Consider the following 137,500-nt stretch of genomic DNA (forward strand, 5'->3'; position numbering starts at 1 on the left):
ATCCCACTGTATATTCTCTGTTATTTCATGATATAATTAATGTTCTTTAACATAGAAACACTGAACCTTTTACAGTATCACAGGTTTATGTGGTAAAAAATCAGTTTTGATGTTTGAATATATCTCAGAACATTTGTGTTTGACTTAGCTTTGTAGATTTTGGAAATTTGTGAATCCTAATTATTTTTGCATAATCAGTGACAAAAGTGCTGCCAGCAAACAGATTTTTGAAATGCAACAGATTGCATTGTGCCATTGTAAGCAGAAAGTAGTGTTATGGACTGCTGTAATGCTATAGACAGAACTTTTTTCATTCTATTGCATTTTTTTCCAAGAGAATAGGTCCTCCCTAACCAATCAACAACCAGAATACAACGTAGACATAGCATTGGTCTAACGGTATCTTCCAAATGTCATCTTCAGTTCCCTACAGCTGTACTGTTCATGACTGTGACAAACTGGCAATAAAGTGATAGGTTCATACAGTAGCATAAAAGAAAATAAATCTGGAAACTGCAATCTCCTTTTCAACACATTTTATAGCGACATTTGAATTCTTAAGATTTATATTAAACTGTTTTTTAATCGAGCAGTAGCTAGCTACCCGCCTTAGCCAACGTGAGTATCTAGTTAGCGACTTAATGACTATAAGCTAACAGCGAGAATGGATTTGGACTTAGCAGGATGCTAGCAGGACGCTGCTAAGAGCAGAGTGTAAAGAGGTAACCTCAGCAGCCACCAGTTGGAGTTCATGAGGAACCATAGTTAATTTTTACTCCAGGGCCCTGTAGCAGGTTAATCCAGCCCTGAGTCAGAGGTAGCGTTCAGATGAATTTACAAAACATTTGCTAGCCCTCTGGAGTCCATGGACGCGTCGACGCGTCCTACGGTGTTTACGCAACGGTTATATTCATATCTCCACAGTAAAACGCCACAGAAATATAGTTTGGATGTTGCCGGAGTCTGTGGATGTTCTACTTCCGTGTCCTTCTTCTCACAAGATCGTATGTGATTCACTCAGCGAGCAATCTCGCTGAGTGAATCACATACGATCTTGTGAGAAGTGCCTTTTAAAAAGTGAATTTAAGAAATGATGTAAAATCGAGAAGGAGTCCTCTTAAAGACATAATAGTCACAATGTTCAACTAAGACACTTGCATGTAAGAAACAAAGGCTTCTTTCTATTGGCATTTCCTACGGTTCGATGATTTATAACTGATAACAGAAGGACTTGTTCTGAGGGCTCTTAAGTCACTAAAGGGTATGGAAGCAATTTCCGCCAGGATAAGAAAAAAGTAACTGTTATGCATGATAGAAAGACAGATAATCATGCTTAATTTAAATTAAATATATGAGTTTCTAAGTCAAAATTGTGACTCACCATGAGGTTTGGTTTCTTCTAACTTTTCTCTACTTGTCGGAAGTTGGGTTCCAATGAATTGGAAACCTAAGCCATGAAATGATTGCCTGCATGTATGAGCTGCAAGGCCTCGGCATTCATCAAAGTCGCTCTTTGCTTAATGGCTGTCTCAGTGATGTACGGCCTTCCTCAACCAAGCGGGGCATTTCGGTTGACGGAGACGTTTGGTTTTTGTTACAAATTAGCCGTTCAAGTGAACATTAATGTGGCAGAAATGTAGAGCCATCAAACAGTTTACAAACCCCGATTCTTTCTCAATGCTCACAGAGTGAGAGAGAACATCCTCATATGCAAAAAGAGCTCTGAACAAGTAGCTGTTTGGTAACACCTTCACAGACTTGAGCCAAACAGAATTTGCAAAAAACTTCTAGGATTTGTTTAAATTTGCTTGAGTTATTAGATCATTTAGCCACATTTAAATAAGTTGTTGATGAAAGAAAGTCCCCTACCCTTTTTGAAGTTGCAATTTTAACACAAATCACAATGTTTCCATAACTGCTTATTTGAAGCCAAACCATGATCTTTGCCTAAAACTAAACGTGAACTAAACCTTAACCATTGCATTGCCACATCATAAAACACATTTATTTGTCTACAATGATTAGTAAAATATTTGATAGGCACTGGCAAATTAAATAACTCAATCAGGAAGCGTTTATGGAGAAAAAAACAAATTTAATTTGAGATCCTCTGTGACTTTGATCTGTGAATTTGCGCCTTTGACCAATTCCAAGCTGTCTTGACCTTGTTGACCTTTGAGTAGAAGCAGAGAGCCAGAGAGTCCAAAATGAGAAGAAGAAAAAAAAAGCTATTGTAGCTTTGCTTTGTTGAATGAATTATTTACTAAAACATTGCTGAAGTGGCCCCAGTTGTCATAACCAATAACACAAAGCATCTGCATCAATCGACACCCATTTTCCCCGGACCATCTAATCACCTCACAGATAATCTTTCTTCGCAGAGCTTGTGATGCCCCCCCCACCAGCCTCCTTGTAACATTGGAGGGCAGCAGAAGCAGACAGACGCATTAAACAATGCCACCCACTCACTGTGGAAACTCTACAAACTCACTCATTAGTGGCCACGGATCGCTGAAGATTGGGAGTTTGTAGGGGTAATAATAACCTGAAAGGGCCTTTCTACCTCCTTCTCCTCCTCCTCCTCCTCCTCCTCCTCCTCTCTCTTTTACTTTGCTCTCTCCCTCTCTGTCCGTCTCTCCCTTGCTCTCCCTCCCTGCTGGGCTTTATCAGTGGTCCTGGTCAATGTCCTACTGTCATGTCTTGATGTGATTTATGTCACGGGCTGTGAAGTCGACTTATCTCCCTCCTCTCCCCATTCTCTCCCCCTCCCCTCCTCCACCGTCCTGCAGAGGGGCTGGCTCCCTCTGTCTCAGCCAGCCTGGCTCCTCCAAGCATGAACAGGGAGGAGAGATGTGGGTGGGGGGAGGTGTCAGACAGGGGAGGTTCCTTGCAGGTCATTCACCTGTCCTGTTAATTATGGGTATTACCAAAGTCTGTACTACTACATGTTAAACAAGGTGTACTGTACACACTCTTTAGTGTTTCCAGAGGAAGCTGCGTGTAATCTGACAAGTTACCTCAAGTGATGTCACTTGAGTCAGTGTGGCTAGTTACATAACGCACCTGAATCTCCTTCTGAACTGTCGGCCATTGAGTTTCATTGTGGGAAATGAAGATGCCAGGTTTTGACAAGGAGGCTCAGAATAAAAAAGATAACAGCATAAACTGCCCCGACAAAGTTATAGGAATTAAGCGCTACGTCGGTGTAGTACTATTAAAATTTCGGTCCGGGTTGATTTGGTGCCAATCTTTTACCATGGTAACACCAAATGTGGTTGACGACAACAGCAAGCATTCCTTGAGCAGCTAGTTTGTCATTAATATACACCAGAGGAGCAGTTGGTGTATCTGTTTACAGTGCAGACAAAAACACTGTTTTAATGCAAAAAAGGGAGTGAATACTATTTGTAACCACAGTCTTAATTTCATGCTGCACAGTGTTCCACACAAGCAGCCTGGCGCTCGCAGCTCTTCATCCAACAAATGTACCGGACCTTTACAAAAATTAAAAAATAATTTGCTGTCAAGAAAAATAACAAAATAATCGGCGTCATGTTTTCTGGAAGCAGCGCTAAACCTCGGTAACTAATGCACTGCGATTATGTGGCTGCTTGACATAAAGAAACACCCTGAGTTTCGTCTTTTATTGTGAAGGAGCAGTAACAACAACTTAAATGTAATTTTGATACAGCTGCACAACGAGGCTGATGAAAGTGAGCCGGGTTACTTCCCTCATGCTTGGATAGGCGCTCTGAACAGGTGGATGGTTGAATCCACTAGTGTATGAGAGGTCATTTCTGAATGTAAATATACTATTGAAAATTAGATTTGTTGTTATAAAACCATTTGAGAGGGTCACTTTGAAAGCTAATTTAATTTCTACATTTACTCAGTATTTCTCCAGGCTTACAAAGGGGACAACCATAGGCTTTAAAATCCTAAAATTTTCCACATCCATGTGTGTGTGTGTATGTGTGTGTGTGCACGTTGTGGGGACCTACATCTTTTTGCCACATTGTGGGGACTCGCCTCCCTTTTGGGGACAAAACACACAAACCTGTAAATCATTAAGACTTGGTTTAGGGCTCGGGTAAGGGCTCGGTTCAGGCTCGTAGTAGTTATGGTTAGCGTCAGGCTAAGTCTCCAGAGAATGAATGCATGTCTTTCCCAAACCTTTTATTTCTGGGGATCCACTTTTTAAAATGACAAACAATAACGACCCAATTCACAATAGGCCTCATCTATGAATTCAGAGAAAAGCGAATATGTGCGTAAATTAGCGTGCCTGCCATTTTAAGATCACCTCATTATCTTGAAAAGGTAATCCAACCTTTTCAAGGAGATATATACGCAAAGGAGATATATCACAACTTTGTTTATGCATATGTTAGTTAAAACATATTCACATTGTTTAATACTTTATAGCCCTAAGTAGGCTACAATTATCGGAAACAATACGAAGATCCAGGCGCCCTCATGTGGCACAAAGGTGTACTGCAGACATAAAAGTTAAGGAAAAGACAAATGCAGAAATTCAGCTACTGGCGATCCAAATAAAATGTCCTGCGACCCGCTTTTGGGTCCCGACCCAGTCTTGGGAATGACTACTCTCCAGTGAAGGAAACGCGTGTGTTTTCTCATCCCTCCACGTTTCCCATCCTCATGCCTCTCCTTCCTCCAGCCTTTGATGTGCTCTTAAAGTGGTCCGCACTCTCTCTGCTTTCCCTCTCACTTGACAATTGTTTATTGGTTTTGAAATGGTCTTAGAGGACCTTACGTGTCTCTCAATGGCATACTTAAAGAGAGAATAACTGGCTTTGAAACAAAGAGAGAGTCAAACGATAGGAAGTGGAGGAGAGGCCCGAAGGAAAAATGAAGAAGCACTGCAGAAAACTCTTGAGGACTTTTATCTAGGTTCTTATGGTGCAGTTTGCTGGTTGGCCATGACAAAAGCATGGGCTGAAGAGGATGCACGGAGAGCAAGAGAAGGGAGAAGGAAGAGAAAACAATGTGAAAGAGAGAAACAGCACAGGGGAAAAAAAGACATACAAGGAGAGAGAATGGGCGATAGCGATGCGAGACCACCCAGGTGTCCGGCTCCTCGCTGCAGGAAGATGGATCGGTTTCTGGTGGGTCCACTGCCAGCTTCAGGTTTGATCCTGTGACTCAGCATCCACAGCGCCATGACTCTCGATCAGATGGTTAACATGTGCATTGCTCCAGGATATGTCCACGCCATGAAAAGATGTTGATGTTCAGCTGAAGCAAGCTCCTCCTTAAGTTGCTTTATTCAAACCAAGTTCCTGATTTTGTTTCTCCCTCTCCCGTTTGGTTAAACACAGATCAGGAATGAATACAAAACATGCTACTTTGATTTGAATGTGTCCCATGTTGCCTGATAAGTGTGCGTTGCATTCGAGCAAGCACTCAAGCCTCAAACACATTGGTTACTGCATTTCCCATAATGCAACCCTGGCCCAGATATCCAACAGGTCCTTTTTCACAGGAATGTAGACGTGTCGTTGGGTAAGCACAGGTGTAATTAATAACATGAATTATGGCCCTGTTCCCTGGTGCTCTGTATGCTGGCTCAGTGGAACGACTCTGACTACTTCATTTGAACGATTACACCTGTTTCCAGCCGGCTTACCCCGACTTACACAGCCCTTTACAAGTGAAAGGAATAAGAGTACCATGGTGCAAATGTTCAAAGGTGTGTTGGTTTTAGCCCTCAATAGATGCATTTAGTCACTCTGGGCGGTTGGTCATAAATTAACCTCAAAGATTTAGATGTTTTCATAGATTAAAATATTGTTTAATCGTTTTTTTCCAGTAATCCACAGCATCATGGCAAGAAAGTCAACACAAAACTTCTCTCTCTCTGGTTAACACCGGTCACTATAGTTGCGCCTGTCACTGTTCCACCCTCGTGGAAGAACTGCAGGTAGGGAGACATGAGTTGCAATAATATCAATATATTTGTGGGCAGTGTGGAAGTGAGCATGGTGTTCCTGAGAAAGATATAGCATTCCTCCTCTCACTGTATTCCCCCTGGGCAAATAATGTTAAAATATAATTTATAAATGTAAGTGAAATCTTATCATTATAGTAATATTTACTTCATTAAGCAGCAGTCTGAAGACATATATAGAGGAATTATTCCAACAATAAATATCTACTATTTGTAGTCGTAGTCATAAATGGGTAAAGTAAACTTTAGGTAAACCTGGCACACCCAGGTGTTTTCATTTATTCAGGCTGATTAGACCTCTGCTCTGGGTTCGGTTAGGTGGAGCTATACATGAACCAATAAGGAAGATCCATGTCTAAGTTGTCCCGCCTTTATAGGTGCGATAAAAGCTAAGACCGTAAGAGAGATGTCCATCAAGTAGGGTCAATACACGCCCGTGCGGTCATGAGCCAACACGTGATCAGGTAAAAAAACAAGCGCCACATGTGTGGGCGGAGTAACCCAAGTTTACGCCATCATCCGATCAATCTGCCGCCGTGACTGGCTTCATCGCTACGATTTACGTGAGGGGAGCCGATCGCTTTTGATTCCACCAGTCTGAGGTTCAAATCAAGAAAACAAATCCTCAGCATGTGGCTGACTCTTATTGTATTCTTCCTTCTTCCCTGAACATCCTTCTTCTTCCACCTTCTCCCCTCATCTCCTCTCTGAACTCTCTCCCTCACTTTCTCTCCCTCACTTTCGTACCTCTTCCCTCTCATTCCCCTTCCTATCCCACTCTGCCGTCCAGCTTTCCCTCCCATCCCTCTCTCCTTCCCATTCCTCTTGCCTGCCATCCTCCACAGGTCCTTCCACCGATCATTTTTCAACAGGCGGTTGTCCCTTATTGGCCCCTGAAGAGCCTAAAAAAACAGTGTGATGTGGGATCCTCATAGGACTAGATGGTGTAATTGCCTAATTGCTTTTTTTCTTCTTGCTCTCTCCCGTCAGGAGGTTCTGCTTTATGTCAGGCAGGCAGGAGCCCATAAACACTGGCCGGCTATTCCCAGCATCTCCCTCAATGTCACAATCGTGTGCGGTTTGATTGGCTCAACTCCGCGCCAGGGCCTATCGCTCATTGGCTCCTCCCAGGATGAATGGCCACGCTGACAGCCAATGGGGCCACAGCGGGGTGAGAAGGGGGAGCGAGAGAGTAAACAGCATTTTTTTCCTGGAGTCAGAGACACGCAGGGCTCCTCTTTGTTGGGAATTCCAAGCTATGTTTCCAGTATTGGTTCCCAGGACAGCTCAAGGCGTTCGGCACTGTAACTCAACAACACGATGGGTTAGCAAAACCCAGCAGCAGCAGGGGTTTGAGCTGGTTGTGTGCACGCGGGCTCGGCGGTGAAGTATCTGACGCTGGTTCACTCGTGCCAAAGAGTTTCATGTTTTTAGGGGCATTTTCAGTAACAATTACTCCTTGAACTTTACAGAAGACATGGGGGGGGGGGGGGGGGGGGGGGTTGGAGGTTTCAGGGTGTTACATGAAGGCTGCGGCCTAGAAACAGGGCATAAATCAGGGCAAAGTCTCTCTATCTCGCTCCTCCAAACGCTCCCTCCACTCGCGCACACTCACTCCATCCAAGGCCAAGCAATCTGTTTGCGGAGGCTGAGTGAGAGAAGAGGAAGAGAAGAATGCCTAATGTTGGTCATCTCAAAACCATCCCTTACCCCTCCTCTCTCGGTCTGTCCATTCGTCTGGCTGGAGAAAAAACAACAACCATGTGACCGATACGTTCTGTCTCTCTCGGAACCCTCTGTCCATCTCTATTAGCCGGAATGAAGACCGATGTGATCGTTGCGAATGTTTTCGCCTGGACAATAATCTTTTTAAACCGTCCCGACGGTGACGGCGTGTCGAGTGCGCCGAACTGAAGTCAGGTAGTGACGGAAGAAGAGAAAATGTCAAACAGGAATAGACTGAGAAAGGGAGAGAGAGAAAGAAAAGGGGGGAGGGGGGGAGAAAAACATGGTAGCACTATGCTTTTTATCAGCAGAGCCACACACACTAATCTGGGGGAGGAAGCCTGCAGGCGTCCTGTCATGGAGGCGAAGCGCGCACAGGAAACAGGCCGGTACAGACAGGAAGCCGGCGGCAACACAGCGACGGGGCTCGCACGGTCCCCAGAAAACAACGGCGTCTTATTGTCGACCGCTGATACACAAACAAACAAATCAACTCAGACGGGGGGGGTGCGTCTCTTTCTGTCTGTCTGCGTGAAAGTGTCTCCAGTCAAAGATAGCAGGCCCGGTGACACGAGAGAAGGGGAGTCGGTTGTGGGAGTGCGACCTGAACTCTGAACCACGAGTTCGATGTAACTGTGTGTGAGACAATGACGTTTGGTTGAAATCCATGAAGAAATAATACAGTATACCAATACAGTATACCAATACAGTATACCGATCAGGCCAACATCAGCTGCAACGTCTTAAGGAGGAGCGGGTCCAACTTGAAGAGCCCCCGATGCTGCGTTCACATTACCAGCGACACCGCAACATTCCTAAAGTCCCCTGCTGGTCAGTAGAAAGAATCACTATCGCATATGTTTTTTAATATGTTGGTTTTGATTGGTTGATACCTTTGTTCACGGTGCAAAAAATGTACACTGATCCAACAGTTTTTAAATCATGTCGGTTATATTTGCTATCAGTTGTTACAAACTAAGAACATTTCAAAATTAATCTATTGACGGAGGAATTTATTCGCACAAAGAACGAGAAAGAGAAAAAAAAACGGTGTGTAAAGGCCTTTTGAGTGCTGGCACAATTGTGTGTGTGTGTGTGCGTGCGTGTGTGTGTGTGTGTGTGTGTGTGTGTGTGTGTGTGCGTGTGTGTGTGTGTGTGTGTGTGTGTGTGTGTGCGTGTGTGTGTGTGCTAACAAGGAAGGACCTTGCGGTATCTTCAAACTCTCCGGTTCTTTCCTGTATTTTTACTGTACTGTATACATTGAGTCTATTGATAACCACATATGATATAACAAAGATCACCCTCACACACACACACACACACAAAACATGCATGTCAAGATATGTGGTTTAGTACCATAAGACCTTGGAGACAGACTCCCCTTAAAAACACACACACACACACCTGTGTACAGGTAGGTACACTTTCACCACGCACATGCTCAGTAATTGGCACTTTCTTTCCCTTTTCTTTCCTCTGTTCTTCTGCCTCATTATCTCACTGTCCCTCTCGCCTCGGCCTGTTCCGTCTCTCTTCTCCTCCGTCTAGCTGGGGTTTGAAATATTTATCCTACCTCTCCCCTTGTTTGAAGTCCTAGGTTTACTCATCGCTCTGGGTGGCCCGGGCCGCGCTGCCAAATCTGGATGCTCTCTGGCTCGGCTATAGAGGGGACACTATTATTCTCCGTCACATTAATATGCAGCGAAATTTAGTGTTTTTTTCTGTTCAGCGTGCAACGCAACAGGACCGACGTGGCTGTTGGCATTTTTTTTTTTTTACAATCGGGTGATAACATTAACATTTGTCAGCATTTGTGCTTTTAGCTTGTATTCATTCAATTTCATTTCTGGCTGTCCACCAGCAAAAGTTGTCTGGTTCCTGCCACCATCGGATCATCCTGCACAAACTGTTATAAATATTAACCCGTTTTAAATATCCAAGCTAACATCAAAAGCGACCACAACTGTTTTCATTCCCACGATAAAAAAAAAAATGTTAGCCTGGTATCAATTGTTAGTTCCTATCCTGATGATATAACTTGTTATTCATAAAGCAGCAATTACTCAAATGCAAAGTCACAGCAACAGCGTTTAGATATACTGTGGGGTGGTGACATTTCTTATGGCTATAGCTTGATAGCAAACAGTTGCCTGAAGACACAAATAATATATCAAATCCAACAATCACTGCCAATGCAGTAAATCATGTAATCTATATGCAGCGAGGCAGAATATAATCTGCAATAATCTGAGAAAATTACACCAGCAATTAACGTTTTAACGGCTTTTTGTCAACCAAACTATATCAATGTCACCGTTCTATTGGCAGCACTGGCAACAATTTCATATTTTAACCTTAATATGTAACACTAATGAACCATTACAGCTTCTCTAGTGACTATTTCTTAATGGAACAAAAGACTACAGAAAGGAGTTGCTCGTAAGATTGAAGCCACAGATGTTCAACCAACTCTGCAGTTCCCCTCAGCTCTACAGACGTCAGACTTTAGCATCTTTCAGCTCATTATTTTGGATTCAATATTTAGTGCGATCTCACTGCTCTTATCAACATCCAGCGGCAACGGACAACTGTTTTCAGTGAAAAAAACATTTTTCAAATTAAACAACCAGCCCATTACCAAATGAAAATGTTAGCAACTAGCTGGTGAACCTAGCGTAGCATTTAGCAGCTAAAGAGACATTATTGTATTTTCCTCAGCAGTGGTGGAGCGCTAAAATGAGAGTGAGTATTTGACTTACATTCATCAGATGGCCAGAAACATGAAAAGAAATGAGTGAAGATATGCTAAAACATTAGCATGAAGAACTTTATGAGGTGATGATGTCATGTCACGCGTTGAGCATGTTTCTGGTGCTCACAAGTTGCTAAAAACAAGAGACAGGCGCTAAAACGGAGCGTTTCAGACACAGGTATACTCAGAGAGACAGTAAGAGACAAATATTGTATTGTTTTTTACAGTAGAGCATGTAAACAGGTTCTAGTAGAAATAAAAAATACAATTATGCAGCTGAAAAATGAGCGTGGTGTGTCCCCTTTAATAAAAAATTCAATGTACTTTTATGTTGAGTCACCCTTCACGTCTCATATAAATTCATTCATAAGACAGAAAGGGAGAAGAAGTACTAACATAATAGTTACTTTTACATGTTTAAAGGTGAAGAGTGCACTGTGAGTGTGTGTGTGTGTGTGTGTGTGTGTGTGTGTGTGTTTGTGTGTGTCTCCTGGGCTACCCTACAGTGTGTACCTAAACATAGGCACGGGTCCAGCGCACATACTGGAGTAGCCACGCAGCGCCCAGTGCTCCACCCTCCCATCAAAAGCTCCACTTCAACCTCCCACGCCCTGTCTGAGTCCAATGGCCGAGGTTTAGTGACACGTGCACACCCCGCAGCACATGCACATGCACCGTATGTCTGCAAGCGCGCACAGTGGTAAGCATGAGGGTGGCATCCATTAAAAAATCCTTGAAATACAGTTAGTTCATAAATATTCAATGAATATAAATGTAAGTTCATAAAGAGAATGTTATATATTCTGTATTAAATCAGACACTGATGGCACAGCACTGTGTATTGCATATTTTGAGCTGGTTAGGGAGTACAGGGGGGTCCATCACAGAGGTTGAGGACTACTGAGACCGGCTGGCGTAGTAACTCCCTTGTTTGATGAGGTCAGCCAGAGATGGAGTTGGTTCACGTCAGTGCTGGGATGGACGGCCATTTCTGTCAGTGGATTTGTGGGCTGTGGTGTTAACTGTACTTGTAGTAATGGGCTAAATGCAAGGTGTCAGTATATATACGGAGACAGGATATATAGTATGTTATTACAGAAACAAAGCCCCTTAAGAGGCGATGTGTAATCATAAAAAGCCATATGGAGGACATAGCCACCTGCCTTTCCTTTTGAGCCGTGTGTCTCATAGAAGCAGTGCATTTCCTTTTTTCTTTTTTCTTTTTCACATTATGGCTCACACCACCGCCTCTGTAGTGCACAGTGAAAGACCTCCACACTGCACCTGTCAGAGCCGCACGGGGCCTCGCCGAGCGGGCCAGATTTACTCCGTCAACCATTCACAGCCGTGACAGCGCCTCCCCTCGCAGACAGTCAGATTCATGGGCGGCGGTTCATTTGCCGAGGTGTCCGCTCTCGCACTGCCCCGCCAGGCTCGCCTCCCCCTGGTGCCTGACATGGAGAGGGCTGCATAAACATTTATGCAGCAGTATTTTTTAAAGGGCCTCTGCAGTGTCTTGTAAATCTGCCCGCTGCTTTGATGTCTTATCTGTGTGTGTGTGTGTGTGTGTGTGTGTGTGTGTGTGTGTGTGTGTGTGTGTGTGTAGGTATGTGTGTGTCTAACTATTGTTTACACGGCAAAAACACACAATCTTACCAGGTTTTTTTTGTCCAATTACTAGTCAAAATATTTCATAATGCTTTTAATATTAGACAAACATCAATCAAGTAACATTTCAGTGAGATTCAGGGACTTGTTTTTCTTGAATATCTTTAAGAGAGGAAAAGAAAGTGTTACTTTTGAGCATACCAGCTCTCTTTCTAGTACTAAATATTATTTATAGAAATCTCGCCAGGGAAGTTTTCACTTGCTTGTTTTCACTGGCTGATTTCACTTTAGAATTGTATAGAAAAATACTTTTTCCATAAATACTTTAAAAATATATATATATTTATACATTTTAATTAGACTTGTAGCAGTCATCTTTATCCAGTGAGTAAAAATAATGTCAATAATAATACATGGAATTATTAATTATTCCTTTAAGAGTTGAGAAAATCAACTTACTTCTTTAAGTAAATAACCCAAATAAAGAGTGAAGCATAAACAAAGTCTACAGTTTGATAACATACCGACAAATACATGAAAACAATGTCTCAAAAAATGAAAATAAATAAATAAGTGTGTTAAAATCCCCAAACTTTGGAGATACATGGTCTTCACAGAGCAAACTAAATGCAGTTTGGTGGTCAATGAGTCCATCAACTGCAATGCCTCCTGTTGGAGTGCCCTTGAGCTAAACACTGCATGTCACTCCAACTGTGATTCAACACTCGGCCTCCGGAGTAAGAACAAGTCAGCAATTGTGGCGACGCACTAACTGAACATTTTACTGAGACACATTGCCCCTTTGGGGGATGTTCCAACCACAGACAATTAAAGCTTTGCTTTCATCCTAGATTTCCTCTTGGATGGGAAATAGATTAAATAAGTCAATAAATTGTAATAAAAATAGTGAAAGCAAAAAAAAATAAAAAAATACAAAACATTATTCCTTTAATATTGCCAGAGCAACTGTGACAATGTGTGATTGGTTCCCCTCAGGCCTATTGCCTCCACTACAGATTTGTTAAACGCTGTTTACGTAACGGAGAGAGAGAGAGAGAGAGAGAGAGAGAGAGAGCCTCCAGTGATTTACTGGCCTGTGAGTGTTTTAGTGATGGCTGGTGCAGGTCAAGGTAATGATCATAAATAAGAGGTGCAGGAAAGGAGAGGAGGAGAAGGAGTGGTGGTAGGTGGGTGTGGGGGGGGGAAACAAGTGAGAGAAGAGGGCGGATGAACATCATAACAAGTGAGAGCTGGTGGATGAACACCATAACAAGTCTCAGGACGGGTTCAAATTCCTACGGCTCACGGCGTCGTAACTTACAGCTTCCTGCGTCGACCCTTGAAGAAGAGAGCCGTGAAAGTGGCTCGCTGGCAACTTGGACATTGTTCACATCTGCGAACGTTTATACATATAGCACCATCTCTCAGTGAGCTTTTTTTATGGAACAATCCGTAACATCATACTGAAAGTGCCCATTTTAAGAAAAGCATGAGGGGGATGAGTTTGCCTTTTGGAGAGCATAAATGTCAAAAGGAAGCGCGGCAAATTTATTAAGAGTTCATTTTTGAACATAGGCATATTGAATCTGAATCACTATAAGAGCAACTCAACATATTGTCGGAGGAACCACTCTCCCTAAAAGTCGATGAGGAACCTCCGGAGATCACAAACGTCTGCACCCAAATGTTTTATAGTTGTGGAGATATTTCAATGGATAAGTGGAAACTGGCCCGCTGGTGGCGCTAGAGCAGAACCCAGTGGGTCTTTAACGTCATTGATATCTATCTTCTCGGGACCATGAATATCTGTATCCATCAAATTGTACAAAAAAACGAAAAGGTGCTCGTAGTAATAGCCAGCTGATCACCAAGGTCATTCGGAGAAGTCGTCTGGGGAATGTGATGGTCTGGAGCCGATGTGATGGAAATAAAATAGATTGGTTGGCGTGAGAGTTCAATGCTTATAGTTCTCGTGCCTCCCAGTCTGAAGAGTGTAGGTTTAAAACCCTGGCCAGGCAAGGCTCTACACAGGTGTTGCCAATGTGAATCTAGAAACACGAATAGCACTTATCTAATGTTCATATTTTGATCTTGTTCTGTTCACTTGATAACCTGATTTATTTTCTATAAAAAATTAATTAAAAAAACTCACTGCTTGTTTTAAGCAAAAGAAAATCAAAGACTTAGTTTTACTTCAACGTGCATGCAAAGTGTGTCAAATGTATCAGTTACGGTAAAGACCAAGTTATTATGAAGAGATTCGACTGAACCTATCAACCCAGACAACCCAGCAAACACACTGACGCACTCTCGCACCCACGTTCACACTCTCCCAGACGTACCCATGGTCTGTGTTATTGTATCCAGAAGCCCTCGAGACAGACTCACCCTGTAAAATACACACATATTCTGATAGGATTGTGTAGTTGCAGCTTTCTGTTTGTTCATGTTACTCATGTTCCTCTTGGATTGGCTGCGCTGAACAGAGGACCAGCTCTGCTGAACTGGGTTGCACTGTACTCCCCACTCCCTCCCCCCCCCCCCCCCCACCCCCCCCCCCCCCCCCCACCCCCCCCCCCCCCCCCACCCCCCTATCAGTTTATGACTGCACAACCGAAAACTGGATGGAAAATAAACATAACACACTCCATTTACTTGGAAGCTGAACTGTGCTCAAGCAGTACCACAATACACTGCTTGGTGTCCATAATACAATTATTCCTGAATATTCTTTTTGGGGGTTGCCTGATGACGTTCATACAATTTTTTCCGAATTTCCTCGGACTTTAAATGGGTTCATCTTGAGCAGAGAAAAGCTGTACGTGAGGAGTCTCTGCAGAAGGGGAAAGAAGGACAGCGATAAATTGCAGGCTTGACCTTTGATCCCCGTGTACACACTCCACTCAATGGGCGCATGCTTCTCAAACCACCCAAACTGCTCCCACCGTCTGTGAGGAGTCATTCATTATGACCTCTGCTACAGTGGCGTATGGGAAAGTTATGGGTCGTCATAGACGGATCTGCCTCAAAAATATTCTACTTTCAGCATTTTGATCCTTCTGCTGCGAGGTTCAACTGGGCCCTCTGGTGGAGGAAAATACAATTGGCATAGTGGAAGAGAACATTTTGACTTCAACTAGAGTATTTGACTATATTACACCAACCGTAGCTTCTCGTCTTGGTGGTCGTTTTGCGTCTCTTTGAAGCAATTATGCGTCTGTTTGTGGTCGTTTTATGTCTCTTTGTAGTCATGTGGACATACTTTCTACTCATTGTTATTGTTATTATTTTGCATCTTTTAGTGGTAATTTGGCATCTCTTTGTGGTCCTTTTATGTCTCTTTGTAGTCATGTGGACATACTTTCTTGTTATTGTTATTATTCTGCATCTCTTAGTGGTAATTGGGCATCTCTTTGTAGTTGTTTTGTGTCTCTTTGTAGTCATTTTCAATCTTTTTGTGATCATTTTGTGTTTCTTGGTGGTTGCTGCTGTGTTGCGTTTATTTTGTTTTGTGTCTCCTTGTGGCCGTTTCGGGTATCTTTGTGGTCGCTTTGCTTCTCTTTGTGGTCTTGTGTCTCCTGAAAGTTGTTTAATTGACTTTCCGACAAGAGACGTTGTCAATTCAGACCGAAGTTCTGGCCTCGGGCCTCTCTGACTGTGTAATAGAAGTTCCTTGACTTTGTTCTGTATCCCTGTTGTTCATAAAAAGATTTCCTACCACTATCATTTTTCATATTGTAATCTTACTCTAATTATTTTGGTACATTCTGTACTCATGACGTCTATTGCGTGTCCCTCCCTCCCAGAGGGACTCCTCCCCTGGCTCTTTTCATGTGTCTGTGTGCATAAGTGCACGCTGAAAATGGAAACATGTAGTCTTCATCGTCAGATATTTACGTTACCTGTGACAACAAGGAGTGGCGCTTTGAACGAAGAGAAAGAGGATGACGAGGGAGATGCCCCGTCTGGCCGGTTTTGAAGAATCTGGTTCAGGAATCAGGAAATGCCGTTATTCTAATAAAGCATCATTGATCAAGTCCACAAGTTCACCACTTCTATTGTTTGTTGTGTTCCGATCGAATGGACACACCAGTAGCACAGACACCGTGTCCACCACACCGTGTCCACACACCAGTACCACAGTCATCGTGTCCACCACATCGTGTCCACCCACCAGTACCACAGTCATCGTGTCCACCACATCGTGTCCACCACATCGTGTCCACACACCAGTACCACAGTCATCGTGTCCACCACATCGTGTCCACCACATCGTGTCCACCACATCGTGTCCACACACCAGTACCACAGTCATCGTGTCCACCACACCGTGTCCACCACATCGTGTCCACACACCAGTACCACAGTCACCGTGTCCACCACACCGTGTCCACCACACCGTGTCCACACACCAGTACCACAGTCACCGTGTCCACCACATCGTGTCCACCACACCGTGTCCACACACCAGTACCACAGTCACCGTGTCCACACACCAGTACCACAGTCACCGTGTCCACCACACCGTGTCCACCACACCAGTAGCACAGACACCGTGTCCACCACACCGTGTCCACCACATCGTGTCCACACACCAGTACCACAGTCACCGTGTCCACCACACCGTGTCCACCACACCAGTAGCACAGACACCGTGTCCACCACACCGTGTCCACCACATCGTGTCCACACACCAGTACCACAGTCACCGTGTCCACCACACCGTGTCCACCACACCAGTAGCACAGACACCGTGTCCACCACACCGTGTCCACCACACCAGTAGCACAGTCACCGTGTCCACCACACCGTGTCCACCACACCGTGTCCACACACCAGTACCACAGTCATCGTGTCCACCACATCGTGTCCACCACATCGTGTCCACCACACCGTGTCCACACACCAGTACCACAGTCACCGTGTCCACACACCAGTACCACAGTCACCGTGTCCACCACACCGTGTCCACACACCAGTACCACAGTCATCGTGTCCACCACATCGTGTCCACCCACCAGTACCACAGTCATCGTGTCCACCACATCGTGTCCACCACATCGTGTCCACACACCAGTACCACAGTCATCGTGTCCACCACATCGTGTCCACCACATCGTGTCCACCACATCGTGTCCACACACCAGTACCACAGTCACCGTGTCCACCACACCGTGTCCACACACCAGTACCACAGTCATCGTGTCCACCACATCGTGTCCACCCACCAGTACCACAGTCATCGTGTCCACCACATCGTGTCCACCCACCAGTACCACAGTCATCGTGTCCACCACATCGTGTCCACCACATCGTGTCCACACACCAGTACCACAGTCACCGTGTCCACCACACCGTGTCCACACACCAGTACCACAGTCATCGTGTCCACCACATCGTGTCCACCCACCAGTACCACAGTCATCGTGTCCACCACACCGTGTCCACCACATCGTGTCCACACACCAGTACCACAGTCACCGTGTCCACCACACCGTGTCCACCACACCGTGTCCACACACCAGTACCACAGTCACCGTGTCCACCACATCGTGTCCACCACACCGTGTCCACACACCAGTACCACAGTCACCGTGTCCACACACCAGTACCACAGTCACCGTGTCCACCACACCGTGTCCACACACCAGTACCACAGTCACCGTGTCCACCACACCGTGTCCACACACCAGTACCACAGTCACCGTGTCCACCACACCGTGTCCACCACACCAGTACCACAGTCATCGTGTCCACCACATCGTGTCCACCACATCGTGTCCACCACACCGTGTCCACACACCAGTACCACAGTCACCGTGTCCACACACCAGTACCACAGTCACCGTGTCCACCACATCGTGTCCACCACACCGTGTCCACACACCAGTACCACAGTCATCGTGTCCACCACATCGTGTCCACACACCAGTACCACAGTCATCGTGTCCACCACACCGTGTCCACACACCAGTACCACAGTCACCGTGTCCACCACATCGTGTCCACCACACCGTGTCCACCACACCGTGTCCACACACCAGTACCACAGTCACCGTGTCCACCACACCGTGTCCACACACCAGTACCACAGTCACCGTGTCCACCACATCGTGTCCACCACACCGTGTCCACACACCAGTACCACAGTCACCGTGTCCACCACACCGTGTCCACACACCAGTACCACAGTCACCGTGTCCACCACATCGTGTCCACACACCAGTACCACAGTCACCGTGTCCACCACATCGTGTCCACCACATCATGTCCACACACCAGTACCACAGTCACCGTGTCCACCACACCAGTACCACAGTCACCATGTAGCGGCTTTGTGGCTCGTTTCGCCTATATGTGCCGTGCAAGGTCAGAACTCGATATCATTTGTATATTATTAAATTTGAATAATTTACAATAGTTGTAAATTATTCAAGGGTGGGAGGGTTAATTAGGGCTTATTATATTTTATGTCATTTAGCCTTTTTTTTACAGGATATTTTCCCACTGAGATTTAGCACCAAACAACAGACCTGAAACAAAACATCGGAAAGGAACTTTCACGTAAACAAATATGTGATTCAAGCGTCACGACTCATGGCAGTATTTGAAGTTTATTAATGAACAACGAAATACTCCAAACATTTTAAAAACTGAAAACCTCTTCCTCCCTAACGTGTGATTTCAACGACTGCAGGCTTCTGCCTCACATGTTTGTGTTTCCCAATCGGCTTTGTCCCTCTATCCCCACAGTGCTTTATGGAGCCGGTTTGGCCGGTTCCGCGAGATTTCAGCAGGAACAGGAAAATCAAGGGAGAACTTGCCCGGGCCTCGGTGTTTGTGTTCCTTAAGGGGACGACAGCTCCGACCGGTTTTCTGGGGTGGAGAGATGAGAGAAGGGCAGGTTGTGGGGCGTACTCCCTCACCTCATTATCCTCTTGTTCTCTTCTCTTCTCTTCTCCCTTCTCTCTCTCTCTCCCTCTGTCATTCCTTGTACCGCTCGGCCCATCTCTGGATCGCGAGGGAGCAGAGCTGAAGGAGTCCCCGGCTGTGCGAGGTAAGTTGCTCGAGGGCCGGTTGAGTCTGCGTGGCTGATGGCGGGGAGGCGCAGGTATGTGCGCCTGGGAGTGAGGTCAAGGACAACTTGGCGTTCAGGAAATGACCATGGCCTTATCGGGCCATTAAACAATGTTGTGAAAATGTACCGAACTCTTTATGAATAGATATAAAACTGCTTGTCAGTAACAAGATATGGCATTTAATTCAGCCAACACGGCGTGCAATCCAACAACTCACAAAGCACGTTATCATATGCTCAGGGATCATATCGAGGACATTAGAGACAAGACATGTATCTATAACTGTGCGTGTGTGTGTGCGTGTATGTGTGTGTGCGTGTGTGTGTGTGTGTGTGTGTGTGCGTGTGCGTGTGGCTGTATGTGTGTGTGTCTGTATGTGTGTCTGTGTGTGTGTGTGTCTGTCTGTGTGTGTGTCTGTATGTGTGTGTGTGTGTCTGTATATGTGTGTGTGTGTAGGGTGGGGCTCATACAAGTGCCTGTCCTCATTTATGTTTATCTCCACGCTAATCTCTCGGTGGTTGAGAAAATTGAACGAGTGACAAGTTCACTCTCCGCCCAATGAGGGAGGGGAGCTGTCCACGACGCTGCCTCTTTGTTTCGGAGCGGCACCGGTCGCTGTTGTTGTGCGTCGACCGACCACTAAAAGCGAGAGGGCTCTCGCAGGCTCAGGTTCATGGTCTTCCTCCCAGCGGGATGGCCGGTGTTAGAGAAAGGCTTACATTAGCGGTGAGATACGAGGTGTGTTACTACACGGCCCGTGTCTCTCTGTAGATGTGTTTCTTACGGGACGGCGTGTTTTCCGCACCGCGTGGTGATCCCTCTGTTAACCGGCGAAGTTCCACGCAGTGTTGGCAGAATGTGGACAGGATTTTAGTTTAAAACGTTTTTTAAAAATGAAACAGGTCGTGAAGAGGTGGCAGGGTCGAGGTCGTGTCAGAGACGTGGACGTGTTGTGTTGCAGAGGTGTGTACGGCGCCGAGCACGCTAACCAACTAGCGCCCGGCCCATCGGGTAATAACCACTTGGACCTCCAGGGGCGATAGTGAGTCTCTGTAGAGGCTGCTTCGCGGGGGAGCAGAGCGCTGGCGACATCGCGATACCCCAGTTAGCAGTTAGCTCGCATTCAGCCAGTGCAAACTGGATCCCAGTATAGACAAGCGTTCAGTCGCCGCCGTTACGCTGGTTACGCTGGGCGTCCATCTACCAGAGCCACAGAGTGCCGACCGCTCTCACCTTTAGGCAGTTTAGTCTGCGAGGCTCGGTGCTAAAATAACACAACTCCATGGTCATCATCATCATTGTAACACAACGTAACTACACAACAAAGAACACTACGACACGGTGACAACTTGAGTGTGTGAATACTGATCCAGAGACAGCAGAGCAGCCACAGGAAGGCTGACAGGTCTTTTCTTGCTCTGCGGATCTGAACAGCCGGACGTATCCTGACATGTCGAGAGAACCGGATCCCCACTGATCCAAATGATAAATAGAATTTAATATTATTGTTATTATCATTCATTTGTGCTTCTTCGGGTGATCCCGCGTGAGCGGTGAGCAGAAGAGGCACACGTTGAGGATTTCAGTTTGACGGCCCAAAGAAAGACCAATCAACAAACGGTCTCTTTGAGACGCGCGGCTGTTAAATCGGAGAGACGCTGTGTATCGTGTACTGGGAACACAGGCTGCAGGGTTATGTGCCGGGCCTCGCAGGACCCGTCGAGCTGGTTTTCAATCTCCCTCGATATAACGCTGCCGTACGTCCACAACACGCCGCGGGCCACAACGCCCGAGTTCTCGATAACTGACGGATTTATTGTGTTCTCGTTGCACGAGGAGTCTGAAGTGTGAATACTTTGGCGGAAGCGTCGGATTTAGGGTGTGTGAAGAGTTTGGTTTAAAGATTAAAAGAGGGGGAAAAGGCCAAAAACAACATTACTAATAGACTCCCCTAGTTGGTCTCTTACATCAGGACAATTATTTTCTTCTGTATATGTTTTCTGAAAATCTATGTTTAAATATGCCAATGAGGCATTATCTTATCAAATATGTGATCATTTGCATACATTGAACATTGGATAAAGCCAGGTACCAAATTATTGTTTCATTTTGGTGAATTATTAGAGTCTGAGGTTTTTATGAAGGGAAATTTGGATGTCTGTTTGTATCACTTGTTTTTGTCTAAGTCAGGCGATGAATGATACAAGAACAACCTACTCCGTAAAAAAGAATATATTTATGAATCAAAGTGTAAAGTGTGTTTCTGGATCAGAGTCTGAGAAAAAAATCATTAGAAACCGGCCTATAAAGAGATGTTTTGTAAATTAAACTAATACATATCAACATGATACTTCTCGAGTTGATTACTTACAATAAGACAATATTTGTTTGTATTATAGTTATGTTTAAATATGCAAATGAGGCATTCTCTTGTGAAAACGCAGGAGACGTCTACAGAAAGTATTCAAATAAACACCTGCATGCGTATTGTGGATGTTTTCTTTCCACAAGTCTTAAAGAAGAAAATAAATAGCCCCAAATATCAAAATGGACCAGAATTAATGTTTTTGCGTGGAGGTGTGTCGCTTTCACAGCATTCAGTACAAGTTCAATCAATCTGTCTTTTTTGTTGCTGTACAGTCAGACTCAAAGTGGAACTGCAATGGAATGCTTCAACAGCATGCTCCTCAAACTGCGAGAGATCCACGAGCGAGAAGTGGAGGGTAAGTGGAAATCACGGAAACGGCAGCCATTGGGCGTAAGAGAGAGAGAGAGAGTGCTGTAATATCTCATATAATTTCCCAGAAATATAACCATGTGTGTTCTTGGTTCCAGGGTGGCAGGGGAAAATCCAAGAGCTGGCCAACAAGAAAGGCTGGTGAGTGAATCGCTGAGTCCTCTGCAGGATCATGTTTAGACAACACTTACAAGACTTTTAGGTTCAGGTGAGCACAGGTTAGACCACTTGGGGCGCCGTGCTCGGGCCTGAAGTCTTTGTGGACCAGCCGGTCCTGCGCTGCCCCTGGCCCTGCCTTCTGTGCGGGGTCATGTTCAGCTCGGCGTGAAGCTCATGTTGCAACGCGTCATTCAGACCGGTGCTGAGTCACAAATTCTTTGTTTCTTTTCAACTTGGATCAGAAAGAAACAGAGTGCCGTTGTTTGAGTTCCCTGTCTTTGAGTCAAGTTCAAATGCTGAAGAAGCATCCAAACATGTTCCCACTTAAAGGCAGACTCGTCTCTTTCTGTCAACGTGGATCCGGTCTTCTCATGAATTTGGGTCACAGTGACTAATAGGGAGAAAACATGTTTTTGAATTGGTGCCGTGTTAAGGGAGAACGTTGCGGCCACTAAACGGGGTGCCGCCCCCGACCGTAGATAAGAAGTGGTCGATGTCACCCAGTGCTTTGTGGACTGACGTTTTGAAGCCTCGAGTTCGCCGATTTGGCCGTCGCCATCTTGACTTTTTGCAACTGGTGAATGGAAGTTACCGTGTTTGGAATGCAGAGGAGTGATGTAGACACGACGTATATGTCTGGTAGCGACAGCGACCTGTCGATCACAGTAAGCCCCGCCCTAAACCATACCATGCTTTAAGTGTATTTTATTCTAAATGACCATAATTTACTAAATGAACATCATGCTGTAAGACTTGAAACTAGAGATTGAGACCATAAACTCATGTTTACAATGTTTACTGAGGGAATAAATACATTTCTCATAAATCTCTCTAAATTTTAATTTCTCATAGACTGCTATGGTTGCCACCTGGCTGCAATGTCATTATATCGACCTACTCACCATCAATGTACGTCCAATAAAGACATTATGTGTATGTGATGCTGGAGGACAATGCAAAAAGTGTGTTATCCAAAAGATTTTACATTTTCCAAACACAACCCGATTCATTAACTCATTAGGTTGGATAGTCCTCGTCCACTTGTACATTGTTTGATCCAGACTACAGTTTGTGTCATAACCGGTCTAACCTCATGCGGCTCAGGAGGTTAGACCGGGTCCGTTTATCACTGAGATGTATCACTAGAGATAATTATAATACTCGTCACTGTTTTCTCGATTTAAAAAAGGCTCTTAGTGTTTTCTTGATCCCGTTACACTGATTGGTAGGTGTCTCCTAATGTGGGCCCTTATCGCACACGATCACAACTGTTCTGTTGCAGCTGTTTTCAAATAAAGAGTCCAAAATGAACCATTCCATTATCTGAACAGCTTATCCTATTTAGGGTCAGGGTGGGGTTCAGGGTATTTGTTAGTGATTTGTAATTCCTGCATCACATCCACATAATGTTTTTAATTATTAAAGGAATACCACAAAATGATCATTTGTATATCAATTACACGCCCCGTGTTACCTTGACTTTGTGAAGAAAACTTCTCACATTTCTCTCCAGTGAACAAAGAATCCCCAAAAACATAGAAATGTACAGTAAAAATGTATCAAAAGTTATATCAAAGTTCAAAAACTCGAACACACAGGTTATCTGAAAGTGTCAAACATATGTTTTGTTTTAACAAGTTGCTGTTGAGCCCTGTTTGTTTACTGAATTTGAAAAATCCAGTTTTTCTCTTCACTGCATTTTATCCTCATGGCAGTTTAAAAAAAATTCACTTCCAGTTCTTCTTGTTTTCGGTTGGATCTTTTTCCCTAATATTATAACAGCTTTATTTATTATGGAGTTTATTCTTTGTGTTTCCCGATGCATATGACTGTCTCTGTATGAATAGTTTTTGTGATTCCTCACACACTAAAAGCGACAAAAGGGTCAAAACCTTAACGTTTGCGACACACTTCTTTCCAAACACAATGACCCTTCTATTCACAATGCAAACCTTTTACAGAGTGATTTCACTTCGGGAAGGTTAACTTCATAATCCTTCTGTAATTTGACGTGAAAGTACAATTCTGAACGTGGTGTTCTTGAAACTTTGACTTCTATGAATGAAAAGAAGAAGCCGATGCTGAAATGCAGCAACAGCTTTGAAACTAAAAGGATGATTCTTCAGCCGCACTGCTTCTTTAGAAATGAATGTTCCAGAGACGACGTGATATCGGATTGGCATTACCTTCTAACAGTAGTCTGACTCTTGTTTTGTGTGTGTGTTTGTGTGTGTGTGGGGGTGGCGGTGTGTGTGTGTGGGGGTGTGTGTGTGTGTGTGAACAGTGATACAAAGCGAATGGAGGACCTGTTTTCCAAAAACCAGCAGATGAAAGAACAGCAGAGAGTGCTCACCGAGAACATCAAGACCTTGGAAAACAGGTACAGTAAGCTCATATATGTATAAACATAACTTGTCCAACAAGTGAGTCAGCAAACACAGTGATGTCAGCGCCATGTAATTAGCTATTTAAAGTGTGCTAGCATAAACCTCCACCGACTACCCGTCACACTGGACCAAGTGAGGCTGCGGCAATGCTTAGAGGTTCATAGAATGAGACTTCTTCTTTCAGAGGTGTCGTAGTCTGGCTCTATTGGACTGTTAAGTGTGGGCGCTGCATTTACTACCTGAACATTGAGATGATATGAGTGTTTTGGAAATCATCCAACTGTGTCTTTCTGCTGCCTGTGCAGGCTGAGGGCGGGGCTTTGTGACAGATGCACGGTGACTCAGGAGGTAGCCAAGAGGAGACAGCAGGAATTTGAGTCTTCGCAGATACAGAGCATCCAGCACATCACTCTACTGGGTATTCTGTTCAAACCAACCTTTCATCCATTGTTGATCCATCGCTCGACTCTAATTTCAGTCTCACTTTTTTTTCTCCAATTAATTTCCTGAAAAAGCAATTCGAAGGGCTCTGATCATGTCTGGTGTTCTGTGTTGCAGCGGGAGAGATGAACAACCTGAAAAAGGAGAACAAGCAACTTAGAGAGGAGCTCCAGAGTATCAGAGCAGCACTCGAGTGAGTACGGCGGATAAGCCCGGAAATAGAATGAGAGCAGGAGTGAACCTTTTTTTATTCAAAAGAAAAATGTTGGCCATTGTTGTGAGTTGTTATGGTGACAACACACGTAAGCCGGATCGTCGTCTGCATAAAATTACCAGCTGGGGTGGGACTACAACTTAGTTTATACGGATGTTAGTCTGCTATAATGGTTGGAGGTTTCCCAGCTTTGAAAGCCATTTTTAAATAGTGGCCACCGCAGAATTATAACTTCTGGGTTCGTCAAAAAACTGTTTTTCCAGAAACCTACATTGGAAAACAGACGTCTGGAAATTTGATGATCATTTGTTTTTTAGGCAAATCCACTTTCAGTATGAACAGCCCTTTTTAAAATCATTAGATCCATAGAAATGCACTAATACAGAGTTATTTCCGTCGGCATAAGGAAACAACGTTCAGGTGATATCGAGCAGTTGGGAGGCGGGGTTAAAGGCACTTCCTCTATGGGCCTATGGACCGCCCCTAGAACATGTTGAAAATGGCCACCACTTTAGTCCTACCTCCTGTGTTGAATTGAATGGGAATGTCCTTTGTACTCTCATACCATTTCTATGGGTGTGAGGCAACTTTCACTCTTTTTTAAATGTGTGATTTATCATTTCTCGATAGTTGTTAATGCAGCGAACATTTTTTTAATAAATGTAATAGTTTGGTCTTTTATAACCATCTTACATAGCTTATATACATCAAAACATTTTTGCTTGCATGACCAATATCATAACAATTACCGTTCAAAAAGGATCTCCCTGTAAACTCCCAGTGTTTGATGGTGGGGTACCTCAAAACAATTTCTCACACACCAACCATGCAACACTATGTGTGTGTGTGTGTGTGTGTGTGTTTGTGCAGCAAATGCTCCAGCAGCAGCAGCAGCACCACAGAGGTCAAACCAAACAGCTCCCCTGGCCTTTCACCCTCATCTGGACCTGTGGTCCTCGTCTCTGAGGCCACCAGCAGGGCCAGTAACCAGCCAGCAGATGGCAATGTTGCAGCGAACAATGAGACGGACCAAAGAGCTGAAGGTGAGGATGACATGAAGAAGAGCTGGGACGAGGATATGTGTGTCCGCTTGTTTGTATTGTTGTTTATCACACGCTCATTCTTACATGACGTTCTTGTTTGTGTTTCATGACAGAAAGTGAACAGAGGCGATTGAGAGGGATGAACAGAAGCTACTTTGTAAGTTTCTAAATTCTGAGTTGGCTCAGAAGACCCCTCATATCTGAGATTGTTAGCCTAGCTTAGCATACAGTCAAGAGACAGCAAGTCTGCAAAAACATCCACCTATCCCTCAATAATAAGGTATAATAATAATAAGTTTAGTTTTATCCTCCAGAAGTGTAAAAACAAATCAAATCCATTTGGGACAGAGCCAGGCAAGGTGTGACCCTTGTTTCTGGTCTTTATGCTAAGCTAAGCTACCGTTCTCCTGGTTGTAGCTTAATATTTAGTGTACACAGAGTGGGTATCAATCTTCTCATTGCACTCTTATTGAGAGAGCATCATTTATTTATTTTTTTCAAAATGTCAAACTATTATTTACTTACCAATTTATGTGATTAGCCACAAATATGGTCATACCTTTTTCCTTCTGCCTTTTTCCACTCTCACAGGAGTCATACAAGCCTCTCTCCTGGAGGACGGAACATGGCATAGCCCGTCTTGGAGAGAGGAGGTAGGACAGAGGGACATGGGAAATAGCAAAAGATGTTGTGCCACTATATGAACAATGGAAATATGGATCAGTGAATGGAACAAATTAGTTATTTAATGTGCTGATATTTTTATTTTGGGAGCCAAAAAAGAACAATTAGTCAACTTCAAAAGCCTATATTAAAGATTAAAATTATGTTGTGGAAAATGTAATGATATTACTATTACTAAGTAATGCATTACTGCCTAATTGTACAGACATTTTAACCTCTACTTATCTGTTTCCCAAAACTTAGAGCCCAGAGTGTTGAAGGACTGGACCAGCGATGCACCAAACCTCCTCAAGCGCTCCTTCTTAAGACCTCTTCTTCCTCGACTGGTGGAGAAGTGAACCCCAGCAGACATGTGCTCCATGCTCCTGTCCCCTGCCGTCCTCAGCCAATCAAGAGGAGCCCTGTTAGTTTCCCCTGGCCCATATCTGAATCCTCAGACTGGGTTACCGCGGGTGCTCCTGGGACCAGCCTGGTGCAATCGTCTCCCAAGTCAAACCTGCCACGCTTTCCCAACCTGATCCCAACTAGCCAACACGCCAGCCCTCTAAGGCAAGCTTTTGGATCTCCTTGGCACAAGCCGAGCGCCCTTCAGCCCCATGCCAAAGAACCAACTGTGGTGTTCAGGTTGAGAAGTCTGCAAGAGCATGTCGAGACTCAAACTAAGCCCCAAGAGAAAAAGGAAATTCTGCCTACCAAAACCGAAAGGGTCTCTGCAGAAGGTCTAAGAGAGGTGTACGACGCGCCTCTGGACCTATCGGATCGAGCAAAGTCCAAATCCAGCCAATGGGCAAGAGATGATTCACCCTCATCCTTACATGGTGGAGAGAGAGTACACATGAGTCCTGACATAGATGGGAAGGCACATCTATCTTCACCTGAAGCAGTATCATCCCCTCCCTCGTGCTCCTGGACTTCTTGCCCACCAGTAAAACTAGAACAGGAAGAGTCTACCAGTGACGATAACCACAAGGTAATTTGTCTTGGCAATAGAATCAAAAGAAATGGTGAATAGGGGACACGCGGGATTCATGGTATGATGGTCTCGTCGTCAACAGATAATCAAAGAGCAGGAGCAGAAAGAGGAGGGGAACGGAAAGACCGACCAAAGCAACGGGAAGAAGGTGCCCGTCCTCACCATATCATTACGTCCAGGTGAGGAGTTAGGATTCATACGCGTCCATGTGTGTTCATGCTTGTGCTTACTGTGCACATTGGAAAAATACTGTCTGGTTTCATGTATCCAATAGTTGTGGTGCTGGAGAACCTGAATTCTGCTCTACAAGAATCCTTATCATCAAATGGCAAGGTGAGGTCATTCCAGCCACCAAAGCCGATACAGTTGAGGCCGTGTTGTTGCATGTTTTTGTAAAACGTCCATGTGAATATAATTGCTGGCTCCAGCTTTTCCTTTTGTGACTTGAAACAGAGCTTCCTTTCGTTTGTAAGCCCTTGTGCTTCCTCTGCCTCGTCCACAGACGCCGTCACCAGCAACCGAGCCAGTAAGCAGCTCAGATGAGCACGGCGAGGAGGGGAGCGTGTCAGGACCAGAAAGCAACCACGGCGGCAAGAGGAAGAGGGCATCTGTGGAGACGGAAACCGACAGAGACTCGGAAACAGACCGTAGGCATCAGCTCACATTTCAAGTCCTCGTGTGTCTTTCTCAGAGTGTCCCCCAACTCAGAATCAGATTTGGTCAAGCTGTTCCTATCGTTGCCTGGTCAACAAATCACGTAGATGGATAATGAGCAAAGGATCAATCCGATTTGAAATCTGACTTTCATACCCTATATAGCCCAAATGATACTTTGTTTCATAACCACTGGGATGCTTGGAATTTGATTTTGGCAGTAAAATCCCTCTCCTTTGATCGAAACGTGGTATAAAAATAAATAGTTGACTGTTCGGGGTCACCCCTTTCTTCCCCTCTTTCTTTCTTCCTTTCCTTCCTGTGTCTGCTCTTCAACTCCAATCACATTTCTAAAGCTTCATGGACGTTTCTCCCTATGTTGTCCATTTACATTCTGCTTCCGTCTTTTTGTACACACATATGATATTTAAGGTAGTTCAACATCCCTTAAATGTCATACAAATATCATCCACTTAATAATATGTAGGTGCCTGAAAACCACGTAAGGACCTCACACACATTCATGGCAATTAAACACAATTCTAATGGAAACGGCGTTATATTGTGAATGCACAGAGGCCAACCCTTGTGTTCTTTTGAACAATTCCTTTTTTCTTCCTCACAGACATCCAGCGGGAGAGGAAGATGAAGATCACAGTGAGAACTGAGGAGAAGAGCACTTGCTAAAGAGCACGATACAACAGTGACTCACAGTGTTGTGTCCAGCAAACGCAGAGCAAAATGTGGATTAATTTGGAGTTTTTGTGTCCACCTGACAAATCCAACATTTACTTCATGCCATTTACATGGACATTAATATTCAATTAAGATTCAGGATATTCAAATAGTCATTTTATGAGCAGGAACATTTGACATCTCATACCATATAGTGTTTGCAATAAATGGTATATGTCCAATTCCTGCTGACATACATCTCAATGTGCTACTTTGGACATTCCAAAAGGAACCAGTGTTTTAATGCCAACATCTATTTGTTATTGAGGTTTTTTTTTAACAACACAAATTCCATTTCCATGAAGGCGCTAAATCAAAAATAACAATGATGAAAAGGATACTCTCTTTAGACTCTCTCCATCTGGATAAAACATTTAAAAGCAAATATGAATATGCATTTAAGCATCCTGTTCAGCAGCGTAAAGGTGGAGAACTGAGACACAGTCATGCTTAAAAACACAGACTTTTGTAACAGTACACATGGTACAACTCACACTGGTATTACTGTCACTGCATCTATTTCTGACACAGAGCCTCCCCTCAACCCGCCTTAAGTAAAAACCAAGAGAAAACATGTTCCTCTTCCTCTTTTTCATTTTCAGAATGCACATATTTTGCAAGTATTAACTTTCCGTTCACAGCTGTAACAGCTTGTGGTCACCTGGGTGGATGGAAGCGATTAAAAAGACAGTGACGGAGTCAGTTGAATAACCTACTGCACAAAGTCAATGTGTCCTTTTTGTCTAACTATATAAGCTATTTTTTTTATGTTGATGTCCTAATCGATAGGCAGAATCAGTCGATATTTACAGCAAATAAAGTTATTTTTCGGTCCTTATTATCCTGTGTGTGAAACCCTGTGCAGCCATAATGCTGTTTTATTGATTTCTAGTTTTGCTACCATGTCTCTCTAAAGCCATTAGAGTCCATTAAGCACAGCACTTGGTCAACGGTCATTGGACAAAATAGCCTTCCCCTGCCATTTGTATATCTCAGTTAATTAAAATGAGACTGACTGTATTGTAAGTACTACCGTGCTTTGGCTTTTACAGTATGCAATAAATGCTGTATTGTTGTGTGGCCTCAACAGAAATGTTGTTGTTGGTTTTTTTTCTAATGATACAACATATACTCTTAAAAACCTTTGTCTGACTGCACTACTTATCATGCTGAAATAAACTTCCATTTTTGAATGTCGCTTTCGTAGCTCCCTGTGTATATGATCCAGCTCTTATATTTCCTGTCGTAACAGGCTTAACAAACACCTGCTGTACACATACGGAAGTGTGAATAACGCCCAGTGAATAATGCTGAGTGTTCTGGGAAATATAAGTAACACTATATCAAGATATTATGCAGAACAGTTGTGGTGTGATGAAGAGGGATGTAGAAACCAGCGGAAACCATCAAAGGTGTGTGGTGTGATACAACTGTACCATCTCAATGGTCAGATTCCTGTAAAACTATTCTATTCACAGATTCAATTTACAAAGGGAAAGATTTGTAGGTAAAGTTATAATCTATTAATGTTTGCAATAGTGCAGAGCATTTCCTCTACTATTCAAGATGTATCTACGTGCAATTTGGTATATGTTCAAGTCTCCTACCACAGGATGTGACTGAAGGAAAGACAATAAGTCAGAGCTGCCAACTCTCACGGTTTCGCCGTGTGACACACGCATTTGCATGTTTTCACACGCACTCACGCCACACAACCAATTTCTCACGGCAAAAAAACAATTCTGATTTTGGGCAGAGTGGGAGGTCTGTCCTCGAGACGCGTTCGTTTCTTTTCAAAGTCCCCGACGATAGGTGGCGCTAAGGAGCGCATCTGTAACCCTGTTCGCTGCATAGACATCCTATTTATCCCAAAGAGTCCCGAAGTTAGCAACAGAAGAAGATTTTCAAAGAGACACTCTGGAGGAGCAGATACTAAGGTATGTTAACTCTCTTAAACTTAGAGACTATGTTAACTCTCTTAAACTTAGAGACTAAGGTATGTTAACTCTCTTAAACTTAGAGACTAAGGTATGTTAACTCTCTTAAACTTAGAGACTATGTTAACTCTCTTAAACTTAGAGACTAAGGTATGTTAACTCTCTTAAACTTAGAGACTATGTTAACTCTCTTAAACTTAGAGACTAAGGTATGTTAACTCTCTTAAACTTAGAGACTATGTTAACTCTCTTAAACTTAGAGACTAAGGTATGTTAACTCTCTTAAACTTTAAATCTTGAAAGAAATGATTGGTTGTGTTTTGTGTGGTGAATGTAAACTCAGCTGTCATAACAAGCAGCAGGAGAGCACCTTGTTAACCTCTTGGTATACTGCATGCTCAAAACATCATAGCATTGAGCATTAAGGCTGCTCACATAGAATTTATCTTTTTATTTACAGGCCAAAGAAAAGGACATTATTTTCATTTTTTGTTATTTTATTTATGTGTTGAACCATTGTTTTGGTTAAAAAGGCTACTGTTTAAGCACTTTATTTGTTGCACTTTTTTGTTTCATAATGAAAAGTATTTCTCCCTAACTAATCTTGTGTCATTTTTTGCTTTTTTGCTCTTAAGAATACAATTATTAACAATATAGGTTAGGTTTCAGTTAAGAATTAGTTACCATTGTAATCAAAATGTCAATCAACCTACCTTGGTCAAATCTTAAACACAGGTCTATTAATTAGGCTATATTGTGGTACAAAGACAGTCATTGAGGCACAACAATAGTTTTCTGGTTGAATGTTCAGCTCAAGTCTAGAAGGCCCTGCAAGTCATGAGCAGATGAACATGAATCGGAATAAGTTCAGGTATTGCACATCTTTAGCATACCACCCAAAAATCCACTAGAATGCATGAATTAACATCTACTTAAACCAACATTTCCTGGAAACAGACCACCATGTGAACAATATGTCTCAAGTCAAGAACAAGTCCCAATACAATAAGAACAAGACCCATGTGAACAAGACTTCTCAAGTCAAGAACAAGTCCCAATACAATAAGAACAAGACCCATGTGAACAAGACTTCTCAAGTCAAGAACAAGTCCCAATACAATAAGACAATAAGAACAAGACCCATGTGAACAAGACTTCTCAAGTCAAGAACAAGTCCCAAGACAATAGGACAATAAGAACAAGACCCATGTGAACAAGACTTCTCAAGTCAAGAACAAGTCCCAAGACAATAAGACAAGAAGAACAAGACCCATGTGAACAAGACTTCTCAAGTCAAGAACAAGTCCCAATACAATAAGACAATAAGAACAAGACCCATGTGAACAAGACTTCTCAAGTCAAGAACAAGTCCCAAGACAATAGGACAATAAGAACAAGACCCATGTGAACAAGACTTCTCAAGTCAAGAACAAGTCCCAAGACAATAAGACAATAAGAACAAGACCCATGTGAACAAGACTTCTCAAGTCAAGAACAAGTCCCAAGACAACTTCCTAACGCATCGTCAAGTTACACCAAGACAGGTGACTGTTTTCTAATATTCTTGCTGTTGGGTGACTGTTTTACTCACAAGTATGTACATGTACTTACATTTCCACTAGGTGTATAAGATACATTGTAAAAAACTAAATTAAACGCACCAAGCTGTCTGCCCACGCGGCTGAGTGGCGACGATATACTTCAAGGTGAATGCACTTGTAGGTCTGTTAGTTGTAAAACACCAACACCGTAAAGTGTGTACTCTGTCACCCACATGTGCTGTAAACAAATTAAGCTATCTGTGGATCTTCAACTTGGTAAATGAGGAACTAATTTCCCTCTGCAGTTTGAATATAAAGAGCCACAAACTGAGGCCTGTATGTCAGAGTAAAAGGCTCATTGTGCAACGTCATCGGCTGCTCTGAGCAGCTGCTAAACACCAAGTTCTTTTAAAACTCTTACATCCTACCTGTTTCCTGTTTTGTTTGTTTTTCCCTGATCTAATTCATTTCATTCTTAACCTCATCTTCTTAAGAACAGCCATCCCTCTCTCCGTCACGGCAGCCTGGGTTTCAGAGGGAACTCAATTTCTAATCCTGCCTGTTGATTAAGGATTACATCTGGAGAGCCGGCAGCTCTCTCTGATGTGTTATTGCCGAGCTGCTGTCGTGGACCCCCAGGCCTGAGCCGCCCACGCCTCCAGCTCTGCTGCCCGCCTCCGCCCATGAGCACGATGGCTTTCCCACTCATTTGAATACATGGGCACCATGCAAATGTGTGCCTCACATCTGTCCACCCATCCATGGCATCCGTTCATTTAATCCATTCTTCCCTCTGGCCATCCGCTCCAACATCAAAAACAGCAGCACAGATACGAATCTGGCTTCAACGTTACATTTTTTGGGGGGCATCTAGGAGCAGGGAAAAGAAAAGTCCTGTACATATTCAAACAATCTATACATATTGTCAAACAAAAAATATTTTTTTTTATTAAAAAACGTCAACTATGACTCAAGACAATGATCTTAAAAAAAATAAACAGATCATTAAAAGATACAATCTATGTTTACAAAAAAAATACTTTTAAACGTTGGGTTTTGACGCACAAGGCAGCTTTTTTACGCAGCAATCCATATACGCAGCTGGGGGCGTGGGGCTATGTCGGTGTGTGCGCTTGTTCCTCTTCTCACCAGCTCAGTCAGATGCGCACAGCTCAAACTTCCTTGTCCAAGCCCAGTGCGCTGCGCCGCTTCCACCCGTCCGCATCTTCAGCCAACAGCCGGGAGGAAGAAACACAAACAAGTTCTGCGAAAGGATGGAGCCGACGGAAGAGAAATGAGGATTATGCTGCACGCGGCCACCCGAGTCTAGAAGAGCATATCTCCACGCGCAGAAGTAACAGTGATCGTGGTAAGTGTCCTCTTGATCTGTGTGGGGAGGCAGCGCGAGAGGACTGCAAGAAAAGCAAAAAACAACTAATACAGAGTGTGAAGTTAATGTGTCGGAAATATAATAAGAAGGTTTTTGCTTTGACATGCAGTTTTTTATAAAAAAGGGATGCAAAAAAAAAAAAAAAAAAAGAGGAACTTTAATATCTTTGGGGTCGAAACTACCACCTCCTGCCGACGTCACACAAATTATGCAAAGAGGAAATATGAAAGTGGGCTAAAGTGAAGTGAAATTAATACAGCGCTTCACACCACTTGAATGCATTCTGTCAAATGAGGGGTTTCAAGTGTGTGCGTGCGTGCGTGCGTGAGAGAGAGTTATTTTTAGACTGACCATCTCGACCAAACCAGAAAGCAGCACCAGTAGACTAGTTTCTGTTCTGCTACTTGCAGTCTCTGTGCATTAACTTTCCTTTTAGATGTCCAATGGCCTCGAGCTTCTCAGCTCCCCTCAAAGAAACATCAGAGACATTGTGTCCTCTGTTGGAGCAGCTCATGTGTTTGTGCTATCAGGGAGTGGATCGAACCATTAGCGGGGTCATGTACACTGCAGAAAGGCCGCCGTTGCCTCATACCGGTTGTTAAGTTAAATTCCCCATTTGGCCCTTGAGGGCTATCGCAACCCCCAAATTTCCAAATGACTCACCAACCAAGATTTGTCGCTTGACAGAAGAAGCAGCATTTTAATTGTTGGACATACCAACTTCCCTTCAGAGCAAAATACTTTTAGAAATAAGTGAGTATGATCCAATATGTACAATAACAATATATATGAACAAGTTCATGTATCCTATACCTAGGGCTGACACTGATGATTATTATCTGCATTATAGATTAATCTGTTTAGTATTCTCTCAATTAACTGTCTGGTCTATATGGCAGAAAATAGTTTTTTTTTTAATCATGCAATCTTATCATGCAGTACGATTATTAAAACACCCGAGCATGCTGAGATGGAGATGTCATGCAGTCCAGAGTCATTTCCTGCTGATAAGTTACTGAATAACAATGTTAATTAATTACTCTTCCTTTCTTTCTTTCTGTGTGCCAGTCTGGCAGGTGACATTGTTATGGCCTGAGGCAGTATCAAACAGGTACACACAGCCTGGCAGCCCGCACAGTATACATCTGCTTAAATATTAATCATTTCTCATAACAGAATACATGTTATGTAACACATTAATTATTCCCATCTGTTGTGTGTGTTGTGTTAAACTAGTTTGCCGGTAGGATAATACTCCTCAGAGGCGGCCCTCCACATAGCCGCTACAGGTGAATGAGGGGAGACTTTTATTTTATTTTTTACTGATAACTTTTTATTCTATTTTAATACTTTTATTTTGAGATATCATTTTTAAAGTCCACAGCAACTTATCTATGTAACCTATTGTATGGGTTGCCCGCAGCATCAACCCAGCGAATCAGCCTCATATCTAGAGTTCATGTCAGTCCCTCTGAGTCGCCTAAAATTCATATTAGAAAGTTGGAAAGACTATCCAGGCGTTAAATATATAGCTAAGCAGCTTCTGAGTGAGTGTATGGACACGAGGATCGGTGGGGACACCAGATAAAATCTTGCCTAATTACCAATTTGGTCAGCTACGATCCAGCTATCGTTGCATATGGCGTAGGGTTACGTTAGCTAGGGTAAAGAAGACACATGTCAAGTCTATAATGTTGAACTGTGTTTCCTGTTGTGCTCAAAGTACCAAAGTATCAATGCGCCCTTGCTAGCCACACATTCTGAAAGCTTGCGCTGAATGCGGCCGTTTGTCTTATTTTAAATTCATGGCTTTGATGACGTTTGCAGTGGTACTTATTTGCATGGTATGATATGGTATGATAATTATGAAGCAAGCCTTTATGCAAACACTTAGCTTAGCGGTGCAGTGTGACAGAAAGGTATTTTTTGGGCCACTCTTTGAACTCTTTGACTCTATTGTCTTTACGTTTTAAGAATTCGGTCGGTTTCTCTTCCTGTGATACCTTCTTCAAATTCTAGTAAACTATCACTTTGATCAAAAATAGTTGTGGCAGTTGCATAAAAATGGTCTCAAATATAACTCGACACAAAAATGTGCCCGTGATGTAACTCTGACTGAGACCGTCTGTCACGCAATGCGTTACAGGTACAACTCGACATTTTACAGAAGAGAAAAAATGGCCGATGCAACAGCAAAACCGCACCAAGTATGGGAGAAAATAAGAAAAAAGGTGTTGGAAATAATTCAAGTATATAACAAGAATCCTCAAATGTTTTTTTAAATAACGGATAAACAGTTGAAATCGTGAGGTTAAAGTAATGGATTTACAGTTGATATAGTAATAAAGTAATACCTACAAGTAATGGATAAATGTTTGAAATATAACATATAACGTATGTTATGTTAATACTTAATGCAACAGGAAGGCTTGTGGGGGACTAGCGGCTGTCCTGTTTTAGACACTAGCAGGGCTCTGGAACAGTACAGTGCTCATTTTGAATCTTTGTGACCTATGAAAGAAGAAAGAACACACTCTTCCTCTTTCAAATGTACCTAGCTTATGGTGGCTAATGTTTTTAAAAAATAATTGTAAAATATTGATGATTTAACGTTCTAACATTAATGAATACATTGCTGACATTAATACTCTTTTTAGACGTGTGTGGGTTACAAGTTACATTATAGAAAAGTCACGTGGTGTCGCTTAAAAGGTCCAATGTGTAAGATTTAGGGGTATTTAATAGCAGAAATCGAATATGATATTCAGAACTATGTTTTCATTCATGTATTATCACTAACAATTGTTGTGTTTTCGCAATCCCTTGCCTCCGGGTCTGAAACGCGAAGCCAATACTGAAGTTATTAATGAGTTAATTATGGTCCCATAAAGCCATAAAAGCAGCGTATGCTTTAGGGCGTGGCTACCTTGCAATTAACAGGTTGCTCCCATGCCATAGTCTGGGAGTTGTCCGGGTTTTTCTTCTTTCACAGAAAATCAATTGTAACTTATTTTGGTCCTCAAACATTTTTGCATTCAGCGTTCAGTTGTCCTCTCGTCTCACTTCTGGTTACAAAAAAAACAAGATGGCGACAGCCAAAATGCCGAACTTGAGGCTTCAGAACGGCATTCCACGAACCAATGGGCGGCGTCACCGTGACGACGTCCACCTCTTACATACAGTTTGTGGTCCACGTCACAAGCTGTGTCGTACCCAGAAGGGACAAATTAAACAGTAGCTCCATTTTGTTCGATGGGCATGAACATGTTATCACTTGTAGTCAGCGTTAGGTTGCCGGGCAAAAATCAGAGACACCAGCATGTCCCTGCTACTGGCTGAGAAATAATCCGGCACATAATCCTCCATGAAACTAGATTTTTACAGATTACACCAACAGGAAAGATGTTGTTAAATTGTGAGCTGCAGAGGTTATGAGAAGTTAACTTTGCACACAGCCAGGTCAGCTGCTTCCCACTGTTCCCAGAGTCTGAGCTAAGCTAAGCTACGCTAACCTGCTGCTGGCCTTATATTAGGCGTATTACAGTGGTATCAATTGTCTCATCCAACTCTGCAAGAACACAAAGGAGCATATTTCAGATTTTTTTTTCTTAGATTCCCACACAACTCCACCAATTGGAGGCTCATGTTGTTGTGTGAGCTGGGAAATAATGTCATAATTCTTATGATCTAAATGTATGCAAGACACTTTCCTTAGAAAACACAACTGAATTACCATTAACTTCCCGGAGAGTTGGTCTTTCAAGGTGTGTTGATAGTTGTTGATAGAATTCTGAATTTCTGACTTTTTTTTTACTTAGTTGGTGATGATAGATAGATAGATTTGGGAATTCCAGCATTAGACATGATCTACTTTTTCAAACTAACATAGAGCTGATTCAACAGATGGAGCAAAACACACACAAAACAAAGAAATTAATTAAAACCTTTATGTGGGTCACGCTTAGATGAAAGCTCTATTTTTAAGGCGCATGTGATCTGGACAGTAACACACGAGTCACAACGAGGAGGAGAAACAGAAGCACAGAACTGAAACTGTCAGCCTAGTCAAAGCATAAGCACTTTCTTTATAGACTTTCAGACACCTCCATCTGCACTACTACCACCTTTCTGCACTAAAATCCGCAATGTATTGTCATTGTTGTTGTTTTTATATTATACATACCTGTTGTGTTGTCTTTAATGTATTTTTATATGTATCTTGTTATTTGTATATTACATGTATGTGAGCGTACGTACACATGGCCAATAAAGCTGATTCTGATTCTGAAGAGGGGGAATAAACACAATCCTTCACCTACTTGGTATCCATCCAGTTTTATAATGCAAAATGCTTGAGAAAACCTCAGCTGTATATGATATACAGTAGCAGTGGCCAGGGAGCTTTATGCCTTCAGGATGACCGTCTGTCTTATTCTCGTGAACGTTCAGCAACATCCATCTCGACTCAAGGACGAACTGATTTCGGTGGTCGAAGGTCACCGTGAGCACACAAAACACATTTTTGAATAAAATGATGACGTGATGGCATTTTTGCATCCGAAAGGTCAAAGGTCATCTTCACTGTGACCGCATAATGCTCTGCAAAAACATGCTGACATGCATAAGAAGGAGGTTGTTCCCACTGGGCTGAACAGTAAAGTTTGACATTTTCAGGAATAGTGTTGTTCCTCCCGAGAGTTGAGATGACAAGATGGACGCCACGAGACATTTTGGCATATGTTTATTGGTGAGCTTTAGGAATACTGGTTGTTGGATTCTCTTGGCTTTCGGCAGGGCCAGACTAGCTGGTTGTTAGAGTGAGCGTAGCATCTGCTAGCGCTAGCTCCATATATTAGCACACAGACATGAGAATGGTGGAAATCTTCTCATCTAATGCTCTGCAGAAAAGCAAATCAAATGTCAAATGATTGTGTTAATATTGTGTTTTCCAGTCGGGGACACAGCAGGGGTTGAGTTACTGGGGTCATCCCCATTAAACCGGAAAAGGAGGTGTTATCTAGTGAATCACCTCCTGCAATCCATTATAATGGATGAACTTTTTTTAATGTCAAAGTCTACAATTACTTTGGCCCAATCTCAGTGCACACTTTATAGCCCGATTTTGAGTCAAATACCATACATTGTTTGGTGTTTTAAATGTTACTGATTTTCTAAAGAAATGTGACCAAGATACTAAACGAGACATAGAGTATACAGTGATACCAATATGTGTGCAATCAGCTGATATCCTGGATTGACCTTGTAGATTCGTCTGAACCTCTGATCATAGAATAAAATTATATTATGTAACTATAAACATTAAGTGTTTTTATGGAGACTGGCTGTCCAATGGCCGTTGGGTGTGAAGCACAACTTCCATGTCCGCTACGTGAAGCCATTAGGCCCAAAAATCACATTTCCACCATAGACTTACATTGGAAAAGAGATATCTGTAAACCAGCAAATCATTTTCAAAAGGCCCCAGTCTGCAGTCTATAAACCTTTCATCTGCCTACACATCTTTTTTATTTGCTGGTCTCCATGATTGAGTCCCAATGGATCTCACTGTCTTCCATTGAAAGTTTGAATAAACATTCTTGCAGTTAGCATTCATAAGCGCTGCCATGTGAGCGGATTTCCATTCAGGCTCAGTGGAATGTAGAGTTTTACTTGACATATATTTTAGCTGCTTTACTCACTGACTGAGATGAATCAATGACAGCTGGGATTTTCTTTCAAGAGCCAAACTAGGGCAATGTGTTACCACCAGCCTAATGCTGACCTCCATTTTGTATCAGTGAAAACATGACAGGGACTAGCTGTTCAATACTTGCGAGCCTGAACAATTAGACATCTAAAGAGGAACATGGTTTGAAAAAGAGAAGAAGAAAAAAAAGGAAGCAAATATGTCGATTTTGACCTCTAAAACACCAGAACTTCCTCTGCCTGAATGTCCAAATGAAACATTTTCCACTGCTTACCACTGAACAGTGGTGAGTGGCAGCAGGCCAGTATGCTCATGATTATGGCTGCGACTGTAGATGTTCATAAAAGAGATGCTTGCAGAAACATTTCAAGTTAAAGGGGTTCACAATGTATGGACTGAGGACATCGTGCATCTTCTTTTGTGCTGGATGGGGTCCTTCCACGGTGACATGTGATTTCTGCAACCATAGGAGTTCTGTATGCGTGGTTAACAGGGCGCCGCTGTTTATGATAAACACGACGACGGGTTACACGTGTATGAAACACAACTTCTATTTGCCATCACAGACTCCCTCTTTGTTCTCGCTTCTCCTAAACCTTGTTCCAGATAACTGCGTTCACATTTACATGAGGAAACACACAGTCAGGCTCTGTGTGAAAGAAGGAGAAAGCAAAGTATTCCAGGGACTTTGCTGATGAATAAGTTGTCTTGTGTAGGCATATTTGAACTCTAGATGTGAAGACCTTGCTGTGTTGATTCTTGTAATATCTTAATAGATGAATATAACATTATTTATCCGTGAAAGCTTTGAAGTCAGAATGAACACCAACAATGTTGAGGTTTCAGATGCATCCCCAAAATAGTCACGGTCTTCCAGTAAACTGAAGTGAAGAATCTCTAACATTTATGATCGTATCCAACTTTGGTTCATATTTTGCTAGCACCCATTTCTGGGATTCGGCGATGTTTTCTTATTTTTTTTCCACTCTTCTTACGTGAGAAAACATTTTTCAGGTGGTCCAAATTAACCAAGATAAGAAATAAAACCGTTTTGGCCTGAAAAGTAAAACGATGCTGACGGTGCCTCATACAAAGAAGTCTGATTGCATAGAAGTCTATGAGAAAATGACCCTACTTCACTGTTATGATCATTATTATATCTGGAGGATTGTGTGATCGGACACGTATGTGCGTACCGCCGTGCATCCATAATTCAGTCAGAGGGAGGTGTTTACTCGCGAACGTGATATCTCAGCAACTCCGGGGTGGGAATTTCTTCTGATTTGGCACAAGCGTCCACCTGTTTGACGGAGGCATACGACCGTGAGGCGGTGATTCTAGTTTATTAATAAATGATCATGTTCGCAACAAAAATAGGACTTCCTGTCATGGCTGCTATGAAATGTACACTAGCAGATAGCATGTTCATTTTTTCACCCGAGCTGGCGTTACACAGACATCATTTTTTGGCTCTTTATTTACATTATTTGTATGTTGCCATTTATTGTGCAACCACTGAGAAACTGTCCAGCGTTATCAAGACCCATCAGAGGAATTAGACGGCGTAGCGTTGGTACGTGGGTATCACATTGCGTCTACGAACCAATCCGATTGCTTGATTTGAGCTCCAGAACCTTTAACCTTAGCGTTGACATTCAGCTTTTGTAGCAAGTTAAACACAGTCCACAATATCTTGCTTCAGTTTTCTTTTTTCATTCTGTCTTTCAAAGCTATCTGGTAAGAAAATACCTCAATATTGATCTGCCATATGTTTTGCAATAACACCATAATTAATCGTTACAACAGGCTGTTGCCACATTCGTTATATCTCCATTAAGAAACGGATTAGTTTTATATGTACACCTCGTAGTGTTCGTCACATAATGTTTGACCAGCATATTGCCGCTTGTAGTATTCAAAGGTCATGTAATACTTGAATTGTTCATGTATTAACAGCGTTTCTGTGACAAACACTTTCCCGTCAGCTGCATCATCAGTATACAGTATGTTCCTTATTAATAAATGTGTGTGACAGCCACTATATAAAGCAGGAACATATAAAGTCACTCTAGGGCTGGCCTTCATGTCCTGCTGTTTCTCCTCTGCTGCAGAAGGAACCATGGGCTGTGTGGGCTCGAAGAAGGAGCAGGAGCAGGAGGCTCCCGGCAAAGGGACGGGCAACAACGACCAGCATGGCTGTGCGCAGGCGGCCCACTACGTCAAAGACCCCACCGCAGCGAACTTCGGCAGCAAAGCTGTAAGTAACAATGTAACGTGTGTAAAAAGTCAATTAGAGAAGTTATCATTTACACTTTCCTAATACAACTTCTACAACTAACTGTGACATGCCCGTTGGTGGAAGTGTTCAGAACAGCTGTGCCAATGCAGCAATGTAAATGTAGATCCACATTCAAAATCTTGATTCAGTGAAACTACAGAATAATTCTTAATAAGATACACCTAATACATCAAAAGTAAAATGAGGTATGTAGAAGAAAAATAAAGTTCTGCCCCCGAGGACTGTCTTTTCTTGGTAATACTCAAGGATTTTACCTCTAAAGGTTGCAAACGTCAGCCCAGTCGGCAGGAATATTTTTTGAAAATCCACATTTCTGCAAACCACACAGATAGATTTTGTTGTATTCGGGCAGAGCAAGTGAAGAGCAACCATTTTAAAAAGTTGTGTGGTTTAATAACGAGTATAACAAGCGATAAAAGTCCACAAAGGGCTTGAACAATTGGTGGGCAGGTCAAACAAACACTGGACTTTCACCCAGGAGACCAAAGTGCACGTTCCATGTGTAACCCATGAGCAAACACGGACTTGATGTAAAATGATATAAGATATATAAAGATTATTATTTTACGGTTGCTAGGTGATGTCATGTTATACTTTCATCACATTATGCGTTCCTGTAAACATGATATAAGGCTGATATGAAACATAAAGGTTATCCGCGGTTTACAGAAACGTGCAGTTGCAAAAAATAAATAAAAGAAAAAAGGGTTGCTAATGTGTCTCCAGGGCCGCAACCAGACGTTGCTTTTTCTGGGGGGGTCACAAGCTAAATACTTTGATATAAAAAGTACCAACAGTAGTTCAATCAAGATCGATAAGTGAGATAATGAAAAGACAATTGTTTTTTATTAACAGATGATATGTGATGATAAAGTCTCAGAGTCCTTGGCCCTTGGATTCTACAGGGAGATTTGTAATGGAGGGCCGACTGCCCCGATCGGCACTAAGATAAATGATGACGACTGGGCAGAGATGGGGAGGTGGAGGGGTGCGTAACGGCAACATGAATGAACTGAAGGTGGAGAGACGTTCAGATGATTGTCTGACCATGTTATTGTTTCGTTGTGCTTATTGGATAGAGGAGACCAGCCGATCTAAACAGCTGGTGTCATGATTGACAGCCCCGAACCATGACCGAGAGTCAATTATGAGTGAGCATGCGTGAGTCAATTATGAGTGAGCGTGCATGAGGAATGATTGGCGGATGTATGAGAAATAAACTGCAAGCCGAAGGATACGAGAGTAGAGTCTTCCTGACTGAAGTTACACGAGAGCTTCATGAGAAATATATAATATTAATATAAAAATGTATGTAGTTGGGTAATAGAGCATCAAATGGAAATAAAGTCCTCAGGCACAGTACTTAATTTAATGTACTTAGTTACTTCCCACCACTGATTGTACATTTAGATCACATTGTGTCTGACCCAAATGTGTGGATGATTTTGCAAATGATAATGGACAGAGGTGTGGCAAGTGTGGCATTTAAATATGAGAATGAGGAAGATTAATGGTGTCAATTGCAGAAGCCGTGAAAGTATGACGAGGTACAATCAGGGTTGCAAAATTCCGCGAATATTCAAAGTTGGAAACTTTCCACAGGAATTAACGGGAATAAACTGGATATTATGGGGTAATTTAACTGTATGTACCTTGTCATAAGCAGACATGCATGCAAACATTTATAATACAACTTTTAAAAATGAAATTTTTGACTTTTTTGAACTTTATTCTTTCATCGAACAACAAAAACATGAACGTTGAATAAAAAAGGTGTATTCCCTATGATCACCACCACCCCAACCCACTTTTTTTCCCTGAATCCTTTCAGGTCTAAATGCTTTCTTCCTGGACCTCATCAACGTCCTCCTCACTGCTGTAAAAAGTTAGTCTACTGTATACAAATAAACCTGGTATTAAAATGAACATGGCTTCAGTTTACCAAGTAATCAATATGCTATATGACAAACAGTGTTGGGAAAGTTCACTTTCTACATGAACTAGTTCAGTTCATAGTTCACAAATTTTAAAATGAACTAGTTCAGTTCATAGTTCATAATTCAAAATGTTGAACTAAGTTCACAGCTCCAAAAAATGAACTAGTTCAGTTATTTTTTTCAATATGTTGCGAGTTTTAATTGAAATCTCTATCTGTCTGCAATACCGCTCTTGGCCTCTCACACTTGCCAGGCATAGGGCTGAAACATTCAGACAACACTGATGACAAAGACGTTCAAAAACAACAGAACGTTTTATGTTTATGTTTCTGGCAGACAATGTTCCCAACCAGCTGCATTCAGGGTCCAGCTGAGCTAGGCGTGCATAGTCTTGTTCTCAACTACACTTACTACACTACTCTGTTATATGCTTTTGCAAAAAAACGTAGGCACATTTCTTATTTATTTTTTATTCCCAAAATTCCCGTGGAAACTTTCCGCCCCTTTGCAACCCTAGGTACAATGGAGAAAAGAAAAACACTGTAACATTAGGTACGACCACAGTTTACGAACGCTCATAAACATGTTCCTTGTTTGCATACTGGCCAGACTTTGATCGCTGTAGCAGTGCTGCGTTTGGTTCCACTGGCTACGGCTTCCTGTGTGCAGGCCGCCACATCGAAGGAAGAGGAAGTGACACGAGCAGAGCACCCGGGCCGGAGACAAGACTTGAGTTGTATTATCTCTCTAAATGTGTCCGTCTGGCCCGTGGTACCTTTGTAGCGTTGCATTCTGTTGCAAACAGATTTTCTAAAAGTCCTTCCTTCCAAACGGCTTCTTTGTGCTTTTATTTTAATTTTTTTTTATTTTTATATGTAAATATACAGAGCATTATTTTAATGAAATGGTGGTAAGTAATATTTTGAGACAATGAAGGAAAGTTCCCAATAGTGACAATTTCAGTTTTAAAGTTTAAGGTCTAAGGTTTAATGTCTAAGTTTAAGGTTTAATGTCATATACAAAGTGTTGAAACCTGCGCTAATTCATATTTTTATTTTAACAATGGGCAAAAAAAATGAAATGCCTGTAATGGCAAAGAGATTGCTGGTAGCGAATGCTCACGGCCCTACATTGCAATTTCTTTGGCATCTTTCGGCATCTTTTGGTGTTGCTTTTCGTGGCCGGCACCTTTAAGGTTTGGGTTCACTCCCACGGCTCTCATCGCGTCTGCAGTCGGACGTTTTAAAGCAAGTTAACAACGAGCTAGCATTGCACTGTCCCTAAGCAATCCCCCAAAAAATATTAGAAATGTAAGAATTTTTTTCTTCTCATTTTGAATCAACAACGCTGGGGGTGGGGATGGATATTTGACGGGTCTCCTCTTGGCCTTATACCACTGCATGTGTTTCTCTCCCCAGAGCCAAATGCCGTCGAATGCAAACTCTCCAGACGGTGAGTCACTCACACAGTGCGCATTGCAACCTGTACCTGCTTTTGTATATCACTAATAAACCACTAAGACCAGTCAATGGCAGGGTTTATTTCGAACCCCCCCACCTTTCAAACACCACCCCAGTCTGGAAACCGAGGCTTCCACTGCACGGGCCTCCAAAACACTGAAGACCGGCCCCGCTGCTATTATTATCAGGCGCACAAGGAAGTCAGTTACATGGTCGAAGCCCGGGGGGGAGATAGCTGTGGTTTAGACTTAAATACAAATGTCGACTTTACACCAGCCAAAAAACAAAAAAACGGGCTTGGTTTCAACTCCATAGTTTAAGGTTAGCCAGAGTTTGTTTTTTTTCAGCATGCAATTCTCCAGAGAGGGAACCCGATAGCCGCTTTCACACGACAACGCGTGAAAAGACACACATTCTACGCTGCGCGTCGAGAAGGCGATCTACCGACGCAAAGCCTCCGGCTCCTTTTCACTTCTCTTTGTGGGCCATGCTTTCCAGCAGGAGAGAGCATCGCCATGGCGCTGTACGACTACGAGGCCATCCACGACAGCGACCTCGGCTTCAAGAAGGGGGATAAGCTCCGGATCCTGGAGGAGTAAGTATCAACAGGGAGAGCGGCCGTTGCTTCGGATATGAGGAGAACAATAATTACTTAGCTGCCTGTTCAAAATGCAGTTATTGGACTTGTTTTGTTTTTTCAAGTCATACTCTCTCTCTCTCTCTCTCTCTCTCTCTCTCTCTCTCTCTCTAGATCGGGGGAGTGGTGGAAGGCTAAAATGATCAGTTCGGGTCAGGAGGGCTTCATCCCCAGTAACTACGTGGCCAAAGACACTCTGGAGGCCGAGGAGTAAGTGTACTGCCATTAAAAACCCATTTGTGTGCATCATCACCATACAGAGTGCCATGTGCCGTATTACCTCTTCGTAGGCTGTCACCAAGCCTGCACAGGGAGGTCCGTTGAGAGGGTTTCTGCACTAACGGATCTGTTTCCTGTTGTTGAGGTGGTTCTTTAAGGGCGTGAGCAGGAAAGATGCCGAGAGGCAGCTGCTGGCCCCCGGGAACAAAGTGGGCTCCTTCATGATCCGAGACAGCGAGACCACCAAGGGTGAGTTCAAAGGTTACGTGGAGCAGTCTGAACAGTCAGGATTCAAAGTTATTGAGAGAAAAATGACAAATCAAGAAATTTGATCTGGGCAGTTCCTGCAGACACTGTGTTTTTAACAGATGAATTAACAGACAAACAAATAAACGTGGTTAACAAGACTTTGAGAAATGTCCATTAAAGACACATTGAGTCAGATTCACCTGGATAGCACCTGGTACTTTTCACATGTTTTACATTTTAAATGTCAGCATGCAAAACTACACCTTCCATTCCATACAACTATTGAGATGCATTGTGGGAAATGAAGGATCCCGTGTTTTTGGAGCTCGACCCATAATAAAGAGTAAAAGTCCGGAGATCTTGGGTTCCGAGGCTTAGATTTGTGTGAGTTCCCCAAGTTTATGGAAGAGCAATACTAAATTATTGGAGTGCCCCTTTACGTGTTGCTCGGCAGGAAAGAATTAACACCTTTGGGATATTTCTAAAATGATGCAACATCTAAAAATACAAGTTTGTATAACTGAAACAGATATTTGGTATCAGCATTAAACATTTTTTTTAAAACATACAGGTCACGGGTCTTCTTTCTGTTTTAGGCAGCTACTCCTTGTCTGTGAGGGACGGCGACTCCAAGGTCAGTGACACGGTCAAGCATTACAAGATCCGAACGCTGGACAACGGAGGATTCTACATCTCTCCACGCAACACCTTCACCAACCTGCAGGAGCTCGTCAGCCATTACAAGAGTGAGTTCACTGCTGTGGCTCAATGATTTCTACCTCCTCAGAGTCTAGTTGAGTAATTAAAGAGCAAATAAGGGGTTCTCTGTAATCAGTAAGGGGTTAAATTACTCCAAAATATTTCTCATGCTCTCATAAAAGAGTAACTTCAGTTCAGTCTGTGTCCCTCCACTAACTGTGACAGTAACGCAGAGCGCACTCTACTGGCCGACTAAATACAGTATAATATTATTACAGTCATCTCTTTACATTGACCTCCACTTTTGTGCACAAAGAAAAAAACCTGAAGCCTTTTCATGGTGTTCGTTATCTTAATGTTCACAAGTGTTTTCACAGGTGCATTATGGGTGCAGGTGTTTGGTAATTGAGTGTAGGTATTTCAATGGAGGTGTTGAGCAAACAACACGCACAGGCTTTTAGTTTTGAATGGTGTCTAATGTAGATAACATTGTGTAGTTATTTGGAAACCGTGTGTGTTAGAATTGCAATAAACTATAAAGTGATATATTGAATTGCTCTTTGGTTAGTACTGGCATCAGCAGCAGAGCTTTTTTTGCCAAACTTATGTTTTAAAGATTTGTTAAATAGTCTAATTTTCCCATGAATAAGAACAAAATAGTCCAGATTTGTATTGTATACAAAAATGTAATAAATGGAAGTTTTAGTTTTTTCCCATTAAATATTTAATTCTGTTTATTCCAGAGCAGGGAGATGGCCTCTGCCAAAATCTGACCAGCCCGTGCTTGAGCCCCAAACCTGAGAAGCCATGGGAGAAAGACGCCTGGGAAATCCCGAGATCGTCACTCAAACTGGACAAGAAGCTCGGCGCCGGCCAGTTCGGAGAAGTCTGGCTGGGTGAGATGGATCCAGATCGTTTTACAATCCAGTTGTGAAGCCAGCGATTCATTTTCTAATTCTGATGCTCTGATTTTGCTTGAAGCCACGTACAACAAGCACACCAAAGTAGCGGTGAAGACCATGAAGCCTGGCACCATGTCGGTGGAGGCCTTCATGGGCGAGGCCAACCTGATGAAGAGTCTGCAGCACGACAAGCTGGTCCGGCTCAATGCTGTGGTCACCATAGAGGAGCCCATCTATATCATCACCGAGTACATGGAGAAAGGTGTGTGTGTGTGTGTGTGTGTGTGACCTTTGACTTTCACCTTAAACTTTTAGACCCTCAGAATGAGGACACTTTGTACTTTCAGTCATCACACACACACACACACACACACACACTCACACACAGACACACCAATAATATTTGTTCATCTAAATTCAGCTTTATCACCTGAAATATTATTATAGAGAGGGCATGGAAACTAGCAAGCGGTAAAGTCTTAACAGTTAGCTCAAAGTCATGACTAAATGGTTAAACCGATAGCTAAAATGAATAAATACTTGATTTGATCAATTAAATAAAGCTAAATGTTTTGAATAAGCTGTTCAAATAGTTTGTTAAACGTAATGGATAACAATAGTTAGAGCTCTTATGAGGACATCAAATGTATTTAACATCAAACGATATTGTGTGTGTGTGTGTGTGTGTGTGTGTGTGTGTCTGTGTGTGTGTGTGTGTGTGTGTGTGTGTGTGTGTCTGTGTGTGTGTCTGTGTGTGTGTGTGTCTGTGTGTGTGTGTGTGTGTGTGTGCCTACAGGGAGTTTATTAGACTTCTTGAAGAGTGATGAAGGAAACCGTGTCAAGCTCCCCAAGCTCATCGACTTCTCTGCCCAGGTGAGAGTGAGCGTCACTATTCCGTCTTGCTTGCCGGACCGGATCGGTTTGGTTGTTTTGTGTTTTTTGTCAACGCATCCTTTGTGTGTCTGCAACACGACACAAGCCGCATGTGGGTACTCAAATCAGTTCTGCGACATCATGCACAGTTGTTTTTTTTACCGTGGGCCATCGGTGATCTTTGCTCTCGCATTCCTGACTCTACACCAGGAAGAAAAGAAGAGTTGAATTCTCTGTAAAGCTAGATGCTATCACTGAATAACGGGAACAGCTTCTTTTAAATCACTTCTTAAAACCCATTTTTATAGAACTGCTTTTAAGTGATGTCCTTTTATGCAGTTATTTGGTTCCCCTATTTTATTTTGTCTGTTCTACTTTATTTTGTATTTATCTATTCTTCTATTGTGTTCATTGCCTATATGGCATGTTCTCCTTTGCCTCCTGTATTTCCTGAAATGTTTACTTGTATTGATGTTATGTTTTTACCTTGCTTCTATGTAGAGCACTTTGTAAACCCTGTTTTTAAAGGTGCTATATAAATAAAGTTATTATTATTATTATTATTATTATTATTATTATGGTACAATACAGTATTTGGTTTGTCCCTTCTGAGCTACTGTAGAAATGTGGCGGTGCAACGTCCAATGTAGATATGAAGGCCTGATTCTAAGCCAACAGAAACACTACCAGTCTTAGTGTCAGGATATTTTACACTTACTGAAAACATAATAAAGACTATATTCCCTTTTAACAGAATAGATCCCATGTCCTCCTAGTTATGTTGGCGAATGAGGGGGAATGCAAAGGCTAAAATAAAACAAGCAGCAGTGTAGGTTTGGTGAGTTTGGTGCTGAATAGTTGTCCTATAAACTTGTTGGGAAGTAGATGTATAGAAAAGATGGAACAAATAAATGTATTTACAAATCTTCAAAAACTAACATTTCGACAACGCAGAGGTCGATTGACTCAATCCCACCATAACCGATATGTCACATTCAAATATTCATCAGATTAATTAATTCACGCATGTATAAATGTCGGTTTTCTGTTATTACCAGCATCGCCATTTTCTGACAGAAAAAGAGCAGCGTATACAAAGTCCAGAACATATATATATGTATATATATATATATACATATATATATATACATATATATATATATACATATATATATACGTCTGAGAGCATGGAAGTTTCGTTGATGATAAGGAAACGGTGTTCGCGTTGATGTTTTGAACCATTTCATTACCAGTTATAGTTTCCATTGGCAACTATGTTTGGATTATTTTACATGGACTTATTTGTCTCTAGACCGCAGAGGGTATGGCCTACATCGAGCAGAGGAACTACATCCACAGAGACCTGAGGGCTGCCAACATCCTGGTCAACAAGGCTTTGGTGTGCAAAATCGCTGACTTTGGCCTCGCTCGCATCATCGAAGACAACGAGTACACGGCCAGGGAAGGTACGGCGCGACACTACGCGTTACGTAGCCGAGTGTCATCAGTAGAAGTGATCAGAAACCGGGGAAACCGGTTCCCCCCAGAACTGAAGATACGGGCGCGGTCGACGGTTTCATCAGTTCTGGGGGAATTACTTGCGAGATGTCGGATTACAACACAAGTGCCAAAAATAGTAAAGGCTCATACAGCCACTTGCTGTATGAGCCAGAGGATGTATGAGTTTAGGATGAACAAGATCAACATTACTTGACTGTTTTTTCCATTTTGCCCTACAACCCAGGAGCCAAATTCCCCATCAAGTGGACGGCCCCTGAGGCCATCAACTACGGCTCTTTCACAATCAAATCTGACGTCTGGTCCTTTGGCATCTTGCTGACTGAGATTATCAGCTATGGACGCACACCATATCCGGGTAAGTGGATCACTGGTTTCAGCTCTGATATAGAATGCTTGTGAAGAGCATTCAAAATCTTGCCGAACAAAACGTATTAGAATCATAATGTGTGTTTACCTCTGATTTTCTGTAATAATCAAAAATCCAATGGGAAAAAAAATGTGCTTTTTGTGGAGGGAACCATGCTAATTTCCTGGTTTAGTGGAGCTGTGAAGCTGTTCATAGGCATAGGAACAAAAACATCAGTATATTAGCATACTCATAATGTGAATGCTAACATGCGAACAGATATTATATTTACCATCTTGGACCATTTTAATATAACACCATGGTATGCTAACGTCTGAGTAGTCTACTTAGTTGGAAAGTACAGCTAAGGCTGATGGCGATGCCATACATTTTGCAGATATTTGGTCATAAACCAGCGCATCGGACAATTGCAAAATGTTGACCTTGTAATGGCGCTAGCAAAAAAAAATATTTTTCTGGATATTTAACTCAAAACCACGATTCATCAGTGTTATCATAGTGCTAAAGGTAAAGTAAGTCTCCGGGGCCCATCCTCTGGTGACCTTGAATGGCAGCCCATCCAGCCTCTCCTAACCCGATCACGTGCTCTTGTTTTCAGGGATGTCCAACCCGGAAGTGATCCGTGCCCTGGAGAAGGGCTACCGAATGCAGCGCCAGGACAGCTGTCCCAACGAACTCTATGAAATCATGCTGGAGTGCTGGAAGAACAAGCCAGAGGACCGCCCCACCTTCGATTACCTGCAGAGTGTCCTGGAGGACTTCTACACAGCCACAGAGAGCCAGTATCAGCAGCAGCCATGAGGCTGGACATCCACAGACATGTCTTTCTCTAATTGTGCCGTTCTATTCACACTCAACAGCAAGTCCAGCTTCTACATGAAGCAGTGCAATTCATGTAACAAGGGACCGTACACAAATGATTGGGTTGGGTTGAACCTTCATCAACTATATATTGTAGGAAGCTACGGATCACCTTTCCTAACATTTTTATATTTTCATTGGGCGCTCCTCACTAACATTTTAAATAATCATAACCACACAAGGAAAAGCAAAATACAAAAACAATGGTAACACTTTCTACGATGCCCATGCCAATAATGCATTATAAACATACTTGTATTGTACAGTATTTATAGCACTGCACATCTTTAGTTATAAGCACTCATCACTATTCATAATGCTTTACAATGTTGCCTTGAAGCATATATTTATTTTAAGTGCTTATAACAATAATCATACAGTGTTATAAACAGATTATAACATATGCGTATGATGCATTATAGACACAGACATCATAGAAAGTGTCAATAAATAATGTTTACATGTATCATTATTACTGCACAATATTATAACAACACGGTCGGGGGAGGGGACAGGCTCCACGCCGTGCTGTAAAAAAAGCTTTTTCCTAAACAAAAAGAAAAGATAAAAAGCCATACAACTTTTCTACCATCATCCCTCTTATGATGTGTGTACAGTCCCTAATATTGGACCAGCTTTGAAGGTGTTTTACATAATATGTAAATGTATGCCGGAGGCCTCACTGTACGGCACATGCTATGGCGTCTCACACACAAAATATTATTTCACACACGGATACGGTCATATCGGCAAACAAATGAGGCCACCCAAAAGCAGTCGCGTGGAATATAGACTGTATTTAGTTGATGTGCTCCAGCTCCCATCAAAGGAAGGTAGAGGCGGGGGGCAGTGGACTTTACAAAGTGCAAGATATACTGTATGGCTGATATATGCTTAAATCTTCTATTTATATTCCATAGATATGTTCCAGCACGATGTGGCTTGAAGTTAGCATTACCACTTTGTTGTGCCTTTTTCTGTCTCATTTCTAATATATTACATCTGCTCTGTGTATATAGTACACACATAAATCAAATTATTTAAGAATAGGGTTTAACGTGAAGCCATATTAACTGATAATGCTTGTTGATCCTTTTGGCTCAGTCAACTTGTGTTCTGTATTTGTGAAGTGGAGTGTAAGATAAGTGTATCTTGAATGCAATGATCTATTCCAAAACTAAATGCCTTTTTGTTTCTCCAGTGTACGATTTTTTATTTTTGCAATTATTTTCTACACTTTTTGGATAATGCGATTCTTGTATTGTTGGAAATAGCAATGCATTTTGTGGACCACAATCCTACACATTTTAAAAGGGAATATTTTGAAGTATTTAAGATAATTTGGTTGGAGTTTTTTTTTTTTGTAATGGTATGCAACTGTTTGTGTTTTTCTTTATCAACAACTCTTTGTACATTTTGTTTGGTTAGATTCTTGGCTAAATGCAACTGTAGAGAACATTTTCAAATAAATTGTTTTAGAAACAACTATCTGTGCATTTATACCAAAACAACATTGTTTGATGTGTTTTTACATACTTTTTAAAAATTATACATGCGCTTGTTTGTATGCATATTGCATATTCTTGAAGGTGGAGCCAAATCCTAATTATTTGAAGGCATACTACTTAGTTAACATCATAGTTAACAGACGAGCGCGGTATTTCGCATGATTTCCAAAGACGATGGACTAACTCCTGTAAACGCTTTGTTAAAGGAAGTACTATTCATTCCTAGAAGTGGGTTAGTCTCATTCCTCTGGTTCAGATCTCGCTCATCTGAACTATGGTATGGGTGTGTCAAATAAAAAACTAATGTATGAATCGAAAAAAATCACAGAGCACTTCCGCAACGTCACTAATGACACGTATTCAAAATGGCGGCCGCGGCTATGGTAAGTGGAAAAGCGAACTCTTTTTCTTCAAACTACGCCTCGCTCATACTGTCTTTTTAAATGAGCTCAGACGCAGCGCTGCTATTGCGTGAGAGTAGACGTCTTCCCCGGTCGATAAACGCCGTTTTAACGTTGACTTTCGGTCCGGACTTCCTTGAGTTCGAGGCTGTTTGGATGTTGGCAATGTAGCTAACTGCTTGCTGGAGTGAGCTAACGTTAGCTACCTTGAACGTTGCCTAGCGTGACTGTCAATGAGCTGTCGCTAACCAAAAAAAACTAACCAAACAAACAACGATGTGTGTCATTTGTGGGATACACGAAACTCTGCTGACGGGGGATACATCTCCACGCATCCGGTTGTCGGGCTGTCATTCGCCGTTACAGCCTCGAGAAATCAGCTGGCCGAACTTTGGCTCGGCGTTAGCCGTTAGCGACTCCGCCGGACCGCGGCAGTCTGCGCTTGTTGTCGCCGTAAGTTCACGGCGCCGGGAGACGGCAAGACGACCGACGCCGCGTGAACTGAGACCGTCTGCAGTCACCGGCTGTGCCGCTGCCGTCCGATAACCTACATGTCGCCTGTGTGTCGCAAGCCACGCTTGCTAACTTCCTCCACTACCGTACCATAAACTCCCGATGCCTGTACAATGCACTGCGCTCCCAGCATTGGCTCGCACAATCAGTAGTAGTCTTTTCCCCCCACATTAAACAGTAGAAAATATACTAAAACTAATGTTAAAACGAAACCATATTTCTTAATGATAAAATAATGATGTCCCCCCACGCACAAACACACACACCACTTAACGTTACTCCTCCGCGATTTAGGGAACCCTTGCCAGCCATCACAGTAGGGACTCTTGGACGTTAGTTTGTCTCTATGCACAACAGCTGAGGCTCTGTCAAGTTGCATGAGGCGGCTGTGGGTTCGATACCCTGCCCCTCCAGTCCAGGCCGGTACCCTTCCATGGGGGCCTGCTGCCATTGGCGTGTGGGATCGAGAAGGGCATTTTTTGTGTTCCTATGGTTTATTTTGTCTTTGAGGCTTTCCCTCCCCTGGTATCAGTTCTCGTGCTCCAGTAGCCACTTCAGAGGTTTACTGTGGCATCAAGCTGCCACTGCAGAATCACCCGGGCAACAGTTGTATGCACAGAGTGTGTCTGTCATCTCAGATGTGGCACCCTGTAGCCTGCTCGGTGTCCACAGGCATGTAGGACTGAGGATCTGTCAGATTTACAGCTGTGCCATCGTTGTTGTTTTCTCCTTCAAAGAAAAGTACCATACTTTAACTAATATTCATAAATCCATCCCCGATTGTGCCAGTCTTTGAATTGTTGGGAATGTTGCTGTGACTTGATGTAGTCATTTTATTGGCATTCTTTAGATAAGATAGCTGTTGTCTATTGACTTAAAGGGATCACCCCCTCCCCCTGCCATTACTGTCCAAATAATGGACTATGCCTTTATCCATTTGGCCAGGCAAAGTGCATCCTTGGATAGTCACTGAAATGTTGTAGTTGGTTTAGTGTCAGAGGAAAGCAAGGCATTCCTTAACTGCCAGAATGTGTCATGCTCGTTGATGTTGCCATTGTGCAAAAAATAACTTTAGCAGGTGAGGCGTTGCCTGTCACAGATTCCATTTCTGTGTGCATTGACATCATAATAATAATAATTTTTGTATATAATATCAGGTTTGTTTTGCCTGAAGGGTTTTCTTGAAAGACAATTGAAGCTCCCTGTTATTGGTGCACGGCAACGGCCATTCCACTCGGCCTCTTATAACTTGAAGCTCAGCATGGGCTCTGCCTCTTGAAAAAAATGTACATTATTTTGACATTGTGTATTGTATATGGCATGATAAAACAAGTTTATGTTTAGAGATAGGCCTGCACAATGGAAGGAAAATCTGCAAGGCACGACAACTATGTTCCATATTGCGATGGCTTGACAAAAACGGGAAAGAAGTGTGCGTATTAGCTGTACATTTTCTTAAGAATTCAGAATAAACCAAGGCTAAATGTCGTTTGTAGAGCAGAAACAGTCATGTTAATAATCACAGCAGAGTCACTCTAAAAAAACTCGTTAATATCTCACTGGAATCAAATCTAACAAGTCAATCAAATAAATCGTATTCCTAAGCGTTGTTGGGAAATAATGGAGAACAGTCATGCGGACATCCTTTGCTTTCGCTCGTGGAGCCGAGGGTTACGCTGCGTCGCTGCTTTGAGAAGGCGATCAAATAAAAACACTCAGGCTCCATTGACTTCACCGAAAGGGCAACAACCTTGTCGACAACAGCGCATCACGGCTTCACTTCTTCACTTCTTCTGTTCCACCCTTCATCAATAGGAGCACCGGACACGTACGCCGCTTCCTGGAGGAAACTTAAGCCTTCACTAAGCGGCAATGCTTGTGTACAATTGCAGTGGTGGACTGAGCAGATGAACAAATATAGCTTTTTCTACATGTTTCACCTCTTCATCACTGCCTTCCTCATCTGTTTGCTGACTTAGGTGGGTGTGTGTGGGAGAGGGCTCCTCTCCCGTCCCGACACACCTGTTACTGTGATATTACTCTGGTCCTCTATTTAATACCGGGTTCCGTTAAACATCCTTAAATAAAATGTTTTTTCTTATTCCTCGTGTTTCACGCAGTCTGTTGTGATGTGCATATTGCAATGACGATGAAAATAGAAGTTATCTTGTCAGTACTGTTTAGAATAGATATGCACTGATTGCAATTTTCTTGGTCAATTCCAAATTTTTATTTTTATTTTTTTATGTCTAGCTTGGCGATTTGAGATTTTCTGTCTCAGAACTGTAATTGACAGCAAGGTTCTGGATTATGACATTTCCTTTATGATATCTAATTTATGTTGCTGTGAATACAGCTTCTTCAAACTGTATTTATAAACGTTTCTCACCAAAAACTACATTTTAGAAGATTACATTTGAACATATACTCAATTTTACTGAGTAGAGCTTGAATGTTCCATAATCAGGTCAATGCAACCTCCGTTAATGTCGGTGGATTAGCTCCATGCTGACAGATGAGTGACCAGCTGGTGTGTGTGTGTGTGTGTGTGTGTGTGTGTGTGTGTGTGTGTGTGTGTGTGTGTGTGTGTGTGTGTGTGTGTGTGTGTGTGTGTGTGTGTGTGTGTGTGTGTGTGTGTGTGTGTGTGTGTGTGTGTGTGTGTGTGTGTGTGTGTGTGTGTGTGTGTGTGTGTGTGTGTGTGTGTGTGTGTGTGCGCACGACGTAAAACTGTCATGTGTCACGTGTGTTAATGTGGCTGCCAATCAGCTGAAAACCTCTTTGATCGGCAGTCAATCGATCGCCGCTTCTCTCAATCTGGAACGTTCTGTCGCTGTCCAATCTCATAACACACATATTACGTAGTGTAAGTGTGGTGAAGTATTTGCTGGCGTCTGATTTTGCAGGAGACGTGGTTGGCCTTGCTGCTGTTGTCCTTGTCGCCCATTGTCCGGCCCTTCTATGTTCCCGGCGTCGCTCCCCGGGACTTCCACGAGGGGGACACGGTAGATCTTAAGGTAAGACTGAAACATTTCACGAATGAGCAGAAACATTGTGGAACGTTTGTTCAGTTTTTAAGGCACCATTGCCTTACATCCTAAAGGCCTCGGTTCTGAACCAAACTGTGGCCTTTCTTTGTGGATAGTGTCCGCCTTCCACACACGTGGATTTGCACACATGCACATAACTTTAGTTCTAACTCCTATTTGCTCTAATTGATCAGTAAAAATAACCAAAGCATGTTAAAGGGCTGCCTCTGAAAGAGTCAAATCTTCCATCCACCAGAAATTTGTCAAGGCTTTAAAGAGGCAAAATTGAGGTAGAACTTTGTGCTCTAGGTAACAATTAAAACATAGTCGCTCTAGGAGGCAGGGGGTCCCGTCCCTCCCCGCAGGGAGAGAGGGCGCTTAAAGAAGTTCCTCAAAGCTCACGGCCGCACTCGTGAACAACCCGGCCTGGGTCTCACCAAGCTGACCTCGGGACGGTCATGGTGTATGGCCACGGAGGAAACGGGGGCCCAGCGAGGGTCAGCCAGCACCGGGGGGGGGGCGGGGGTTCCACTAGGTGATCCTCCCACACACAGAGTAGCTGTTCCCTGACCAGCATCCAATCAAATATCATCACCACCACTACTTCTGTTTGGTCTACTTTAGCCTCAACAAACGTAACGGTCAAACACACCAGAGTTTGTTTTGCCCAAATCGTGTGCGTGTGCGTGTGCGTGTGTGTGTGTGTGCGTGTGTGTGAGAGTGTGAGAGAGAGAGAGAGAAGGGGTCCATATCCCTATGTCAATAGGTATATGTTCACAAAGATATTCACATATATTATGAAAAGGAAGCCCACACCCAAAGTCCACTTTGCGGTCAGTGTAGTCTTGCATAACACTGTATCTGTGATGCTGTCCGTCAGTCACATCATTTGTCTTCCAGGCAGTGAAGCTGACCAGTTCTCGCACGCAGCTTCCTTATGAGTACTACTCCCTACCTTTCTGTAAGCCAGACTCTGTCTTCTACAAGGGAGAGAACCTGGGTGAGTGGGACAAGCAATGCCATCTTGCACTTGTCTTTGCTGTATAAAATATAACTGTGTTTCATATGTGTTCCTCTTTTACAATGATTGCAGGTGAGGTATTACGTGGGGACCGTATTGTGAACACCCTCTACAATGTCGAGATGAACAAGGATAGGAAATGTGAGATGGTATGCAACAAGAAAAAGCTCAGCATAGAAGAGAGCAAGCTGGTGGCTGAGCGAGTCCAGGAGGAGTATTATGTGCACCTGTGAGCATCCTTTCCTGACTGTTGTTTCCAGGGGAATCCCTCAGAATGTTGCTGTTGTTGACCTATTGCCACGAGGAATACGCATTACTGTCTTGTAATTGAGTAATATCTTTTCTTCAGTGACTCTAAAAGTCTAACATATTGATTGAAGCAATTCCTCTTCTTGTAATTTGTCTGAAAAACATTTTTATCTGTTGTCAAACATACAGTATGTTTAATAATTTGTAGTAGTATTTGCAATGCTAATTGAACACCTCCCCTGTGCCTTTCAGTATTGCAGATAACCTGCCAGTTGCCACCCGGTTGGAGTTCTACCCCAACAGAGAGGCAGCAGTGGAGGAGGAGCAGAAGAAGGACGCGTCGAAAGACGTCCAGTTTGAGCACGGCTACCGGCTGGGCTTCGTCGACGGCAACAAGGTAGATATGACATCGTATCTCCGCACCCCGACTCATCAGGCCGTTGGTTTGTACAGCCTGGATTCCTTTCCTCGTCGAGGCAACGGGCATTAAACCAAAGGAGTCGCCGTGATTTACGTCACACCTCTTTTATTTGTCAAGGGGGCTGAAAAAACTCTCGCAAAGGTGGTGTAGCCCTAACCCCTCTAGGCACAAATCAAGAAGTGAGAGAGGCCCACAGTGCGTACATACGTGTTAGTGTTGGGCGATAAGATCACCGTTCAACGCGATATTGATTGGCCACGATAATGGTCTGTTTGGAATATATTCAGACTCTCTCTTTCTCCCTGCATATACCCCCTCAACCCCTCAGTAATAGAATGATAGCATATGTCTGCTTTTGTGCAGCATGTACTTGTGAGAAATAACGCTTACATGGTGCCATTTCTGGGCGTTGAAGAATCTCAATATTGCCCAACCCTAGTATATAAATATACATGCTTGTAAAACTAATGTTTGTCTTTTCTCTTCTCCCCCACAGTTTTATCTGCACAACCACCTGTCCTTCATCCTGTACTTCCACAGAGAGCAGCTGGAGCAAGGGGAAGTCCACAACTACAGGGTCGTGCGATTTGAGGTCATACCCCAAAGTGTAAAAGTCGAGGGTAGGTGTCAATATGCTCTTGTCGAATAGCTTGAGTATGTTTGTGTAATTCATCTGACCTTTTTAGGTGATTAAAATAGAAAAGTAAAGCAACCCTTCTTGTAATACTTGCGCTGTATTTATTTCAACTCAGATCTGAAGGCCGTGGAAAAGGACCGGACGTGCACCTTGCCTGAGGCCAGTGGCTCTGCCCCACAAGAGATTGACCCGACCAGGGAGAACGAGGTCCTCTTCACCTACTCGGTCCACTGGGAGGTCAGTGACTGCAGCACGAGTTCCCACTGAGCAGTCCACCAGTCTGTAACACTCAATACGTTTGTTAACAAAGTCAATTATACATCGCAAAGCAACATGGTCAGATGATAAAATGCAGGTATTCTTTCCCCCCCCCCCCAGCTGTTTGAGTTTTCTAGGGTGAAAGGTTAAACAAAGCTAGGGACATGTGGAGGAAGGTCAGCTGAGCCACTTATCTCCTCTGTGCAGGAGAGCGAGGTGAAGTGGGCGTCTCGATGGGACACTTACCTGACCATGAGCGATGTCCAAATCCACTGGTTCTCCATCGTCAACTCCGTGGTGGTCGTGTTCTTCCTGTCCGGTATGTCCTGTCTTTGACATGCTGCTCGACGCAGCTCCTCAAACTCCAAAGCCGTCGGATCGGACTCCGACCCGTTGATGATTCCTGAACTGGGCTGCAGCTCATGCTCGCTTTAAATACCAGGCAGGCACGACGGACTGGCTAGATGCACATGTGAACTCGTGTAGGTGAATCTGTATCCCCTCCGATGGAGTGTGGTCCCATTGCCTCTGCAGCATTAGTCATCTGGGCACGGTCTGACCCGCAGGAGAAGGGAAGCACTCGCCGTTCGGTCCCTTTTTTAGTTTTGTTTCCGCTGATGGAAACATTCTGTCGATGCCATCGTAAAGTAAATGTTTGAGGGGCGTCCACACATTTAACCCGACATCAGTGTCAACTCTAACCCTGTCAAGTTGGACACGGTCTGATTTACAACGGCTAACCGGGCTAAACCCGACTAGCATGCAGCAGTGCTGCTCCACCTGACAGCAACCGGTGCACTGCCAAACTCGCCTGTGTGCGGTTAGTCGTCTAAAACAGCTGTTCGAGGAGTACCGAAAGGATGCCGCCTACTGAACCCTGAATGTCCTGTACCAAACGGTTCAATACAAATACACATATTGTTGTATGATGTCAGACTCTGTAGATTGATTAGAGCATGGGAGGTGATGAGATTCCTGTCTTTTCTCTCCGTTCAGGTATTCTGAGTATGATCATCATCAGGACCTTGAGGAAGGACATCGCTAACTACAACAGAGAGGATGACATCGTAAGGAAACGTTTGCTTGGTTTTAGCGAGTCCTTGGGGAAAGAACACGTATAATGTCTTTTGGAGAACATTGAAGCGATCGGAATGACTTGACCGCATTTTCTTCCTCCTTTCCCACCAGGAGGACACCATGGAGGAGTCGGGGTGGAAGAATGTCCACGGAGACGTGTTCAGGCCTCCTCAGTATCCCATGATCCTCAGCTCTCTGCTGGGCTCGGGGATCCAGCTCTTCTGCATGATCCTCATTGTCATATGTGAGTTTGTTTGCTCCTCAGTCCGTTCCCTGGAGATCCCGACGGTGTGCAGTCAGACCACAGTGTTCTTTTCCTTTATCATTTATGCATGAGGTGAATTTGGGTCAAAGCAGAGTTCTCATGGTGCTGGGGCACTCATGCATGTTGTTATTCTTTAAAAAAAAAAAAGAAGAAAAAAAACGTATGTGAAGAGCCAAAATATGCAGAAGCGAACTGTGAAATCTGCAGCACCTTGACAACAGCCGGATGATCGGCGTCTGAACACACGCAGAAGAGAGCACATTTATAACAGCCGAGTTACAATCTGTAACATGTTTGGGATAACAAGCTGAAAAATCTGAAACGATGCATCCTGCGTCGAGCTCACCAGTTAAACGCCAAACGGCAGAAATGAGCCAAGCACAGTCCGGTCAGTTCCACGTCTGATTGTTTTGAATGCATCCTTCTCCGACCCTCTGCAAAGCGATTGCTGAAAGGCAACATCACCAGGAATCTGTTCCAATGTGCCGAAACACAGCAGTCAAGCTTCAGGAAGACTGGACATCACCTCAACTTCCTGTTTCCGGTGTCTCGGTGTCACTCGGACTCTATCGGGGCAGACGTGTTCTCCAGAATCTAAAATGTCACGTGCACACACGCTGCGTTCTCGCTCTAAAGGATCACGCTGGTCTGGTCATACGCATCAACGGGTTAAATCAAATGTGCTCTACAAGTTTAATAAAGCCCAAAAATATCACAATATTATTTATTTGCCATCTCTATGAAGTCTAACCACCATGTGCTCCTGTGTGTGTGTGTGTGTCCTAGTTGTTGCCATGTTGGGCATGCTGTCTCCATCCAGTAGAGGAGCCTTGATGACCACTGCTTGCTTTCTCTTCATGTTCATGGGGTAAGAGCCACGTTCATCTCTCTGAGGAAATCCCAAAGCCTCAGGAATGTTTTAGTTCATCTGGTCGTTTCTCCTCCAGCGTATTCGGCGGCTACTTCGCCGGCCGACTCTACCGCACACTGAAGGGCCACCGGTGGAGGAAAGGAGCATTTTGCGTAAGTCATTTGAGTGCTGTGCTTGCTTAGTTTTGCTCTGGTGAATAAAGAAGCCGTACTGTAGAACAGAGAGGCTGACGCTGTGTCCTTTTCTTCTTCTTTTGTCTCTCCTGTAGACGGCAACTTTGTATCCCGCCGTGGTGTTTGGAATCGGCTTCATCCTCAACTGTTTCATCTGGGGAGAACACTCCTCTGGGGCGGTGAGTTCAAGTGGAGGCATTCTGCGTACACTCTTTTCAACGTGAAGACACTCTAGAAGTGACATTGAAATGAGATTTGTGACGCATCACTTTAACAAATGTTGGCGGGATAAAGATGTCCACCGGCTTTCCACCGTCTGGTACCGCTGACAAATCCATTGAGCGCCTGGTAGAAATGTTCTACAACTCTCCTCTCGCCACTGCAGGTCCCCTTCACCACAATGCTGGCCCTGCTGTGTATGTGGTTCGGCATCTCCATGCCCCTGGTCTACCTGGGCTACTACTTTGGCTTCCGCAAACAGCCGTACGATAACCCCGTGCGCACCAACCAGATCCCCCGGCAGGTCCCGGAGCAGCGCTGGTACATGAACAAGTTTGTCGGGTGAGCGTGCGACCATCCCACAATGTGCTGCTGCGCTCTGTGTTGGGAGGTCTCGTGTGTTCGGACCTTCTGAGTTTGGGCTTTTCTGATCAAAGGGTTTCCTGTTCTTTCCACTAGAATCCTGATGGCTGGCATTCTGCCGTTTGGGGCCATGTTCATCGAGCTCTTCTTCATTTTCAGCGTGAGTGCCGCCGCTCTGCTCTAAATGTATCCGTTCAAAGCCCGATCGGTAAAGTCAGTAAACCATCAAAGGTTCTAAACATTAGACTTTGACTTTGTTAAAGTCATTTATTGTGATTTTCTTCTTTTTGTCATAAAAACCCAATTTTAATGATATGGAAATAAAAGATTGTATTTATATGGATTAAAACAAATTTGGTCATTAGTAGTTTTAATGATGCATTATTAGTGTAAACAGCTAATATCTATTTACTATCCTTCTTGGACTAGTTTCTCATCAAAAATAAATGTTACCAAATTACATGTGAACACACCTTTTATAATGTAATCATTTTCGTGTGTGTGTGTGTGTGTGTGTGTGTGTGTGTGTGTGTGTGTGTGTGTGTGTGTGTGTGTGTGTGTGTGTGTGTGTGTGTGTGTGTGTGTGTGTGTGTGTGGTGTGTGTGTGTGTGTGTGTGTGTGTGTGTGTGTGTGTGTGTGTGTGTGTGTCTGTGTGTGTGTGTGTGTCTGTGTGTGTGTTTTTGTGTGTATGTGTATATGTGTGTGTGTGGGGGGTTGTGTGTGTTTGAGTGTGTTTGTGTGTGTGTGTGTGTGTGTGTGTGTGTGTACAGGCCATCTGGGAGAATCAGTTCTATTACCTCTTTGGCTTCCTGTTCCTGGTCTTCATCATCTTGGTGGTGTCCTGCTCTCAGATCAGCATCGTCATGGTTTATTTCCAGCTTTGTGCTGAGGTGAGTTCATCTAGGGTCAGCTGACAGTATGACTTGCCATAAGTAAACAAGTGTTTTTGTTTGGTATAGAATATATTTAAACTAACGGGGCTAAAGGTGGGTTCTAAAGCAGCATTGTGTTAAGGAAAATAGGATCCCAATATATCAATGCAATAAACAATATACGCCATGTCTCACTATTAAAAAAGGGATTGAGGTCATTATTCACAACTTAATAAATATCTTAAAAGAAGGTCACATTTTCAGTGTGAGCGATTGGCTCAAGTTCCTCCTCGGTAGTGGACGGGGAGTTGTAAACAAATGGAAATGTTTCCTCTTGTTTCTCCTCCCCATCAGGACTACCGGTGGTGGTGGAGAACCTTCCTGGTGTCGGGAGGCTCGGCGTTCTACGTCCTCATTTACGCCGTCTTCTACTTCATCAACAAGGTAAAAAGCCCGCTGCGTTTCAATCGGACGCACTGCGGCAGCCATTGGAATGATTTACTGAAATAACTGGTATCCCTGCATTGTGTTGGAAAGATGACTGCATTTAAAGGTGTGATATGTAGCGTTTTTGCATTAAAATGCCATATTTAGTCGAATTGTGTACTCGCATTATCGCAAATGTTTCCCACCGTTTTAAACTCTGATGATATCCGTCATTTGAATCAAAGCAACGGTCCGTTTCCAGAAGCTTTCATGAACTGACTTTTCATCCCGTTTTTATGCCATACACTTAGTTTTGAACGCTACATTTCAACCGGATGAAGGATTCTTGCACCTCGTTGCGTGAATGTGGAGAGACTTTATAGAAAGGATTTAGCGGTGAGGGGTGAAACTAGTGGACTAAATGATCCACTAACTGCAGACCAGCTTTCTTTTTTCATTCAGGCCAACCGCTTGGATGAAATTATGAATATCCAGCTAGAGACTTAACCTGTAGCATGAGAGCAAATAGCTCTATTAGCAGCTTGATGGAGCGTGTATTCATAAATATAAATAGAAGTCACAATATTACACCCGCTGCTGATTTTTGTACTTAATTTCTTTACCATTTTTAAAATCTCAAGTCCAACAGCTTCATGCAAGTGACTGGCAAACCAAACTGTAACTTTGCTCTTCTCTGAACTTCTCCCCAGCTGGACATCGTGGAGTTCATCCCGTCCCTCTTGTACTTCGGCTACACGGCCCTGATGGTGCTGTCCTTCTGGCTGCTAACGGGCACGATCGGCTTCTACGCAGCGTACATGTTCATCAGGAAAATCTACGCTGCAGTCAAGATAGACTGAAGTGCCACCGTTGCTGCTGGTCTCTTTTTTTTTTTTTTTTTTTCTTCTTTTTCTTTAAATGGTCACTTTTTTTAGTTTTTTTTTTATGTATATATTTTTTATTCTTCATGTCCAACAAGCACTGACTTGTGTGTGGAGGGAACGTGAGGGGGGGGGGCTTTTTTATGGCGCAAGAGCCCCACCCACTGGCCTCTTGGGGAAGAACAGCATGGTGGCAGAGCTAAGCCAACTGTCTCTGTCCCTCCCTCTCCCTCTCCCTCTCCCTCTCTTCTTCTACTCTCCCCCCCCCCCCCGCCCCCGCCCCCCATCCCGACGGTTATCCTCCGATTGGAGACGGTTAATATCTCCGGCTGCTTCGCCTCGCACACAACACAGTGGGCCAAAGCTCGTCAGACGATGGTTTCTGCACATTTCTGTTTTGTCTTTTCATTTGTGTTACAAGTCTAACTTATCTTTCAATCATCTTCTACGAAGCTACTTCATTGTCTCTGTTTTCAAACGTCACCTCGGTTCAGTATCAGAGACCTTGGAGATATGGGGGGCGGGGGGACCTGGGGAGTCTAACTGTGGTTATGGTTTTGACTTTGCTGTGTTGAACTCGTATGGATGGGAATTATGCTGGGAAGTTCTGCATTGTAACACAAGAACCGATCAATTAAATGTTCTATTAGTTTTACTCCAGTTTCCATATCCTGGTGTTTGCTGACCACAACGTCTCCTTCCCGAAACAACGGCTCTCTAATGTAAAAGTCCAACTGTTGGTCCATTTGCTCTCGATGATGCAGAGCGGCTCTGAACGGGACTCTGAACCCGGGGCCCTCGAGCAGCGGACTGGTGGGTGAAGCCACTGGAGTTGGAGAAATGACCAGTGGGAGTAACTTTTTTGTTTTTGTTGTGTTTTTCAAAATCCACAACCCACATATGTGTTTAAAGCTTTTCCAGCAGAAGCGTACGTGAACCAGTACGTGAACCAGTACATGAACCAGTGTAGCCGTAGCAGTGCTGGGTGCCTGCTGAACTATGCAGCAATGGAAAGAAAGCGGTTGGGGAAAAGTTGTTTCAAAGGACCATTTCTGTTGAGACGTGATGCCTCATTTCTTTTAAGTTTGAATCTAATGCGTGATATGTTTCTTGTGTATAATATGAGATCTTTGTGTTTCTACCGGCAGTGGTAGATGATTCTGACGGTTCTTGGGTGTCATGGGTTGCAGAGCATTGAAATATAATCCAGTTTTCTTAATAGATCTGTATAGTAATAATGTATTCTTGGATTACAGCTCATGTTTAAATATGTTCCCCTTTTCAAATGACATTTTTGGTTTGATAAAATAGTAATGTGTCTGCTAAAAACCTTCAAATTGCATTTAGAGCATGGGTGGAACCTGGTTAAATGTGTTTGACAAGCAATTTAAGTTAAGGGCTTCCCGTAGACGACCAACATATTTTAATGTAGCTAAATCTAACAATATATCTAAATAACATTGTTTAATAATCATGACAAAGGAATAGTTTGACATTCTAGGAAACACACAAGCAATCCTCACCGCGTAATGGTCCATTGGGTTGGTCTGTGCAAGCGTCTCACTACACCCGTTGTTCCATTTGTTGGACGGCGCCCCCCAGTGGCTGTAACAGTTATGACGAGCAGACGAGGCATTCCGCTGATGTGTAGTCCACAAAAGGAGTTTGTCGTAGTTTGATGGGTCAAACACGCAGGACTTTCACCCAGGAGATCTGTGTTCGTGTCCCACGTGACAACCATATCAACTCTTTTAGTTATTCCAAGTTGCAGACAGAAACTACGTCACATACTTATTTCATCCCAAAGCATGATCTTTTCTTAACCCTAACCAAATAGTTTTGTGAGTCGTTAGTTTGTAAGTAGTTCGGTTCCCCAACGTCTTTTATAACTGCGACCGCCTCGCGATGTGTGTCGTTTATGGGTTGAATGGGTTTATGGTTTTATGGGTCGGTGGCAAACGACCTCGTCGGTGCAGGTGTGAGGACGTGTTGGAAATACACATATTGGCTTTCCGTCCACGAGTTATGAGAAGATTGATACCGCTGTCGTTTATGATAACTAGCAGCTTAGCTTCAACACAGAGTGCGATCCAGCCCAAAGGCAACCGCATCTTGCCAGTGGAGCTGTGTTCCGTCTTGATGCTAAGCTACGCTAACCGGCTGCTGGGGGTCACTTCATATTTGCCATCTAACTTGGGAAAGGGAATGAATATGCCAAAGTATTCCTTTAAACACAACATAGGCTGGTCAACGGGGGCCTAACCCGACTATAAAGACCTCTCAAGCACAGAACTGCTCTCCACCAGCGGAGCACTGCTCCAGTATCGCAGTACAGTGAACGGTGGATTTGAGTCCCAAAGAGAATATTTTAAAGACTGAACTCCCAACGAGCCGAGATGAAACATTTTCATTAAATATGCAGGACATTCTTGGCTCTTCGGTTTGAATATTTATTGCAGTCCGTCACGGTCTTTGATCGACCCCGGATCTCCAGGGGGGCTGGATGTCATCAAGCCAACACAACATCGGCATCGTGTATTGTGTATTGACCATTCCACTTTTAATTTATTTCCCATCAGACACTCGGATGCCATCAGCTGTTTACTGTACTGCCCTCTGTATCACGTCAAAGAGTTGCAGAGGCCCTGACACCGAGACCCCTCTCCTGCTGTTGGGCGTGCACATGATTTTTTTTTCTACACTGACTTTTAAAAAGGCCCAGGTCATGCATGCGTATGTATGATCGAGAGGTTTACAATGTAAATAATAAAAGAGGGGAAAAAGGAGACTGCTTTGTATCTGTTGCGTTTCGCTGTTTTGTGGCGCTCTCTGTAATGATCCCGTCATCGGTTTAGCCAAAAGCATGATGCTCATGATGACTGAGAGGAACTTGTTTCTGTTACTTTTCTCTTTGTTTCTTTTACAGAATGTCCAATTACAACATGTACAATGACACAACAATAAAGTGAATATGAAAATCAGCTTCCACTGTGTTGACCAGATAGCTTTAAAAAAGAAAAAGAAGACAATTCAGGCCAAAAGCAACCTTGAGCGTTACTCGTGCAGATACAGACTATTCTTTTCAAACTTGTGAATATTTACCGTTAACTACCAACGGTAGCACTGGTCGAAGAGGAATTAGCTACCGCCTACCTGAGCACAATTTATTTCAAGTCACGAATACATATTTTCAGAACTTAATGATGTAGTCCTATAGCTATCCATTTAAAAAAGTGTTTATTTAAAAAACATGGGCATTTACCAGGCAGGAAGTCAAGTGAAAGATGCTATTGTGTTGCACCGTTCTTACGAGAATGCCTCTTGCCGCCCACCGTTATGAATGTTCTGGACTAAACCCTTTAGGGCCCAGAGTGAAGCGTTTCGGGGGATCTATTACAAGAAAAGGAATATACAGAACTACGTTTTCATTGGTGTATAATCACCAGAAACTAAGATTGGTCGTGTTTTCGTTAGCTTAGAATGAGCGGGTCCTTTTCCCGTAGTCGACCGTGTTGCACCGCCACGTTTTCTCGGTAGCCCAGAACCGACGAACCAAACTGTGTGTGTGTGTGTGTGTGTGTGTGTGTGTGTGTGTGTGTGTGTGTGTGTGTGTGTGTGTGTGTGTGTGTGTGTGTGTGTGTGTGTGTGTGTGTGTGTGTGTGTGTGTGTGTGTGTGTGTGTGTGTGTGTGTGTGTGTGTGTGTGTGTGTGTGTGTGTGTGTGTGTGTGTGTGTGTGTGCGTGCGTGCGTGCGTGCGTGCGTGCGTGCGTGCGGTTGGTTCCTGTCTGTTGTGGCGTCTCGGTCCACCACTTTTATTTAATTAGGTTTCTTACGAGCTCTCCAGGTTCCTCGTAAGAAGATTCTACAAAACCAGAAGAGTTTCTATTCTTGAGTTATGCCACTGGTGGCTTCCCATAAGTGTATGTGTGAGAGTCAGCTCAGTTGATGTAAGTATAGGTTAGTACTATAATTATGGTAGTCTTGACACTGTGCGACGCAGGCTTACTGGTGCAGGTCTCTGAGACATAATCCAGACCCTGGTCCAGTACGAGGATTAGACACCCACGGGAACAAGCCATTAGTCGGCTAGTCCTGCGATATTCTGGGATGGCATGTTAATCTTTTTATTTAATTGTTGTACATTTTCGTTATTTCAATTCAAATATGTGAATCATAGAGATTTGGTAATAATACACCCTTTCTGTATCAGATTTGTCACACAAAAAAAGCCATTGAATGGTTACTTTGACTGGGGAGCAAAAGAATCGGTCATATTCTGTGTTCATGACTCGGACACCTGCCTCAAGTCTCCTAAAGGGGGCGGAGCCTTGGTGAAACCCATGTGACACAGTTCCAGAAAACCAACTCTCGGTTCTGAAGTGTATCTGCAGCGTTATTATAAATCCGGCCGCCCTGCGTAACGTTTCAGCGCGATTGGCCAGGCGTCACTTCCTGCTCGGTTCCCTGGAGCCTGATTAATTCAGCTCCTACGCCCTGACCAATGGACTGTCCTGACCATAACCACAACTAATTCACAATTACGCATCTCTATAGAAGCAGCTTTCGCAACAGGCTCCGCCCCCTCACGTAAAACCAACCTCTCCTGTCTCTGTGGGAGTGTTTAATGGAGAGTGGCCCTTACCTTCCTGTGAATCGCTTATTCTAATCTAATTGCTGGCGCTAATGCTAACCGCTAACATACACGTATCAAAATCACAAATGTTTGAATTCATATATTTTTTTCCACCATAACAGTCGCTTTATAGCACTCTACTCTAACCATTATCGCAGCAATATTGTTCTATATATGGACAGCATACTATCATTAGCGATTAGCATAGGCTATTGATAATATTAATAATGATAACGTATCCTTTTTTGATCCCACAGTGGGGAAATTCTTCTCTGCATTTGACCCATCCTTAGTTATTAAGGAACAATGGGCTGCAGTGAAGCAACTGGGGGTTCAGCTATTATAAACGGTCATTTAAGAACGGTAGTTTGGCTATGTTTTAATGTAGCGTAACCAGGCCATGCTGTTCTAGTGGTGCTAACCAGGCCATGCTGTTCTAGTGGTGCTAACCAGGCCATACTGTTCTAGTGGTGCTAACCAGGCCATGCTGTACTAGTGGTGCTAACCAGGCCATGCTGTGCTAGTGGTGCTAACCAGGCCATGCTGTACTAGTGGTGCTAACCAGGTCCTGCTGTACTAGTGGTGCTAACAAGGCCATGCTGTTCTAGTGGTACTAACCAGGCCATGCTGTACTAGTGGTGCTAACCAGGCCATGCTGTTCTAGTGGTGCTAACCAGGCCATGCTGTGCTAGTGGTGCTAACCAGGCCATGCTGTACTAGTGGTGCTAACCAGGCCCTGCTGTACTAGTGGTGCTAACAAGGCCATGCTGTTCTAGTGGTACTAACCAGGCCATGCTGTTCTAGTGGTGCTAACCAGGCCATGCTGTTCTAGTGGTGCTAACCAGGCCATGCTGTGCTAGTGGTGCTAACCAGGCCATGCTGTACTAGTGGTGCTAACCAGGCCATACTGTTCTAGTGGTGCTAACCAGGCCATGCTGTACTAGTGGTGCTAACCAGGCCATGCTGTTCTAGTGGTGCTAACCAGGCCATGCTGTTCTAGTGGTGCTAACCAGGCCATGCTGTGCTAGTGGTGCTAACCAGGCCATGCTGTACTAGTGGTGCTAACCAGGTCCTGCTGTACTAGTGGTGCTAACCAGGCCCTGCTGTACTAGTGGTGCTAACAAGGCTATGCTGTTCTAGTGGTACTAACCAGGCCATGCTGTTCTAGTGGTACTAACCAGGCCATGCTGTTCTAGTGGTGCTAACCAGGCCATGCTGTACTAGTGGTGCTAACCAGGTCCTGCTGTACTAGTGGTGCTAACCAGGCCCTGCTGTACTAGTGGTGCTAACAAGGCCATGCTGTTCTAGTGGTACTAACCAGGCCATGCTGTTCTAGTGGTGCTAACCAGGCCATGCTGTTCTAGTGGTGCTAACCAGGCCATGCTGTGCTAGTGGTGCTAACCAGGCCATGCTGTACTAGTGGTGCTAACCAGGCCATACTGTTCTAGTGGTGCTAACCAGGCCATGCTGTACTAGTGGTGCTAACCAGGCCATGCTGTTCTAGTGGTGCTAACCAGGCCATGCTGTTCTAGTGGTGCTAACCAGGCCATGCTGTGCTAGTGGTGCTAACCAGGCCATGCTGTACTAGTGGTGCTAACCAGGTCCTGCTGTACTAGTGGTGCTAACCAGGCCCTGCTGTACTAGTGGTGCTAACAAGGCCATGCTGTTCTAGTGGTACTAACCAGGCCATGCTGTTCTAGTGGTACTAACAAGGCCATGCTGTTCTAGTGGTGCTAACCAGGCCATGCTGTACTAGTGGTGCTTTTTATGTTCCGTTACTGGTGGCACGGTGGAAATAGAAAGCTAGCTAAACAACTAGCCAAGCACTAAATGGTTCAAATGTAATAACTTAATGAAATTATGACTTTTGTTGTGGTGTACAGTTCAAAAACAAAATGGTGAAGAAACTCTTCAAAGTAAAAAATTAAAGTAGAATGCAAAGAGGGTATGAAACCGCTGGTTTGTCTTTTAATCATTTCAACATAACACATGACAACTCAAAGATACACTGTACTGTACAATAAGTCAATAGTTCTGTTGTTGTGTTCATCATCTCTTTGGATCAACCAATATACAAATCTGTCACTTCTACATTGCAGCAACTGATTGCATGTGAGATATGTAACAAAAAAGCAATACTTCTCATTTTCTTTCTTTCTCCGAAGCACATCATTTATATAATTCTCCCTGTAGTTGATAAACTCCATGCTATATAAAATAGTGTAAGTGAAAGAAAATATTCTATTTTTGTTCACCTTTCTTTCTTTTTTTTCTTCACCCTTTTTATTCCAGAGGTGGCTGTAATAGCAAGTGATAAAAATAAAATGGGCTATGTCACTAAACGAGATACACAAAGAGGTTGGAATGCAAGACTTACATTAAGCTAGAAATATATAAAACTACATGTGGATGCCGCCTGCATCAGGCAGTACCCAGGTTCTTTACTAAAAGCAAAAAAAAGAAAGAAAAGAGGGGGAGGAAAAGAGAGCATTATTAAAATCTAATCAGTTAAACTGATGAACAAATTCCCTTAAAATGTGTGTGTTCTGCACCTAGTAGTAAAGAAGAAACGGTGAGGATAAGTGCATCCCTAGTAGGTGCAGGTCGAGGTAATGGAGCTACAGCCGAGTGAAGGAACAGAAGAGCATCACCGCCAGAGGTCGGGGGTCGGGCCGTCTCACGCCGCGCTGGTTTGGAGTCACCTTGTTGTGTCGGTTAACACTACAGGAGCCGGATAGTAAATCCAAATTATGAAGGCAAATCAAAAATGTTCAAAGTCCAAATGATGTCATAGTAAGTCAGAATCTCAAATCAGATTTTTATATATTTTGTATTAATGTCCACGGTGTAGTAGTAGTTAAGAAGTAGAAGTCTACAATTTCTTTAAATTTAATCTAAAATCTAAAAATTACATTATGAAGGCTACATTATTTTTTTGAAGCGCAATTTAAAATATAGACGTCTCCGTTTTACGGGTTCTAAAACGCTGGAGCCGTGGACTGTAGGCGCAACTTTAAAAACGGAAATGTAGCGGTGTGGATGTAGCCTATTAATAATAATAATAATAATAATAATAATATTAATAAGCAATCATTTGAAGTCATTTTGATTTAGTAAATCATCAATTTAACTTTAAGTCAAACATTTAATTAACCATGGGTAGATTTTTGTTTGTTTTAGCGCCAATGGGCCTCCGTACCGATCGGTGTATGAAACCAGTGACAGGCTCATTTTTCCCAGAATGATCCCACTATGAAGACACTGATATGAGCTCAGCCAGGACAACAAGCGATGGATCGCTTTCACAGCTACAAGTACGACCTTCATGTTTTTCACTAAAATATCTAAAAGTGATTCTACTTTTTACTTTGACCTATTTCAACGCCACGTGTGATAGCCACCAACTTCGCTACTAACTGTTATTCTAGTAAAACATGTCATCATCAGCATATAGTTGGTCCTTTTGACCGGGTCAAGCAGTTCAGGGGCTGTAAGCTTTAAGTGCTAAGTTTTGGGGTCACCCTGACTTCATTCTTTATTAATTTTTTTTTTCAGTTACATGGTCTAAATATGGCACGCAGATGGTTCTCTGGCAGGCTGTGGTCAGGTTGTGGCTTTGACACTCGACTGACAGCGGCCTCGTGTCCCAGACCTCAGAATGATGACAGCTATGTTGTTGCTGTTCTCTTCAAGCGCTTGGCTGTAGATTAAATTTGATTAGATAGATTCATGAGAGAGAGAGAGAAAGAGAGAGCTGGTTACCCCAAAACAAAAGAAAATAAAGGGTTCAAAAGGAGGAGGGGCAGGGGGCTTCTATTTAGGATATTAGTGAAAAGTCTATCAAAAATACTGTTATTCTTTTGGAGAAGAGAAATACACAAAGGTCTACACATCAAACTAATGGCACATACATATACAGGATCAATACAACATTTAAACATAAACATATAAGCTGAAATTTTAAAGAAAAAAAAAATACTCTACTATACCTCTATACTACTTTTTTTTAAAGGTTGAAAGTGCTAGAATTCAGATTAGCTCACAGAAACCCAGGGAGGACAAACGTAATACATGCCAAAAGCTTTATATTTAAATGCTCAATTTGATTGCTACAAATGTGGCTAAAGCCAAGAGGGTTTTTCTTTAAAAACTTTTTTCTTCTTTTTTTTAAGCTCATAAACAACAAATTATAATTATTTTTATTTAATATATCATGTATATATCATCATATGTAATACTACACTTTCAGAAAGTTGCCGACATCTAATTTGTTTAGGATCAATAAAAGAAAAAGTTTGATCATTTTACAAGAGCCTCTATTTAAAAATAACATGTTTTTCTAGAGGGGAGACTAATAAAATACTATTCAAATTAGTTCAGAACTTGGATTACAAAATATAGGATTTTAGCTGTCTAGTTATGATGATTTAACAGCTTTTCCCGGCCATGAGCTGTCCGGCCCTGGGGTCCCGTACCCTGGGTCCCCGTACCCTGGGGTCCCGTACCCTGGGGTCGCTGAATCGGGTACCACAAGGAGCATTTTGTAACAAGCAATTGTGCAAAAATTTAGTTTCTTCTCCCCAGGTTTTGGTAAGAAAAAAAAAAAGAAAAACAAACAAAAATGAGGTGATGTGTTGTGTTGTTTTTCGAGGTCCTGTTTTATACAAACAGAAAATAATATATCATATGACGACAAACAAAACAAATATGACTGAGCGATACCTCCAAGGTGTGCAGTCAGTCATGTGTCCCTCCCCCCTGTGCTTTGACTGTCAAAGCCGGGGAATTCAGTGACTGCGTTCTCCCGGGTACCGCCGTGTTTTTCAGACCCTTTGACTCTACGAAGCAGCTGAGAGAGGAGGAGGAGGAGGAGGAGGACAGAGGGGAAGGGGCCCGGGGATGATGAACACTTTGTCGGTTCGGTTTGTGCATGTTTTTCAGCTCGCGGTCCATCTTGCAAGAAAATAAAAAATAAATTGATCGAAATGTTCTAGTGGTCTACAGTTGTCGTCCATCAGCAACCGTAGCTAAAAGCAGCAACATGTATTATAGATTTTTTTTGTTTTTATGTGCTCCCGTTTTTTTCTTCTTCTTCGTTTTCACTCGACACTTAAATGGTGATTGTGGGGGTGTGAGGGGGGCTCGGCGGCGGTATTCAAGGCGCTTCTTGTAGGGCGAGGCTCGAGTCACGGGGAGTCACGGGGAGTCACGGGGAGGCCGGTTGCGTTGGTCGTCCCGCGGACAGAACGTTAGCTGGAGAGCACCTGTTTCCCTTTGACGCTTCGGTTAACTTTGGGCTCAGGTTTTCTAATAGGCTGGTGGTGAATTGGTTACAAAGGATCCACAACTCTGATTGCTGTGCTCTTTCATCACAGCACAGGGGTTATGTAACCCACCTTAGAGTGCTAGGCCATCCACGTCAGCATCCCAACAATCTATCTAGTTCAAATCCTAATTGATTATTAAGGCCTTCTAGAGACACTTCCCATCCACGGTTCTGATTCCGCTACTCTAACTCAAGCACATGTAAAGGTAAAGATGGGATAGGACAGACAGAAGCTTGAGGGGGAAAAGCTAATACTTCATCCGTTTGTTTGATCAAAAATGCAAGATACACACAAATGTAAACCTGCCAGACATCAAAAAACATCATCACTTAAGTTTTAATACGTCTACCTAAAATACACCTTACCGAGATAAAAAGCAATAATAATATTCATTTTTGAGATATTTTCGTACACTGCAATAACATTCTTTAACACATTTTTACTCATCTGTCACTGAAATCTTTTTTTTTCTTTTTTCTTTTTTTGCCATTCACATATGTCAGGGTTCATCCTTACCATGATGATGCATCTTTGTTTTAAAGACTTCCTAAAGATGTTTGTTCCAAAAACATATATATAAATATATATATATATATATATATATATATATATATATATACACACATATATATATATATATATTTTAGATATGTTGGGCAGCCAAGTAATTATCATTATACAGCTCGATGGAACTTTAAAAGATAACTGTTAGAGGGCGGACAGGTGAAGGAAGTAGAGTGAGGGGGGAAGTCTCTGAGAACCTCTAGAAGTCACGAGGATGGAGACAAAAGGTTTCTAGGAGAATTCTAAAGGTCAAGTGCCTTCTGCTAAAAAAGTATTCTAAAAAAAAAAAAAAAAAAAAAAAAGTGCTTCTCTTTCAGGACAGTAAAAACAACCAAAAAAAGCCAGCCTGATATTCCATCATTTTCAACCAACTCACACACGTTCACTCACTTTTCTTTTTCCTTTTCCTGAACAATGGGTGGCCGTGTGTGTTTGGCAGCAAACGGGCCTCTTATCAAGAGTCTGTTTTTCATTTAAGTGAGCTTCATTCTAGCTGACCTGACTCTGGGAGCACATCAACTACAGTTCAAAGACAAATTATGGGGGCATCCATCTAATTTTCTTCTCATTTAAAGAGCACTTTTTTAATGTTTTTAATCAGAGGCAGAGGGGGCTTTTGAGTATTTTAAAGAGCTGCGGTTGACTCGATGTCTCTTTGTTCCTTCACTGACAACAAAAGAGGGGAGACCCTCAGTACTGATCAGGTTATTAGAGTGGGTGATTCAAAACTCAAAGGGGAGACACGTTCTACCACGTTCTTACATTTGGAAAATAAAAATAAAGTCAAACAAAATATCCACTTCAAACTATATTTTTTTTTCTGGGTCACAACAAGACAAGATAATCTTCACTAAAAATGATCTTAGATTTTTTTTTATTTTATATTATTACTTAAAGTATGCAGTACCATGCCTTTTGGCCTACTGATCCTGCCCTCTATACTACTAAATATGGGATGTAAGGGGGATAAATGGAAATAAAAAAGGATGGGTTAATACATTGTTATAACTATAGGATAGGGGGGGGGGGGGGGGGGGGGGGGGGGGGGGGGGGGGGGGGGGGGGGGGGGGGGGGGGGGGGGGGGGGGGGGGGGGGGGGGGGGGGGGGGGGGGGGGGGGGGGGGGGGGGGGGGGGGGGGGGGGGGGGGGGGGGGGGGGGGGGGGGGGGGGGGGGAAGCCCAAATAAAAGCTGCTGCAACTTCTTTTCTCACCTTTTCCATTTTTGCTCTCAGAAGTCTAACTTCCTTTTAAGGCTAAATCAAAAGCTTTTGTGCACTTTCATTTAAGGCTCCAATGTGTTCATTTTTTTTATTCTTCTCTCTCTAACTTCTTCAACAGACCCTGTAAGGAACCCCAGCCCAAAATATCCACACTGAGCTGAGCTGGGGCTGGCGCGGAGGCCGTCCTGGCTGGGCCGAGGACCGGCTCTCTCACTGAAAGGCCTGGTGGAAGCGAGGCAGCGTGGTGGTGCTAAGGCTGGAGCTGAACACTGGTGGGTGGGGGTGCAGGGGGCCCAGACCCAGACCCCCGCTGGAGCAGTGCTGCTCCTGAGGTTGCGGTTGCAAAGAGGTATAAGGTGACGCGGCGACTGCCGCGGCGTGGGGCTCGGCGGCGTGAAGAGATGAAGAGGAGGAGGAGGAGGAAGAGGAGGGGGTCGCAGATGAGGTGTAGCCCATCACCAGCCCTCCCGTGCTCATGGGCGTACTGTAGGGGGGCAGGTTGAGGGGCAGGAAGCCCAGCAGGTGGGAGAAGTCCATGTTAGCAGCACACAGAGACTCCGCGATCACCGCAGGGCTCTTGGACAGGAGATGATCCCCACAAAGCTCATCCACCAGGCCCGAGGTGGGCTCCAGTCTGTCCTTGGTGGGTGAGGCAGCAGCATGTGGATCTGCAGAGGGAACCGGGCCTGGCGAGCCACTCTGCAGATCCATGAGGAAGCTCTCCATCTCCACTTTCAAGGGCTTGTCCAGCAGGTATGAGGTAGATCCCAGCTGGTATTTGTGGGTTGGCTGGGGCTGGTGCTGCTGCTGGGGAGCCGGAGACTGGTGGTGTGTGGGCAGCGGAGGGGAATGGTGGTGGTGGTGATGGTGGTGGTGGTGGTGGTGGTGATGAGAGCGTGGGTGAATAGGTCCAGGGGATTCCATGTGGCAGCCCATGCCCATAGCTGCAGACAAGGGACTGGGCATCAGGGACGGGTGCGGGTGACCCACCCCAGAATTAGACATGGCCTGGAGATGGTGAGGGTTGTACATGCCCATCGAAAAAGGGGCCCCGCTGGGGAACGGTTTGCCCATCATGGGGTCTTTGTTGGGACCCATGCCGCACATCATGGGGCTGAGCTCCTCCTTCACAGAGCAAGGTGGTGACCCGGACGCTAAGAGACCCAACATATCCGGAGGCTCCGTCTTGATCCTCAGCAGCTCCTGCGAGTGGCTCTTCTTCACGTGGCGTGTCAGGTGGTCCTTCCTGCCAAAGCGCTGGGCACAATACTGGCAGAGGAAGTCCTTTCGACCCGTGTGGACCACCATGTGCCGTCTCACATCCTTGCGCGTGTAGAACCGACGGTCACAGTGGTCGCACGGGTGCTTTTTCTCCTTGGCGCCGCCCGAAGACTTCCCGGAGTGGGTCTTGAGGTGCTCCAAGAGCACCGGCGTGCTCTCGTAGCTCTGCATGCACACTTTGCAGGTGAGATCCCCCGACGTGGCCGAGTGCATGGCCACATGGCGCTTGTATCCCAGCTTGGTGTTGTAGTGCTTCCCGCACTCCTCACACTTGAAGGCCTCCTTGTTGGGGTCGTGGGTCTGCAGGTGGTTCTTCAGGTGGTCTTTGCGGTGGAACATTTTCTCACAGAATGAACACTGATGGGTCTTCTGTGGAGAATGCGTGGCCATATGTCTGTAAAGGAGCACAGGAAAAAGGGGTGTTACGCAATCCTTGTCTTATTGTCACATTTATTATGCAGTCGGTCAGAAAGCTAAAGTGAGGCATGGATTCCTCTCAGTCCTTGTGTCCTTACAAACATACACGAGTCACAGTGGGTTTTGGAACCACTTCCTGTGATTCACAGGATTTCAAACATCTTAGTGTGTTGATGTGTTAGGTTATTTTTGGGGAGTTTTTCCTGATCCGATGTGAGGTCCTGGGACAGGGATGTCGTATGTGTACAGATTGTAAAGCCCTCTGAGGCAAATTTGTAATTTGTGATATTGGGCTATACAAAATAAACTGAATTGAATTGAATTGAATGAGTTATGAAACTGCATGGTTCAGCATGGCTCTCCTCTTTTTATTGCTTTTCCATGAGCAAAAGTTGTGGATCGTGCGGCTGCTTTTTTTTGGTACCATCCGTCGAGTTTTCAAGGGAGCTATTTTGAGTTAAATATAGTTAATAGTTAAATAAATAGCAGAGCGACTGTCAATAGCTAACACAATGTTTTTTTTTGTTCTCTCGCCCAAGTTTCTTAAAACATGACGGCCTCAAGTGCAGGTTTTAGCCACTTGGTGGGAAAAAACAAAGGTATTTCAACACCTTATAAAGTGAACCGTTTACTAAGCTGACTGTGGGTACCTTAAGAGTTTGTATTTGGAGCTGAAGGCCTTGTGACAGTGTGGCTGTGAGCAGTGGAAGGGTTTCTCTCCTGCGTGACCCAAGGCGTGGAGCTGGAGCTTCTCCTGTGAGGCGAACAGGGCCCCGCACACCAAACACTCGCTCCCTCTCACTTTCCCTTCTCCTTCGGCCCCCCTCTCCCACTCGCTCTCTTTCCCCCTCTCTCGCTCTCTCTCTCGTTCGATCCGCGGCAGCGGGGCGGTGCTCCCGAACAGCTTGGCGGCGGTCCGTCGTCCCTCTTCCTCCGGCGTCAGTGCGGTAATAGGGTGTGAGGCATCGGCGGCAGCAGCTGCCATGGCAGCCCTAGAGTGCCGCTGCCATGAAAGTTCACCCGTGGCTCCCCGGCCTGGCGGGCTCAACGTGGGAAGTTGTGTGCACGTGGGGGGGATGCTGGGGGGTGGGGGGTGGGACAAGACGGCGCTCGGCGGCTCACAGAATGCGCCGAGGACCCAGCGGGGACATCGAGGTTACGCCGAAATCTGCGGTGGGGCAGAAAGTATATGCTTTGAAGCCAACTGATTCAAAGTGTGTGGCAGCATCAAACACACGCTATCCTCTCGGCAAACTGCTTACCTGTTGAAATACTACTCGTCCTTCGTTTTGTCCCTGAACCTTCCTTCTCTCTTTCTCTCTCTGCTTCAGTCGCTCCTCTCCTTCGCTCTCTTGTCCTCTCCTCCTCACCCGGTCCCAACAGCTATGGTTGGCGGTGAGTGGGAAAGACTGCTCTGCATTTTTATCGTCCTGCAAGGAGAAATTGTTTTTTGATTTTAAGCCTTTGACCATTTTCTTTTATCAAAACACATCGATAAAGCTGGTAAATGTACATCACTTTTCTAGTCAGAGCACTTTCACACTACACGTCATCACTGCACATTAGGAACAACTAACATTCAAACCCATTTTTACACAAGTTGTGGTTAAGTGTCTTGTCCTGGGACACATCGACATGGACTAGCGGAGCCGGGGATCAAACCGCTGGTCCTCTGACTGAAGGATGACACTGCTCTACCACTGAGCCCCAACTCAAACGTCTGGAACCGGAGCGAGTTATGAGATGAATCCTCTCAAGTCAACATGCTCGACTTGATTGTCATCTGCAAAGTCCACTTCAGAAGCGAGTGTTCCTCTGAAGCCCACTAGGGGGAGCTGAACGACAAGTCTGACCGACATGACAGGAAACGCAGAGGTTTAGCAACAAAAAAATGATTGTTGATGACTCAGTCACAGTCGCAGCATAATGTCTTTATTAGTATGTGAATGAAATTACACGTGTGTCTACAGATGACAGAAGGGTGCTCCGAGCCAGCTTTGTGTGTGTGTAATGAAACTGGATACGGCTCCTGTAACCCTTGGAGAACCCCCCCCCCTCCCCCCCCTCCCCTCCGGGGTAGTGAGATGGTTGGGGCATTTGGGGGGAGGAGCGAGTATGGGGGTGGGGGCGGGGGTGGATGTTTATGTCGCAAAACTCTGACCCTTCTGACCCTCGGTTGTTTATTAAAAATAAACCACATTAACTTATGTTCCAGAGAGACCGCTGAACTCCCCCTACCCCGCCATTCCTGCATTCCCTTATTTACCCTCGGTGACCTCTGTGACCCCTCGCTTACTCGCACACCAGCTGGGTCCAAGGTTGAGCGGACACACAAAACGCTGGTCCGAGCGGCGGACGGTGCCGTCAACACATGAGGGCATGTGTGACAGAACGCACTACACACACACACACACACACACACACACACACACACCACACACCACACACCACACACCACACACCACACACCACACACACACACACACACACACACACACACACACACACACACATGCCACACACACACACACACACACACACACACACACACACACACACACACGCCTGTATGTAATAGCATCCTTTCTGTGTGAGAGGTCAATGAGTTAAGAAAGACGCAGCAAATACGTCGGAATCTGCTTTGAGTGCTTTTGCAGGTGTTTACATGGAAACGCACGAGCGCGTGTCTAAAGTTCGGCGGCTCAAAGGTCCCGTGCGCGTTCACGTCATCGCTCCTGCGCGCCAACAGCATTGCCTGTGTGCCCCCCCCCACCTCCTCCCCCCGCGCGCGTGCACACGTGTGTTGGGTTCTCACAAACGTATGCGGGTTTACAGCGGTGGTTAAGAGGACCTGACAGCTGTGGCGTTGTGCGGTGGTCACCCAGCAGGGAGGGTGCTGGGGGGTGACACCCGTCCCATTGACCACCCTCAGGGAGCCCGGCTCCATTGTACAGCCTACCCACATCGCACATTCCTGGCCTGAACCATGCCGCGTCTCCCTGCCCCTCTCCTCCGCACACAACAGCACATACAACACACACATACACACACACACACACACAAACACACACACACACACACACAGTTCTGGTCACGCCGAATGCAACATCATGTACCCCCCCCCCATCCCCCCAGTCGGCGTGCTCAAACGCACTCACAAAGGCGGGCAGATACAGTACAATGAGGTGAATCCACACCGTCAAGTTATAGAAATAAACCTAATAGAGCTTGAACACAAAGGGCACACCATGACAGACCATGTGGAGCGGCCGCTTCACACATGGACGCCCCACGGCTGACCTAGGCAACTGCGTTATGATTGGACCACGCAACATTAAAACATCTTCTTCAACTGAAATGTTTTGGTCACCGAACACATCTCAGCGTTTGTTAACTACTTATCATTTAATGTGATCACCAACACCACGTCATGCACTGGTGTTGCATGTTGGAGAGCAACACTGGGATGATCTCAGCTATTGTCTTTCTTCTATTGTCTTTCTTCTATTGTCTTTCTTCTATTGTCTTGATTTTGGTGAAATACTGATACTTCATTACAGGATTATGCGCTTGATTTGATCAGAAAAAGCAGGAACTAATCTCTTACAAAAAAAGATAGATGAGAATCACAGAGCAATTTAGTAAGAAGTTATTTGTTAAATAAAGAGGAAGAAGTCCATGTTTACAAAAAAAGGTTTTGTTTCAAAATGTGCACCCTATTAAAAATAGGACATTTTGTCTTGTCACGGTAGGAACAGCACAGGTGTTGCTAATACCAGGAGCCTGAAACTGAAGCAGCTAAATGGAATTCAGCCATCATTTATTGACTCTATTGCACTTGTGTCGTACAATAGAGTCGTGCAGGGTCATTTTGTAGTTAGTTAGCATCGCCCTGCTTTCCTTTGACAAAAAGGTACCTTTTTGTATAAAATAAGCTTGTTGGCAAACACACATACACAACACTTTTTGTTCAGCTGGATAATCTTCCACGAAGCTAAAGGTGGACTCGTGCTCTAGTCAGCCAGCAACCTCCAGTTCTGCCGAGTGAAGCCAATGCAGAAGTGTCTTAAAACTGGCATTCTCTCCACTGACCACGACTCCTATGGTTATATAATTCAATTCAATTCAGTTTATTTTGTATAGCCCAATATCACAAATTACAAATTTGCCTCAGAGGGCTTTACAATCTGTACACATACGACATCCCTGACCTTTGACCTCACATCGGATCAGGAAAAACTCCCCAAAAATAACCTTTCACAGGGAAAAAAAGGGAAGAAACCTTCAGGAGAGCAACAGAGGAGGATCCCTCTCCCCGGATGGACAGAAGCAATAGATGTCATGTGTACAGAATGAACAGCATTTACAAAGTTACATAAACACATTACATGAATATGACAATGTATGAATGGAACTCCAATCCATGAAACAGAAGGAGGTAGAGAGGAGGGGGGCGGGGCATCAGCAGGGCCAACGCGAGACGTATAGAAGTTCTCTCTTGATTTATTCCCTCAGTAAACATGAGTTTATGGTCTCAATCTCTAGTTTCATACAGCCACACCAGCCCCGCTAAAAGTGAACTAACATTAGCATAGCTTAGCAGAGTAGCCATAACAACCGCCTCTGGAATTCACAATCTGGTGTGGTTAACTTTTCAACCGCATATTACAATGTATTAAATCGTAGATCAATTTTTCAGTCCAAATTCTAATAGCTGATACAACAAAGCAGTGTCATTTAAGCTTCTGGTTGTTCTGAAAACTGGAAACCTGTCTTCTTAGATGGGTTTCCAAAGTCATGACTGCATCAGTAAGTCATCTGAGTCCCGGTGGAGGCCGGAGGTCACCGTGTCGATTCCTCACCTTTTCTCAGCCCACCGGCGCCGTTATTGATTTTCTATCATGAATTTAAATCAACCGCTCTGCTGTTTCAACAACAAGGTCTCGATGTCAAAGGGGCGGCCGGCGTGTACAACAGGAGGTTTTTCTCGCCCTTTTCTCGGCTCTTCACACTCGACGCATGTTCCTCATTTCGTTTCCATCAACTGATGAGAATCTGTCTGAAGTTGTTCTTGTGTGCCCACACACACTGTCATGTTTGTACGGTCAATCAAACAAACATCTGTCTGCTGCACCAACCGACCTTGATGATGCAGCGAGAGCTCCAGATGTGCTCGACACGAGGAAGCAAGAAGGAAATAAGAACTCTTTTACACGAGCTGCCATTTTACATGTATTGTTGTCTTCTTCATTTTTTGTATTTTCCTTCCACACAGATACATTAGGGGTGTTATTCACCCTTTCCTGCAGGGTTTATGTGTATGAACTCCTTCCATCAAGTGCTTCCTCGTCGTCAGGTAGCACGTTCTTATAGAGAGGAAGGAGATCGGATGCTAATGACACACATACTTGGTGTTTGTATCAGTGGTGTGTTTCTTAATTCTATTGGATGAGATAAAAAGCGGGTAAACTTGTACTATTGGGACAAAATCAGAGAACTAAAAATATCATCAAGCATTTTAAGTTAATTAGTTTAACATGAGTGCTCAAAATAATTATGGTAAATTTAAGAGTCAAATAGACCATAAAGCAGAGGACACTTTAGGGCGGGGATACCTTGTGATTGACAGGTCAATACCACACTGTTGTCCGATCTGGGAGTTGTTTATTATATTCATCTTATAACGTCAACCCTTTCACAGTGCGTTTTCCCTTCATGAAAGTTAATTGAAAACTTCTGGTTGCAAAAAAACAAGATGGCGACGGCAAAAATGCTGAAAATCAAGTCATGATGACCACGCCCACTTCTTATGTGACATAATGCAATCATGTTAAATATCATCCAGCACATTATACTCATTGATTATGGGAAAGGTAATGCATGTCAATCGACAACAAAACTATCAACAAATGTTGATAATTGAAGAATAGACCGGATTAATCAAAAGCCTGAGATGTCCGTACCATGTCATGACCGCGTTGTTTGTTACGTAACTTCAAACACACTACACATGTAGGAGGTCATAGGTCAGAGCACACAGTGCTTCATGTTTTCCGCCAGCATGAAGCAGCCATTTCCAACCACTTATCACCCTCGGGCGTCCCTGCGCTGATCACAGAGCTGCGGGATGGAGCTTCATTCCAAAATGGCTGCAAAAAGCCCTCCGCAGCACTCACACGGAAACCTCTGCGCACTTCTCCTCATCAAAAAACATTTGGAGGGCAGAACTGAACCGCCACTTTCCAACCGCCTGGTTGTCTTTGGTTTCTGTCCTGGATGAAAGAGCTTCCACATTCCTTTCCTGAGGGGTCAGAGGTCAGCCTCTGCACTGCCTGCCCGCCCGCCCGCCACGGCTCCCGCATGCTGAGCGAGCGCTGTTAACCCCTTCACTGCCTGCCGTTGCCACAATCGAGCAGCGTTGGTTTCGTTTTTTTTTGGGGGTGGGGGGGGTTGTGCCGGATTCTTTTGTGACACTGGCGGTTGTGATGCAGGGCCAGACCGGACCCGGACGGCCTCTGCAGAACCCTGGTCCACATAGCAGGAGGCTGCACAGTACAGTACAAACAAACTAAATATAGAAAGTGAGTTCACCATCCGGAGCTTAGGTGACAACAGCCGCGCTCGAGAGGGAAGAGGGGGGTGGGGAAGTGTGTGGTGGGGATTTGGAGGGGGAGCCTGTTGCAGATTCAATCTAAAACATAGGAGAAAAAAAACTGATGATACAGATACAATGCCTCCGAATTCAGATGACACAAAGTAGACTTTCCAAGAGTAAACTTGTTGCTTGATTAGAAAAAACGTGTCAACATGTGCGGTCACGAACAAGCGTGGCGACTGTTTCTTGTTTCTAAAATGTCTCTAATCCAGTGTACGTATGTATTGTCAGAGTTTTAGACAGCTCTGTCTTTCATTTTCCATTTGTGTTGTTTCCAGGGTGGATTTTAATGTCACGCCCCCCTGGTTCTGACTCAGTGTTTCTTTGGGGGTCAGAAGATGGGTGAACGAGATGAAGGATGACAACATACAAAGAGAGGGGAAAAAAACTAGAGTCACTTGCAACGACGAAGTCAGGGGTCTCTGCACCAGTCAAGTGACTCCAAAGAGAGATGGGGGGGGGCAGGTCACGCTTTACTAAGCGCTTTGACCGGCAACTGGAGGCCGACACACACAAACTGTCCTTTAAAACATGTTCATGGATATGTGCATGCTGATGTAAATACTATTATTAGCTTTGTTCCGTTTGGTTTTTCCATCTTATAGTATGCATTCCAGATATGCCATTACAAATTATTTTATTCTGCATTATTAAGGAATTCATTCTATCCCTGTTTTTATGTCTTTTTTACCCTCATCGTAAAGCACTCTGCGCTACATTTCTTATTTAAAAGATGCTAAAAGTATTATTATTATTTTTATTTTAAATATCAAATCATGTCAAACATTGTCTGTCTGGCCAGCCATAAATTAGAGGACAGTTCTTCTTGTGTTTTCATGACTCCATAAGTCTATCAAATGATCTCGATATTGCTTGCATTTGTAGTTAAAAAAAAAAAAAATGTATGCAATGCAACGGACATTATAGGGTAACAAAAATAATTTGGTGCCAGAGACGGATGAATTGTCATCGGGGAACAAGCGTGCAGTTCTTACCGATGCTCCGACATTACGAGGCAAATTAACTTTTTCTTAAAAAAAAAAAAAGACTTGGCAGGATATTGTCATTAAACTAGTCTAGTTTGATAAAGACATGAACCTCTCATCTATTTCAATGGCGTCCTCTCTCTCTCTCTCTCTCTCTCTCTCTCTCTCTCTCTCTCTCTCTCTCTCTCTCTCTCTCTCTCTCTCTCTCTCTCTCTCTCTCTCTCTCTCTCTCTCTCTCTCTCTCTCTCTCTCTCTCTCTCTCTCTCTCTCTCTCTCTCTCTCTCTCTCTCTCTCTCTCTCTCTCTCTCTCTCTCTCTCTATCCTCCCCCCAGGTTTCAGTTCCTCTCCTGCTTGTGACCCAGGGTGAAGCTCTACACATGGAGGAAGGAGGAATGGATGCATAGCTCCGCTTTGCCAAACCCTCACCCATCCCGACAGTTAGTCCTGGTCACATTGAGCCGGGATGTGGCCATAAAACCAGCGGTCTTCCTGGCTAAAGATAGCCCAGCCTGTGGTCTGGCCTCAGGGGGGGGGGGGGGCTCATCTAACTGTCACCAAAGAACACCTTCACTAATGCGCTGCATGCTTCTCCTGACTTCACCCCGCTCTGAGGTAAAAGTGACAAGACGACGTGAATTCCCCTGAACCGTTGCTGGTTTTGAAAGGCTCACTTTTCAGGAACCATGCGACCATTTCCTGTCCAATTTAAAAAAGGTAAACTCCCTGCTGAACAAACACCCACTGAAACTCCCACGGGCCGAAACTTGCGTTTTGTTTGGAATAAATAAGAGAATAAATAGGACATGCATCTGGCATTCGAAGGGCATTGTGAGAACGACAGAGCTATGCTGAACAATGTGGGAATCCAGAAACACCGCACCTGACTTTGGACCACCAAAGTCACAGTTGCGTTCAGGAAACAGGTGGATTCAACAGAACAGTGTTGCCCGAAGAGAAAAAAAAGCCTTTTATTGTTGTGTGATGTAGACAGCACCCATCTAGCGCCTGTTAGCATGCTAACGGCTGCTAATTAGCCACAAACACAAAGTACAGCCTAGGCTGATGGGAATGTCGGTAGTTTTGCAGGTGTTTTTGGACAAATTAAAAACTTTTGCCCAGATTGATGATGGTGCTATCACCAAAATCAGTAGGATTGTTCCTCTGGGGAACAAGAATGGCTGCAGCTCATTTCATTCAGGAGCTTTAGAGATGTTTCTGTCTGGACCAAAAGGCCCAAACCGACCCGGCGACATATCGGTTCCTCGAACCACATCATGGAGTCTTGTTTCTGCACAAAAACGTTTTTGTGGCAGAATTTATTAGTAGAGAAGACACACGGTCTTTGTTTGCATTGTTTCACTACCGCACTAAGTATTTCTGGCATCTGACAAATCCACGTGGGCTAGCCACCTGTATGTCCACGACGCAATAAATATCATACTTAACAATAACTGTGTGGAGACACAGCAGTACAATAGAAACAACCTCCCCTACCAAATGTAATGAAATCGGTACGGTGCACCATATTCTTCTCGTAAGCCAATCAGTGCTGTTCTGAACATTAAAAACCATTCATCACTAGTGCAATGGGAAAATGTGGTACTGGAAAATGTGAAAACACTGCCCGTTATTGCCTTTAATTCCCACATGAACTCACAGGACGGCCAATCTCAGTCCTATCAAACAGTTTAGAAGACACGCACACATGAAAACAGCGCCATGAACATAATTAATGGTAAATAATTCACGGGAGACGTCTGTTTTTTTTAAATATATGCTAACAAATGGAAAGATTTCAATTTCTTATAGCAAGTGGATGCCGTCTGTGATTAATTTTCGACAGAACGGATGAGAGAAATGCTCAAAGAGGGATGGCATTGAGTTACAGAGGCTAGTAGAACAGAAGCTAGCTAGCATGACATTCTACTCTTAAGTGTCAGTCAACTTCCTGCCAATATGTCCGCCTTTTATATCCGCTTAAAAATAATAATATGCAGCTTCCTTCGGTGCGTTTCCATCCATCTGTTTTTAGGTTGCATTTTCAAGGGGTTTTTTTTATACCATAAACTGTATATAAGTTGACGTAGTCATGGTGACGATGTTTGCAATGTTTACTGAGGGAATAAATCAAGAGAGGAGTAGAGTCATTTTCTCATAGACTATACAATGTGTCTTCTTTTTGCCCCCTGTTGGTCAGTGGAGAGAATGCAGGTTTTAAGACACCTCCGCCTCGGCAGAACCAGAAAATACATAAAATAAATCATAAGGAGCGACAACTACCCGGAGGCACAGGCATCAACTTCCCTTTTACACCACCAACTTCCCTTTTGGGTTACGGACTCATTCTTCCCCTTTCATACTTTTGTTTCTTCCTCCCACCATCATCCTCCCCTTCATCCCCCTCCCTGCCAGTGCTTGCGCTCCTCCTTCATCTCCTTCCAACTCTCCATCCCTCACTCCTTCTCTTCCCTTGTGTCCCACATGCCAACTCAAACACCCAGAAACCGTCCCGCGCTGATTCCCCCTCTTCTTCTTCTTCTACTCTTGTTGTTTCCCTTCCTCCGTTCTCCCGCTGCGGTCGCCTCGCTTCGGGAGGCACCAATCAAAACAAGCAGTCTTGTTTTGAAGTCCTGATCTGTGCGTATGTGCGTGCAAAACTTGCCAACATAAACCACATCAAACATGCCGTGATAGAGACGCGAAATAGTATCATCATCATCATCATCATTATTATCATCATAGCCACGACTCTCGGTATTCTCATCCATATCGTAGTCATTTGCCAGCCTCTCTCTGGGCCGCGGCTGCCAACGTTGGAGCGAGGCGAGACATCTGGGGAGCACACATCCTTCCTTTAACGATGATTGGGGGTACGGCAGAGACTAATTACAAGATTAACTGGCTCCGCAAACGAAGACCAACATGGCATCTCTCTCTCCTTGTGCTAATTTGTAAAGAAAACAGATGTGGGTGGTTGTACTAAGATAAATAAGTCACCATCACCACGTTGGCATTCTTGAAAGTAGTCCAAACAGATTTATTGTATCACTCTAAAACCATAGATTGTATATAAGAAGTGGACATCAGCCCACAAGAGAGAAGAAGAGTCATTTTTCATAGACTTCTATACAACTAGACCTCTTTTTGCAACCAGAGGAGTCGCCCTCTGATGGTCAGTAGAGACAATGCAGGTTTAAGACACTTCCACAGTTGCAAATTGGAAGCAAGGTCTTCGGATATTAACTTTAGTTTGACTTGTTTTAATTGATCTTTAATGCCAGCTGGTATTGGCGAGTATAGATTGATGCTGTCCAGAGGTGGACGTGTACTTTTCTAGTCTTACGGCCACTCAAAGTGCTTTAACACTACTTGTCATCATTCACCCATTCACACCCATTCATACCCTGATGACAGGGGCCACCATGCAAGTGTCACCTGCACATCAGGACTAACTAACATTCACACACACAGGAGCAACTCGGGGCGACATATAAACATGGATAGCGGAGCCGGGTATCGAACCGCCAATCCATTGGGTTTGTTGCTCACAACGTAACATGAACAGGGATCAGCGACAAAAAACAAGAAGCATCGATGACGATCTCCTGATCGCATATTTGCACTCAACGTATATAAATGTTTCACTTGCACGATCGGACATCAGGCAAACGTTCCATTTGCTCCAACGCAGAGCTGTACATGGAGTACACGTATACAATAGAAATACCCAGCTACCTAAATAAAGTACCTTAGTAAATGCACTTTGGAAAATCTATAGGCCGTCAGCATTTCCACGTAACAACAGATGATATTCATGTGGTTTACATTAACGCCCGTTAAAGTGCACTTCATTCTCTTTATTGGTAAGCAGTGAAAAAAAAAACGTGCCAAGTCACAGCCAGGATACACCGTTTGCTTGGCAGAGCTTTATCAAAATGTTGACACTAAACACATGGGCAGCATGACTGCGTGAGAGGCGTGTGTGCGTGTGTGTGTGTGTGTGTGTGTGTGTGTGTGTGTGTGTGTCTGTGTGTGTGTGTGTGTGTGTGTGCAGAGGTGATTCTGGGGAAAGCCCTTCTGGCAGGGAGTCCTGGCTGTGACACGGAGCTCCACAGCAGCCGGAGATGTGGGCATGGTGCCAGTGGGCGTCATGCCAATGGCCCTCCTTCCCCCCTCTCTCGTTTTTCCCCCTCTCTCCGACATGTTTAAAGAGCAGAGCCCTTGCGGACACAACAAACATGCAGACTTTTTTTTACAGCTGCAGGCCTCCTCACTTTACATGCATACGAAAGCAAACAACGTTTACCGTATTGAATATGATATAACATTGAGTCCAATGTGAGAATGGCTGTTCTCGAGAATATTTGATATATTTACCTGGCCATTAATAACTGCAACATTAAATGTGACCCTAAAAGTGCAATACAATATTACATAATATATGTACATAATATATGTATATGTGTGTAGGTAAATCATCTAAATGCAGTGATATGATATTATGTCCTTATTAGGTTGATAAAGCTGACGTGTCAGCCAACAGGGGCTTATTATCTCCGTCAGGAGATCATGTATTTGGTGTGTGGGTGTGGCGTGCATCTCTGTGTCTGTCCGTCTGTCCACAGCTGTTCTTGCATGCTGCTGGACCCATCAGCCTCATGTTTTATCTTCTCAATTGTGAACGTATGCGATGGCGATGGCATCGATTCACACTTTTTGAAAAATCTATTTTACTGCAGCTTTTAATGAACTGCCGTCGGGGTGATCAACAACCCCTTCAGTCTTTGGACTCCCGTTTCCACTCGGGATTATGAATAGTTCCTCTCTCCATATGCACATTTACAAACTACAGCTTTGCAAATGAACTGAACTGGGTGACTACAACGAGCCGCATCTTCCCATGTCGGTAGGAGAAGAGCTAGTTGGCGTGTTCGGCAGAGCTAACAGCCGATGGGGCTAATGCAGCTAACAGAGATAACGGCTAACGGAACTAAGCACCGCTGCATGGTGAACTGCCGTTATGCTGCACAAACAGCTGCGTAAATGAGATCTAATACACTTGCAGTCTAGAAGGGGGGAAATAATGGTTTGGATTAGTTCTATCAAACATTACACCAATGGTGGTTTGCTGACACACCTGGCACAGATCTGCACTCCACTGGGTGCACTTTGTCAAGTTGCTGGAAAGGACGCTAGTGAGGGCCGTGAGACTAAATAGAAGACCAAAACAAACAACAAACAACAAAGTCTAGTCGAGTGATAATTCTCTGTGGGTTCGTCACCATGATCACCAATTGATCCATTGTTTGTGTAAACATATCAAATAAATATTCAAGGATTCTCCTAAAGGTCATCTCCACGATGGTCCCTGAAAAGTCAACGGACCCCCTAAGTCAAAAAAGGTTTGCTTTAAAATAAGTTATGTTTGTTACGTAAAATAAACACGCTTGTTGCGTAACTTTACGTAAGCACGCCGTGTTAGTTGAGTGCGTAAGTGACTTGACATAACTCAAATAAGAAAATGTGGACTTGGTTTCACACGGGACGCAAACAGCTGTCTCCTGGGTGAAAGTCCCGTGTTTGTTACGCTTCCTCCCTACATGGACCTTCTCGCTCTCGACACTACGTCAGTAGATCTGACTGTCTAATGAGGACGCCGATGAGTTTACAATGTTGTTAGCTGGTGTGTCTCCTACAGAAGCTTCAGGGGGCCCCGGTGCGTTGGTACCGGACCCCGAGGAGCCATTGACCAAGCGTCTGCATTTTTTACGCTAATGACAACCGCTGTAAGTTACTAGCTTAGCGCTTCACAACAATGAAGCTATGAAAGACCGTCCCACACACACACACACACACACACACACACACACACACACACACACACACACAGATTATTTAGCTGCTCTGATTGGAACACACACAGCCAGTCCATCCAGCTGCCGGGACTCTGACACTTTTGTTTGCCCAGGCTGCCACTGGCTCTCTCTGATTCAGATGGGGTCAGCAACAAACAATCTCTAAGTTTGCCAACGTCAGCTCAGCTTAAAACAACAGGCATTGTTCCACGGGCTTTTGTTGACAGAAATCTGCAGGTTCCAATGGATCCCGCAGCCTTTTCCCACTTTTTCCCCTCTTGGTCCACGGCTAACTTTCACTCGGCATCGTTTCTTGTTTGTTCTCAATGTTTTTAAACAATGCTCAGGGTATTGGAAGGGGAAAAGAGGAAAGTAGTGTGTGTGTGTGTGTGTGTGTGTGTGTGTGTGTGTGTGTGGTGGGATGCAGGAAGGGGGTGTTAAAGGTAGAGAGACTTGTAAAAACAACATTCTTGCATAAGCAGGGCATTGGGCAGCTTGCATTCCTAGCATTTCTTTTTGAAACTCGATCACGTTCTGAGAATCGGAGGCTGCCCCGTGAGGTGAATGACAGCCGTGTGACAAGCGAGCAGGAAGGGGATGGGGGGGAGCGTAACAACATAACAAGAACGAGATGAAAAGAGAAGAGGAAGCAGCCAGCTGACGGGAACAGTGAGAGAGAGAAAGAGGACGGAGGAGGGCCGATAACGCAGATGTTCGCAATCAGCAGCCGACGGGGAGAATCAACCGGATCAACCGAACGGCGGCTTTCGGGGCCAGATTCACGGGCCCGACTCCATCCTATTGGAAACAAGCACAGCGCCAACCGCGGCGAGTCTCCTCCCCAGTGTCAGAGCTCACAGATGAGTCTTTGTGTTGGAAGCAGAGCAGCACCTATTGGGTAACAGATGAGAGACGGGACACAAGAGAAGGGGGGAGCCACAAGACTAATAAGGCCTCCAGTTAGATGCCCGATACAAAATTGCTGAAGCAACTGCACGGGTCATCTATGAGGGCAATCTCTTGAAATAATAATCTGTATAAAATATCAGTTGTGAATAGTTTACAAGTTCAAAAAAGCTTGTTTTGTCCACCCAGAGATATTTAGTGTATCATTATGTAGAACATGACAAAGTGAAGGGACCAATCCACACAGCCGGCCAAGTTTGGCTTTTTTTGCTCAAGCGACTAGTTGCCGATTGACATTCAATCAACTCAATCGACGGATTGTTTGGGCATGCAGCGATGCTGCGCACCGTGGTTCGTACTGCATGATTACACCAACGCCAATCGCCATCACAATGATGGCTTTCAATGGAACAATGATCGACTGCGAAAACTGCCGGTGGCACACGGTAGTCACGACGGGCTCTCGGGCACGCGGGTCATCGTATTGCATCGTCAGATGATCACAAAGAGACTTGACATTGGACAGTATCAACATACATATTACCTGTGATATGTATGTTACAGGTAATACACACACAACATGTATTGTTGTGTGTGTATTTCCGGTTTACGCAATTTTTCATTGCGTAAACCGGAAAACACAGGTTTACGCAAACAACACTTTTAATAGTCAAACGCGAGTTCTTAGTTGAACACAGGCATATATTGGATGGTGTCCTGTGAATAACTAGCAATGACTCGGCTTCTCTACCCAACACATTGCTGGAGGGCCAGTTCTCTCTACCTCCAGGTACAATTCAATTGGAGAGGCTCTCACTAAGAGTTTGACCGTTCTGGGCCTCCATAGAAACCTGGCAGTACAACTTGGCGGACCCCCTGAAGAGGACCCACTCTTTATGTAGATCTGAAGGGCTAATTCCAAAGGTAACCGAAACACAACAACTCTTAGTGTCAGATGATTATACACTAATGAAAAATCCTTTGGACTGTGGGAGGAAGCCGGAGAACCCGGAAAACTTGACACAGAAGAGCATTCCAGCCCGAGGTTGAACCCGGGCCCCATCTTGAGGTGAAAGTGCTAGCTCCCCACTTTAATAAATTACCTGATAATTAATATAAAATTATATTTCTGATAATAGATTCCCCCGTCCCATATTCAACAATGTTCCTTAAAATCCACTTTGTCAAAGTGATTGTAGACTGCCTACATTCATGAAGTGCCCTGGTCCCATATTACCTTACATTTAAAAAAAAAAAGTATCCCAATGAGTTCAAAACAGTATCATTTCAATATTGGGTGAAAGATTTCGCAGATTATCGATCAGAATAGTAGAACCTAGTTCCAGCTCATATTTTTCCCTGAGTTGTAGACCTTCATAAATCAACTGTCAACATCCAAGTTTGGGTTAAGAAACTTTTTTAAAGTAGATGAGTAGCTGATCGAGAGTCATAATGTGTATGTAAATAAATTGTGATTAAGAAGTAGAATTTTGACTGCCAGTTATGTATTGGTTAGTATGGGACTATTTTCAGCAGCGGATGAATGCACATTCGGTGCTGTAGTGAGTATTTGTGGGAGCGGGGCGGTGTGTGTGTGGGACTCACTCAAAATAAACTACAGTGTGTGTGTTCATGGTGATGCAGAGTGTCAAACAGAGTGGAGCTCTATGCAACAAAGGTTTAAATACATTTGTTGTGATGTGGAATTTGACAGTAAAACAATAAATAATACAGAATACAATATATATATATATATATATATATATATATATAGGAGGCTCTGTAGTCCAAACCAAGATGACAAACTGTATTACTTCTTTCCGCCTTGACAAAGTCAGCATGGACCAGATCTACTGTTTTTACCTTTCACAATAAAAGCCATAAGCCAAAACATATAATATTTGCAGGCAACTATTTTGTATTTTTGTGTTGTTTATTTGTTGCGTAAAGGCCTTTATACAGTTTATACATATATTTATGATGGTTATTGGATAAACTCTACACATCAGAATGAAACTCTTGGTACATTGGTAAATGTAGCAGTAGAGCTATTGATCACTCTTGACAGTTTGGGTGTGAGTTGCCTAGTATTGGAGATATCAGCCATAGAAATGTCTGTAAAGACATTGGCTGCTGATTAAACCAGGTTTCTGCTGAGTGAAACCGATGCGGAAGTGTCTCGCATCCCCTCTACTGACCAGCAGGGGGCGACTCCTCTGGTTGCAGAGAGAAGTCTGATTGTATAGAAGACTATTGATTTGAGTCTATTGAGTAAATATTGTAAACACAGGTTTATGTTCTCAATCTCTAGTTTCAAGTCATCTTCAATAGCGCATGATGTTCATGTAGGAAATTATGGTCGGAAATTAACAGACCTTAGCGCAGGGTATGCATTAGGGCGGGGCTACAGGGTGATTGAAAGGTCGCTGCTGCTACCAGAGCCGTATACGGCTACACTACACCCCCCCTCCACGTTCTAATTATGGTAACTCCGTTCATTGGCTGCCAAAAACAAACATGTGGACGGCCGTAATCCAAGATGGCGACGGCAACTCCAAACCAATGGGTGACTGTGACCACTTCTTACATTCAGTCTGTGGATCAGACATATCGGGGCGGACCGTGTTATAGATGCCACTTTCAAACTGGAGAGTCAAATCCAGGTGAATTCCCAAGAAACATCACAGATTTAAACACTGATAACACATTATGGATATACACGGTGTAGCACATCGACTGAAGGAAGAACGAAAGACAGAAAGAAAGAAAGAGGGTTTTTGTTGAGAGGGAGGGAGGAAAACTCGTTGGGCTCAGGAGTTATTCATTAACGCGTTTTAACACAGCACTTTCCTCCTCCTTTCTTCCAGCCCCCAGAGATAAAAACACACACTCATTTGAATGACTGGGATGCCAGAGGGTGGTCTTCCACCTCACTACCTCTCCAACGCTTTGAGTGTGTGTGTGTGTGTGTGTGTGTGTGTGTGTGTGTGTGTGTGTGTGTGTGTGTGTGCGCGCCAGGGAATGTAAGGAGCTCTGTTAGAAGCTCAGTCTCTCTCGCTCTGAGGAAAAGGTTTAGGTTTCAGTCGGAGGGTAAAATAGTTAACAGATTGCCCGGCATCCCGCACCACAACGCGCCAGTCCTGGCCCCACCCCCACCTCGGTGCCACTCCCCGTCAGGACCAAAAACCCATGCAGCGGAACCGCAGAACCCAAACATGAGATTAACAGCAGTCTCACAGCAAGTGTTCAAACCAGTATATATATATATATATATATATATATATATATATATATATATATATATATATAGACATATATCTATTTCTATATATATCGATATAGATATATATACACAGTATATATGATAAAATACTGCCCCATTTTGACCTTAAACAGTGTGGATTCATTTCTAAATATGCAGCATCAGGACAGGTGAACACAAAGGCATCATCACACTCAAACATTTGAATCCTCTTATATGAAGTTAACATATAATACAGAACATAGAGAGTATTTAAGAAGCCTGTCTGCGGCAATCTTTTGCATCACTGCATCGGGTGGAGCAGATGGCTGAATAATAAAGAGTTTAATGAGAAACTTGATTATTAATCTGGTGATTTCACTTTCTCTTCCATTCCCTGTCGCTTTTTCTACATCGCCTTGGTGTCCTGGGAGCTGTGGACGGTGCGCACTTTGACACACACACACACACACACACACACACACACAGACAGATAGCTGCTACTGAAAGTCACTCGCTGGCGAAATGAGAGCATCCAACCAAAAGCGGCGGAGGATTGGCAGAGGGGGCGGGGGAGACGGGAGAGGTCGGGTATGGGGGGGGGCGTCACGTGACCGAGTCCAGCAGAGAGCGTTATAATAGGCCCCCCTCTCGGAGTAGAGAGGCAGAGGCTGGATGTGAACCAAAATCCCTCTACCACACACAGGCTGGCCATTGTTGGCTATTCACTGGACTCCATCTCGGGGCACTTTATCATTCAATTAGGACAGCTTTCACACCGCACACCACAGAAAGGAGGCCTTCAATCAAACTGGAAACTTCACACTGGCCCTGGAGGGGACGCAGAGAGGGGACCTCACAGTTGTCGCCCCACTTTCATTTTTCCAACTTGTTGTCGTTCCCCCCGCGAGACTTTGAGCCAAAAAAATGAGAGAATGGACTGAGAGAGAGAGAGAGAGAGAAGCGAGGAAGTCCCCTCCGAGTACCGTTACGTGTTTGGTGCAACGTGTGTGTGTTTATGAAGCAGATGGAATGCGTTCGAGTGGGAGGGGGGTTTAATTTGGTAAGTGGTCGCGGGGGGAAGAAGAGGAGAGAGAAAAAGAGAGAGAGGAGAAAGTGTGGGGGGGGGGTGGGGGCGAGTGGGGTTCAAAGCTCTGAGAGGAGAATGGCACACAGGAGTATACTCGAAGGAAATAATGAGACGGAGAAGTACGCTTGAGGAAAGAGGGGAGACGGGGAAATGTACAGTGGGGGGTGAGGGGGGGGGGGGCAGAGGAGAGGAGAGGCAAGGAGAGGAGAGGAGAGGAGGGGAGAGGAGAGGAGAGGAGAGGAGAGGAGAGGAGAGGAGAGGAGAGGAGAGGAGAGGAGAGGAGAGGAGAGGAGAGGAGCAGGTTGATAAACAAGTTGGAGGAGACAAAGGAGGGAGGAAGAGTTTGAGCATCCTGGTGTTGAAAATGATTTTGGCATATGATGTATCCATTTATTATACCTCATATGATGACATTTAAAAAGTCGGGATAGCAAACAGCAAAGCGTAACAAGTAAATGTTGTTTATTTCATATTGGTTGAACAGCTGACACATAAAGGTGGCCCGTCCCACAGAACCACGGAGCTAGACCAGCACATAATGAGGTGGAGGTGGCCTGAACCGGCACCACAGACTATAAGAAGTGGACATCGTTACGGTGGCGTCGCTCATTGGTTTGTGGTCTGCCGCTTTGAAGCCTCGAGTTTGGCAATTTCGCCGTCGCCATCTTGGATGCGGAGGAGGGACGCAGAGACTCTGGTAGCAGCAGCGACCTGTCAATCACCTTGTAGCCCCGCCCTAAAGCATACCAAGCTTAATGGTGTATTTGACTCTAAATGGACCTTAATTTACTCAATGAACATCATGCTGTATTGAAGAAGACTTGAAACTAGAGATTGAGACCATAAACTCATGTTTACAATGTTTACTGAGGGAATACATCAAGAGAGCAGTAGAGTCATTTATATAGACTTCTATACAACCAGAGGAGTCGCCCCCTGATGGACAGGAGAGAGAATGCACGTTTTAAGAAGCTTCAGAGTCGGCTTCACTCGTTGGCTGGCACTCCCATTGAAGGGCCCAAGACTTGCCGTCCTCTTTATTCTGTTCTCACGTTTCTATTAGACACTGGCATAAGTATTACTTCTTATACATTTATACTTTTACTCTTGTTTTTATTCTTTTGTTGTTGTAGTTCAATTATTTTCCTATATGTGTACACGGTGGGTATCGTTAGGATTGTATTGATACTAGTACTCTTCAATTTGTTGATTCTGCTTATCGGTTCCCTATCGATACTCTTATGGATTATTTTTTATTCATTTATAATTTTTTTAAATACATTCTAAGATAACACAAAAGATAAGACAAAGAGACAACGGCAGAGATAGGGGGTTTGAGGCACTGCTATTCATATATTGGTATTCTATTGTTTTATATTATTCCACCGTTGTAATCTTTGATCAAACTCTGGCTCAAGAGAGTTGCATCTCATCTTATTTATTCCTTAAAAACCACTCCCAGGTGGAAGCCTTTTAAACAAGACATTCAACATTCATCGACTTGTTTATTTCAGCTCAGCAACTCTAAATGTTCTCCCCCCGTCTTGTACAGATGTGCATCTTGGCCCGTGGAGTTGGGAGCCGGAGGGTTTTCGCTCAGGCGTTATTCAGCGAGTGTGCTGAAGGGGGGGGGGTAGGTAGGAGCGGGGGGGATTGCTGAGCAGGGCGGGGTGGCGAAGGCCGTTGTTAAAAATCACTTTCGGAGGAAGGAAAGAGGGGATGTGTCATCAGACATTCTGCTTTCTCCCGTTACCCCCCCTCCCCCCCTCACTCCCTTTCTTGCCAGCTCCCCCGAGGATGAATCAGAAGTCAATGCTGGGGGGTGGGGGGTCACACTCCCTCTCACTCTCTCCGCGGGGATCAGGTTTCGTCCCATTGGCTGACTCACTAGATATTACTGTTAAAACACACACACACACACACACACACACACACACGCACACACATCATAACTCTGTGCTGAGTCACGTGCTGAACCTCAACAACACGCTGGCGTCGGTCCTCTGAAGACCGTCCAGTACTGGCGCGCGATGCTCTACTTCCCCTTTCGGCTCCAATGGAAGCTGGAATACTATGTGACAGGAATACTGATGATCATGAATAATAAAAAAATAGATATTATAATTATTTTTCGTCTCTGACTTAGTTTTGGCGAATCTCTTTCCAAACACAAATCATATATGATTTGTGTTTGGAAAGAGATTCCTATTGGAGTACATCTTGACGGCCCAAGATTAATAAATAAATATCCTAAAATTGAACAAAAATCTGTGTGGAAGTTGTATTATAGTAACGAGGAATCTCTGGTTGGAGTTCTGCTGTTCCATGAAACGCATCTCGGTCCACTGTCCAACTTTAGAGTCCAGTTGGGTTTGGGCTTTTTTATTAATATTCATTTATTTAAAGAAAATAAATCCTCTGTCATCTTGAATGGCAGCTATTTCACTGAAAACAATATTTTTTTAAAATACATATTCATCTCCTGTTGTATTTTTTAAATCTTTTTAAATGAATTGTTTGGTGTATAAAAGGACACATTTCGATTTTAAATTAATAGTCTAAAGTTTTGCATTAATTGCAACATTTCTGAAGTGATTTAATGAGTGATGTTTAATGGTTTTAATGATGTTTAATTATTAATGGTCCATCGTGAGAAAATTAAATGAGAAAGCATCAAATGGACAAATAGAAAAACGTACAGCTTCTGACTTTCTACGTTTCTTATATCAATAGTAAGCGGAACATAGTTGGACTGCTGTTCAGACAAAATAAACTATTTGATTATTTCAACTAAGGCCTTGGGAAACTTGATTAGAATATTATTTGTTTTTCTTTCACTTTTTTCTGACATTTCATAAACAAAACCATTAATCAATTGATTAAGAGAATAATCAGCAGATTCATCGACAACGGAAGCGATGGTAAACGTAAGAAGAGCAAGCTTCAAAGCGCACTTTTAGAAAAGCAATTCTGCGACAGTTTATGGCAAATTAACAGCGCTTTTGGGTTTTCAGTTTATGGGTGAGCGTTTTTTAATGCAGCAGCTCTCCCGTAGATCAATAAACATGCACACAATAAATACAGAAAGGATATAGACAAAAGCATAAACAATAAAAAGGTTTTGAAGCTTTAAAAATGTAAAATGTAAGAATGAATTATAAATACTTAAATAAATAATACATATATTACAAAAATGCACCCAAACACACTAGAGCCGAGAAACAGTCTATTAAGTGATTGACAGACATTTAAAGTCAACTTAAGTTACAGCTGAAAAGGAGTCGCCGGCTGGAAGCACTGCGTTTGTTTCCAGCTGGCCTCACCGAGCGTTCTCAGCTACATTGAGCAAAAATACTGAAGCGCTATTCGTAGCTATCCCACCAAACGAGATATCAGAATAGAGACTGCGACACCACACGGCACACAGCATGTGTTGAGTCGTCAAAAGGACTGAGCGACGTGACGCTCCTGTCTTCACGCCCCCCAAAAAAAAATGAAAACATCCCCAAACGTCGCTGTGGGCCACTTGTGTTTATCTCCCTCGGTGACTTCATCTGCAGCGGCTCATCCCTGGAACAGACTTTCCTCTATTCCCAAGTCGGCCAGTGCCTAAGGTTAAGTACAAGTCTATCAGTGTCTGAGAGACGACCCCTTAACCAACGCTGTGTTTACTGCAGAGAGAGAAAAGCCTATTAATAAATCTGCTGCAGACAGCCTGGCGGAAGTGGCCCGGGGGCTGTAAACTCAGTCCGGGAGAGAAGGACGGCTGAGGGGCAAAACAGAGAGGGATGGAAGGGTGGAGGGACGAAAGAAAAAAAAAGAGGGGTGAAAAATAAGAGAGAGAGAAAAGAGGGGACGGAAAGAAATGAAGGTACATGGAGAAAATGGGAAAACGGGAGGGAAAAGAGTGAGAGAGTGTGTGTGTGTTGTGTGTGTGAGTGTGAGTATGTGTTGTAAGCCATTGGTGCTGGTTGATGGATGGAGCTCGGTTCTGAAAAAGCCACAGCTGGCCCCGCTCCTCCTAGAAAAAGATTGGCGAGGAAAAGTGGCAGTATGCGGTTCAAGCATCTAGCATCCTCTTACTATTTGTGACCGGCGTGCTGCAGGACCCGTCAGAATGCACGCCGGTCCCAAAGGTCTCCGCGTGCCTATGCATAATAAAAAATGAAAACGCGAAGGTTTTTTTTTTTTTACTTTAATTAGCCCTGTAAATATCTGTGTGTGTGTGTGTGTGTGTGTGTGTGTGTGTGCTGCACGTTGGTCTGTTTTCAATCTATTACACAGCAAAGCATCATTCTGCTCTCTGCCACAGCTGCCAACTAAATGCAGTAAATGTATATTGGGCTGTATTTGCTATAAACGAGGTAAAGAGCGGCATTTCATGCGTGTTTTTATCCCAAATTTGAAGGGAAATAAAACTGTTTATCGAATGCGAGTGTGTGTTTTATGAATCGGTGAAGTGATCAAATGTCCTGTCAAAGATGGAATCAGAAACAGACTGCAGCAACCTCCAGGTCCCAAAGGTGAAGCCGTGCCTTAAACTTGCATTATCTCTAGTGTCCAGCAGGGGGGCGAAAAGAAGTCTGGTTGTATAGAAGTCTATAGAAAATGACTCTACTTCTCTCTTGATTTATTACCTCAATAAATATTGTAAACATGAGTTTATGGTCTCAATCTCTAGTTTCAAGTATTTCATGCACGATGTTCATTTAGTAAATGATGGTCCATTTAGAGTCAAACAGACCATAACGTTGGTCTGGGAGTTACAACTTTAAACTGTCAGTGTGTTTTCCCTTCACGAAATTTAATTGTAACATTTTAGTCGCTCTAAAAATGTCTTATTTTGGTTGCAAAAAAACAAGAAAAAAGTCAAACCCCAAAGGTTCACACCCGTAGTCCACAAACCACTGGGTGACGTCACGTGACTTTTAATGTTACACAGATAGATACATTGTAAAGCTGCTGGTGTGGCTTCTTTGAATATCAATTAATTTAGAATGTTACTCAAACATCCTTTTGAAGTGGAAAGACAGTGTGAAAATCTTTGGGAAAGTGGGAAAGGTTTATGCAAGCTAAGAGGCTGAAAAGATGAGTTTTCTGTATAATAATGAAATCAATGTGTATACAGTATTATATATATATACATATATATATATATATATAGTATCATTATTATATCCTTTAATATTATTTATTTAGAGTGGTAGACCTACTGATATATGTTGTGATGATATTCGTTGTTTGTTTGTGTTTACTAGTGTATATCAATTTGATTTTGTATTTCCGTCTGTCTCACTGTGACTTTGGTGTGGTGTTTGTTTTGTGTACAGTGTTATTTGGTGACTCAAGTCATGTTTTTGTTCATAAATATGATGGTTCAACACCCTGCCTCAGTAATAGTGTCAGTCACAAAGCAGTGTGCATTACAACTTTGCTGACCTTCGCTAGCATTAGCCACCATGTTGATGCTATCAGACCACAAAGGGCAACAGCAGCAAATCCACCGGCAACATTGGGATAATGCTAAATGCTAAAACATAGCGTAACACTGGCAACATCTGTGTAGCGCTTGCTAGCGTTAGCTAACACCTGTAAGCTAGTGGTCATACCAGAGTAATAGCAACAAACAAAACGAGTGACGGTGCGTTTCTTTGCTGACGAATTTTACTCTTCATGAACATTTTCTGGTCACGCTTCGAATCTAACAAACTTTTCAGCAATGTGTCGAAAAAAACAAAAGGGTTTGGGAATTAGCACTACTTCAAGTTACAAATCATCACATCCATTTCATACACAATATTTTACTTTTAAACGACTGCAAAAATAGTTTGGAATAAAGATCTTAGCTCCAGGGATGATACATATTCACATGGACTTCAACACGCGGAGCAGGGTTTGGGTATACATCAGTACTGGTACTACAATGCTTTTTAAATAATGTCCTTTCCTTATTCTTGAGAAACATAAGAACAATCCCCAACAAAAACCCTTTTTTACTAAACTCAGACAAGCAGCTTTCCAAGAACTTTGCTTGAATAAAATAAAATCTGAAACCGGCGAAAATTATGCTTTAAATCAGAACAGAATAAGTCAACATTCTTTCCACACGGTATCTACGGACCTCCGCCCCACCCCCCCCAAAGCGACTAGCAGCTACTGCGTGAAACCCTGCGCATCACAAATAAATAAACGCCACCGGACACACACAAAAACACACACTGCTTCTTCTGCAGTCGTGTTCAAGTTCTCAGGGCCCCCCTTGTGTTTTTTCTGCGAGAGAAAATAATAAATAGCGCAATCTTATTGCAGCCCCTCGGTGAACATCCATTCCAGCGTGAACCCAGTACCCCTTGTTCCCATCTCATCTGCACCCCCCCCCCCCCATCGCTGCCTCTAGAAGGTGAAGAAGTACAAAGGAAGGGATCAGAGCTTTTCCGATTCTTCTCTGGTTATTAACTACCATTTGTCCCCTCGGAGGGGCCGTCCCTCCCATTAACCCAACTGATGCTCTTTTCTCATGGAAATCAGCCTGTTGCCGCCGCCGCCAGCTCCGTCACTACCGCCTCCACCGCCACTACCAACCGCTGCCCACAGAGGCGCAAGGGATTGTGAGGGGAACTTCAAAAAACATCTCTCTCTCTCTCTCTCTCTCTCTCTCTCCTGCAAACACATTCGCTCAATCACATCAGGGCAAAACATGAAACGGGCTGCCTCCGACCGCGGTGGCACAGAGGTGATGGGAGGCAACGTACGGCGGTTGATGGTGGACGCGGCAGAAAAACATTTTTGGGGAGCCGGAGCGGCTGAGACCGGCAGGAGTTCTAGGGCTGCGAAGGAAAACGTTCTGGATTTGATTTGATTTTTTGTCATTTAATCTCACATCTCTACAGATTTTACACACATCATAATATTTTCTTCTTCTTTGAAAGTATTGAATTCATTTAGAAAAGGCTTAAATTAAGCTTATGCTTGTAATATGTGGGCACATCAGTGAACGACTGTAATGTCAAAAGCGGAACTGTTTGGTGGTGGTGCATAGTTATTTTGATAGAAAATGAATCGTGTGTATTTTCCGGTGTAGAAACTTGGTTATTCTGAGAGAAAACTAAACTGATTCATCCCCCCCCCCCCCGACTTACAACGTTTTAGTCAATGTTTATAAACCAAAAATAACTAATTTATTGATCTTGTTCTTGTATTCCTCACCCCTATAGTTAAACAACCAGCTGTTAATTTATATTACAAATACTTACCGTCTATGAAACTATTACTGCCAATTACACAAGCTATGAACAGGTGCACCAGAATACCAACAATACGGTCCTTAAAAACGTCAGGGGGGGGTAAACAGAATCTGTGGAGGAGCAGCTCCATCGCTGTGCTAGCGAGAGAGTGGCAAACATCACAACACACATGGGTCTCAGCTTGCACGGCGACTGGCAGCAACAAAGCCATTGTCTCGTGACAAACCCACTTCCATTTCCTTATTATGTAGCTGGAGGCCTTGATGGAAGGCAGCGCTTCTCTTCAAGTGGAGGGAAACAACCCGGCTCGAGCCATCACACTCTTGTGCGTATGTATTTCATTATTGTTGCAGTCATATCGTAAGGATACATATTCTAGGGTAATAATGTAGGATAATTACACCAAAAAAATTGTTTTTTTTGTGTCCAGGAAACACAAAGCGGTTGTTTGAAGACGTTCAACGTTTTAAAAACATCCACACACATGTGTAACACAGCTCAGGATGCATGCCCCCCCCCCCCCTCCTAAAAATAACAACAACACCAACATGCTGACAGCACATAAAAAACAACGTTATGTTACTTTAACAATAGTGTTTGCCCTTATCCATTCCTGACTTGACAACATAGACCAAAGTAGCAGCAAAGTCAGCCATCCATAACAAGTGCATGAAGGAACCCCCACACTCTGACCCCAACCCCCCCATCAAAGGGAGGAGAGGGGGGTGGGTGTCTTGGTTGTTATTTACCCGCTTCCGAGGCAAAAGAAGAAGAAGCCACATGCAGGATCAGAAACAAAAAATGTAGACAGGTAGAGGAGGCCCGAGTGGAGGGGTTTGTTTAGGCTGTTTTAAATATCGAGACACTATTTTGGAGAACGTAAGGCACGCACGCACGCACACATAAAGCCACTTTTATCAGACTTGTTCTCCTTCCTCGCAAAGCGAACACACTCGCTCTCCTCTGCAGCGGCGTGTCACCACGCTGTTCGTGATATTCGGGGGGGGGGGGGGGAGAAATAATAACAATATTGCTTAAACTCTCCACGAGACGGTCAACGGCGACGGGAGGGGGGGGGGGGGGGGGGCTGTACAAAGTGCACCGCGTTACAACAACTTCACGCGGTCGCATTTGCTCCATATTTACCGGCCCCACCACACCACCAGTAAAGAAGAAGAAGGAGCCTCGGTGGGCAGAGGAGGAGGTCGCGTCATTACAAATTAAATACCCGGAGGTCCCTTTCCACGCTGCCGCAAACTACGCAAGGTTTACCGCGAGAGAAAAGTAGTCGCGACAACGCGATAGCGAGCAAACGACGCGGTCACAACAATTCAGCAGCCTCGCGCTGACGTGCGCGAGGCTGCTCTTAGAAGTAAAAAAGAGAAGAAAAAAGGAAGAAAAAAAAAAAAGTTGGTAAAAAACAACTTTTAAAAAAGAGTTGTTTTTCAAAGGCGACACATGCAAGCGGCAGGACGTGCAGCCACGTCCAGGGCTCTGCCCGAGAGACGAGGAGACAGAGGGGGAGAAAAGCAGCTCTTACCCACCGAAAAGTTTCCAGCTCCGCATTAGTCAGTTTCTCATGGAGCCCCGGTAACCTTCCATCTCGGACCGGACCAGACACCTAACCGTGGGAGAGCCCAGCGCCGCCGCTCCGCCGCACTTTCTCCTCTCCCCCCCCCCCCCCTTCGGTCCGTCGTTTCGTTCTTATTTTCCCGATTAGTTTTTTTCTTTCCCCCCCTCCCCACGATAATTGTTCTTATATTCGGGGCCTGAGAGTGTGCCTGGCTCCCCTCAGGCTGCAGCGGAGTTATGGGGCGGTAAGCATTGTGGGAGTGTGACGTCAGGCCACTTTCACAAACTTTTTTTTTTTCTCTTTTTTTCAAGCAGGGACAGCTTACTGTTTTTTTCGGACCAGGCTTTCCAGTCAACAAGCAATTAATTCAGTTAATCCACCTGCAGTCCAATTTATACATTCTTAGATTCGGTTTATGAAAAACAGATATCATAAACCGTATATGTATATGCAATATTTAAAAATAATTATTGACTATAACGGAGGAAGGGTTTGACATATTGACATGTAATATTTATATACCCTCGGTTTTTATACAGTCACATTTTAATACAGCATTCGGCCTATATCTACTTGGCATATTACATTGTATTTAAATATGAGTACCGTTGATGCGTATTGCAGTTGTTCAATTTTTAAAAAATGTTTAAGTGTTACATATATATATATATGTATTTATAAAAATCGCAGGATCGCAGGATAAAAATCGCAGGATTTGTGTCAATAAATATAACTCTTTTTTTAAGGCACTGTGTTATCATCCTCCTTTGCTCCTGAAACCTTATAAGAATGACAGAAAATGTAATGAATATATGTTCTTTTTATTTGTTTCTTTCTAAGTAAAAACAATGTTGGAGCATACAAAAGAAAAACAAGAAATCGGTGCATTCTAATGAATAAACTCAAGGTAACAACTTTTTTATTAAGAACGGAAAAGCACCCATTATCAAAGTTTATATATACGCGTGTGTGTGTGTGTGTGCGCGCGCGCGTGTATTATTACTGTAATTGAAACGTGAGGGTTTCTCACAGTTATTTGGCCGATACGAGAACATGTTTCCTTTAAGCACACTCAACATACAAATGTTTTCATAAATTACAAAAAAAATTAACATAATCGACAACAACAAAACCAAAAAGCCCCGCGCCGCTTCACGTGGACTAATCACGCACTGTGCACTGTGCGCTGTTTTCCTGCTGAAACGTCAACAAGTGTCAACACGGAGCAAGACAACGAGCACCGTTCAGCCCTTCAGCAGGAATGCGGACGGCCGCCTCGGTCCTCGGTCCCCACGTGCTGAGGGCTACCAGTGGCTACTGGGGGTGGTGGTCCGGTTTCTCCCACCTTTTGTTTAGATTGGTTTGGAGGAGGGGGAGAGGGGGGGGGGGGGTAATGGGTTGTGGTGGGGGTGAAAGAATTACTTCCAGGGCACATTAACTCGTTTCCTCATCATCAATCCCCCCCAACAGCACCTCTTCCCAGCCCCCGCGAGCCCGCAGGGTGAACGTGTTTGTGCAGAAGGAGAGAGAGGAGCGTTGGGGGCTGGGGGAGCAAAGCAAGACCCTTCAATAGTGCTGCTTTCAAGTGCTGCTGGACCCGACTGCCCACATCTCTAAGCTATAGAAAGTTATATGTATATACATATATATATATATATATATATATATATATATATATATATATATATATATACACACACATATCGTTTTGTTATATATATATATATATATATTCATATATATATATACAGTATATGTAAATATATATATGAATATATATATATGGATTGATATATAATAATTGATATATATATATATGGATATATATATATCAATTATTATATTCTTATTATCAATATAACAATTTTTTTTAGGCCTGTTGATTGAGCCAAAATATGATAGGTACTTGCATGTTTGGTGTGCCACTGCTGGCTGTTTTGATTATTAAATAAACATATTTAAGTACTTCCGCTTCTTAAAGATCGCTAAGTTTAAATAATTAAATAAAATCACAGCATCACATGAACTTCAGTTATTTATTCGCGTTTTCTTTGTGTTGTAATCAATCGCTGCCTCATAATTGCGACATTTCCGACCGAACGTGAAAGCAGCAACAAGCAGCAACTTTTGCGGTGTTCAATGCAGCGGATCAGGGTAGAAAATGACAGTTGTTTAGGGGGGGTAGAGGCCTACCTGTCAGATAGGTGGAGGACGAGATAGGGAATGTTTTATTCTCTCACGAGTGTGAGAGGTGCGCAGACGGTCATCATTTTGGACCCGGCGGGCGCAGGTCCATGATTTAGATTGTTTTCTATGGAGAGGCTCATTTCCGTTTAAATGCCCAAATAAGTGGGAGGGAAAAGAAGAAGAAAAAACTGGATCCAAAACAACTTTGAAAAGTTGATTTCGTCGCGTGTTGGAGAAGTTCGGACATTTATAAAAAATAAATATTTAAAAAACCCACAACATGTCCACGTGAAGACAAGGATGTCGTTTAGCTCTCGAATGCGCTTAGAAAAACGTAACTTTTTGCCTTCAGGGAAACAATTATTTTCTAAAAGCGTGAAAAATGACAATAACTGATTATTTAACTAAGAGAAAAAAATATAGCAAATTAAGGCTGGTGTAGCTGAACATAAGTAATTGTTTGCTTCCAAATAATAATAATAATAATAATGATAATGATAATAATAAACATACAATTTAAATACACTTGGATACAAATGTAATTAATAATAAGTAATGGCTCATTCATGTATTGTTAACCCTTAAGACAACGTTTAAAGTGTATGTTTCCTTCATGATTCATACATCATTAAGACAATCAAAGAAGAGCTAAGAACGAAATATGTAAACTGGTTCAGATGGAATAATAAACTTGGGTTAAATTGTTGATTTCAAGGAACGCATCACATCATTGCACATTTAATAAATCACATCACAAATGTGAGACTTTATACATATTACACGAACAGACTCTAAAACAGGAAGGACTCTGTCGTATTTGATCAAAATAAGATGTATATTGCTTCGCTGCATTTGGTTATATAATAATAAGCACATGATTATTGTGTGAATTCTCTCTTGTTATAATCCAATCATCTCTGGAAAACTATTATACATTTATACTCTTACCGCTCTGACATCATAAACTATGATAAAGGCTAATAAATGAACTATTTACAGGTAGTCCGCCTGTAATAAATTATGTTGCAAGAAAAAAGATGAAGACAGATGTCTGACACACTCTCGTTCAGTGTTTCTTTTCTTTCTCTTCTTTTTTTCTTTCTCCATAGTAACGGCCATGTGGTACAGGAAGGAACCTCACATAGCAGTTGCCTATGAAACTTTATATCGGCCCGACAATAAAATGACCGCGAGTACCAATTAGCATGAAATAATGTTCAATCCAAAGCGTTTGAAAAAATAAATTTTACGAGGAGATCCTCCCTCTTTAGTTTGACTGTTGTTGGCACCGATCTCACTTCTCTAAGTCCGGATATCGATACCCGGCCTTTGGGTATCGGCCGATACCGCACCGATCCGATACCAGTGACTAATCGTCTGCATGCCTCGCTGTGGAACTGGTTCTCAACTGACTCGGTGTCTGACTGAGGCGGGCGGCTGCGTCACATTTGGCGTGCCAGCCCTCCCAACGTTAGGCGTCGCGGACGTTGAAGTACCTTTTTTTGGTGTATACCTCCAATCGGCTGCCTCGGCTGCGCGGTAGGACGCAGCACGTGCACACGTCGGCCTGATCCAGATGTAAACGAAGGATTGAACTGAATAGCCGGGCCCCATTGTGTGAGTCAGTGTCGGCCTGATATCGGTATCGATGCATCCCTGGGCCCAGTCGTTTTGTTTCTTCTCTTCCTGCGGCTTCTCCGGGCCGAGGACTCCATGGAAGAACCTGGACAAGAACAGATGGTTGAGACTGTCTCGGCCGAACGGCAACATTGTGCCAGGGGTCGAGGGGGTCGGGGGGGAGTGTGTCTCTGAGCTACCGCACACCTCATCAGTCCTGATTGGATGCACTGAGAGAGAGAGAGAGAGAGAGAAGTTCCGATGACAGAGGGCTCCCTTAAATAAAGTCCTCATCAGGCAGCTGAGCCGAAACATCTGCCCCCCCCCCCAACCCTCGACAAAACGGATTCAGCATCAGTGAACACAATAGCAATTAGCAAGAGGGACATTTAGTTTCACATCTGGATTGTATTTCCTCGCCACCAGAATGCCCAGCGAGCCCCTCTTTCGGGTGGGAAACGACCGTGTGTGCTTTTATGTGTTTTGTTTGAAACAGATGGGCAGTTTACATTAGAGGAGATGGGTGATAAACAGCTTAGAAAGGACCTCCGGGACACACAGAGAGAGAGAGAGAGAGAGAGATCTCCCACTTGCACCCATCGGCGTAGATGTAGAGCGCCGCAGGGTTGGCTTATTTCTTATTTCCGGAGGACGACTTCCAGAAGTTTAGCATCGCATCAGCGTTGTTTTAAAAAAAAGTTGGTCTTTGGTTGGATTCCTGAATTAAGGTCTGGGGTCAAACTAACGTTTTGCACCGGTGTCCTGGTGGAAAGTGTTTGTTTGACCCATCCGCCCCGTGTGGCCTTTATAACCACGTCACCCCGCTGCCGTGGCCTTTTCTCTGAGCGTCTAATAATGACACCAACTAGTTAATATTGTAGTTCCCACGCAGGCTGAAGGGGGCCTTGAGAGCGGAAAAGCGTCCGCATGCGGCCCTCAAACAATGTGTCCCAGTCGAAAGACGTACAGCTCAGGTTAACTGGAGACTCTAAACTCCCCGTAGGTGTGAATAGTTGTCTGAGCCCTGAGATGGACTGGCGACCTCTCCAGGTTACACCAGTGGTAAAAAAAAAAAAACTGCATCTCGATCATGGCTTTCTTAAACAAAAAAAGTAGCAATAACACTATTGTATGCTTATTCTACACAAACTATAAAAAGTCAATAAAACTTTTCACTTATGCTAAACTTTAATATTTGGTCATAATTCAACCGTACATTTCCAGTTCAGCACAGCCAACTTCCAAGTTACAAGAGGTTTGATTCAAAGCCACCTGATTACCGCTGAAGGACACACATGTTACACAACATGCGAATGACATACATGTTAACCCTCGAGCTCCTGGCGTGTGAAGCTCTCTGAGCGGGAGGTGGAAGTGGAGCTCAGCTGATACTGAGGTGGGCTATCGGGTTGCACACAGCAGGCACCGGTGGTGTGCAGCAGGTTGATAAGGTAGATGGGTGGAACACATCCGCTGGAGGGGGGGCGGCTTAAAAGCAGGCATTTTGTCAACAGAGTTTGGTTTTTTTTTTTTTAACACTGCTAAATATAGGCCGAAATATACCTATAGAACCTAAATTATTATTATTACAAATTTATTTTTCCGTCACCATGTTGCAGCTAAAAGGGGATCCCGAGAAGACATATTAAAAATAGACATTTTGTCAACAGAGTTTGGTTCTTTTTGGTTAGTTTTCTTAACACTGTTAAATATCGGCCACAAATTAATCTTAAGAACCTAATTTATTGTCATTGTCTCTTTAATGATACATTTCTTTGTATCTTCCTAGTTCCTAGTTTGGGCTATTTTCTGAAAACCTAAATGTAAGTTAATTTAGAGCCAAATTATTCATTCAGGGTTTATCTGCGTCAAGGGGAAAACTGAAAATACAAAAAAATGACAGACAAAGTCATTAAAATACATTTTTAATTTTAATTTACATTTGGAAACCCATTTTTTAGTTTTGTGTTTCATTCAGTTATCACTAAGGGACATTGCTTCCACAGTGGGATCCAAACTAAAACCAAAACTACAATCTGCGTTTTGTTCATTCCGACTGAATACATATTTAAAGCCTCAATGAGTTTTGTTTATGCATGTTAGATTATTTTCTTTACTTGAATCAAAGCGGGGAAGCTTTCTGTATAACTGGAACTAAAAACAGGCATTCTGATTTGTTACTTTTGGCTATAGCTCTTTTCATAAAACTTGTTTGAACAGAGTTTTTCTCAACATCTCCAATGCATGAGTTGTCATGACGGATTGAGTTTTTTTAACCTTCGTGAAAAATTCCTCTACTGCCATTTATTTCGTTTTATGGGTCTATTTTGTGGATAAACTGCAGTTTAGGGGCATCCAACATTAGATGAATTTGGTCTCTGGCTCTGGGAAATCACACCAGCTGAAAGCCAGGTTGTCAGTGACAACACAGAAAGGTCAACAGGAGGTGGGTTGTTTGAGGTTGACTACCTTCTTTCCCTCTGCTGAAAGGCCACATAGGCAGAAAGGGGGGTTAAATGAAAGGGTCACCTACTTCCTCTGCAGCTTCCTACACCAAAGTGTTATGTGTGTGAGGAACTTATAGATCAAAAAAAGGGAAACGAGATTGCTAGAACACAGGACTGTGAATCAGAGATGTGCAAAAAGAAAAAAGTACAACTTTCATCCTGTAAAATAAGATAGTTTACTACCATTTAGATTCCATACATACGGCATGAATATCCAATAACACATGGGGAGAATTCAGTAAAGCAAGGTGTGCACGTTGTCATTTCTTCACCTGAAGGAATCCCCCCTTGTCCTACTATAGCCCCCCCCTTGTGTGAGTTGTGGCTCCTTTTGCATTGTTATCATCGCCATCATCTCCAACAATGAGAAACAGTGTGCGTTCAAGGGAATGGGGGAGGAGAAACGGCACAGGAAGAGAAGGGTGAGAGAGAGAGAGAGAGAGAGAGAGAGAGAGAGGGGCCAGCTGTCGAGCATCGGAGAGAAAAGAAAAAGTGATCGAACACAAAGAGAGAGAATGCGTCCGACGGGGTTGGCTGAACCGGAGGATGTGGAGGGATTAGGGAATCCTTCAAAGCCCGAAAGGGCCCGAGTAGAAAACGTCTCCAACTGCTCATTGTGAAGAACTGGCCTCACCGACGACAACAACACTTTCCCCGTGTGGTATTTCTCTGCTCCTGACACTCCCTCATCACCGGCGACTCTTTAACGTGGCACGTTTAATCAATCGTCGGTCCAGAAGAACGAGGCCGGCTGGCAGAGAGTCGGAGGCCGCGTGTGTTGAGCGCTGGGATTCGAGCACGTGTGTGAGCGTCTTCGAGTGGAGCCCACTGAGGAGGATGGCTCCTCGCTCCTAGGTCATCGGAGGTCCATCGGGTTTCCAGTGTGGGGGGGGGGGGGGGGGGGGGGGAGTATTATCATGGCTCGGGCCATAATTTAGAGTGATAATCAGTCTTCTTCCGTATCTCGATGAATCCGCATATCGAGATATCGCGATACACGGTGACGTCATCCAAATCGATAACGAGCAAGATTTTCCAAAACCATGTGATTATTTCACGCGGGCTGTTTGTTTATTGGATTACCAGAAGAACATGCACGATTTACATCTCTGTACCGACGCATGGCACGACCTATGTCGCGATAAAGGATTTTGATCGTGTCGCCAAGCTGAAACTGCGTGCGGATGTTCTGCTTCCAGACAAAGTTAGCGAGCTTTGAACAGTGTATTAAAACTTTATACACGGACAATAAAGCTGATTCTGATTCTGATATTCCGACGGCGGATTCAAGTTCTAGAGAATTCAGAAAACAGGATCACGACTGTTTCAGAGCAACAGGTGTTTTAGGTTAAAGAGTGACCGTGTTAACTGGTGACTTTCAGCCGAATGCGTCCGTGATTGCTCGTAGTAACTCACATAAATGGCTATCATTGACGATAAACACAGACGTATTTAAAATTGACCTTTGGCTTTGGAAAATTGGCTTTTACGAGGACACCTTCATGTTCTGCTGGTGTTCTCAACAGATCCTGCCGGCAACCACGGCGGCGACCACCATACTTGTGTTTGTAGCGGCCATTTTTAAAGTGAATAAAGTCAAATGTTGGATCATTGTAGCTCGTGATGTCTCGTCGATGCTTCTATGAATGAAGATGCATCTCTGACCTGATGGAGTTCTGGTGTGTTCCAACCATCCCATTGCTGGAGGGCCTGCTCTCTCTTCAGCTGACTGTCTGTACAGTGTCGACACTCCTGGCTTCCGGTGCTTTTGTTAAATGATTTCAGACGTGCAAACTGTCAGTGACACTGATAACTAGGTCAAGCGTCACTTTTCTGCGGTCCGGTTTCAGAGGATAAATTAACACCTTGTCAGGGGTTAAAAAACGGTGTTGGTTCTCGCATCCTCATTTTGTATTTTTCATTTCCTACATAGTGTTACTTATAAGTGGAAAGCAGCAGAGAGCTGAACAAAGTAGTGATGATGATAATAATAATAATAATAATAATTTACATTTTAGTGCTCAGGGTTCATTGATACACTATTGAATATTGTGGGATGCAAACTACCAAACACATACAACACTCTTTACATTTTAAGCAAATATTCACATTATATAGCCCAATATCACAAATTACAAACTTTCATTGTTTTTCAGCGGCTGAACGCATTTACTATTTATTTTGTACTATCTACTTTCATTAATTAATTAAGCAACCTGAAGTAGTTAGATTCTAATCTTTAGAATCTAATACTTCAGGTTGCTTAGTTATCTGGTTAATTATCTGGTAAATATGAATATAAAGTCTTAAAGTTTAAGACTTTATATTCATATTCACCAGATAATTAATACAGTGGTGGTACCGTACCGCGACGTACCACTCCGCTCCGCTGGGCGGAAGTGGACGCATTCGATGAGCGTTTTGAGCTCCTCATTAAACCCACAGAAGAAGCGGACTGAACCCCAGTGCATTCTGGGACTTGAAATTACTCACAATGGCGGTTAAACAACAAGTTCGGCATGCCCTGACACTAACGAGTTTGCTTTTAGCGTTTCTACTCCAACCATGTCGGACTTTTGCCGCAGAACTGACGTGGGATCAGAACGGCTACGTGTTGTACTGCCCGTGCATGGGTAATTCATTCTTTGTGGCTGACACTGAGTCTGTGTTCCGTTGTACCAAAGGAGCAAAGCTAGCGAGTCCAAAACTTCACTCATTCACAAGTTGAGTGGAGGTTTTTTATGGCATAGTTTAGGTTCTTATCGCGTAAATATGAACTCAGACCTACGTTGAACTCTGCTCGGATTTCAGTAGAGAGAACCTTATGTCTCAAAATAAAAATAATAACTGAGAACACTTGAGCGCGTAACGTCAGAGAAAATGCAACAGTGCTTTAGCTAGGAGCTAGCTCAGCTAACTAAGTCGAGATGAGGGGGTTAACTCTAATAAAGTGTGGTTATGACGTGAACTACAGACGTGTGTGTGGTTATAACTATAGCCGTTGCTCCTTGCAAGTGACTCCTTAGTTATAGCTCATGGTAGAATAACACGGAGGTGGCCGACATTCCGGTCTTCTTGTTGTGAGGAAGGAGGATACTGTCGACAAAGAGCATAAAGTTGCCCGCTGTCATTGTTCAGGTCGCTTTGGGAACCAGGCGGACCACTTCCTGGGATCCCTCGCCTTTGCGAAGATGTTGAACCGAACCCTGGCGGTCCCTCCCTGGATAGTGTACCGCCACCACACACCCCCTTACACCAACGTGAGTACAGTCAGTGAGCGGGGAGCCGCCGACCAGCTGTCACCTACTGCCGCTGCCTATGGGGGGGGGGGGGGGCAAGGTAGATGTACTGAGTATTTCATTCAGTCCAAAGGGACATGTTACAGCAGCCAAGTCATATTAATCATTAAAAAAAGAGCTGGGAAAGTATAATGACTAACATTTAAGAAATTAAGCTGCAACGATAAGTTTCACAATTGATAAGTTGCGTAATTGATTGGTTGATGCACAGAAAAAGAAGAGCCAACTATTTTGAGAATCCATGGCACACTGCTGCTTTTCATTTCATATTAAAATGAAAGTTTTTATTTATTTTTTTGGACTGACAAAGCGAGACATTTTTAAAGACATCACCCTGGGCTTTTAAGAAACTGCGACAGGAGCAGATTACTTGAAAATAATTGTCTGTAGCCCTGGACTCAAGGAACGCAATGTAGTTAATGTCAAGTCAGTCCCACACACGCCGTTCTGCTACTGGAAATACTCACAAGAGCAACAAATAAAAAATAATAAACAACAAATGCACCTGAAAAATCCCAGAAATGCACTGAGCCCTAATTAAATTAAATAGAGAGGTTAGAAAAGTGAGACGGTACAAGGAGTGACACATTGTTGCCTCTGCTCTTATGAGAAATCCCTTTCAACCACAATTGGCCTGTGTGGTTTCACTCCATTCTTTTCCCTTCCTGCCATATATTCAGGTCCATGTTCCCTACAGTGAGTTCTTCCAGCTGGAGGCTCTGTCTGCCTTTCACCGCGTGGTCAGCTTGGAGGACTTCATGGAGAAGCTGGCGCCCGAACACTGGCCCTTGAGGCAGAGGAGAGCCTACTGCTTTGAGACTGCCGCGCAGCGAAGTGTGGACAAGAAGTCTTGCCCCATGAAGGTGAGAGCACAGGGGAGCCGATCACCGGAGCAGATTGTGGATCTGATTTTCTCTTTCCCGACAGATTTGAGATATGTGAGCGGAGGCGAAAGCAAAGAAGCGTAAAATTATCTTTGTTTTAAAAAGCAATGTGTGAAAGGGGTGAGGGTGAAACGGTGCCCCCTGGTGGTCCATAAACGTCCACCTTATAACTCTGAGGCTACTGTTACAGATGCATTGCTCTGATACGGACGGGTGGTTCTGATTCGTTTTCAGGATGGGAACCCGTTCGGTCCGTTCTGGGACTACGTCGGTGTGGACTTTGATGCGTCAGTCTTGTTCTCTGGCATTTCCTTTAGTGGCCACCACCAACCTCAGTGGATGAAGAAGTGAGTACATGTTTGAGCAGCTCCACCGTACTGTTTAAGATCACCATTCAAGAGTATCTGAGAGGACGTAAGACTTAAGAATACTGCCTCATGGTTTTAATTTTCTGTTGATTTTTTTAATGACACAGGTAGTTACTTGAAGTTGTTAAAGGGATAGTTTGGATGTTTTGTAGTGTGGTTGTATGAGGTTCTTCTCCATAGTCAGTGTATTACTACAGTAGATGGAGTTCCAGCACGGGAGCAGAGCAATGTACTGCTGTTGGTGTATTTTAGATGCCTAAAAAAATCAATGTCAAGTCGAGTGTACACTATATTTAGTGTATCTGCACAGACAGCCCTCACCAATGGGGACCTTGAGCAGTGATTGATGCTCTCTTCAAAGCTCCGGGACTCCATTGACAAAAAAAACAGATCACGACCGTTGCTGAAAGGAGCCATGTGGAGGTAAACTTATTTAAGGTCAAATCCGTGCAGTGCACCCCTCTGCTCCCGTGCTGCTGCTCCTGTCTGTTCCTCTCCTGTAGGTCTCAATTTGCTCGGTTGTCCTCATGCGTTCCCCTGTTGGAGCAGGTTCCCCCCCTCGGAGCACCCAGTGCTGGCGATGCCTGGGGCTCCTGCCCAGTTCCCGGTGACGGAGGAGCACGTGGGCCTGCAGCGCTACGTGGTGTGGTCGGACAAGATGGTAGAGGAGGGAGAAAAGCATATCGCCGCCCTGCTGACCAGGCCATACGTTGGCATTCACTTGAGGATTGGTGTCGACTGGGTGAGATATGCTGTGCGCCCCCCCCCCCCCCCCCCCCCCCTTCCTGTTTTTACCAGTGCGTGCGCATACACAAAGAACCCTTGTTAGTATGCTTTTAAAAGACATTTTAGAGACAATTCGAAGTGACAAATAGTTGTCTTGATTTCAGAGACCCACCAAAATGTAGCTATTGATGCTTTCAGGGGGTCCCCACTCCCAAAAAAACCTTGTGTTTTGCACACTGATTGTAATGCCTCTCTAACAGGCCTGAGGCGGAACGTAAACGTGGACCAGAATAGCGTAAGAAACCTCCAGCCTTGTTAAATGGAGACCCGGCAGATTTAGCGTTCTGAGAAGGGGAGCTGAAAACGCAATAGACTGAACAGAGAAACTAAAAAGTACGAGAGAGCGCAACACAGAGTCTTCGTTCCTGTTCATCGTCTCATCCAAATAATCTTCTATCTCGTCCTTTCAACCCGGACAGCAAAATGCCTGCAAGATGCTGAAGAGCGGCGAAGCAGGGCCTCACTTCATGGCCTCTCCGCAGTGCGTTGGCTACAACCGCCAGACCGCCCTGCCCCTCACCATCACCATGTGCCTCCCCGACCTGGCGGAGATCTGCAGGGCCGTCAAGCTGTGGGCGAAGAGGACCTCCGCCCGCTCCGTCTACATCGCCACTGACTCCGAGTCCCACAGCAGGGAAATTGAAAAGTTCCTCGAGGGCAAGGTGGGTTTGTAAACGCCTCAACAACGTAGTCACGAGCTTCACATTCTTCCCGTTTTGTTACCGCTAGCTGCTTTTTGACTGGCTTGCCAGCTGTAGCACAATTTGGAAAAACAGGTTCTGTCACAATTAGCATATTCTTTAGATTCTTTGCAGACGCATTTGAATGGTTAACATGCATTAACCAATAAGAATCCAGCCCTTCCTGGAAACTCGGTGTCAGAATTTCAAATGTTACTTTCCGGGATAGTGTCCTCCCCCACCCCCCAAGCGTTTTTAAAGAACTGTCACATCAATATTGTATCTCCCCGTCTGGTTGCTCATCTGTTTATTCCATCCTGGCTTTTTCAGGTGAAAGTGGTGACCCTCGAGCCGGACTCGGCCCAAACAGACCTGTACATCTTGGGACAGGCGGACCACTTCATCGGCAACTGCGTCTCCTCCTTCTCCGCCTTCGTAAAGCGAGAGCGGGACGTCGGCCGCCTCTCGTCCTCCTTCTTTGGCATGGACAGGCCTGGGAAATCAAATCCCAAAGAAGAACTCTAGGTGTGAGGGTGACGCTGTCGCCACCTCCAGACGCACGGGGGGGGCAAGTGGAAGGCGGAGAATATTTATACGTGACGGCCCGTAAAGACCCATCCTATTTCCGAATGGGTTTTAATCCACGAGGAAAGGAGGAAGGACTTATGAAATATGATGCAGCGGTGCCAATGCTGTGACCTGGACACTTTATTTGAGTCTGTTCCCTGCTTGAAAATCCAGTATCTGCGTTTCCAAGACTTGGATTCCACCTGCTTCTGTTTACTCTGCAAAAGCAAGTTTTTTTTTTTCTTTTCCATCACAGAAACTTTTCCCAATCCCATTTAGCTTCCACCGCAGTCTGCGGCCGCGACCGTGTATTTAAGTGCCGGCATTGTAGCAGGAGCTCCGGTGACTCGTCCGGCAATCATGTGCTCCTCTTTTGCCCTCTTCTCGTACTCTACCCCACCTTTTCCATCCCTCCTTTCCTTCTCCAGCTCGCTCGCTCTTTTCCTCTGCCACTCCATTCCAAGGCGAGCACAGTAAGCCGATCCTCCTGCACATACTAATTATAGGGAGGAAAAAGGAGACCCTCTCTGCACCTCAATTCCTTTTGGGACCAAAATGCTGACGAAAATGTGTGGAACCTCGTACTGAATGTTGGGGTGGGGGGTGTCTTGTTATTCAGTGAGTGTGAATGGATGTTTCTGGGATGTGTTGCACAGGCTGAGTTAATTAAATGCAAGTGGGGGATGTTGGGCAAGCAAATTGTGTTATCCTGTGTGAAAGCAGTGAATGCACAACATCTGAGGTTGAATGGTTTTTATAATGTTTTTTTTTTCACCAATAAAGTGATGCACACTCATTCTTTACAGCCTCCTTCTTTACCTCCATGCATGGAAGCTTAGCCGGGAGTGCGGCCGAATCAGCTGAGTTTAAGCTACGTTGAGACGTGGTTGCCAGATATGCCCGCACACCTTGCGTTTGTATTATTCGTAATGCATGTATTTGGGTCTTACCGCCTCGTTATTCACAGTTTAAGTTGTACGTATTGTGCGTAACCGTAATTCGTACGGTCCCTCTGAAGCTCGCTAGCTTTTTATACGCGTTAATGTTTTTTTTCACACGTACCACTTTGGGGGGGAGGAGGGATGCAGTGCTCGAATCTGGCAACTCCGTAACCGGGACCGTCGAGGGGACGAGCAGCGGCTAATGGCTGACTGGGAGTTCTGGATTAGCTAACGGTCGCCACTGGTAAATCCTTAACGACGTGTTTGTGTGCCCGGTGGACAGCTGTGTTTGTACCGCTTGGGGTTTAAGCGTTCGGAGTCAATGTGATTTATTTGTATTTTCTTCCTATGGCGATATGTTTCATTGAGTTATGACCTCAATGCTAGTGTTGGCCAGGTGACGCTAGCCGCCTTGTAGCTCAGGGTACCCGGTGTTTGTCGTTGCTAGGCCGGGCTTGTGTGCTCGGTGTGGGCTAGCGTTTCTTAGCTGAGCCGCTTCTCTGAAGACCCCTGAACGCTAACGCGGATTGAGCAGCGGTGAGACCCCCGCGGGTCCTCAACATGACACTGCTGGCAGAGCGCCCACAGCGGGTGTCACTTAACCTAATCACCGGGGATTCCAACGCTCACTGTCGGAAGTGAAGATGGAAGTTTACGGTTGCACGTTCACGGGCTCCGCGCAGCTAACGTTAGTCGGTTAACGCTAGCTTAACGGGAATAGGAACCTCAGCTAGAACGGCGTGTAACGTTCACGTCATGTTCCGTTTTGAGGAAGTTATTAATTTGAACCAAATTTGACTTTATTAACTCTCAGGTACGTTGTGTGGTTCTTGGCATCTTCTTCTTTTTTTTTTTTTTATAAAAAAATGAATCCAATCTTAGTGTTTCCACGTACAAGAAGTTGTCACTACCGGGGAGTCTAGACCTGATGGACAGGTGTCAGTCAGGACAGCCAGTCTGTCAATAGCATTGTATTACACTTTGTATGTGTCACTGTGTGTGCTGCATTAACCATCAAGGTACTGAGTCACCATGACGATTGCTGTTGCAGGTTGGCTCTATCAGTGAACACGTCTTCTCCCAACAGTCTGATGTGGGCCTTTGTGTTGGTGAACCGCTCCTGAAGCTTCACTTGGGACCGTACGAAGAGTACGCACGTCGGCAGCCGCTCTGCAACATGTCCAAGAGCAAGAGCGCCGAGACGGTCAAGGTGGTGGTCCGCTGTCGCCCCATGAATGAGAAAGAGCGGGTGGCCAAGTTCGAAAGGGTGGTCGCCGTCGATGTCAAATTGGGCCAGATCCTGGTCAGGAACCCCAGGGAGGCCTCGTCCAGTGACCACCCCAAAGTCTTCACCTTTGATTCGGTCTACGACTGGAACTCCAAGCAAATAGATTTGTACGATGAAACCTTCAGACCCCTGGTGGATTCAGTCCTACTTGGGTTCAACGGGACCATTTTTGCCTACGGGCAGACCGGTACGGGGAAAACGTACACGATGGAGGGGGTGAGAAATGATATAGAGAGGAGAGGGGTGATCCCCAACTCCTTTGAGCACATCTTCACTCACATTTCTCGCTCCCAGAATCAGCAGTACCTGGTGAGAGCGTCGTATCTAGAAATTTATCAAGAGGAGATCAAAGACTTGCTCTCCAAAGACCAGACGCGTCGCCTGGAGCTCAGGGAGAGGCCCGACACCGGCGTGTACGTCAAGGACCTTTCATCGTTTGTCACCAAGAGCGTGCGTGAGATCGAACATGTCATGAACGTGGGCAACCAGAACCGCTCGGTGGGCGCCACGAACATGAACGAACACAGCTCCCGTTCTCACGCCATCTTCGTCATCACTGTGGAGTGCAGCGAGCTGGATGCTGACGGGGAGAACCACATCCGAGTGGGCAAACTGAACCTGGTCGACTTAGCCGGTAGTGAACGACAGACCAAGACTGGTGCTCAGGGGGAGAGGCTCAAAGAAGCCACAAAGATCAACCTGTCACTTTCGGCCCTGGGGAACGTCATATCGTCCCTGGTGGACGGCAGGAGCAGCCACATCCCCTACCGAGATTCAAAACTCACCCGCTTGCTGCAGGACTCTCTGGGGGGCAACGCCCGCACGGTCATGGTCGCCAACATCGGCCCGGCGTCCTACAACGTGGAGGAGACCTTGACGACACTGCGCTACTCCAACCGCGCAAAGAACATCAAGAACAAGCCGCGCATCAACGAGGACCCAAAGGACGCCCTGCTCCGGGAATTTCAGGAGGAGATCGCCCGGCTGAAGGAACAGCTGCAGAAGCGCTCGGGAAAGAAGAAAAAGAGGAGGCAGAGGAGGAGGGACGGGAGCGATGGTGAGGACCTGGAGGACGGAGAGACGGAGGATGACGGCGAAGACGGGGACGACAAAGGGGATTACTGGCGGGAGCAGCAGGAGAAGCTGGAGAGGGAGAGGAAGGCCATCATGGAGGATCACAGTCTGGTGGCGGAGGAGAAAGTTCTGCTGCTGAAAGAGAAAGAGAAGAAAATGGAAGACTTAAAGAAGGAGAGGGAGGTCGGAGAGATGCTTACAGCCAAAGTGAAGGTAAGCAGACTTTAGTACACTGGGTTCCGTACATCAAGTATGCATCTGATAGATCTTTGGTTTGAGGGTTGTAGCACAGGCTCAAATTTTCAGATTTACTTTCATCGGATTCAACAAACGAATGCTTTCCTTCCCAATGTGACTTCAAAGTGGTTTTCTTAGCGTTCTTCTTTTCTTTTTTCTCTCCTCAATACTCAATACAGGCGATGGAGAGTAAGCTCCTCGTCGGGGGGAAGAACATTGTGGATCACACCAACGAGCAACAGAAAATGCTGGAGCTGAGGAGGCAGGAAATTGCCGAACAGGTATGAACATGTGAAAAATGTAACTTTATTAATTCAGTGGACAAATATGTGATGACAGGGTAGTGTTTAGAATCGGGGTGTGACGGTACGTAGAATGGTAAATGGACCGTACTTATAAAGCTCTTTTCTAGTCTTCCGACCAAAGCGCTGTCATCGTTCACACACTGATGAAGGTGCCACCTGACCACCAGGACTCCAACTAACATTCAAACACCGCAATTCCAGTTGACTGTTAATAAGGTGCAGGTCTGGGTTTTATGACGACAGCTGTGGATACATTTCAATCCGTCTCGGAACCGAAAAACACAGACTTGTGTTTTGATCTTCAACAATCAAATCCAGCTAACTCAGTTGTCCACGTACAAAGAACAGGGTCCAGGTCCAAGGTCATTTGTGCCAAGAAAGTCTTCAATCGGTTGTTAAAGTAGCCGCGACACTGATGCTGCGTTCACGCCTAAAGTGTTGCGAATGAGTAGATTACACGCAAACTCAATGCACAGATGCGAATAATGCGGATTTCCGCCGGTCGGCACCAACAATTTTCCTCATTTCCGTGACGCTGTGTTGTGAAAGCCAATCGGCGTTGAGACGCTCCGGCCGTCATCACTGACGTGCCGTTGGTGAATCTAACTGGCCGCTGGGACTCTAGTAGCGCTGTAAGCGGCAGTCATCCAGACGCAGCTCTTGGAGAAGTCGGTGAAGTCCATGTTGTGAACCCGGACACGAGGGCGTCTGATGGTCCGACGTTTGTGGGATTTCCACAACAGGTTTGCAGAAAGAGTGGTTATTTCTTCTATGGTGGAAATTCTAATTCATTCCATGGAGATAAGCCACTCCTCTCCGGCATGAATGAAGCAATTAACGCGAATAATGACAAATAGTCTGGCGAGTAAAGCGGCGTGAAAATGTGCACTGTGTGAACGCAGCAAAAGAGGTGTTGTGAAATCGTTGTGAAATCGTTGTGAAATCTGGTGTGCGATTGCTCGGCTTCCAACATTGCTGATGTAATCAGACATGAAAGCAGCCTAACTCGTTTATTTGACTGCTGGCAAATAATCAAATATTTTTTTGGTGTCATATTGTGGTGCGATGTCTGTGAATTTGATTGGCATCTCCGAATGTGCACGTTTCCAGAAACGGCGCGAGCGAGAGATGCAGCAGCAGATGGACTGTCGTGACGAAGAGACTCTGGAGCTGAAGGAGACCTACAGCTCTCTGCAGCAGGAGGTCGACATCAAAACCAAGAAGCTGAAAAAGGTAGCAGACGGGACCGTCACTGTTTGCTGTGAATTAAAGAATATATCCTGAGTACATAAACAATGTGCATTGGATTGTTTGTGACGGCATCGGTCCAGCATGGGTCTGTTTTATTTTGAAAAGCCCGATGCGCAGTACTCGTGAGGCTTTATGTGTCTGGTACGATTTCATCAGGTAATATCAGACAAGAATACACTATTTGCTTTGTTTTTGTCTATTTGGATAATCCATTACTCCTCATGAGATCAGTCGAGTGTCTAAGGCGGTGCATTGAACCCAACTTCCTCTCCTCCTCTGTCCTCCAGCTGTTTGCCAAGCTGCAGGCCGTGAAGGCAGAGATTCACGACATCCAGGAGGCGCATATCAACGAGCGCCAGGAGCTGGAGCAGACCCAGAACGAGCTCACCAGGGACCTCAAACTGAAGTACGGAGCTGCACGAGACACTGTTCAGTACTCATGAGTCCGCTGCAGACGCTGTAACGAGCTGCAGTTGGTGTCATGCTGCCAGACTTAAGGCAGAGTCAGGATTCTAGTTTTCTTTAAAGTATGGGTGCATGAGGTTCTTGTACGTCGTCAGTAGAGCTGGCCGATAAATCCATTTTCGTCAGTTAATTCATGTTCATGTTTTAAAAAAAAGACGAGAGAGTTGTGTATATGAGAGGACGGTGTATCACGCCGACATCACCGGAGTGATGCAACGGGTCATAAAGAACTCGGGGGTTCAGATCAGTGACGGATCGGATCAGCACAAAGGAAAAAGAAAAGCACCAAATGTAACTTGTAATCGCTGATGCTGCTGGTACTAAGAGAAGATCATTATCCATATTGGCAGATACAGATCAATTTGTTGTTTGGCTATAGCAGACGGTCTTTGTTTTTAAACCGTCAAATTATTTCAACTGCTCAGTAAACCATAAAAAAAAGATAAATGTTATTTTTTTACTTACTTAGTTATAGTCATCTATAGTGATTTATTTTTCTTCTTCATAAAAACACACGATTAAAATGATACGGACATAATTTTGATCAGTATTTTTCACTGATCGACAGTGGTTCGTTACACTAGTTGTGTGGAATGTGACTGGAAACAAGCACAATAACATATAAACATGAATTTTTTTTATTTTTATTAAGGGTCACGTTTTTTTTCTCAAGAGTTTTTTTTAATAAGTGAAAGTTATCAATTCTCTTGTAGGCCTAGTTAGCTTTTTAAGGGAACAACAAGTATTTATTTTAAATTGTTTATTGGATGCGATGTGAAATAAATCTGAGATTTAATTTTGTAGGCCATATCGCCCAGCCGTAGCAGTCAGCGCATTACGTACGGTAGACGGCGGTTAGAATGATACAATAATAAACATAACCATTATGATTCATTAAGATGAATGCCCCCAGTTTATAGAAACAAACCGCAGTAGAAGCTCTTTGTCCCAGGATGTCGTACGGATTGAAGAAACACAAATTTAATTGTCTTGAACCAACCTCCTTTTGAAATGTCAGTCACACAATAAAACGCACTAATCGCTGGAGGCGGAGCCAACTGGCCACTAGCTGACGAGGACTTCCTGCTTAAGTGTAATCGATAACACGCAGCAGGCCAACAGTCACATGACTGAACTGGTATGTGTTTCAGTCTCTTTGTTGTTTCTGTGTCTGATCGCTGGTTTGTCTTTCAGACATTTGATCATCGAGAACTTCATCCCATCGGAGGAGAAGAACAAAATAGTCAACAGAGCTTACTTTGATGAGGAGGACGAGTACTGGAAAATGAAGCCCATCACACGTATAGAGGAGTAAGTAACACAATCATCATGAAACTATGCGATCAAGACATCAGCATTCATGCTTTTATGGTCTCTGATCTCTGATGATGTGTCATTGTAAACAACTTATCTGGATTTACACTGTCAGGAGAGTTAATTCTGTCCAGTTACATTATGATGCGTTCAGGCTCTGTTCAGTGAAAATGTGTTGTGTGAAGATAATTTATGATGTAATCAGAATCAGCTTTATTGGCCATGGCAGGTGGAGGTGATTAAGTGTTCATCAGAATGACGGCCAGAGGAAAGAAGCTGTTCCTGTGTCTGGTGGTTTTGGTGTACAGTGCTCCGTAGCGCCCCCCAGAGGGGAGGACTTGGAACAGCTTGTGTCCAGGGTGTGAAGGGTCTGCAGTGATCTTTCCAGCCTGCTTCCTGACTCTGGAGGTGTACAAGTCCAGGATGGAGGGCAGGCTGGAACCAATAGTAATCTGGTAAAATGTAGTGTCGGTGAGAAACTAGAATAAATTGTTTGAAGGAGACTTTTCAAAATGATATAGATGGATATTAGAGATGAATTATGAGCCGTTTACACTAACTAATGATACATCATTACATCTACTAATGACAAGATTTGTTTTAATCCATAAAAAGGGAATAGATAACATTGAGCTGGTTGGTGGTTTACTGACTTCAGAGCTATTATCAAACAACCAAGGGTCTGTATCTGCTAACATGGATCATCAATGATCATCAATTAGTATCAGCGGCAAAAAAAACGTGATCAGAGATTATTTTTAAAGTTATTTTTGCTCCTTATTTTCTTTTGTGCTGATCCGATCTGTGAAAACTGAAATCTGCAGAAAAGCACCGCAATGCAAAACATTTGGATTGGGTGACGGAACCATTATGATACATTAAGATGTAGTCCTCATTCTCGGTGTGTGTCCGCTCCAGTGACCATCAGATGATGACCAGGCCTTTGTCTGCGGTCGGCTACAGGAGGCCTCTCAGCCACCATGCTCGCATGGCCATGATGATGAGGCCCGACATGAGATACAAAGTAAGCTGCATGGTTATCTTTACATGTTCACACATCAACAGACTTGATGCAAAACAAAGCAGGGGAGTGTTGACCGTGTGAACGGCTATTTAATCAAGGATGATTATGAAATTTAAGGTATCATGTTAAACATTTCCCCAGTTGTTCCAATAATAACATTACATATTTTAAATGATTTAAAATGAAATGTATGCATTCTTGTCATGCGGCAACCTCTGGAAAGTGAAGCCAATACGAAAAGTGCACTAAACGTGCATTCTATCTCCCGACCAGCAGGGGACGACTCCTCTGGGTGCATTGCATTTAAATTCCAAAGCGACTTCCATTCATCCACTGTAGACGGGAGCTATTCGGGGTTAAGTGTCTTGCTCAAGGGCACATTGACATGTCTCAATCTCTAGTTTCAAGTCTTCAATACAGAATGACGTTCATTTAGTTACTTATGGTAGCCTTTAGGGCGGGGCTACGAAGTGATTGGCAGGTTGCTACCACGCCGCCGTCCGGTCATGTGAGTTGTCCGTGTTCTCGTCTTGGAGGTTTAAACCTTTCACAGTTTGTTTTCACTTCATGGTTCAAGTTCATTGTAACATTTTGGTCGCCCTGAAACATCTTCTGCTCGGCTCCACCCTCCGGTGTCACTTCTGGTTTCAAAAAAGCAGGATATTGACTCGGCCCTTCATAACTAAGATGTTTACACACTTGTTGTCAGCCGTTTGACAACAAGAGTTTATCGTCGTCGCCAACGCGCAGCAGGATTGACTTGTTGTTCGTCTCCGTTCCCCTCAGGCTGAAAACATCATGATGCTGGACATGGACCTGCCCGCTCGGACCACTAAAGAGTACCAGGAGCCGGTTATCGCCCCTAAGGTGGCGGCGGCTCTGGAGAGCGCTCTTCGGGATGAGGATGAGATCCAGGTGGACGCCTCTGGCTTTCACAGCAGCTTGGGATCCACCTCGCCCGCAGGCGCTAGCCTCAAGAAACCAAAGTCCGGGTAAGGAAGATTGTTCAGGTGTCATGTACTGGGGTTAGGCTGCTGCTCGAATTGACCCTTTGCTAAGTCCCGCCCATCGCACACAGGTCACCATCATAGCATCAACCAGCTACGATCACGATCCTTCAACTATCCATCTTTTGCTCCATAGACTCTTCTCAGGCTGGTTTTAGCGAGCTAACATTAGCACAGTACGTTAGCTATCACTATCCAGCTTTAGCACTTCTATCTTTATTCTCTTATTTATTTTTTAACCTGTTTTCACAGCTGAAAACTAAATTAATCAGTTTGACATCCTAGATATATATATTTTTATATATAAGAAGACAATATTTCCTTATGGAGTGCAGTTAGTGACAGTGTGGGCTCCGTGGTAGCTCTGACAGCAGGGGGCGGGCCTAGCGAAGGGTCAGTGATGTGCATTTGGTTGGGAGTGAATAAAACATCCATGTTTAGGCTCCTCCCCTTTCTGCCAGTCTAATCCTCTTGTCCTTGCTCTCTGCAACCCAGTCGACCAAGAACGGGCAAGAAGTCGAGCACCCCGACCTCTCCATTCAGCCCCTCGAGTCCAGGATCCCCCCTCTACCCACAATCCCGCGGCCTGGTGCCCAAGTGACGACTTCTACAACTGCTCCCACCAACCCAACCTCTCTTTTGCACCTTTCCACTTTGGGACTCAACTTTGAGAGAAGGGGGTTCTCCTTTCATTTTGTCTGAGTCGTCGTCGTGTTTTTGTTTATTTTGTCACGATGACAGAATATTGGATTCTGCAAACTACAGGAAAATACACGTTCAAGCTAATGCTGCTTTTGTAGGTTTTAACTGTAACCACGCCACTATTGACTGTCGAGGGTGAGTCAGTGCATCACCAAGACAGCCGCCACGCATGAAGCCTCACGTCGCTCCACTGCTGTTACCTTACTCTGTCTGTGTGCTGCTGCTGAAAGGTTTGGGGTCACCTTCTTTGGATAGATTTGGCCCCAAAAGAAGAAGAATTAAATGATTTAAAATGTACGTTGAGCCCCCACAACGTTGCATTCAAAGGGTCGAAGGCTGCTCTAACTATTTCCCCACCAAATGGCCTTTAGGCGTTAAATATTAAATATTCTGTGATGGCTTTTCTTCACCACCTCCCCATGTCATATTCCAGCTTGTTCTAGGCATTATTGCACTTTAAAAAACATCTGCACACATCTTGACACCAGTGTTCTTGTGCTTTGAGCTTTCTTCTCTTCTCAGATGTTGTGTTCTGTGTCTCTCAGTCTGTTTGAACCATCTACAAAACCAAAAAGCAAACCCTTTATACAAAATCACATGCAAGAGCATGAAAGACGATGCAGAAATATAGAGTAGTGCTCTCGGCATCAGGCTTTTATGTAGCAGGCGATCCCAAACGTTTGAACAGCAGTGTATAGATGGAGATATATATATATATATATATATATATATATATATCGATAAAATATAGTCACAATGTTCTTAATGTATAGAAAACAATGGACTGCAGTATCCTCAATGCACTATCCTACCTTCCCAGATCTGTGTTGGGAGTTGTAGTCCTCTCTTACTGCAAGTACAACTCTAAATGGCTTCCTGTCTACGGCAATCACCAATAAGCCCCTTTTTAATAAAATGTTCCACTCTGCATGATTGTAAACGCACAGCCCCCCCCCCCCCCCCCCCCGCCCCCGCCCCCCCGCCATCACTTCAGAGATCCTGTCCTGGAATGTGCCTTGGGTTCATCAGGGCTCCAAGGTGCCTTAACCTGTGTCTCTGCTCCTTCTATTCGAGGTGTGCACACACACTCTTCTCGGCCTTTTTCTTCTTCATTCCAGCATCGGGGGGGGGGGGGCTGTCCACTCGCTGCTACCGTGTCGGGGTTTACAGCCCACTGTGACATTTCAAACGATGATTCTGCACTTGGGCAATCCTCTGTCACTTTCTCTCTCTCACGCACACACACACACACACACTAAAATGGGTTTCAATATTGGGAAATAAAACTAACTTATAAGCTTTCATTTTTATATATAGATGTAGATATAATTTTCTATTCAGTTTTCTTCTTTAAAATAGATTATGGTTTTATTTTTGGAGCTTTGTAATGTAATGTTTTCTCTCTGTTCAGCAAGGTACAGGCTTCCTTTTGTTTGTGTGTACAATGTAAAGTCCACACGTTGGGGAAGAAGACCCGACGGGTGCACGTCGTCGGTTTGTGTGCAGACGGCTTCCGGAGCCCAATATTCCCACGGTCACTGAACTCACCGTCACCAACAGAGTGGGGTCCCACTCTGTCTGCCGCATGATCTTTTATTGAGCTTGAGCAGCACCTTTCGGCTCATTCATAGGACTTTTGGGGAAAGGAAAATGTGAATTTGAATACCTGTGCATCTGTATCCCATAGCAACATCACTGGATCCAAACTCCATATCTAAGACCTTTTGAGACCAACTTTCTATGTGCTGTTTTTTTCTTTTTTATTAGCCAAATGAGGATATGCCGATGCACTCGTGTGTGTGTGTGTGTGTGTGTCAGGCCGTGTCTTTTAACTTGTTTAGTTTCTTTGGATGATTAAAGACGATTCAGTGAACTCAAGGGGGCGTGTCCTGTATCTTTGCCATATTTATAGAAATATTAATGACAGTAATAATGCTATTCCGCTTGAACTTTATTCAGGATGGGTCCCTAATCTCCAGTAGCAGGATTACTTGCATAAATATAATGTGTGTATTATTAATGAAATAATCATATTTTTTTTATATGTTATCAATACCGGTGTATATATCACAACACCCCATCTTCCATTCAATATGAACCAGTGGTTCAAATGGAACAGCAACACATTTGCTCGGAGAAGCTTTTTGAGGGAAGACTTGGGCTGAAACACAAGCATTTATTAATCCCTTTATGAATTAGAACGTATGAAATCAGTGAAGGTATCTGCTGGCAAACTAAATTAAAAGGTGTGATAATGGAACACAGATTTCAAATATCAATGTGTCTGTTTTATGCTCATTCTTGTGAACAGATGACCGATATGACTGCAGAGCTTTATTGAGCCTTCTTCCACAGTGACAGCTGAGATCAGGTTTATAAATAAGCATAATTTATCATCACAACACAGCCTCGTGCAGCAACAGGTGTATTCTGACTAATAGGAAATAAGTATTGTCTTTAGGACCGTGGATGAATATAAGGCTGTATTGTTGATTGTTTCTTTGGGATAAAAGTTGATGTTGTATATAAGAAGTTATGAGCACATTTGTGCGTTTGCATAAGTAAGCATATGTCAGCCAAGGCTTGATGTCTGGACCCTTTAACCTTTAACCTCTTGTTCTCCCTCGTAGACTTTAGCTAACAGTAGTTTGACACAGGACAGAATGTGCATTTTTAATGAAGCAACTTTATATTCTTTCTCAGTAACATTATCTAAAAAAAAGACTAGGCCACCGTAATGTGTGAAGGGGCAGAAGCTGACATCTTTTGAGTCAATACAGTTTTATTGAGCATATTTGGTCATGTTATTTTAGTATTCATTAAAAACTGAGGCTGCTGTTCACCGGCCTCATACACAGGAGGTCACGTGACAGCAGCGCCCTCTAGTGGCGACAGAGAGACATGACATGTCAGACACACAGCAGAGGAAACCTCAGAACACTGAATCACAGATAATGCATAACATTCACTTTGAACCGGCCTCATTTTGGTATTTGCTGCAATTTTGGTATTTGCTGAAACTTATTATGGGATGTTTCTTCCTCAGTACCAGCACGCTGTCAGAGGGTTACGATCAGCTGCTGTGACTCTGATGTTAAAGTATGCTGACAGTGGCGTGTAAATACGTGTAAAACAGAGTGTAAATACGTGTCATGTCGTCTGCATCGTAGAAGGAGAGCTTCCTGGATGAGCAGTTTAGGTAAAGGCCAATCTTTTGGTTTGGTCAAATGCCAAGGTGGAGCCAACACCTTTGGTTTGGTCAAATGCCGAGGTGGAGCCAACACCTTTGGTTTGGTCAAATGCCAAGGTGGAGCCAACACCTTTGGTTTGGTCAAATGCCAAGGTGGAGCCAACACCTTTGGTTTGGCCAAATGCCAAGGTGGAGCCAACACCTTTGGTTTGGCCAAATGCCAAGGTGGAGCCAACACCTTTGGTTTGGCCAAATGCCGAGGTGGAGCCAACACCTTGGCCAAATGCCAAGGTGGAGCTAACACCTTTGGTTTGGCCAAATGCCAAGGTGGAGCTAACACCTTTGGTTTGGCCAAATGCCGAGGTGGAGCTAACACCTTTGGTTTGGCCAAATGCCGAGGTGGAGCCAACACCTTGGCCAAATGCCAAGGTGGAGCTAACACCTTTGGTTTGGCCAAATGCCAAGGTGGAGCTAACACCTTTGGTTTGGCCAAATGCCGAGGTGGAGCTAACACCTTGGCCAAATGCCCAGGTGGAGCCAACACCTTTGGTTTGGCCAAATGCCGAGGTGGAGCTAACACCTTTGGTTTGGCCAAATGCCGAGGTGGAGCTAACACCTTGGCCAAATGCCCAGGTGGAGCCAACACCTCGGCCAAATGCCAAGGTGGAGCCAACACCTTTGGTTTGGCCAAATGCCAAGGTGGAGCCAACACCTTGGCCAAATGCCAAGGTGGAGCCAACACCTTTGGTTTGGTCAAATGCCAAGGTGGAGCTAACACCTTTGGTTTGGCCAAATGACGAGGTGGAGCCAACACCTTTGGTTTGGCCAAATGCCAAGGTGGAGCCAACACCTTTGGTTTGGCCAAATGCCAAGGTGGAGCCAACACCTTTGGTTTGGTCAAATGCCAAGGTGGAGCCAACACCTTTGGTTTGGCCAAATGCCAAGGTGGAGCTAACACCTTTGGTTTGGCCAAATGCCGAGGTGGAGCCAACACCTTGGCCAAATGCCAAGGTGGAGCCAACACCTTTGGTTTGGCCAAATGCCGATGTGGAGCCAACACCTTGGCCAAATGCCAAGGTGGAGCCAACACCTTTGGTTTGGCCAAATGCCAAGGTGGAGCCAACACCTTGGCCACATGCCAAGGTGGAGCCAACACCTTTGGTTTGGCCAAATGCCAAGGTGGAGCCAACACCTTTGGTTTGGTCAAATGCCAAGGTGGAGCTAACACCTTTGGTTTGGCCAAATGCCGAGGTGGAGCCAACACCTTTGGTTTGGCCAAATGCCAAGGTGGAGCTAACACCTTTGGTTTGGCCAAATGCCGAGGTGGAGCCAACACCTTGGCCAAATGCCGAGGTGGAGCCAACACCTTGGCCAAATGCCAAGGTGGAGCCAACACCTTTGGTTTGGCCAAATGCTGATGTGGAGCCAACACCTTGGCCAAATGCCAAGGTGGAGCCAACACCTTTGGTTTGGCCAAATGCCGATGTGGAGCCAACACCTTGGCCAAATGCCAAGGTGGAGCCAACACCTTTGGTTTGGCCAAATGCAGAGGTGGAGCTAACACCTTGGCTTTGGCCAAATGCCGAGGTGCCGAAACTTTTGCTTTGGTCAAAACCTGATGGAGCTTGTTTGCTCTCGGGCGTGCAAAACAAACTCCGCCCATCATCCGACACTGTTATATCGGCGCTGGTGGTCTTGAGTGAGAGCAGCTCTGCTCGGGGCTGGATCACCTGCAGCATCTCCTTCCACACGAAGAACTGCAGGTGGCTTTCGTAAGGCCCCAAAGAGAGCGAGGTGTCCACCACTTGGAGAGCGTTCGCCCTGGGCCTGAAGGAGCGCTGCGGGGCCGGACCCCGAGTCCAGCTCCTCAAGAATCCCTCAGAGTCTTCGATCTGCAGAACCGACGTCCGCTCTGCCTTCGCCTCCCTGCTCTCGGACAAAGCGGTCTCCATGGCGTCTAAGCTCACCCTCATTGCCTCCACAGTGGCTTCGTCCTGGCATCGCAGCTCATCCTTCATCTCATCTTCTCTCTTCCTCAGGAATCGGTGCATCTCCTCAAACTGCGTCTGGATTTGCGTCGCCAGCTGCTGAGACTTCTCCTCGGTCTTCGCCATCGCGTCCCTCTGTGCGTGTGCGAGGCGCTCCGTAGCTGCGATGTCACCGCCAAAGGCCTCCACGTCCTCCTCCAGCTCCTGTCTCAGGGACGCGGCTGCTTCCTGGACGGGTTTGAACTGGTGCCCATCGTGCCGCTCCTGGTCTCGGCACACCACACAAGCCAGCTTGAACTTTTCCTCGTGCTCCGGGCACAGCTCAGACACCTGTGGAAATACAACAGAGTGTCTATTATAACCATATAGGATGTATACAAGAAGTGGACTAGTCATAGTGACATCATCATCTTGGACTTGACCGCAGTTTTCTGGCTCCGCCCCCTGATGCTGCCATCGGAAGCAGCTCATTACAAATATAGAACAACAACAACAACAACAAGGATGCAACACATATTACATCCGGAAGTTCGCACCAATGGAATGGTGTACTTATGTACTTCATCCAAGACGTCTCACACATATTCAGGATGTTGGCCTCCGTGAAATGACCCACAGACCTCCGCCCTTCCGCTCCCGTTGTCCCGCTTCAGCTTCTCCGCGAGCCTCTCCAGCGTCAGACTGGTGGGGGGACACCGCGGAGCCCCGACGCACCGCCTGCAGAAGGAGTGTCCGCAGGGGAGAGTCACCGGGTCCGTGAAGAGGGTCCGACAGACGGCACACGTCACCTCCTCGGAGTACTCCGCGGACGCCATGGCTCTCGCTCTGGCGTGGACTCGGGACTTGTTTTGTCACCGTTAGTTTCACTTCCCTTCAGTTTCATTTTCCTTAAGTTTCTTTTTCCGGTAAAACATTTTAAAATATTTTTATTTTTTAAATAAACTAACATAAAGCTTCAGCGCTCGCTTCAGTCGTTTCGGGTGTTCTTGGTCCGGTGATGAAGCAGAACAACAAACACAACGACAACTGAGTACTCCACCTGTACCTGTAGGGCCCTTATGAGTGTAACACCGCCCTCTATCGGCCGCTCTCCGTACTTCACTCGTCAGAGGGCGTTTGCTCGTTTCAGTTCAGTTTTTTTTTTATTGGAGTGAAGATTACAAATGTTTTATTAATGTTGCTAAAGCACTAACATACAAAAGTACACAATTATAGTATATAGTATATATATATATATATATATATATATATATATATATATATATATGCCTGTGTGTTGTGCTAACACATATATATATATATATATATATATATATATATATATATATATATATATATATATATATATATCAATCCAGAATTTAATCCTCTTTTTCTAACCCCAAAAAGCTATGGTCTAAAAAACATGGTCTAACCGTACACCCAGGACATGGTCTAACCTCACACCCAGGACATGGTCTAACCTCACATCCAGGACATGGTCTAACCTCACACCCAGGACATGGTCTAACCGTACACCCAGGACATGGTCTAACCTCACATCCAGGACATGGTCTAACCTCACACCCAGGACATGGTCTAACCGTACACCCAGGACATGGTCTAACCGTACACCCAGGACATGGTCTAACCGTACACCCAGGACATGGTCTAACCTCACATCCAGGACATGGTCTAACCTCACACCAGGACATGGTCTAACCTCACACCCAGGACATGGTCTAACCTCACATCCAGGACATGGTCTAACCTCACATCCAGGACATGGTCTAACCTCACATCCAGGACATGGTCTAACCTCACACCCAGGACATGGTCTAACCTCACACCAGGACATGGTCTAACCTCACACCCAGGACATGGTCTAACCTCACATCCAGGACATGGTCTAACCTCACATCCAGGACATGGTCTAACCTCACATCCAGGACATGGTCTAACCGTACACCCAGGACATGGTCTAACCGTACACCCAGGACATGGTCTAACCTCACATCCAGGACATGGTCTAACCTCACACCCAGGACATGGTCTAACCTCACATCCAGGACATGGTCTAACCTCACATCCAGGACATGGTCTAACCTCACATCCAGGACATGGTCTAACCTCACACCCAGGACATGGTCTAACCTCACACCAGGACATGGTCTAACCTCACACCCAGGACATGGTCTAACCTCACATCCAGGACATGGTCTAACCTCACATCCAGGACATGGTCTAACCTCACATCCAGGACATGGTCTAACCTCACACCCAGGACATGGTCTAACCTCACACCCAGGACATGGTCATGGTCTAATCTCACACCCAGGACATGGTCTAACCTCACATCCAGGACATGGTCTAACCTCACATCCAGGACATGGTCTAACCTCACACCCAGGACATGGTCATGGTCTAACCTCACACCCAGGACATGGTCTAACCTCACATCCAGGACATGGTCTAACCTCACACCCAGGACATGGTCTAACCTCACACCCAGGACATGGTCTAACCTCACACCCAGGACATGGTCTAACCTCACACCCAGGACATGGTCTAACCTCACATCCAGGACATGGTCTAACCTCACACCCAGGACATGGTCTAACCGTACACCCAGGACATGGTCTAACCCCAGGACATAGTCTAACCTCACATCCAGGACATGGTCTAACCGCATCCAGGACATGGTCTAACCGTACACCCAGGACATGGTCTAACCTCACACCCAGGACATGGTCTAACCTCACATCCAGGACATGGTCTAACCTCACATCCAGGACATGGTCTAACCACATCCAGGACATGGTCTAACCGTACACCCAGGACATGGTCTAACCTCACATCCAGGACATGGTCTAACCTCACACCAAGGACATGGTCTAACCTCACATCCAGGACATGGTCTAACCTCACATCCAGGACATGGTCTAACCGTACACCCAGGACATGGTCTAACCGTACACCCAGGACATGGTCTAACCTCACATCCAGGACATGGTCTAACCTCACATCCAGGACATGGTCTAACCTCACATCCAGGACATGGTCTAACCGTACACCCAGGACATGGTCTAACCTCACATCCAGGACATGGTCTAACCTCACATCCAGGACATGGTCTAACCGTACACCCAGGACATGGTCTAACCGTACACCCAGGACATGGTCTAACCTCACATCCAGGACATGGTCTAACCTCACATCCAGGACATGGTCTAACCTCACATCCAGGACATGGTCTAACCTCACACCCAGGACATGGTCTAACCTTACATCCAGGACATGGTCTAACCACATCCAGGACATGGTCTAACCGTACACCCAGGACATGGTCTAACCTCACATCCAGGACATGGTCTAACCTCACACCAAGGACATGGTCTAACCTCACATCCAGGACATGGTCTAACCTCACATCCAGGACATGGTCTAACCTCACACCAAGGACATGGTCTAACCTCACATCCAGGACATGGTCTAACCTCACATCCAGGACATGGTCTAACCGTACACCCAGGACATGGTCTAACCTCACATCCAGGACATGGTCTAACCTCACATCCAGGACATGGTCTAACCTCACATCCAGGACATGGTCTAACCGTACACCCAGGACATGGTCTAACCTCACATCCAGGACATGGTCTAACCTCACATCCAGGACATGGTCTAACCGTACACCCAGGACATGGTCTAACCGTACACCCAGGACATGGTCTAACCGTACACCCAGGACATGGTCTAACCTCACATCCAGGACATGGTCTAACCTCACATCCAGGACATGGTCTAACCTCACATCCAGGACATGGTCTAACCTCACATCCAGGACATGGTCTAACCTCACATCCAGGACATGGTCAAACCGTACATCCCACCTCGTTCACTTCGCT

The 137,500-nt window shown here is 44.3% G+C and overlaps 7 protein-coding genes across 24 annotated transcripts; 5 read left to right on the top strand and 2 right to left on the bottom strand.

The window, feature by feature from the left end:
* Window positions 1–19,005: 19,005 nt before the first annotated feature.
* Window positions 19,006–29,708, top strand: rbbp8l (retinoblastoma binding protein 8-like). 2 transcript variants are annotated; one of them, XM_034536274.1, is made up of 14 exons: window positions 19,006–19,113; window positions 21,776–21,858; window positions 21,971–22,013; window positions 24,316–24,411; window positions 24,724–24,836; window positions 24,977–25,052; window positions 25,944–26,116; window positions 26,230–26,273; window positions 26,708–26,769; window positions 27,044–27,770; window positions 27,856–27,952; window positions 28,048–28,106; window positions 28,276–28,420; window positions 29,053–29,708. In XM_034536274.1, exons 2-14 carry the CDS (start codon window positions 21,798–21,800, stop codon window positions 29,112–29,114), a joined length of 1,758 nt encoding a protein of 585 aa, XP_034392165.1. In that variant the 5' UTR covers window positions 19,006–19,113; window positions 21,776–21,797; the 3' UTR covers window positions 29,115–29,708. The 2 variants fall into 2 exon arrangements, with proteins under 2 accessions (XP_034392165.1, XP_034392167.1); XM_034536276.1 differs by lacking the exon at window positions 19,006–19,113 and adding an exon at window positions 19,793–19,861.
* A 2,234-nt stretch (window positions 29,709–31,942) lies between these two features.
* On the top strand, window positions 31,943–53,247 carry hck (HCK proto-oncogene, Src family tyrosine kinase). Of its 6 annotated transcripts, none has more exons than XM_034536270.1 (14): window positions 31,943–34,009; window positions 35,099–35,141; window positions 41,849–41,994; window positions 45,392–45,425; window positions 45,932–46,028; window positions 46,185–46,280; window positions 46,435–46,538; window positions 47,135–47,284; window positions 47,981–48,133; window positions 48,219–48,401; window positions 48,936–49,012; window positions 50,325–50,478; window positions 50,757–50,888; window positions 51,499–52,961. In XM_034536270.1, the coding sequence occupies exons 3-14, from the start codon at window positions 41,857–41,859 to the stop codon at window positions 51,699–51,701; spliced, it is 1,521 nt and encodes a 506-aa protein (XP_034392161.1). In that variant the 5' UTR covers window positions 31,943–34,009; window positions 35,099–35,141; window positions 41,849–41,856; the 3' UTR covers window positions 51,702–52,961. The 6 variants fall into 6 exon arrangements, with proteins under 6 accessions (XP_034392161.1, XP_034392159.1, XP_034392160.1 ...); XM_034536271.1 differs by lacking the exon at window positions 31,943–34,009 and adding an exon at window positions 34,697–34,783; XM_034536268.1 differs by lacking the exon at window positions 35,099–35,141 and having other exon boundaries at window positions 31,944–34,009; window positions 51,499–53,247.
* A 338-nt stretch (window positions 53,248–53,585) lies between these two features.
* On the top strand, window positions 53,586–67,923 carry tm9sf4 (transmembrane 9 superfamily protein member 4). The gene is made up of 18 exons (XM_034536267.1): window positions 53,586–53,652; window positions 57,087–57,197; window positions 58,110–58,209; window positions 58,303–58,459; window positions 58,732–58,876; window positions 59,397–59,520; window positions 59,653–59,774; window positions 60,003–60,114; window positions 60,792–60,862; window positions 60,984–61,116; window positions 61,924–62,005; window positions 62,085–62,160; window positions 62,277–62,360; window positions 62,567–62,742; window positions 62,860–62,923; window positions 63,534–63,653; window positions 63,990–64,079; window positions 64,772–67,923. Exons 1-18 carry the CDS (start codon window positions 53,635–53,637, stop codon window positions 64,919–64,921), a joined length of 1,935 nt encoding a protein of 644 aa, XP_034392158.1. The 5' UTR covers window positions 53,586–53,634; the 3' UTR covers window positions 64,922–67,923.
* An 8,708-nt stretch (window positions 67,924–76,631) lies between these two features.
* plagl2 (pleiomorphic adenoma gene-like 2) lies at window positions 76,632–106,037 on the bottom strand. Of its 2 annotated transcripts, none has more exons than XM_034537856.1 (4): window positions 105,904–106,037; window positions 79,645–79,812; window positions 79,033–79,550; window positions 76,632–78,359 (listed from the first exon to the last, which is right to left on the bottom strand). In XM_034537856.1, the coding sequence occupies exons 3-4, from the start codon at window positions 79,365–79,367 to the stop codon at window positions 76,895–76,897; spliced, it is 1,800 nt and encodes a 599-aa protein (XP_034393747.1). In that variant the 5' UTR covers window positions 79,368–79,550; window positions 79,645–79,812; window positions 105,904–106,037; the 3' UTR covers window positions 76,632–76,894. The 2 variants fall into 2 exon arrangements, with proteins under 2 accessions (XP_034393747.1, XP_034393748.1); XM_034537857.1 differs by having other exon boundaries at window positions 105,900–106,037.
* Window positions 106,038–114,716: 8,679 nt separating this feature from the next.
* Window positions 114,717–119,623, top strand: pofut1 (protein O-fucosyltransferase 1). Its single transcript, XM_034537771.1, has 7 exons — window positions 114,717–114,876; window positions 115,382–115,503; window positions 116,223–116,405; window positions 116,661–116,773; window positions 117,344–117,536; window positions 118,000–118,242; window positions 118,591–119,623. The coding sequence occupies exons 1-7, from the start codon at window positions 114,738–114,740 to the stop codon at window positions 118,783–118,785; spliced, it is 1,188 nt and encodes a 395-aa protein (XP_034393662.1). The 5' UTR covers window positions 114,717–114,737; the 3' UTR covers window positions 118,786–119,623.
* A 285-nt stretch (window positions 119,624–119,908) lies between these two features.
* On the top strand, window positions 119,909–128,884 carry kif3b (kinesin family member 3B). Of its 4 annotated transcripts, none has more exons than XM_034537152.1 (9): window positions 119,909–120,012; window positions 120,856–122,343; window positions 122,547–122,648; window positions 123,783–123,905; window positions 124,211–124,329; window positions 125,583–125,699; window positions 126,621–126,726; window positions 127,513–127,718; window positions 128,229–128,334. In XM_034537152.1, exons 2-9 carry the CDS (start codon window positions 120,946–120,948, stop codon window positions 128,332–128,334), a joined length of 2,277 nt encoding a protein of 758 aa, XP_034393043.1. In that variant the 5' UTR covers window positions 119,909–120,012; window positions 120,856–120,945. The 4 variants fall into 4 exon arrangements, with proteins under 4 accessions (XP_034393043.1, XP_034393044.1, XP_034393045.1 ...); XM_034537153.1 differs by having other exon boundaries at window positions 119,922–120,012; window positions 120,820–122,343; window positions 128,229–128,884; XM_034537154.1 differs by lacking the exon at window positions 119,909–120,012 and adding an exon at window positions 120,019–120,582 and having other exon boundaries at window positions 120,820–122,343; window positions 128,229–128,517.
* A 2,321-nt stretch (window positions 128,885–131,205) lies between these two features.
* LOC117734153 (fibroin heavy chain-like) lies at window positions 131,206–134,662 on the bottom strand. Of its 8 annotated transcripts, none has more exons than XM_034538286.1 (3): window positions 134,234–134,662; window positions 132,992–133,943; window positions 131,206–132,961 (listed from the first exon to the last, which is right to left on the bottom strand). In XM_034538286.1, exons 1-3 carry the CDS (start codon window positions 134,426–134,428, stop codon window positions 131,631–131,633), a joined length of 2,478 nt encoding a protein of 825 aa, XP_034394177.1. In that variant the 5' UTR covers window positions 134,429–134,662; the 3' UTR covers window positions 131,206–131,630. The 8 variants fall into 8 exon arrangements, with proteins under 8 accessions (XP_034394177.1, XP_034394181.1, XP_034394179.1 ...); XM_034538290.1 differs by having other exon boundaries at window positions 131,206–132,619; window positions 132,818–133,943; XM_034538288.1 differs by having other exon boundaries at window positions 131,206–132,619; window positions 132,650–133,943.
* Between the last annotated feature and the right edge of the window lie 2,838 nt (window positions 134,663–137,500).

The sequence above is a fragment of the Cyclopterus lumpus genome, chromosome 7, assembly GCF_009769545.1.
Source record: "Cyclopterus lumpus isolate fCycLum1 chromosome 7, fCycLum1.pri, whole genome shotgun sequence".
Taxonomy (NCBI): Eukaryota; Metazoa; Chordata; class Actinopteri; order Perciformes; family Cyclopteridae; genus Cyclopterus; species Cyclopterus lumpus.

Excerpts from the sequence above, each read along its gene's own strand:
- LOC117734153 (XM_034538285.1), bottom strand. The coding sequence starts at position 134,428 with ATGGCGTCCGCGGAGTACTCCGAGGAGGTGACGTGTGCCGTCTGTCGG. Across the intron at positions 133,944-134,233 it reads ACGGGAGCGGAAGGGCGGAG|GTGTCTGAGCTGTGCCCGGA; the intron begins GTCTGTGGGTCA and ends GTATTTCCACAG.
- hck (XM_034536268.1), top strand. The coding sequence starts at position 33,619 with ATGATCTTAAAAAAAATAAACAGATCATTAAAAGATACAATCTATGTT. Across the intron at positions 45,426-45,931 it reads GAATGCAAACTCTCCAGACG|CAGGAGAGAGCATCGCCATG; the intron begins GTGAGTCACTCA and ends CATGCTTTCCAG. Across the intron at positions 46,539-47,134 it reads AGACAGCGAGACCACCAAGG|GCAGCTACTCCTTGTCTGTG; the intron begins GTGAGTTCAAAG and ends TTTCTGTTTTAG.
- rbbp8l (XM_034536274.1), top strand. The coding sequence starts at position 21,798 with ATGGAATGCTTCAACAGCATGCTCCTCAAACTGCGAGAGATCCACGAG. Across the intron at positions 24,412-24,723 it reads ATCAAGACCTTGGAAAACAG|GCTGAGGGCGGGGCTTTGTG; the intron begins GTACAGTAAGCT and ends CTGCCTGTGCAG. Across the intron at positions 27,953-28,047 it reads CACCATATCATTACGTCCAG|TTGTGGTGCTGGAGAACCTG; the intron begins GTGAGGAGTTAG and ends TGTATCCAATAG.
- pofut1 (XM_034537771.1), top strand. The coding sequence starts at position 114,738 with ATGGCGGTTAAACAACAAGTTCGGCATGCCCTGACACTAACGAGTTTG. Across the intron at positions 114,877-115,381 it reads GTTGTACTGCCCGTGCATGG|GTCGCTTTGGGAACCAGGCG; the intron begins GTAATTCATTCT and ends GTCATTGTTCAG. Across the intron at positions 116,406-116,660 it reads AGAAGTCTTGCCCCATGAAG|GATGGGAACCCGTTCGGTCC; the intron begins GTGAGAGCACAG and ends ATTCGTTTTCAG.
- tm9sf4 (XM_034536267.1), top strand. Across the intron at positions 60,115-60,791 it reads GGTCGTGTTCTTCCTGTCCG|GTATTCTGAGTATGATCATC; the intron begins GTATGTCCTGTC and ends CTCTCCGTTCAG. Across the intron at positions 60,863-60,983 it reads ACAACAGAGAGGATGACATC|GAGGACACCATGGAGGAGTC; the intron begins GTAAGGAAACGT and ends CTTTCCCACCAG.
- kif3b (XM_034537152.1), top strand. The coding sequence starts at position 120,946 with ATGTCCAAGAGCAAGAGCGCCGAGACGGTCAAGGTGGTGGTCCGCTGT. Across the intron at positions 122,344-122,546 it reads TGCTTACAGCCAAAGTGAAG|GCGATGGAGAGTAAGCTCCT; the intron begins GTAAGCAGACTT and ends TACTCAATACAG. Across the intron at positions 125,700-126,620 it reads CCCATCACACGTATAGAGGA|TGACCATCAGATGATGACCA; the intron begins GTAAGTAACACA and ends TGTCCGCTCCAG.
- plagl2 (XM_034537856.1), bottom strand. The coding sequence starts at position 79,367 with ATGGCAGCTGCTGCCGCCGATGCCTCACACCCTATTACCGCACTGACG. Across the intron at positions 78,360-79,032 it reads TCCAAATACAAACTCTTAAG|ACATATGGCCACGCATTCTC; the intron begins GTACCCACAGTC and ends GCTCCTTTACAG.